Source organism: Aristolochia californica, unplaced genomic scaffold, assembly GCF_029961685.1.
Source record: "Aristolochia californica isolate CCGP_79_NKW_82.1479 unplaced genomic scaffold, dmAriCali1.0.hap1 SCAF_2, whole genome shotgun sequence".
Taxonomy (NCBI): domain Eukaryota; kingdom Viridiplantae; phylum Streptophyta; class Magnoliopsida; order Piperales; family Aristolochiaceae; genus Aristolochia; species Aristolochia californica.
The window spans coordinates 42653197-42790591 of NW_027181881.1; the positions used below are offsets into that span (position 1 = coordinate 42653197).

Genomic DNA, 137395 nt, shown 5'->3' on the forward strand with positions numbered 1-137395 from the left:
TTATACTTTACTCGGCTCGACTCAGTCCTTGTCTCCAGGTGGATTATTATTTTGAAGTATTGACAGCTTATTCATTGATCATCATATTATTTGGTGCACAACCTTCTGATGGACTCATATCGGTTTATTTTATGGGTCATTTTCAAGGATTTTTATTATTTGGTACATGTTATTTGGGCCCAGGCCCTTTTTCGATGATGCTATTGTGTCTCTCTGTCTGAGACATTATTATTGAAGAAGGACTTCTCAGTTGTCAGCATTGGTTATTTTGATGAAGAATAAATCACATGGTGGCCCCAAAATATTATCTTTTGGTGATAACCTTTTACTCCCTTATTGGGTAGTTTTACTCCTACCATTTGAGAGTCGATACCTTTTGTTGGGACACCATATTACTACATTTCTGAGCAATGCCTATAGACCTACTACCTACAAAGGATAGGATAATGTCAAACATCCAATGTGAGTCAAGACTATTATTCACCCGAGAGGTGTTGTTTTTTAGCTACCCTAAGACAGTGGGTAGACTCTGTGCCCCACAATAGGGCTACTTTTCCGCCTGTGAAAATAAGCAGAAAATATTTTTTGACTATGACCATTTGACTGGAGTATGAAGTTTTGTCTTACGGTTAGGAGTGATTTTACTCTCTCTTATATTATGCCATTTGGGTCTCTTGGTAAAAAACAAAGAGACCACCAACTTGAGGGGGAGTCTTGGAAGATATGATGCCATTTTATATGGGAAGATCTTATACACCATTTGTATCTAGTTGGCGTTTATGATGTTCTCTCACTCCTAGCTTGAGGGAGAGTGTTGAAAGTTGGGCCCAAGTCCATACGACCAAGGAAGGCCTGCACGTTCAAGTGCGTAGAAGATAGGCTCAAGCCCACATAACAAGGAGAAGGCCCACAAACCCACACTTGGTGGCATGATGGTAAATAAAAAGTCATCTCATAAAGATGACATTGATATAATTAGGTTAAGTTCAAAGATCATAATTATAATCTTGTAGTTTATTCATCTATAAATTGAGCCTCATGGTGAGGATTAGGACACAAGTCTATAACCTCTTTCTTCCTCCTATTTTTCTCTCAACATGTCATCTCTCCTTTTCTCCTTGAACTAAATCTACGGAGTCCTGAAAACCAACATACTATACAATAAGTTAAACTCCTTCTCAATTCAAAACTCTAGGTTTTAGGGGGTTGTTAACTCCTTTCGTCTGCAAAAACTGATTTTCTAGCACAAACGGGTCAAGTCCTTTCTATTCAAAACCCTTTGTTTCTTTGGATTCAACTCCCTTTACTTTTCTCATTCAATGGGTTTAACTTCTCCTCTAGGGCCCACTCCTTTAGCCTTCTACAATCTAAAGATTTTTTCTTCTTTGCTAAAGGGGTAGACTCCTTGTTGAGTTCAAAAACCACTATTTTGACAAGTCGACTCCTTTTTGCTTTGACTCTTTATTTCTCCTACTGACGTGGCCGACTCCTATTGATGTTGTCAACTCCATTTTGCCTTGATTCTTCATTTCTCCTATTGATGTTATCGACCCTTCTTTTCAGCAAAAAATATTCTTATATGCCATAATTAAAATTTTGAGTTTATTATCATAAAAGTTATGGCACTTCAAGGGATCTTGAGACTACTCTCCAACAAATGTATGAGATATTTATTAGAAGGAAAGGAGGTTGGACTCAAGTCATGCCAATCTTTATTGCACCCAACTTTTGCTTCCTTAGAGAATCTCCTTGAACTACAAGAATGACATTTATTTTGTTATATATAGTAATGACATTACCTTTATTTTATCATTAAAATAATAAAAATAAGAAAAAAATAAATGGACATGAACATGAATGCATGAGATAATAAGTAAATTTAGAATAAAAAGAAATTATTTTTTTTAATTTATTCAATTTAAATTTTATGATTAAATTGAAAACTAGGTGCATCTCAACTTATATGGACTTAAGTTCATGCCCTTTTTTCCCCATTTATTACCACATATTTAAATCTCAATTTTTTTGAGTCCCCTATGTTAGAAAATCCAACCTATTAAACCTATTATATGGGCCTATATTTGTTAGGACAATGTAGAGCTCTTGAACCTCGACAAGGTGGGGTTTTAGCTAGCATCTTTACTCCCTTAACATCAATTTATTCTATTTTGATTTTGTCATAACAACCACAAACAAGTATAAGCAAATGAATTTGACATCCAAAAGTTAGTTACGTAGAATATGGTGGTTTCTTGGAAGACAAGATTTGCTAATAGTATTTAGCTTATTTGTGCATGGCTAGGAAACCCAAACCAACTATACAAAAGTGTGTTATCCTAACTTGTCTTATTGGGGCTGAATTCTCAACCTTGTCCCTGTAGCATCTAACAATCCCCACCTTTTTTGAGCCCTCCCTCCAAACCTAATTGTCTTGCATTGTCCTACCTACCTCAAAACATTTTCAAAAAAAGGTGGACAATCAATCAAGGCTCGATCTAAGAGAAATGAAAGTCTTCTCAATTGGTGAAAATGTGAAACTTGAAGAAAACAAGTAACAATCAAGGGTGAAATCAATGTAGACTTGAGTCATGTGGGAAACACAAAAAAAAAAATTCCAATTAGGCAAAAATGGAAATTGAATGATTTGAAGCAAACAAAGAAGTAATCAAGTCTAACTTTGACCCACGAAGAAAATAATAAATTTCAAAAAAAATGTTTTAAATAGAGAAGCCAAAGAAACCTCAAATGGATACTCAGTGTTTGATTGCCAGAAAGAATACAATCAAAACACAATTTTTATTTTTTAAGGAGATCAACCAAAAGTCAAGTCATCAAGGGTTTGTTGCTTGTCAATCAAATGCGTTTTGCATCTTAATTTTCTTGTCATTTAAAAAATTAGGTTATTTATTTATTATTCAACTTATCCTCTATATTTATTTTAAATTCTAAAAGATAACTGGGTATATACACCCCATAGGGCGGGTAATATAATTCTAATGATGATTTTCAGAACTCCATGAATTTAGCTCATGGAGAAAAAGGGAAAGAAACCCATTGGGAGAAAACTAGAGCAAGAAGGGTTATGGAATTGATTATTCCTTACCCTTCCCCTGAAGCTCTATTTATAGATTTATGAAATTATAATATTACAATAATACCCCTAAACTTAGGGTTTAGGGTTTAAGGTTTTAACCTTGGAACTTTAACATAATTACATCAATGTCATCTCTATGAGATGACCATTTATTTACCATTTTGCCATCAATGTATGTGGGCCTATGGGCCTTCTCCTTGAACTGTGGGCCTTGAGCCCATCTCCTATATCTCTTGGTTCCATGGATCTTCCTTGGTCTGATGGGTTTGGGCCCATCTTCTTATACACTTTGATATTTGAACATTAATTGGTCATGTGGGTTTGGGCCCTGTCTTCCAACAACTAAAGAAAGAGAAATTGTAAACCCCATAGGGAAAGGGTGGGGGAACACATTCTGACCCCAAACTAAAACACTTGGTCACATTTGGGCGTCGTGTGGATAAGTGGCCTTTGTTATATGACATTGTATAGCATTAACCCACCTTGTTGCCTCCCTCAAGCATATCATCGTTTATTTGGACATTTTCCAGAGCACCTAATTTGTCATAAGGGTAGTAGTCGAAAAAAGCATATCAAGAACTTCTCTTGGTTAGTTTAGGATTTTAACTTTGGCTTGAGATTGGGTCTGAGATTCTCAGCCAGTTCAGTTCCTAATGGATTTTCGGTGGATGTACCCTATAATTAATAGCTTCCCATGCATGTTACCCTCAAAATTAAATGTCTTTGTTTTTTATGCATTTTTGATTTCTTACTATATTTAGGGGCATTAACTAAGGTTGAGTAATTTAAAGTATATAAACCAAAGCCCTAGGCCTTTTTTTTCATCTTTTTCATTCCTTTCACAAAGATGTATTAGGCGGCGCATTGCTACGAAAGCACAAATATATTGCTTCCGTGAGCAAGATTTGAAATTTCACACTTTCCAATCTTTCAAGTAAGATTGTTCTATTTCAGATCCTTGAATTTATGCGTGTGTTTTTTTATGTTAAGAATGATTACTCTTTAGTTTCCATCCCGAAATTCTTCACCTTTGTTAATTCTTTGTAGGGTTTTATTTGGTCGAAATTGAGCTCTATTTTAACTACATATTGAGTTAAGATTTTTTTGTTTTTTTCATATGACATGAAGTCATCTTGCTCCATATGATGAACAGATTAATAGATTGTGATTTGTTAGTGCAATGGTTTATATGCGGCTTTTATTTTGTGTTTCCCTCAAATGAGACTGTAATTCAAAAAAGACCAAAAAGCAGAACATAAGTTTGGGCTTTTTTAAAGAATTACCAAAGTAATCCAATGAAATAGACATTGTTTTAAAAACTATATCATAAACCAAAAAATTAGATGAAATAATTTTATTTGGATTAACTAATTAAATATTTTCTAAAATTTCAATAATTTAAATTTGTATAGCAAATTATAGATATAAAGAACTTTACTTTGTCTCCCTTGCACATCATGAGTATAGCAAGCTTATAGATATTATGAGTTTATAAGCATGGAGAAAATGCCGCATACAACTAACCTTGGTAGAAGACAAGTCCATCCTCCTTGTCGTTTGAATATGATAAGAATAATATCGTGTAGTTTACAATTAGAAGTTTTTTGAAATTTTTGTTTTACTACTATGCCAGACACAAACAATTTAGTCATGTTTAAATATTGTTTAAAGCTTATTTGTAACGCTTCCAAACTTGGTAACAACTTATAACATGAGTTTCATAATTTTTCATTGCCCTTTGTTTCTTCTAGAGATAGAATTCAAATTTGTTCTCTATGGATATAATATTATTTGTTCCAAAAAAATGAAACATAAATAAGTTGTAGAAGCCTAAATTATCATTTTAAAAGAGAGTTATAAAATTTAAGTAAATGAATAAGTGAATATCGACCCATTTGATTTTGTCTTTTTAGTTTGTGATTTTTATGTAATAAAGGTAAGTTGACAACATTGTTTGTTACAAAGAGACCACTGAAGTTCCAATAATGTGGCTACATAATCTGCTCTCCTGAAAATCTTTCTTCCATGGCTTTTGCTCTTTTGATTTTTAGATTTCTTTGCTGACTAATTTGGGGGAATCTTTTAAGAGATAACATATTGAGGAACAAAATTGGAGGGTATGTTTCTTATTCTACCTCTATAATAAACTACTAAATCCGCCTTAATAGGGTTTTGAAAAGAAAAATCTTTTTAAATGTATAGTGATAATGTCAATAATTTTAATCTGGTGCATGCATGAATCCGAAATTGTTTCTGTGTGCTACTATGTTTTTTTATAAAAGTTACAATAAGATGGAAACAATCTCTGGCTTTAGATTTGTTTTTATTATCTTATGTAGATAGTTGACAAAATCATCATCAAAGGAGGATCAAGGCACACATGCACACATATACCAATACAATTTGTGTTGTAAACCACTCAAAACAAATCTAAACTTGGAAGGAAATGACTTGTATCAATTTGACATTACTTTGGACTATTCATTGACAAGCAATAGTCATAACTCGATTGACTTTACTTTCACTCATTTATTCATTGATAATTATAATTCTTTGTATATTTGTTGGTCTGGTCAATGATCAGGACTCAAGTTTAAGTGCAACTGATCATTTATCACTAACACTCGATGGATGATTCTAATTGTATAAATTAGATGCAAGATCCAAAAACTTCTTCGATGAATTATTTGATAAGATCAATTACTTAATTGAGATTTGTATATTATAGTATGATCTTCTCCATGATTTTTTCAATACCTTTATTTGTTTTTATTGTTGAAACAATAATCAAAGGAAATACAGTAGAGTGTGCATGACTTAAGTAGACTTGGGTTGAATATGTTATCATATGTCTGTGTTTTTTCCTCTTCTTTTCTTTGTATCTTTGTGCATTTATGTCTTATAAAGAATATAAAACCTGAAAGAATTAGGAAAATATTAGGCTAATAGTCTCCAATTTCATTCATAGAGAGAGAAAACATAAACTTTTCATTCTTCAGTAAAGATTAGGATAAAAAAGTAACTCCTAAAAAGGAAAATATTAGGCTAATAGTCACTAATTTTGTGTCCTTAAAAATCATTAGTAGTTCACTCCATTAGATGAAACTCAAGAAAGGACCTCAAAATTGTCAAGTTGTAAATTGTAATCCATTTGCATAGAGAAAACAAGATCTGTTACTCAGCAAAATGTTCTATCAACTTATAATTATCTAATTCAATTTTTGTTTATATATCTACTGCTGCTTTCATAGAGTCTGAAGTAAATTACTTTGTGGCATTTTTTTTCAGAGTTGGAAACACTCTTTCACTTAGATCCAAAGTGCTAACAAAAGAAAAAACTAGTTCCATGCTTGCCAATTCTTTATAGTTTACTGCAGCTATTTTGTTTAAGCTCTGCAATCGTTCAGTCTTGCAGAAATAACTTGGTAGGGCGAAGAAGTGAATCAGAATGACCTCAAGAATTGATAATTTTAATCTCAATTTGGCTCCTTCCCAAATGAAGCGAGGGAGTGGCAGCCCAAATAAACGTTTTGATGGAGAAACAAGCTCAGCTCCTGGTGAATCAGAGGAAAACAAACGTCAAAGGACTGAACCTCCCAAGGATAAGACAGTTGAAGATGACATGACTGGTGTCTATACTCACCCAGTTCGGAAATCCATTTGGAAGTAAGTCTTAAACAGCAAGTTTCTATCTTAAATGAGTGTCCTAAGTGTTCACTAATTTTTAATCTCTCTATTCATAAAGAATGATGTTAAAGAACACTTTTCTTTTTTATTATTAGGACTACTAACTTTTAATCTCTCTATTCATAAACTATGATGTTGTTGTAATTTGGTCTTGACTGCAGAGGATGTTTCGAAATAAGTAGCTTTAAGTATGGCAGCATAGCAGCACATCTATCAGATCGAGCATGCCTAAGAGTGTTTCAAGAGGCCTCTAATCTCCTTCCAATTCTTCACTTTGAAAAGCTACCAAAAGCTGTAGCATGGCCAAAAAAATTTACAGACTCACCCCCCACTGATCGCAACATTGCACTGTATTTCTTTCCTGAAACTCAGAGGTAATTGTAACAATTGCTTCTTTTCTTTTCTTTTTTTTTTTGTTCACTGGAGGGCACTCTATTTCTTTGCTAGCTCTTTCTTTGAATATGGGATTCCCTTTTGTTTAATCTACCAGGGATGAGCTTCGTTACAATGACCTGATCGATGAAATTATCTCCAGAGAATTCGTGTTGATAGCATCTGTTGGTCAGGCTGAGCTTCTCCTCTTCTCTTCCATGGAACTGCCCCAGAACAACTGGAGTAAGTACTCTTTCTACCTTGATAGGCGCCCTAACACTACCAGTTCTCAGTTCTAATCGTTTCTATGCTAATCGACATTCAGGGATCTTGGGCAAGTGCTATTTGTGGGGGTTGTTCAGGGAAAGAAAGAAACCAATCTCCAAGCCCCTTCTGATCGTAAACTTAAGCAGTGATGAAGAAGAGTTAGAGCGGAGAAGAGATAAGTGGCTGAACGAAAGCAGCCGTCCTTCTAATTTCTCAATCATTTACGAGCAAAATGGATCCTCACAACCTATTCGGCCAGCAGGTAATCTGAGAATCGGAGATGAGAGAAAGCCGTTTTCATTGCAGACTAACAGGTTCGGAGATGAGAGAAACCGTTATTCATTGCTGACTAACAGATTCGGAGATGAGAGAAATCCGGTTTCATTTCAGACTAACAGATTCGGAGATGAGAGAAACCAGTTTTCATTGCAGACTAACAGGTTCAGAGATGAGAGAAACCCGGTTTCATTGCAGACTAACAGGTTCAGAGATGAGGGAAACCCGTTTTCATTGCAGACTAACAGGTTTGGAGATGAGAGAAACCCGTTTTCATTGCAGACTCGAAGGTTCGGAGATGAGAGAAACCTGTTTTCATTGCAGACTAACACGTTTGGAGATGAAAGAAACCCGTTTTCATTGCAGACTAACAGGTTCGGAGATGAGAGAAACCCGTTGTCGTTGCAGACTAACAGAGTCGGAGATGTCAGAAACCCGTTTTCATTGCAGACGAGAAGGTTTGGAGACGAGAGAAACCCGTTGTCATTGCAGACTAACAAGTTTCGCCCATCAGCTTTCAGAACCTATTCTAAAAGCAATGGTGCAAATACACCACTACAAAGGGTCGACCTTGGCAACAACTCGAGGGCAATGCAACTGAGAAATATGCAGCTTCATGGTGATACAACAGAAAGTGAAAGAGAGAGGTTGCTGAACAACCGTACTGGTACTAATTTGGTCCTGTGTCCTCTAGAACCAGAGGGGATTTCACCTCCACCTGGGAACGAGGACGCTCTGGAGGTAAAAAGATGAGTTGATGCCGCATGAGATGGGTGAGATGGCTAAATTAAAACGCTACTCTTGCATGGCATCTTCCCTCTTCATTTTAGAGACAAATAAAAGAATATGCGACTGTTGGTTTTAAATCAAAGACATTGTGGAATTCGTTCTTGTGACTACCCCTTAATTCCTTGGGTCAATCAGTCATTATTGGATGTTTTTGTGTGTTCCTATTTTGAGAAGCTTCATCTTGAATCTTTGGTGGGAAGATTTCAATTTTGTAAAAGTGGAGCAAGTTGGAATGTCGGAGTTAATTTGGATTTGCAGGTTGTATGAATTTTAGTCTTGCATGTGACAAGCAGCCTTTGTTGGTTATTTTTTTTGGTTTTGTGGTGTTGAAATGACTAAACTTTCGTAGATCTTTTGGTTTGCAATAACCGAGTATCGTAGTAAGTGTCATGAGCTGTTGGAAATGAACACATACTTCCTATTTTTACCTTTTCCACGTAGAACACCCCAAGAGTGAGTTTGGTTGGTTGATTAGACCTCTGGGTGTGTAGATCCATTCTTAAGGAGTGAGTGCACCTCTAATTGACTTGTGATGGCCAAGAAGCACTAGATATGTTATAGATGTTGTTGCTTCATAGAATTGACTTGTGGTGGCCTAAAAGAAGTGACACCAATGTCAATTGATCAACCATCCAAAGTATTCAACTTTACAAGAAGTATATGGGGATGGAAGAGAGATTTCATCAATGCCACTGAGATGGTGGATTAAGATACTCAATGTATAAGCACTAGTTTAGTCACTCTTTCTGAATTTTTCATCAACACCAAAATCTCTTTTAGTCCTTGTGCTTTGTGCTTGCCATTTCCTCTTGTGTTAACTTTCTAAGGGTTTGTTTGTAACCCCTAGAAAATAAAATAAAAGAAAAGAAAATAAGAATTTGACCATTATTATTCTAAAAATTAATTAGTGACAATGAGATAATGATCAAATTCTCTTTTTCACTAACTGTTTTTTAATAAGAATTATGGTCAAATTCTCATTTTCTTTTCCATGGGGTTCCAAATAGACCCTAAGGGTACGAGGCCTAGATGCCCCAAACGGCCGCATAACTGGAGTGGATACTGTGTCATTGCATGCACCAGAAACGACAGGAATAATATGCATTTGTGACAAATTGATGTTGTGCATTATGTATGGTTAGTTTTCCTCTTGAATTCCTACTAGTTGCATTGCTTTGATCAAGGTCTTGGGCCGAAATAAGTTATGTCCTTTCTCATACCACTAATAAAACAACCCACACTAGTGCGGTGAGGCCATCCACACACCCAATTAGATAATTTCTCAAACTCTTCTTGATATTCCTAGACTATCCCAAATTGCCTCAATTTAATGAGTGTTCCATCAAAATTCTTGTTTGCTCTATGGCTGAATCTGGTACAAAAAGCATCCAATTTTTTTTGTCCAACTAGGTTGCCTATAGTTCAACAGTTATATAGAACCACTGCAACTCAACTTCCTCTAAGACAAAAAGAAGCAAGATTGACTTTGTAGTTTGCCATAAACAAAGAGAAAAAACTTGAAAAAGATATCAAAAGAACGTAAGCTAAATTAAATTAGAATTGAATATATAGAAAAAGTTGAAATTTTCTATTTGTTTGTGTGATTAGCATTAAAACCAAACTCTATGTTTTTGGAAAAATAGTAAAAAAAAGAGATAAATAAATGCTGGCAAAAGGGTTTTCTAGAAGGGCCAAACATTGTGAAAAGGGTACAAAAAAAATATATTTTAACATTGTCAAATTTTAAGATGTGGGAATCATGAACCGACTAATAATAAAACTAAAATGGAATCCAAGAATGATATTGACTAAAAATTTTAAAAAAAAATATGAAACATAAAATAATTGAACAATCGTAGTTGTATTTTATCTTTGAATATTCCTAGTTTTGAGAGCAACAATGTAGTTCTTAAAGAAGTTGTCATTTATCTTTATCGAAGTTCCTCATATAAAAATTTATGAACAAAAGCAAGATACTAAAACATACACCAAAATGTGGGATATTGAAGAAAAAGTGATAAGTTCCTCTTTCTAACTTCGGCATTCAAAAATAGGTCATTTCGATCTGCTTGAGATGAAGTTCCTTTAAAAAACAAACAAGATATTAAAACCATTATATTACATAAAATAAGAAAAAAATAGATATAGAAGAAAAGTCACCAACAAAGGAAGAAAAAAAAACTAATAGAAACTACAAAGATGGCACAAGCTAAGGGGAAGAGAAATTTAAAAAAAAAAGGAAAAAAAGGAAACCACAAAATTTCATAAACAAAAGAAGACAACAAGAGGGAAACTAACTTACAATGGGCTTGCAATGGGGAAGAAAATTAACGCATTTAAAACACAAATAAGAGAGGATGAAAGGAGAAGGACAACTTATCCAAAATGTTTGAAGAAATATTTTTTGTAGTTCCACACATTGGAGGAGGAGAGCAAACAACAAATGCAAGAAGAGTGAATGGAAAAGAGTAGCGGGCATCACAAACAACTAATATTAGGGTTTTGACATGTTAAATTTCATAGGATGAGAATGCAAGAGAAAAGAAAGAGAAGAGAGAATGTTGAAGAGAGAGAGAAGAGGGGAGAGAAAATGTCTATTGTTGAAAGAAAGAAAGAGTTATTGAGTCTCTTACTCAATGTCTTTATATATCCTCTTACACTTAGAATTCTACCTAAAGTAAAACTAACCATGTCCAAAAAACATTTGATAGAAAACATCATCTTTTTCTAATTTTTTCTTTGTTCTTGCTCCTCTTGTGAGACTTCCTCTTCCATGAGACTTACTTTATATATTTTAGAAAATTATTTTATTTAATACTCCCCCTTAAGCAAAGTTTGTATCTTCAACTTGCAAAGAAAATTCTTGAATTTCAATTTTCATGTTCCCTTGATCTCCAATACCTGTAGTTGAAAGTTTTTCGACTTATTTTTTCTCCCTGACTTTGATGTCATTTGAAAACTTGACATTTGTCACCATTGTAGGCTCTACCAAATACTTTTTCTTTGTACTTTTTGCTTCTACTACTTGGGACCACTCTTTTCTTTTACCAAGAGACCTAGCTTGTCCAAAATTATTTTATCGGCCCTACTCCAATATAAAGAAACTACATGAAGACTTCATCACTTGCACTTGATTAATTAGACTCAGTTGTTTTCTCCTAAAACTGCACCAAGGCTATAGTCCATTGTTTCTCATGGATGATGACACTCAATCAAGGAAGATAACATGACTCTACTATGTTGAAACCCAAAATCAACTCTACTATGTTGAAACCCAAAATCAACTCTACTATGTTGAAACCCGAAGTAAACCCAAAATATCTCATGGTGTCAAATTGTCCGCCTAGATGGCTATCAAGACAGGTAAATTGTGTGCTCATGAATTTAAAATTTATTTAAAATTTCTAACACTTAGTTATATGATTTCTTAGTGGAACCTTGTTGTCACGCAATATCCACATATACTTGGACATAGTATAAACAAACAAACACTACATATAAGAGATTTTTATGAGGTTCATCCAAATTAGTCTTATTGAGCACCCTGGTTAATTGATATCTCAAAGAACTTAAATGGGATTTTAATCCCATGGTTCCACTGACACATATAATGTGCACACCTTTTAAGTACATCCACTTCATTAGCCTTAACATGCAAGGAAAAATTTCACTTGTTTTCGTGACACAATGTGGCCAATCACTTGAATACAAGAAAAAAATTGAAATAAAATTACAATTCAGACAGGGAGACTTTTAAATTTATTGAAGATCCAAGTCAAATAATAAAATATAAAATATTAACCATTATTTATATATTTGGTTCTCTTGATGAGTTAAAGTTTGGTTCTCTTGCTGGCTCGCTCCTCTCTCAGACCGGGGTTAGCATTAGCCCGGCGCAAAGCGAGTGCGAGGCATCTGCTCCGGAAATGGATTCCGACGCATGTAATGGTTTCCTTCTGCACCTCTCGGCTGCCACTATAAATTGTTGCCATCTTCTCGCAAGCGGCCTTCCCAAGTATTCTGCACCATCGTTAGCGGCTTAGATTCCCATCTTCCCGCCCAAAACCCTAAATCCTCCCTGTGCAATACCCTGGTCCTGTTCACGTGCCGAACTAATGGAGGTTCCTATGGCGGGGCAACAGGAACCTCAGGATTTCCCCTGCCTCTCCATATCGACGGCTTCTTCCTCTACTCCAGTCTCTTCAGCAAAACAAGGAAGAGTGGTTGGTCGTTTCTCCGCTGACTCCGGGAGCGCTCAGCTGCATTTTCCAGAGTGCGGCGAAATTTTTTCTGTTGGTGTCGATCTTAGTAGCTCACAGGTTTGCGAACATTTTCATCTGCTTGGAGCGGGTACTCTTATAAGTTGTTTGGCCGGTCAGTTTTGACGTGACATTTGCAGTAGCTTGTCTGAATTATGTTGAGCATAATGTTAATTCCTTTCAGGACTTTATGCATGATAGTATATTGTCTGTTTTAATTTTCTTTTTTAAATTTTTTGAGGGGGTTCGTTATTTGGAGGAAATAATCTTTCGTGCTTTTATTATCTAATATAATATATATATTAATTACCCAAATTAGGTTTTATTATTTTCTACTTTTTTCATGAATTCATGATTTTGTATCATGTTCAATAGATAAATATTACTGAAATCCTGATGCTGGATCAGTGAGTAGTGACCATTTATTTGTTTGGCTCTTCAGCTGTTTAAGCTAGGCCCAGCTGAATCATTGTGCGTGACTGAAGATTCAAATCTCAAAAGAACAGATGAGGTATGGTTTTTTATTTTTTATTTTCACTTTGATTGAATGTGGAGTGTCAATTCAGTGGGACAACACTAGGAAATGATCAGCGGAGATAATATAAGGAACAGGTTCATGAACTGAGTGATAAAAATCAAATTGGTCCAGATTACCGTTGATAAAGTTTAAATCATGTATTTTGATATGAATAAGTTTGGTTATGATGGATGCAAAGAAAGAATTTATTGCACTTGTTTTTTTGTCTCTAGAGGCACGGGAATGAGCCCAAAAGTTATTGATCCCAGATTCTTAATAGGGAAAAAGGAGTATGGACCTGAGTCCCTGTAACCTTAGATGCACCCACTTTTCAATTTAACCTTCAAATTTCGAATTGGATGACTTGATAATTGAATACTTCTTATTCTTGCATTTTTTTTTAATCTCATGCACTCATGTCAATGTTCATTTGAGATTTTTTTTTTTATCTGTTTAAAATGGTAAAATGGAGATAATGACATTGCTGTAAATTCAATGAATTAAATGGTATTCTTGGAAATTGACCAATTTTTCTAATTTATTAAGGCAGAAAAAGTTGGGTGCAGCCAAGGTTTGGCTAAACTTGAGTCCAGCCTTCTTTCCCTCTTTCTACTATTGTGTTAAAGCATTTCCATTTCTAATATCTTTGTGATGGCATGTGGTTGGTTGTCTAATTGAGGTCACCCTATTTTGGTTTTATGTTGCTTTCTCCTCTCAAAAACAAGGAAAGTTCTGTCAAAGGAAAAAGAATGAAAAAATGAAAAAAAATATTGCTTTTATATGAAGAAACGAGAATTGCAGTACTCAATAGGAGCATTTACTGGTGGCATTTGAACTCATAATCTTGAAAAGTTCAGAATTTAGGAGGGGGCTGACATCAAATTGAAGGAGATTGCACAATGCTCCAGGCTCCAATGTTTCTAAAGGGTTTTTCTGTTGCTTGATTCTCAGTCTCTCTTTTGATGTGGAGCCATGTGGCCAGACTTCTTCCTTGGGGTTGGGGGGTTGGGGGGTTGGGGTAGGGTTTGGACTCAAGATTTGCTTGTGAGGCCTAATACGTGGTATGGGTATTTGTTTGTGCCAGCCAAGTATGAGATATGTTTAAATTTGGAGTTTTTGGCATACTCATTTGGTACATAACATTTAGTATTAAAGTAGGTTCCAGATCGCACTCAATTTCTGGAGACAATAGCCTTATGAATAGGGATACCTAGAACTATAAAACTTCACAAAGGAGGAACAGTGGTAAGAATTGAAACGTTATATGTTGTAAGAAGTAGTAGTATCACCACTTTTATTAATAAAACAACGGTAGTATTATTTTTTAAAAGAAATAGTAGTGTCACCACTTTTGCCTGGTGACTTGCCAAGTAAAGCAACGAAACACCAATTTGGGGCGGAAAACGTAAGTTGATCAGATGATTGTGAAGCTGGCTAAGGTAATACTGGGAGTCATTCCTAAGTTTTTAGACATTGTGGATGTAGTGGAACGTTCAAATTAGTTTAGTGATGTTTAAAAGTGGTAGCAGGAGCCAATTGTGACTTTATGGAAGCACTATGATGCTTATAACAATGTTTGGCTTGAGGTTTGGACAGGTTGGACTGATGGATGCTTGATATCATGCCAAATGATGGTGGAATAAATCTGAAACCTGAAGGTAGTAGTATTACATGAAAGAGGTGATGGTGGATGAGTTAGTAGTTAGGGAGAATGACTAGGCGAACAACAATCCCATCGAGGATACCTTTTGAGTGTCAATCAATCAAGAGAAGTCAAGATATCCTAAAGAACTGATTGCTGCAACAAAAATGGTAGCGACGGATGAGGTAGTGATAGCTATGATGACTGATAATCAATCTTCAAAAGAAGAGATTCTTTCAGCCTACTTGAGTTACCCAGAATTGGTCAAGGTGCGCAAACAGGAATGGATGCATTGGAAGAGCTTCTTGAGCTTGTTATGCGAGATTGCTTTGCTTAAGGGTGTTATGTGCATCTGATAGATAGTTTCAACAAAGAAGAAACCTAGAAAAACGTGGACATGATTACATACTATCTATCCAGAGGGGTGTGAAGCAGCGATTGAACAAGTCAAAATGTTAACAATGAGGTTTACCTTTGAGGGTGGATGTTAGGAATAGGACTAGTAGCATTATTTCCTTGTTATGTGTGGACCCTTTGATGTTCATGTTTAGGACTGTTCAAATTAGTAATATTTGTGAAAATTTCATTTTCTTTTTTGTCTACCTAACTCTTTCCAGATTTATTAATGCAAATCTTGGCTAGACCTTTGGCTAAGCCTGGTAAAGATTCATGGTTGATTGGTTTTTATGAGGTTGTGTGGGCTTTATGGGAAGGGAGAAATGAATGGACCTTTGAGAGTAGAACTCGATCTATTGGTGGAGTGATTGAGCATTGATTTGTTAAAATACTGCTATAGGTTTGCCTAGGACCAGCCGGTGCGGGTGGTGTCTTTAGGAACCACAGAGGTGAGGCTATTCTTTCTTATGCGGGGCCGGTTGGTATTGCCGATTCCAACACTGTGGAAGTGACTGCCCTTCTCCATGGGTTGGAAATTTTCAAGGACTGTCTTCATGGAAAGCCGATGATTGAAGGAGATCCACCCCCGTGGCGACATTGCCCCACCATCTCTTCCATAGCAGATATTGTATATTCTATTTCTTGTACATGGAAGCACATTCCTTGGCTGGTAGGCTTGCTAAATTTGGAACATCTCAGCAATCTCTCATAGTATTGGACGGTTCCCCTCCTTGTAATTTTGATCTTTTGAGCCTTTAATATAATCAAACACTATTTCAAAGAAAAATACTGCTATAGGTTTTTTTTGGTCATTTCACAGTCTGATATGGATCTCTTCAGTTCAGCAAGTTAGATTTCATAGTGGAACTTTACCTTTCAATTTTCATGGAATTCTGACTTGTATTTACGAAGTTATTAGAATGTTCATAAGGAAGGGTAGAATGGTCATTTCCATGTAATCACATAACTGAGATGGTTCAAAAGAGAGGGCTTGATTTCTGAGCCCTCATTCAATGCGGCCTCCAGTGCTGGTCTTCCTCTCTTTTGTCTCTTTTTCCCCCTTTTTTTCTCCTTTAATCCTCTCTATATTGCAATTTTACATGATTCATTGTACCTAGTTTTGGGTAAGTCGATTAGCTTCATTTCAGTATTTCACGAGTTCTGTTCTTAGGTCTAATTGGAATGAGGTGGCTGGCTTTATTGAACTTTGAGTTGTGCGTGTCCATCCTTGGCAGGCCTTGCCAGTGGGGTGTTTGAAGCTTAATTTTGAAGGTAGTTCTCAAGAGAATCAGGGCCCCACAAGGGTGGAGGTATCATTTGGGACCACTTGTGCCAGATTCTTAGGATGTATTCTGTGCCGTTTGGGGTGTGATTCTATGGAGGCTGAACTTTGGGCCTCGCTATGTGTTTTGCGGATACACCGTCTGCAGTTTACCTTGCCTATCGTCATTGAAGGTGATTCTGCTGTTGTCATGGGTTGGTTTTCCACAAGACGTTGGCCACTTTGGCAGTTTTGGTGGTTGCAGGATGAAGCTCTTGATTAATGCAAGGGGCTTTAGTTGCAGTGGTTATATATTGTGGGAAGTGCCAATGGCATTGCAGATGTGCTTGCTTGGAAGGGTGTTTCCCTCATGGGATCATTGAGAGTGTTGTTTATCCTTTTAATCCTGTCTGATTTCTTATTTTTTGTGGTGGTTTTTGTATGTCATTTTGACCATTTAGCTTGTGGTTTTGTTATTTCTGTCATTTGGCCTATTTCTTATGGGTTATTATCTTGTAATATCTGATTTCCCCTCTTAATGCAATTATCGTTCTTCTTAAAAAAAGGTAATATTTCCTTAAGGTTATGTTTGAGGGCAGTTTATTTATTTATTTATTTTTGAAATGAGGGCAGTTTATTAAAATTACTTGTAATACTAATGATGAATATGCAGTTTCAAAATGAAAAAATTTGCAATTCTCACCATTTTAAAAATGCAATTATCAAATAATAATTGAATATAAAAGCAAGAGGTTTGAGCAGTCGGGGGAGATTCCATATTTTCCTTGATGAGTTAGGAGGAAGATTTTGAACCAAAACAGTGTTTGTGCTCTAGTCATTTAATTATGAATATGTTGTCAGAAGTTCTTCTAAAACAATTTAGAATCATAACAAAGTCATTCCTTGAGCTTGAATGTGCCGTAAAGGTGAGCCATTATGAACACTGCCATAACTCATCTTCGAATGTTGGAGGCAACAAACTATGGAAAATGGTTACTTGATGCCAAGGTGAGCCATCATGATCTAGCGTGAATGTCGTCATGGAGTGGATTGCATGTTAGAATAGTAGCAAGGTGGATTTTATGTGTTTGTGTGGTTATGAGAATTACGTTGAACTAGCTTATTGTGGCGTAGGTGTAAAGGCTTAACTTTTTATGTTGGATTAGGAACTTTAGGTATGTAATAATGACATGAGGATTTTGTGAAAAAAATGCATGAGGTTCCTTAAGGAGGAAGATTGTTTTGAGAAATGATTATAAAAGACATTGGGAGCCAAACGTTGCAGTAAAGATACGAAGAGACTAATCAATTGGAAAAGTGATCGCAGAACAAGGTGTTCACTAGAGGCACCAATCCTAAGCCAAGGAATTAAGGAACCAATTTTAGCTCTAAATGGTATACATCCAAAAGGTGATCAAAGGGCCTAAGCATTTAATGGGAGATTTTTTCCTTGGGTCCCATCTAATGACAACTTTCAAATCCCTTCAATTAGAAAAATTAGTAATGTAACCCCTACGCCCTTGGAAAAGAGCCTGAAAATTGCAAAGTTATGGTGTAGAGGAGGAAATCCCAAACAACATTGGTCCTATTAGTTGGTTCATGGTTTCCTCTAGAGTTGCCACGAAATCTTAGTACAATCCCTCCATGGGGGACCAACTTTGGAGTATGATAAATTCATGACTGATTACCAGTCATTTTGGTGTTGTGCTGGTGATTCATTTTGGAAATTCTTATTGTCAAAAAAGTAAAAAACAATGGGGGGATAGACTTATCAACTACCCCACCAATTGTTTTTCTTTCTAGATGCTACAAAAAAATGCCAAAACAAAGAGCATCATTATGTGTTTCGCCAATTTATTCGTCAACATCTAGGGATGGCAGTGGGGTTTGTTTTAAGAAATCTAAACCAGCCCCACAACCCTAACCTATAAAGCCGCCCCCATGCTTGCCCCGACCTTCGCCTCGCTTTTTGATCCCATCCCTAAGCCCTGTCCCTGCTCTGCCCTACCCCATAATGGGGTTAGTTTTTCAACCTTGTCCACTTTTTGAGATAGAGTTGGTTTTTCAACTTTGTTTTGCCTTGCAACCTCACCTCGGCCTATAACAGTGTTGAGTTTCAATGTTGTCCCTACCTTGCCCCTGTATAGTGGTTTACTAATATAATCACAAAGTTTAAAGAAAAAATAAACTTAAAAATATTCAATTAAAATTTTTTATGGGTAGATTCTAAAATTTCTCAAGTTGGGGTGGAAAAACTTGTCCCCATCCCAAACCTATGTGGGGTTTTGGACTTCACCCCATTGCTACCTTGTGGCATCAAATAGCAACACCGTCCACTCATTTAGCCAGGCTTGGAGCAGGGGTGGGCGTGGGTTCCACATAAAACCACTTCATTGCAATCAGCATCACCATAGATTGCTCAAAATGATCAGTGAAGTCTAGGCCCAAGATTCTACCCAAAACAGAGTGGCCTTATTTGTGAAAGGTTGGCTTTGACCATTGGTTTATGATTGGGGGACTCAATTTGTATCCATAGGTCAAGATTTAAAAAGTAAAGGGGTTGGATTTAGAAACAACACATGAGATTTAACAGGCCCTTATATATAATTTATGTGGAATTGATGGTAAAAATAATAATAAAAGGTTTAAGTTTGACAGGATTTCCTTTAAACTATTATGCATTTTGCATTTTATGAAAAAAAAAGGAAGATTCTAATGTATTGATATATTTCATTGTACGAGTATAATTACAAATTTGATATTACTTTTAGATTTAGTTTTTCCTTTACAGTTTACAAAACTTGAATGGTTTGGACATCTATAGAGAAAAACTTAAATTTTAAGCCATCATTTAAATGAGCAACATAGTCCAAATCCAATCCTGATCTGCCTTGGGCTCAAAGTTGACAGGCTTGGCATGTTCTTTATTGTTAGATAAGGGTTCAAATCCAAAACCTATCTTCAGAAAAATATCTAAGCATGATATGGACATTGGGAAATCTCGCCTGATTTTAGGGCTAATCAAGGCTGTGGAGGAGCTCAGTGAAGCTCAGACTGGTGAAAAATAATGCCCTCGACAAAGGAGCACGAGGTTATAGGTGGTCTCATCCTCACCATTCCAAAGTGGGCAATTTTTGAAAATTTAACTGCTTTCCTCTTTCTGTTAAGCTGACCTATGGTGAGGATCTTATCTTTGCCATACACTGGAAAGATATTTTGAAAGATGTTGAAATACTCCAAGGGATGAGGCTGTCAATTGAATGTTGAGGTCTAGATTAATCAAATGCAGTTCGGCAGCAGTTGTGCTTGCCAAACAGGGAGCCTCCGTTCAATCTCTTATTGTTAGGGTTCTGCTTCCTCTTCCTCTGTAATTTTTCGCTTGTTAATACAATACATCTTTATGAAAAAAAAAAAGAGGTCTAGACTAATCAAATAGGTGTATTGGGAGGAGATAGTCTATGACCTGTAAAAACTCTTCCTCACTGTAGTCATCTCCTGCTCCTCTTATTTACGTGATTTTGAAATGGGAAAGCAAGTGGCTTGCTTCTGATGCTTGATCATTTGAAAGACTGCACCTCAAATAAAGATTTTAAGATTGATGGGCTCGATCATGCAAATTAGATATTTGGACCTCAATTTTAGGTCTTTGGCATTTTTTGAAGAGTTCAGCCAAGATGGGATCTCCCTTCCATACATCTAGCAAAAACTTGGTATGTTTACCACTCTGAACATGCATACTAGATCCATAACTATTTTAGATTTAGCTTGCAGAAAGATTTTGAAAAGGACTGGGGGCTTTGAAGGGACCATCTGGAAGAAGGCAAAGTTGATTATTGTATCTGTAAGATTTTAAAAGGATTGGAGCCTATGAAGGGATAAGCTGGAAGAAGGCAAAGTTGATTACTATATATGTATTTTTGTCCTATAAGCTCCTCCAGATTCTGGCTTTAGCTAAGCCAAATGTTCTCTGCCGTTAGGGCTAGAAACTAGACCTTATTGTAGCAATTGGCTGAGAAGTTTAACCAACTTTCTGGGGGTCTTATTTAGGAGGTGCATGTGATTCCGATTAAATTGATTGCCTCTGTGGTTGTTGCAACCTTTTCTCTTTTTTTGGTGGTTTACATCTCTGCACTCTTTTCTTCTCTGTGATTCTATCTTTAGTAATTTTTTGCCTTTGGCAGTGTCAAAATATTAAACTAAGGATTTACAAAGCACCATGTATATTAGGCTTAATAGTCTATGGTGTCAGAGTTTATTCTCTGTGTGCAGGTAATATTGTAGATTTTTTTATATTTTATATGTACTTTTAAGTTTTAATATTTGTAACAAAGTTTGTTAAAGTTTTCAGGCTTCTTATTTATTTGGTCAATGAGCAGTTGTTGTAGATTTAAATGGAAAATGATAGGTTGTTGGTGTCCGTCGATACTTTTTTTTTTTTTTTTTTGAAATGTTAAATGACTATGCTTTTTTTTTTTAATTCAAAAGTGCACACAAGAATGCTCTTAGTTATAAATTCTTGCTAATCATTCTGTATAGTCCAGTTTGTGTGGTGAGTGTAGGACATGGTCATTGTTATACTGATTCTTAGTGGATGAATCATTCAATCATATTTGTTTCTTTATGAGGGTCAAAATTCATATGTATTCAAGTATCATGATTTTTTATTTTTTTTAATTTTCTTTTTGCGCCAGAAACCTTATTCAAGGGCAATCACTATTAAATTTAGGACAGAGGATGAAAGTAAAGCCTTCCATCAAGCATTTGAATACTGGAAGAAAGAAGTTCTTGGTGCAGGGGCTGGTATGTTAGCACTGCATTAGCCTCATCTATTGACATGAACAATGCCACTTCTGTTTTGAGTGTGGAATACTGATTTAGCATCTTCGATATTATTTTTTGCCTATCACTTTGTCTCGTCATCGGAATCAACCTTTTTCTTCACATTAAACCTATTGTTTATTTTTACTTATTTCAGGAGTGAAGCTGGAAAATGGATCACTACCGGTTTCCAAGAGCAAATTTGATGAAAAAATAGAGGCCTCTTCTGCTAAAATGTACTTCCATTACTATGGGCAGCTTCTACATCAACAAAATATGTTACAGGATTATGAGAGGACAGGTTATATTATCTGACCGTCATGAGTTTTTTTTAGTAAATAGTCAACTTCTGAGATATGGTAACATCAACATATAAAAAGAATGTATTGTGCTTCTCTGAAGTTAAATCTAATCCCTGCCATGAATTTAAGCACATGCATGGGCTATGAGAAATATGCTTAACCTAACTAGTTGAATGAACTGTACTTGAGCCGAATGTAGTTAGAACTACATAATGCTCTGATATTATAATTTTATAGATTAAAAGTGCAAATTTGGACAAGTTTCTGTCCGTTAGACATGTAACATATGTACTTTGAAGGCTCTGTTAATTTCAATTAGTAGATTCTTGTGACTTTAGCAGTGCACCAAGGCAGATGATTCTTAAGCTATTGAATCACCTTGAAGAATTTTACAGAGCTCAAAAACTTCATTTGTAGACTCTTTTTAGTGTTATCTGATGTCTTCTGAGAGATGAAAGAGATTCCCATTACATCATCTGAGAGATGGGAGAGATTCCCATAACATCATCTGTCTGTCAAAGGTTGAAAATTCGTGGTCATGCAACTTGGCTGGTAGGAAGGGTATTTTACTGCACAAGCTAACATTTGTATGGAACTTGTCGAGTATTTCTCTAAATAAAATATTCTTTTTAAAATTTTCAGGAACGTATTATGCTGCTGTAATTGAGAATCGTTCAGATTTTCATGATCGTGTTGTTGTTGATGTTGGTGCTGGGAGTGGTATTCTTTCATTATTTGTGGCTCAGGTATGTAATGCACCTTATTACTGAGTGGTATGATTTCATATTTTCTGGAGGCAGTTTTCATCATAAAGTGCTGTTGAGTAAAGTTCTCTCTCTTTTTTTTTTTTTTTTTTTCATTTTAGGCTGGTGCAAGACATGTTTATGCTGTGGAGGCATCCGAAATGGCAGAAGACGCACGCAGATTGATAGCAGGAAATCCATCATTGGCACAAAAAATAACGGTCTAGTGTTGTTCTGTCATTTAGTGGTTAACTACTTGATTTAGTGCAACATTGCCTATTTATACATTTGAGATACTTTTCTTGAAAATACAGATTGTCAAAGGAAAAGTTGAGGAAGTTGAGCTGCCTGAAAAAGCAGATATACTCATTTCAGAGCCCATGGGTAAGTATAGTCTCATTCTTTTCTAGAGGATTTGTGGTTGTGTCGAATGAACCTCTTTTAGTTCTTCTATGCCAATGTAAGTAAATTATTATGTGATGGAGTGCAACATTTGTAGTAAATGTAAAAGTAGCAGATCAGCAGTTGTGTAAAGGAAAATTGATTGTGTGCGAGACAACTCACATGGCTTTTGGTAATGTGAAACTTATGTTGCATAAATTACTTTATTAGATCCTTGTTCATGTTTATAGAGGATTTGTAACTTTTGAAATGAACAAAATTGGCAGAGGTTAAGCCACTCAAGATAACATGCTCAGGAGAATGTGGTTATATGTTTCTTCTTTCTTGTTAATGGCAGATTTTTCGATGTCCTATAGTAGATCTATGCTTCTTGCCTATTGCATGCACTGAAGATTTATATGTGCCTTCTGATATGTGGTTGTATATCCCATTTGAGTTATGCATGGGGCTGGGCATGTCCCTAATATGTATCAGGTTTTGCCTTGGGGGATAAAACCAATGTTGCGGATGTATCAGTTGATGTGGTGAAGTATATTGAATAATAAAGCCAATATGCATCTGATTTTTGGGTGCCTGTTATGTATTAGAAAACCGAGACCCCTACCCCTGGTTATGCATTCATAGTAGATAAGGCCCTTGGTTCAATGGCCAGATTTGGGGGGGGGGGGGGGGGGGGCTTAATATGAGATCTTGGGTTTAATTTGGAGTTTCTTTTTAGCTATTCAGCTTGGGAAGTTTGAGACCTCACTATAATTTCTTGTGAATGGTTTTTTCTTGAGAATAGAGTAGTCCCACATTGATCGAACTTTAGAGAGCTTGTGCTTATCATTTGGGAAGAAGTCTTCTAACTTCAGCTAGCCATTCTAGGATGGATCCAAATCTAACTTAACATGGTAGGAGAGCTAAGGTGTTTCTTCTGTTAAGTCGAGTTTATACTCATTTAATTTTGTGCCTCTTTTATGTTGTCTTTGTCTTAAAGTAAGCATGTCATCTTTTTGTTTAAGCTTGGATGTGAAAGGGAGTGTTGCCATGCCAAGATTGCCAAAGGAGTTACCCTCAAAATTCAGCTTCATATAGCCCGGTTGAGGAGGTTGCCACTCCTGCATAATGGGAGGTCTAGCAGGAGAGCCCATCTGACCAAGGGCACACTAGTTGTCTCTGAGAGGGCAACCCAGGAGAGGAGAACTCCTTCCTGGAGTGGAGCCACGTAGAGATAGACCCAATAATAGATGAGGTAACCCTATCCTGAGAGCGAAATTTGGCGTTGAATCGCCTATTGTTATGCTCCTTCCAGAGGCCCCAAGGGATAAAAGCTACACAAGCAGAGACGAGCATCTTGCCCAAGTTGGACAGAGAGATTCCAAGGAGCAAGCAGCAAACTGAGAGAAGATCCCAAGGCAAGCATAGTTGAAAGTCAATCCGACTGATAATGCTCATCCAAATCAACCATGAAAAAAAGGGTATTCTTCTTACCGATGGCCGCTTGGTCTAGTGGTATTCTTCTTACATTAGGTGTGTCAGGTTGCGAGTTCGAATCGTGCCACGCCCCTCTAAAAAAAAAAAAAAAAATCAACCATGAAAAAGGGCAAGAGATGAGAAGTCGACTGATAGTCTCATTAAGGCCACAAAGGGAGCATGAAGCGCAAATACTATGGTTACCGCGACGTCTAAGATTGTCAGTTATAAGGATATTGTTAAGGCCAACACTCCACAAGAAAAATTGGACCTTCGGGGGAGAACATAGCTATGCTCTTAGACTAGGTAATTGAGATTTGTGAACAATCAAAGATAGAACACAGTTTTGTGTATATCTTGATATTTTTTTCAAGCTCAAGAAAGGAGCAAAACAAACTTTTTGACCTCCTACATTGCTTCGACTTAGAAGTGGGGTGCCTCTTTATTTTTTCCGTCCCCACTATGCAATAGAAGCTCATGGAGACTTTTCTTACAACCATATATGCATGTAGATAAGAGTGGATTAAGCATTAGATTTGAACTTAATGTGGTTAGAGACTTTTTGAATGAGAACACTAAGAAGTAGCTCCATCATGCAAACAAGTGTGTTACAACCCTCAATTCAGATGACTAGTGAAAGGCTAATTGGCCATGGGAGGTAGATGAGAATATAAGACAATTATGCTCCTATGTGAGCCCAGTGTAGGATCTACTCTTAATTTAGAGGTCTCTATGTCAAGTAGAAGAATCCAAGCAGGAGCAAAGGCCAGCAAGGAGAAGATAAGTGGCACTAAAGACGAAGGGCAAATTCATCTAGATGTCTCAAAAAAGTGGCACCAGTTATGGAGGGGCAAAAGAGTTAAGGAAGACTCTAGAAGAGGAGGTGCCAAGTCATCAAGGTGCAAAAATGTCCAACAAAAAACTCTAGAAGGGGTACCAACCCAGAGAAAGATTTTAGAGGTGTTTAAGTTTGATGAATTGCTTGGTGCACAAGCAAGGGGGCATCTAACACAGTTTCACATGGGAAGAAGAGTAGAAGTAGCTCTAGTTCTCAGTCTATAAGTTATAAATTATGTGAGTCTTGTATTCATTTAATCAAACACACACTTTTCTTTCATCTAGCTTTGCCTAACCCAAGGCATCTTGACCTATGATATAAAAGTCTCTAGATGGCTAGCCCTTGATTAATAAGGTGTCTATTGGTGTACAAAGTCTCGCCAGTTCATCTGTTACCCCGTGGAGGACAACCCTTGGCAATGGTAGGTGTTCTTGGTAGTACATTTCATTCCTCTCGTTACTAGCCATGTCCATTCATTAACGCAACCGCCCTTCCCATATGCTATAGCCCGATGTCTATAGTTTATAACCCTTGTCTCCCTCCATTCATTGTCTATCCACAACTTCTAGTTTCCATAGAGCTCTCCTTCGATATCACCAAGACCCACAAGATCCACCCTTCTCTCTTAGCCATCTCACCTTCGTATAGCAAAGCCTCTCCATAGCTGATGGAATTGTCTGGGCAAATTTTATGTGGCCTCCTGTTACAACATCCTCTCTTTTGATGCCTTCCCCTAGTCCAATAGCTGATGCAAATCGATCTAGAAGAGCCTAGTCTTCCTTTGGCCCTTGTAAAATGAAATTCCTGCTCTGGAGTGTGTTACATGGTAAGGTCTTGTCTAAGGACAATTTAGCAAGACCAGTTTCAGCTCTGGCCTCCCTTTCTTGTGATCTTTGTGGGTTTTCTGATGAGATATCTATTTGCATGTCTTCAGTCTTCTCTGGCCTCATTGACATGTGTCATCGCACCCACCTTCCTTCTCATGGGAAGATTATGTTGAGGGCCTGCTTTGTCTTCATTACCTGGCATATTTGGTTTAAGAGGAATCAGAGGATATTTCACATCAAGGCCACTTCTTGGCTTCTAACTGGCAATAAAATTCATGAGAGCATCATCTAGTGGCTCCATACTCTTGAAGCTCTCAATGACATCAGTAGCAGCTCCCGTCATTGTAGCACCTATCAAAGCGAAAGCCTACTTCATCTATTCAGTGCACCCCCCAGGTGAGGGTGTCATCAAGCTCAATTATGATGTGACTCTTTTGTTGTTATCAGTTGGTGCTCTGGCAAGGACCCCCTTGGTTTTGGGCCATATCTTTTCTGAGATTCAGGACCTTAGTTCTGTTGTTGTTTCCTGGTCTCATGTAAATAGGTCAGCTAATTCTTTGGCTGATTCCTTGGCCAAAGAGGGGGTCGCCCTCCAAAGCTATGTTGTAAGGGGCCCTTCCTCTCAGGCCTTTGTTTTTTGTTGTTGTTTGCTAATGCAATGAGCCCTTTTAAAAAAAAAAAAAAAAATTGTGACCCTTGCACTGAACAAATCATCGTCAATATTATAAAAAAATAAAGTAGAAACACTTCTAATTTTCGTTTTCAGATTTCCAAAGTGATTGGTGGTGCTATAGTATCAATTAGGAGTGCTTTTGTGTCCTTTTTTTTTTAAATGAAGTGGTTTTGTGTCCTTGTAACCATTTGGTTTCAAGATCTAGCTTTGCATGTGTCAGTAGGGCAAAATTCCCACTATTTTTTGGCAGTACACGTATTCTGCATCTTAGGTTAATTGTTTGATTATGGGGAATATTTTCTAGTTGGCTAAGGCTTGGAAAGAAACTGTGCTATCAGTTTGGATTCTACAACGGCTGAATTAACTGGATTATTAAACGGACTTTGGATTTTCAAAAGTCGTGCTTCTGGGCCCCTCTGTATTGAAGGTGATTCAAAAGTTGTTATCAATTGGTGCGCAAATAAAGATCGTCTTCCGTGGCGGCATTGGGATATGTATTACAATATATATAATTTAATTTCTTCTTTAAATTGTAAATGGAATTATATTCCTAGATCTTCTAATCATTTAGTGGATGCCCAGGCTAAACTAGGCGTCTCTCTCCAACACCTTGTTGTGGAAGGAGGCCCTGTTTAGTAGGTATTGTAATTTCTCTTTTCTTTTAATACAACTTACACATCTTATTTAAAAAAAAAAGTTGGGAAAGAGTTTCCTAACTTTGACTAGTCATTAGGAAGAAACCTGCTTAGCTCTTACATGGTATTGGATAATCCACATGTTTTTGTTTTATAGTGGCCTGCAGTTGTGTTTTGTGTGGCTCACTTGTGTATGTTTTTCATGTCTTGGGTTCAAGTTGATCCAAGTGTTGTAGTCTTCGATGTGAATGAGAGTGTTGCTGTGTGTTTGGAAAGATTTTTTTGAATATCAGTTACACACGCACACCACACTTTCTTCCCCCTGTGAGAGTTGAACTCAAGACTTTACATTAGAAGCCTTTCTCCTCCCATCCCTGGCCATTGAGCCAAAGGCCCAATCCCTTAGAAAGATTTTTTTTTTTGTGCTTATTATTTCAGAGGAAGCCTCCTAATTTTGCTTAGTCACTTTGAATGGAACCTGCTCCACTTTTTAGCATAGTTCCAAAACATGGTGTGGACTGTGTCATTGGTGATCTGTAAGATTTCTTGTGAGTGGCCCAAATTTTTGGAAATGATTTATTGTTCTCACTGGTAAGAAAATAGCTAGGTGGAGAGACATCTCAGTTTCTCACCAGTTTGCACTTCACAATGTGTTAGTATCTAGATTATTGATGTGCCTACAATGCTTATCTTTACAACATTTTATTTTGTGTATTCCATTTTCTTGTTTAATTAGTTAATAGGAAAGATGAGTTTGTACCTTGTGCGACTAATTCACTTTTTTGGATTTCTTTAGGCACTTTACTTATCAATGAAAGAATGCTGGAGTCGTATGTAATTGCAAGAGATAGGTTCCTTGTTCCCAATGGGAAAATGTTTCCAACAATTGGGAGGTGATGCAAAATTGTCATGAACCTTCCTATATTCTTGTGTTATATTTTATTCGTTTTGGGGGAAAAAGATGCTTCTGGAGGATATTGTCTGGCTAGGAACCTCTTCAATAGGCTTATCTTGTGTGGTAAATCACCAGTCAAATAAAGGAATCAGTTGTAGCTTTACTTGCAAGCTTGAAGGTTGGAGGTGTGCAAAGAGCCAGTATCTTGTGTGGTAATCACCAGTCAAGTAGAAAAGGAAACTGCTTTAAATTTAATATTACCCCTCCAACCCTACTCCTTTTTTTCTCCTTACACAGATTTTCAACATTATCAGAGCTTTTGGAGTTGGCTGCATGAATCCTCTCCTTTAACCATGCATGCAAAAGGATAATAAGTTGTAATCAAATGTTAAGTATATGCAAAACAAGCATTACCTTTTTAAACCTTGAAGGATTCTCAAATTTGGCTACAGTCTCCTTTATCTTGAATTTTCTGATTCATCTGTTCCTTGTTATTTGTATTAAAAATATAACACTTGTTTCAGTCTTTAAGTATTATTTAATTTATTGTGGCAAATGTAATAACTGTACATGCAATTGTCTTTTTGGCAACACTGTGCTCATTGATGATTTGTCATTCATTGTGCTGCTTCATCGCTACTTTATTCATTGATTGTTTTCTCAGTTCTTTCTGTTCCTATCCCACTTATTGTTTCTTGGATTTTTAAATGTGTGTTCTCTGGATATATGGGTATTAAGTTCTATGCTATTATTAAGTTTCTTTTATTTTTTGGAGAACAGTGCTGTTATTAAGTTTTCATTTCCTATACAAGTAACAGATGTTAGCCTGACTCCTTGAATCGGTCATTCTTCTAGGATACACTTGGCTCCCTTCAGTGATGACTTCTTGTATGTTGAAATTGCAAACAAGGTATCTTCTATAGATTGTCTGTTCATTTTTCTCTTCTTATATCTAAACATGATGCATTTTTCATGGTGTATGCCATAGAGTTGTATCTCTTGATAGTAAACTATTAGTTTAACTTTGATGGTGAGATCATTTCCATTTTGTGCTTCTGATGTGATGATAATCCCAAATATTTCATATTGGAAGGTATAATTAGAATTTATTTAGTTTAATTTATTCCTTAGGAAAGTTGTTTCTAGTAGAACGTAACTTCCCTGGATTAAGGGACTGCAGGGACATGGATGTAGTTTTTATATTATTGAAGCTATGAATAGGAGAGAAAGGTTTGTAAAACCTAATTGTTTCTATCCCTTTATAAATTTCAACATGGTATCCGAGTGGGTCTTCTAGTGTTTGTGGGTTGACATAGTTTAACTTGCAGCGGTAATGTGTTCTTTTTTGGTTAATCAATCTTCTTCTTTGATGTTTTAATTTTCTACTGAACTGAGAAGATTCATCTATCAAAATCTAAATATTTTTTTTGATAGGGGGAGTGGGTGCAAATCTATTAGGCGATGAGATTGAGTAGAGAGGACCATACCTGCCAAGCAAAAGGGCAGAGTAGGAGAAGGTGATTAACCGTTTCTGGGTTGTGGTTGTTTCACCTCTATAGATTATTTGTTGTAAGGATCTTATTGAGGTAGGCACACTATAGAAAGAACTTGATCTTATAGGGGGCAGAAAAACACCAAGTGAAAGCAGCCTCATGCTCCATTACTGTGTTTATATGCCGAGGAGACTGAGAATTTACCATTTTCTTCAAGCATCCAAATCATCTTGTCTTTGCACATGCCTAAAAATTCTAAAAAATCAATATCATTAATTAGGCATCAAACAACAGTTAGATCATGCCGAAACTGTAGATTCTAAGTGATTTCCCCCCATGCATCAACAATAGTGTCACGATGGATAATGATTTGCAATTGGGAATGTATGGTCCTTTATAGGCCCAGTTTCGTTCCACCAGTCATTCCAGAATTTTATGTTTGACCCATTTCCAAGGAAGTCTCCAATTCAGGGACAAACAGTGCCATCATAGGTCTCCATGCATCTTCCCAACAAAGCTTTGCAGCTACCAAAGGTCTTCACATGTTTGTTATGGAGGAGTTTAAACTTTTTTTTTTTTTTTTTTTTGAGAAAGTGATGAATTTATTAAAACCAAGAAACATAACAAACTAGATTAGGCAGGCCTCCTCCTTACAAGAAGGGCATGGAGAGAGGGCCCTCTGCTTAGCATAACCATCCGCAACGGAATTTGTGGAGGAGTTAAACCTTCAAAGCCATTTGAGCAAAAGGGCCCGATTCATGTCTCTAGTGCAGCAGATTCTCAATCCACCAAGCAGTTTAGGCATACAAATCTCATTCCAGCTCACAAGGTGATACTTGAAATCATTTCCTGTACCCTGCCAAGAAATCACTTTTTGCTGACCTCAATGCGGTGGCAAACTAAAGTAGGACACAACATGAATGATAAAAAATAATTCAGGAGACCAGTAATGCAAGACTTGAGGAGAGTAAGTCTACCAGCTTTAGAGAGCAATTAAGCGCCTTTCAAGCTTTTCAATCAGGCTTTTGAAGCTGGCAGTCAAACAAAGGCAGACCAAGGTAGGTGGTGGGAGGTCAAGCAGCATCCCAAGTTATCCGCGATAAAGCTCATCAGGATTAATATGATATCCCAACAGTTTGGTTTTGTGCCAGTTGATCTTCTGTCGGGATGTGATCTCAAGCAATCCAAGGAGAGTTTTAATCTTCTTTATCTGCTCAAAAGTGCCTTCCCCACAGTAGATGGTATCATCAGCAAATTGAAGTAGAGAAACATCAAAAACAGCCTGAGCAGCCACAAGGTTGAGCGGCCTAGCATTTCTCGCCGAGTAAATCAAGGAAGACATACGTTTTCAAAAAAAAAAAAAAAAAATCAAGGAAGACATATATTCAGTAATAACATTGAACAACAGTGGGGATAGGGGGTCACCTTGTCGGATGCCTCTAGTACCATTAAAGAATCAACAACGATGTCATTGAGAGGAGGGAATAAGAGGGCGAAGTGATGCAACTTTTGATAAAAAAACGCTAACATCTTCCAAAGCCCATGTGTCTAGGAATGTCCTCCAACAACAGCTAATTAACTCGAGCTTGAGGGCAAATCGAGGTGTTTCAGATCTCTTAAAATGATCAAGAATTTCATGAGTAGCTATAGCTAAGTAAAAAATGTTTCACCCTTCACAAATGCACTCTGTTCGTGGTGAATGATCATAGGGAGGGCTGCCTTGAGCCTATGAGTTAATAACTAGGAAATGGTCTTGTAAGAACTGGACACAAGACTAATGGGTCAAAAGTCACTAGGGTGCTCCACATCCACTTTTTTTGGGATGGATGCGATGAGAGAGGCCTCCATGCTTCAATAAGATATACCTTTGTGGTAGAAGCTTTGCACCATAGATAGAATGTCGTCTTTAACTATTGGCCGGCTTCTCTTTTAGAATTCCCCATTGTAGCTATCAGGACCAGGGGCTTGGTCATTAGGCATGTTCAAGCCAATAGCCTCAATTTCTTTGATCAAAGGTGTTGGAGTTTAGGCCTGACAATACACTCCTTTGAGTATAAAGCTGCATAGAAGCTAACTAGAGCATTTTTAATAGAGGTTCTATACTTCATCATGATGCATAATAAGGTAATTTGGTTAGTCTTCTGCCTCGCCGAAGTGGCAGCATGAAATTTTTTTGTATTGGCAACTCCCTTGGCCAGCCATTTAAAATGCGTTTGCTGCTTCCATTGTATTCGTTCACTATGAACAAGAGTTTGAAATTTGTTTTGAAGAGAAATTCGAGTTTAAAATTCAGTAGAGGTGAGGCACTTTTTTTTCAGTATAATCAAGGTTGGCAATCTAAGATAGGAGAGAGGCCTTTTTTGCATTGGCTGTAGAGCGTCGTTTTGAGGACCAAAGTTTTAATTTAGCTTTCTATACCTTGAGCTTCAGAGGGAGTGTCCAACTAGTAGTCCTAAAAACATTAAAGCTTGATCATCAATCAACAAGGAGCTTATCAAATTCTTTCTCCATCAGCCAAGAATTCTCAAATTTGAAGGGTGTAGGTCCCCCACCACCCGAACATAGGTGTTTAGTTTGTATCGGCTAGTGGTTGGAACCAGCACAGTTCAAACTCTCCCAAACACATTTTCATATAGCCGCAACCAGTCATTATTAGCCACAGAACGGTCAAGTTTGGAAAGTATAGGCTGCTGCTGACTGTTTGACCAAGTGTAGGATTTGCCCCACAAACTGATTTCCTCTAATTTGCAACTTCCAATAAAATCAGCAAAACCTCTCGTTAAAAATGAAATTTGGTTAGCTGGGGAAATTTTTCAGTGCAGAATTGTCTTCTGCTTCAATCTCTGTTTCTTTTTACTCTGCCCAAAAGATCCATCCCCTTCTCTCTGATGGTGCCATTCAATTCTGCCTCTGAAGACCTCTCTAAACCTTCTGTCCAAACTGGCCCACCTGACCTCTTCACTCAACAGGGAATTTACTTCGTCTAGTGATATATCTGTCCGAGATAACACTTTTTTGTGTTCTGTTTTCTGGTAACAGACCAGAGAACAGCCTGATTTTCTATTTGATGGCAGACCAGAAAAGCTCGATATCCAACCTGCAGGTGGGGTCAAACACCCATAAATAACAAAATAGGAAGACAGCCCAAGGAATTCATACAAAGGGATTGACACAAGCAATTCCTAAAATACAAGAAAAAATTTCTAAGATAAAGTTCAACCCACTCTGTGGAATTTATGGAAAAGAGAAAAACTTCAACGACTTATTATAATCAGAGTACATGAACCTCTATTTATAATAGAGGAAGGTAGTAGAGTCCAATTACAATAAAACTACCTTTGTCCCAATTACACCTAAACTCTAACACTTAAAGATAAGTCCTAACATAATTAAATAACTCAATATAGATAAAATATAAACATAACTCAAACTAAAACTCCTCTAGGACGTGACCATAAGATAAATATGGCTTTGTGAGTCCTTGTTGATCTTCCAACTTATGTGATAAGGATGCCAACTTGTGGTAATCATGGTGGGTCCTACTTCTTATGAGCTTTAGTCCATCTTGTGGGCCTTCTTTGGTCGTGTGACCCATCATATAATACTCTTAGATATGTGGGCCTTCCTTGGTCGTGTGGGCTTGGGCCCTATATTCCAACACTCTCCCTCAAGCTGGGGGTGAGAGATCATCAAGAACTCCCAGCTTGTTGCAAATGATGTATAAAATCTTTTTATATAAAATGGCACATCTTCCAATACGCCTTCATCTTCCAACACTCCCCCTTACGTTGTTGCATCCTTCCATGAGTCCCTGCTGACATAATATAAGTGAGAGTAAAAATCACTTCTAGTCGTATGATATTGCTCTTTAATCCAGTCAATTAATTCATGCTGGATATTCGGCACACTCCTGTCTTCTATAGGTAGTTTGTCTATACGCTGTTTGAAAGTGTAATAATAAAAAACTCCTCCATCACCCTGTCCCTCCACAAGACAACGACTTTCAAGCGGTAGGAGTAATAAAAGCCATTAGAGGGGGGTTAGTGGGTTTATTTATAATGGTGTCCCAATCCGGACATCGACTCTCATGGTATCCCAACCGTGATATTTTTTAGAGTTAAAATTTATCGTGGTGTCCCAATTCGGGCACCGACTCTCATGGTGTCCCAATTTGGGCACCGACTCTCATGGTGTCCCAACTATGATTATTTTTTAGAGTCAAATAAATTGTGGTATGAGAAAAGGTACTAAGGCCACCTCTTCTTAAATAATAATGTCCCCAAAGAGACATAATAACTGCAGCTGAATATAACATGACCATCTTCCAACTCATATAACACGAACCAAAATTATAAACCTTGTAGAAGGACCCATGAAATAATCATTATCCGATATAAATATTTTTTTCTTAGATGCAGAAGCTTCATCTTTTGTGCACCCCCTTTCTTGAATATTTTGGTCAAATAAACTTATCCACAACATATGGAATAAAATACCTCTTTCTTGTACTTCTTCTACTTCTCCCCCTCAAGCTGGGAAGTAATGGCAGTGATCCCAGTTTGAACTAAATATCATAGACGTAGCCATAAACCCATATAACAGAGATATATAGATAAGCCCTCAAACCAGGGAGAAGTGAGATATTTTTCTGATATATCAACTCAAAAAGTGACGCAAAACAATGGGCATAAATTCGGATTTTTCAATACAACAGAATACCAGCATGACCTTTGATTCTTTGAATGTGAATATATCTTTAAATATAGATCAGATTGACATGAAATTTTTTCCTTATGAAACTAGACTTAAATACCTTTCATCCAAGTATAACTTCTCTTTATAAAATATAGTTATCAGAAGATAAATAATATGAGCATTGTTTTTTTTTTAGCATGACCATTGACTCTTCCAAGATCAGTATCTCCTTAAATAAAAATCATACCAAGAATTGGTTGAATAGGTAAGAAAATAGACTTACGTATCTTTTTTTTTATATATAATTCTCCATATAGAGTCTCTTTCTTGATAGCATAAAATACCTCGGAAGTTGAAGCTTTCTACTGTTGCTTGAACCTCTTTTTCAATCTGACCTTTGTTGCTTCTAATATCGATTTATCTTTGTAGATAACTCAGATAAAAAATTGGTTGAATAGATAAAAGAATACACTTACAAATCTTTCTCTTGATATATATATTTCTCCTATAAAGTCTAGTTCTTAATAGCAAAAAATACCTCGGAATCTGAAGATTGTTGCTGCTACTCGAATATTTTTGCAATCGGACCTTCGCTCATTCAAATATCGATCTCTCTATAGATAACTCCGATTGGAACAAATCGTTTTTCTTTAGAAAGTAGACTCAAATATCTTTCCGCCAATATATAATTTGCAATATTAAGAACTCCGTATAGAGGTAAACATCGCAAAGCAAACTACGGGTGTAGGGACAGAAAAAAAAAAAAACTACGAACCAAAACTTAGGGTTTAGGGTTTAAAGAAAATGATCTCATTATCTCTATGGGTTGACCTAGTCAACTCACAGAACCTGCTCTGATACCATGTTGAATTTATGGAAAAGAGAAAAACTTCATTGACTTATTATAATCAGAGTACATGAACCTCTATTTATAATAGAAGAAGGTAGTAGAATCCAATTACAATAAAACTACCTTTGTCCCAATTACACCCAAACTCTAACACTTAAAGATAAGTCCTAGCATAATTAAATAACTCAATATAGATAAAATACAAACATAACTCAAACTAAAAGTCCTCTAGGACGTGACCATAAGATAAATATGGCTTTGTGAGTCCTTTTTGATCTTCCAACTTATGTGATAAGGATGCCAGCTCGTGGTAATCATGGTGGGTCCTACTTCTTATGGCTTTGTGCCCATCTTGTGGGCCTTCTTTGGTCGTGTGACCCATCTTATAATACTCTTAGTTATATGGGTCTTCCTTGGTCATGTGGGCTTGGGCCCTATCTTCCAACAAAAATAGTCAAAAGTTTCAATATAAATATAGAGTTTCTAAATAAAAAATATATAAATATAGAGTTCCAAAACAAAAAATATAGGGATTTGGTCATAAAAAAAAAGAGTTTTACAATCCTTATAAAGATTAACATGAAAATATACACTTTAAAAAAAAACATGAATAGGAAATTTCATCATATTCGGAATTGCTGTTAATTTGTTGGCTGCTTCTGGTGCTGTGCAGCAAAGCGGCAGCAGCTGCCGATGGAGAGCAAGCATGAAGCCAGCTGGCGCACCGGTAGCAATAAATACAATAGACAGTGATCCTTCTTCTGGATTGAAATGTAAATATGCCTTTCAGGAATATGCAATCACTCTGCCAAATTCCTGGGCCTTAAATTCAATAACTCTCTCCCAAGAAAGAAGCGAGTGGTCAAAACTCTGTTAGTGATGCAAATTGAATGAAGAGTAAAAGCTACTTCAGATAAATTCAGGTTTTCTAGGTGCTAGCTGGAACCCCATATTGCCCAGCTAAATAATCAGCCATTTGTGAAGATAATGTGGTCTATTAGTTTCCACATTATTGATGATCTCACCGACTTTCAATAAGAAAGCGGCCTCTTCAATAGGCTTCCACATCTGACCTCATGCAATTTGGTGGGAGGCATGCACCTTCTCTGACGACATTTTCTTATCTCTCCTCCGACCTGATGACATCTTCCTTTATCTTTCAGGGTTGCCTAAAGCAAATAATTTTCCAATAGACTCAATTGAATAGAGACTAAAATGAGCGCCAAATTTCTGATTTTCCCTGCCTCTCCCCGACCAGACGAAATCAAATGAGTAGGCTATGGGACCAGATGGAACTGAACAAGCAGACTATATCAATTTGCTGAGATGAATATGTCAAGTTGACGAGTCTGGTACCAATTTGCAGACATGTAGAGAAGGTAAATCAAAAAGCAAAGCAGAGATGATATAGAATTTCACTTGTCTAAATCGGAGTTGAGCTGTACTCTAGTCATGGGAGAAGTGTGCTGGACTGAGGGTTGGTGAAGATACAGTGTTGAAATAAGAAATGCTTCACTTAGGTTCTCTAGAAATTGAAAACAAGGAGAGCTGAATAGGGGACAAGCTGAAAACTGAATGACGATCAAGAGAAAAATATTCTACAAATAAAGAGAAAAATAGTGTGGATTGAAGCTTGACATAATCTCTGCGGGTTGATTAGTCAACCCACAGACCTAGATGACTTGCTCTAATACCATGTTGGAATTTGTAGGAGAGAAGACATGGGGAGAGATTAGAGTTTTCAGACTGTTTGTAATTAAAACAGTACCAAAATTATATTTAGGAATCTACTTTTTACAAGAAACAACTTTCCTGGGAAATAAATAAGGACTAATTAGCTAAAATTAATGTCTTCCAACAATTCCCTTGCTTTTTTGGAATCAAACCGTGCTTGACTTTTTGAAAATACTTCCGTGATTATTGGGTTTATAGCGTAGTATTAAGTGTGTGCTGTGTTGCCATGTAAATGTGGTGCATCTTTTACTGGCTCTTTTTTGAGATGTGTTATCTGAATTTTGTTTTCTTTCTTTCTTTTCTTTTTTATTGTTCCAGGCCCTCTTTTGGAAGCAACAGAATTACTATGGGGTGGATCTTACCCCTTTACATGGATCTGCATTTCAAGGATATTTTTCTCAGGTTTGTCTGACTATTTGTATATCTGTTGAAAATTTGGGAGTTGGTTAGTCTTTTTATAACTACAGGGGCCACCATGTACGTGATTCTTGCAACTTTTATTTGGGACTGATATTTTGCACTGACTGGAAATGATCGATCTTCTTGTTTTGATGATATAAGTTGACAACTTTCACAGTTGTCTATTTTTATAATGCTGCAATTTTGTTGCTTTTTAGTGCACATCTGTTATCTGGATGAGATGTATGAAGTTTGGTTTTATATGCAGCCTGTAGTAGATGCTTTTGATCCAAGGTTGTTGGTGGCTCCAGCAATTACCCATACATTAGATTTCATGACTCTAAAGGTAAGTCATGAGACAGGTCTTACACATTTCAACATTAAGGACTTATTGAATGATCTGGTCGTATAAAATATTTTAAGCGCATCTTTTACCTAGTTAAAATTCGAATGGCATCTACCTTAATGTTCGTGGCAATCTAGATTATTTTGAATGGTTTTATGATTTTTTCTTAAATTAAAGAAGATTTTTTTTTGTTTTGATATCTGGCTGGTGTATGATACTTCATAAAAAACAATGAACTATTCCTTCATCTATCTAAGATTCTCACTTTCTCTCTCACATATACTCATCTTCTTTTCTCTTTTTAGGAAGAGGATCTATATGAATTTGGTATCCCCCTAAGTTTCAAAGCTGCTGTAGGGACTAGGGTACATGGGCTTGCATGTTGGTTTGATGTGTTGTTCAATGGGAGGTAAGCTTTACAGATTACCTAATTATTATTTGCTCCTTTCTCTATTGGATGCGAGTTCCTTTTTTTTTTTTTTTTTTGAGTGATAAATAGTTATTATTAAAGAGGAAGGAGGAACCACATTTCAAAGTTGAAGCCCCCAAGATATGGCTTCTTTTAATTACAATCTTACTTGGAAAACTTGTCTGCTCTGTGTCATTTACATGACTACTTCCCTGCGGTGTTTCTGTGCTACTTAATTTTGGGGTAGTTTGTGCTCTTGCACTGTTTTATAAGTTACAATTCTATGGAGAATTCTCTTCTCTTGACTGTATTTGTTAACTTTAAAAATGTACTTTGAGTGCGACAAAGCTTGATAAACTCGAAGGTACTGACTGAAATCTTCACTGTGGGATAGTATGTAGGCCAACTTATCGGTTTAGAGTACCTACTTGTGCATGGTCTAGCTTATTATTTGCCTCTGTTACATGCCTCTCTTGACTTTTTGCTATAAAATCTTCACCAAGTTCGTTACTAACGTAGAGCATTAATATAATATATGGTCAGTAAGAGCTTAAAACCCTAAATAGGTTTGTTCTTTGACACAAAAAGTGCAGAAATAGAAGAGAAAACCAAATGTGGAAAATCCTGTCCTAAAGGTATCATTTTGAAAGACTCCATTCTTCTGTTGATACTGACATCATATTTACTTGCTTCCTAAGTAAATAGGGAACCCACTAGTGCTTAAAAGATTAGTAAGACGCTCTAGGCTTAACTAGGCTGGACAACAACAACCTTGAAGTAGTAACACGAATACAAAGAAACCATTAACTAGACTGGTAATTTGAAGTAAGAGAAATAACAAACTAAAACCTGGACAAGCTACTTGTGGGCTTTAGGTTTAGGTAGTTCAGGCTTGGCCTTTTCCATACCCTTGTGCTATTCACATGCAAGGCCTGCTTTACAAACTCTTGTATGTTTGTGTCAGAAAATCTTCACTTAGATTGGTGTCTCGCACGCTTATTGACCTAATGAGTCTACTCATGCAAATGGGTATCCATCAAATTACTTGCTAATTGTTGTGGCTTCTCAGTGGTACCGTAACATCTTATATGTACATATAGTATTATTGAAACCATGATGACTTAATAAAACAAGATATGGCTCAAGAAGTAAGTACAACCGAATTTTTTTCAGTCACTTCCAAATTTTTTACTTCTTTTTGCTGGACTTACAGTTTGATTTTGTGAGCAATATGTTCATCTTGGACTTCTAAAGTCCATGAAAAATGTAGACTTACTGAGCTGGAATTCGTGAAAGTCCTGCTAAAACCTATGGGTTTTAAAAATTATGGGAAAGAGTGAAGTAAACTATCTGAATATTTCTTGAAATTGATTGTTTTCTGATGCACGAATGGCTTGGAATGATATACCCTCTGCAGTTCTGTTCAGCGGTGGCTTACCACAGCACCAGGAGCTCCCACAACACACTGGTACCAACTACGTTGTGTTCTCTCTCAGCCTTTTTATGTGATGGCTGGACAAGAAATTACTGGCAGTCTTCACATGGTTGCAAACCATGCCCAGAGCTATACAATGAACCTAACTCTCACAGGTTAGCTTTTAAATCACTTTCTCTTTGTTATGGTTACTGGGTTAGCTTTTAAATCACTTTCTCTTTGTTATGGTTACTGTTTCTTGAAAGATGACTTGAACTCTGGCTGTTTGCAAATTATGTTTCTTATAGCTAAAATGTGGGGTGCTGGAGCTGAACAAGGAGGCATAATCCAAAGCTCTACTGGTAAACTTGATCTTAAAGAACCATATTATCGAATGTCTCAACCTCCGGCCTAGCATGTGGGCACAAGATCAACAGCATCAGTTAATAAACTCCCAGGTATCCTACAAGAATTGCTAGAAGTTTTTAGCTAGTTGCTTGTTCTTCAACTGGTCATTCAACCCTTACAACTTTTTCTTAATTAGGAAAAATTATAGTGGACAACTTCCACAAATTTTAGTAACATTGACTGTTCATAATTCCCTCGGGCCTTATTGGTAACTCATTCATATAGAAGAGTTAGATTATTCTAAGCCTATATTTATATTATATTGTATATATATATATATATATATATATATATATACTATTTAATAGTCTGGAGAGTTTTTTTCTTTTTCTTAGTAGTTTGTTACTTCTTGCAAATCCTATGTAAAAACGCAAAAGCTACTGTTTCTCATTAACTGGAACTGTGACTATGTTCCCCTAAAATTTTACTTTTCAGGTACTATAAGGGAAAAATTGGAAAAAAAATCGTTGATTTGTTGAGAATGTATTCTCTCTTTTGCTCCATCTTCCATGAGAATAGTTTGTAGAGATTTGATAGCCAATTGGAGACAATTTTTTTCTCTCCAAGACTACCTCCTGGTGGTGAATTGACCCTTCTCATTAGCTACAGATAGTGAGTCTGAGGTTCATATTTTTCTGATACTATAAGGTTTTGGAATATGCTCTTGAGATTTTGCATTCAAACATTAATGCTGTAATGGTCTGCTTTATATTTTATCTATTTTGCAAGGACTTAGTTCATTTTATAGAAGAGTTGTTCTTCTATATGGTGATAACTGCTGCTATCTTGGGGTCTTTACAGATCATTTTACTTATTAGCTTGTATACTTCATGTGGTGATCATAAGTATAGGTCTGGTGAAATCACAAACATGTTTAGCTGTATTATTCTTTTAAAATTCGAGCTTTCTAAAAGATTGTTGGAAACCCACCAAGAAACACAAATATGTCACAGTGGCCCTTTGTCTGAATTTTTTTGTTTCTGGACAATGTTGGAGCATACCTCATTCTTGGATTTGTGTGACTGATGTTATGCCATGAAATAATGCATACGTGTCATTGCATTCTCTGACCCATGTGGATCCTATTTTTTTTCTTTTCTGTTGCATGGATAATTTTTGGTGCTTTGTGAAGGGTCAGGATTCTCACTTGGACGGGATATGTCCATTGTTTTTTGTATATATAGCCAGTTGGTAAGAAAAAAAATATAAAATATCAAAATTGCAGTTCAGGCAATATGTTCCAACTAGTGTGAAAATTTCTCTGCATAATGATCTGCTGTTATTTATAATAAAGGTTGCCAAGACACTAAATATCTGTTCACTTCTATCCATGTCCTTTACTGTTGGAATGCCTTGCATGTCTGCTCCACTGCTTAAACTTAGCAAGAGCGTCCTACACATCCTAGAAATTTGTGTGACATGACTCTAGGCACTTCCTGACTGTGGGGAAGGTCATGTTTTCATCGAAAATTGGAATTGAAATTAGTGGTGTAGTTAATTGGGGAGCCTTGTCTTAGAATATCAGATATTATCTGATATATGAGTAATGAATGTTTACAAAAGGCTGAAACTATTTTTGAGTGAAACCTATATGGCAAGGAATCATCACGTTCAACTGCCTGCAATTCAAAATGATTGTTACCAATGTCACAGTAGGTTCCTTGTGAATGAGCTCGATTTATTGGGAGCACCTATTTCCTGTGCATGGGTCTCATACTTGCAAAATGAGTTTAAGCCTTTACTATTGCATCAGACTTTTAGTTGATAATATTTACTGAACACGGAAAGTTGTTTTGTTGTGCTGGTGCATGTGTCATTGTTGTTTATCCTAGTATAAATTCATCGGTAGATTCTCACTTGTTTTAATGCGCCACAGGAAGTTGCTCTTCAATCTCAAGAAGGGAGTCAACAAGGTCATTGCTAGCGAACTCAGATGAACAGGCAGAACGACGTTATAGCACAACTCGCAACTGTGATATCGTGTCTGTAACTAATCTCATTCTCCATCTTGTAGGTTCATGCTTTTACATCATCAAGCCAATGACCCCATCCTTGGTAGTTGAAAAGGGCTTCATGTTTCGCTTGATTATGCATTTCAGGGGCCATTGAATCTAAATCAAGTAAAGAACCAAATTACTGAACAATCCTTTACTACCCTTACTTACCCATCTAACCTTGTGTGCTAGCAATGAACCACACAAGAAGCAAATGGATTTTGTTCTCTTGTATGGGCCGAAAGATGTATGGACCTGATTCTTTTTATTTATTAGTAAAAAACGATGCTACTTCTAGACACGTCTGACAACCACGAGCGCTGCTTCCAGAACCGCCGCTCTGATTCCATCATCCATCGCGAAGTCGACCCCACTTGTTTTCTCGAATCATCTGACGGCCCACCTCGAACTGTGACGTCCTTACATCGCGTGCCACCATAGCTTTCCTCCATCTATCCAATACTGCCACGTGTTCAACTTGAGACGAGTGCTGTCTACGTGGCAACGTTACCTTCCTACAATTTTCCACGGTGGGGGACCACCTCAAGCCGGAAACGCGTCGCCCTCCCTGTCTCGGACCCCAAGTAACTTACCCTCGAAGTCGTCAAACCTTCACGTCGCGTGACCTCTGCTAGCCAGTCGGTAGGCGACACGTGCTAGAAGCGTCAACCGACGTGAAGGCGTATTCGGGGCTGGCTATATAATGACGGCCTCTCATTTGTAACCTTCACATTTAACGTTTCTGTAGCGATTTTTGTAGGGAATCGGTTATAGGCAGCTCTGTATTTTCTCTCGACTCCTCTCGTGTTCTAGGGTTTGTCAATAATCAACGATGGCAGAGGCCGATCCAAAGCAGCAGCAGCAGCAACAGCAACAACAAGCCGAGCTGGTAAATGACAATTTCTTGCTTGTTTTTTGTTTGTTTATCTGGAGTTATGAGATTTCAGTGGTAGACGTGGTTGATGCAATATTTCATTCGAATTAACCTCTTTCTTCATGGTGTCTTTGCCATATTGGAATTTTTTTATTTTTTATTTTTCAATCGGTTAACCCTAATGCAGTTTTGAGCGGAGAAAAGATTAGGATTCTGTGTTTGTGCTTTATTGCCTTCTTTTTACGCCTCGGACTTTTCTATCTGGTCGGATTTCTATAGTGTGTTTCTAACTGGTCCTTTTCCCCCCTGATTTACAGACTCAAGAAGAGGTGCAGCGATTGAAATATCTGGAATTTGTTCAAGTTGCTGTTATACACGCGATTGTGCTCTTCTCCAACCTTTACAATTTTGCGAAGGAAAACTCTGGACCGCTGAAGCCTGGCGTGCAAACTGTGGAAGGAACAGTTAAGACCGTGATTGGCCCTGTCTACCAAAAATTCCATGATGTTCCGTTGGAGCTCCTCAAATTTGCCGACAACAAGGTTAGTGCTTCTTTTGCCTACAATGCTTTCGAGGTTTATGTAACTATTTTTAGGCTGATTCATTTCCAATTTCAAGGGTTCAGATGTGCAGCAGGCTAATATAACTGGTAGGCGTAATTCTAATTTATTCTGCAACTTAGAGATAAGCTAGAAATTATACAAGGTTTTAGGTTGCTTTCTGGCTGAAAGCGTCTCCGGAAGCAAACGAGCGACATTTTCACGTTATAATTTAAAGAACTTCCACTGCGAGAATATTGTTTCCGTCAATTTGGGGCTTTCTCCTCCCGACTACGATTTTGACGGCTAGTTTTCTCCCAAAATTGTTTCTGCTTGTATTTCGACGAACCGTTGTTTATGTAAACAGCTGCAAGCGCTAGTTTTATCCCAAAATTGTTTCTGATTGTATTTAGCTCGATTGGACATCGTGTACCGAAAAGCTCGAAAACTCAAAAACGTTCCAGAAATTGCTTGCGTTACGATGGAAACCTAGCTAGGCCAAAACTGGCTTTGCATCTAGATTCTAACCGATATGAGCTTTTCTACCGCTATCACGTGACCTGCCGGGAATCTGCATCGAGATCATCGAATACGTAGTTGATAATTTATGTTCTGCAATTTGGTATCTGACAGGTGGAAGGTTTGGTGAAGGAAGTCGACCGTCACGTGCCTTCGTTGGTGAAGGAGGTGTCATGCCAAGCTGTGTCTGCAGCTCAGAAAGCTCCGGAAGTGGCCCGCTCTGTGGCGGCGGAGATGCAGCGAGCGGGCGTAACGGAGACTGCCACAGATCTGGCGAAGACCGCTTACACCCGCCTCAGTCCCAAAGCTAAGGACCTGTACACCAAGTACGAGCCCGTCGCCGAGCGTTACGCTGTGACGGCTTGGCGTTCGTTCAATCGTCTACCTCTCTTCCCAGAGGTTGCTCACATAGTGATGCCCACCGCTGCTTACGGTTCCGAGAAGTATAACGACGCCGTGCGTTATTCGGCTGACCGAGGCTACAGGGCGGCCTTGTACATGCCGCTGATACCAACGGAAAGGATCGCCAAGGTTTTCGGGGGCGAGAATGAGACGGTTGTTTCTTCTACGGGCGTCGCAGCCCAGTGAACGCGGCCTGCCTTTGGGAAGGAACTGTTGAAGAAAAAAAGCAGCTTGATTTAAGATGGCGGTGAAGTGGTAATATGTGTTTCTGGATGGTGGTATATTGAAGTGCTTTTCTTTGGATGGAACTTTATTATATTCTAATGCACTTGTCATTCTAATTAGCTCAAATCGTATCTACGGCAATGTCCATGAGAGTTATAGGTGTGTTACTTGTAGAATATGGGTTTGGAATTGTTTTTCATTTAAAGACATACACCTTTATATTATTATTAACCTTAAGAGTTCGCTCTCAACAATATAATTATCTCTACTTTGTCACATTAATCCCAGTAGCACTTTTTTTTTTTTTCTTTTAGTAGGATTAGGAACCGAGAATGGTCAAGATATCCTCAATGTTTGATGTTGTAGTTGTAGATCACTTACCATTCCTTAATCTAAGTTCTTCCACTTTGACATTCCTTCATTTGTTGCTCTTTCGTCATTATTTTATCATTGTTCTTTCTTTTTTGGAGGTCAATTTCATGATTCAGGTTGGTAATGGGAGATTTCATGATACATGCAAACATCAATGATGATTGTTGTAGAAGCGTGTGGTACTATTTTTTAAACAGTAACTTGACAGCTCAACTATAATCAAGTTACGATTTTCCCAATTATATCTCAAACATAATTAAACTATGACATGTCCAATATAATCAAACTAATAGACTTTCCTAAATTAGACTCCTCCTAAGCAAATTGGTCTTATTATCGGAAGATGGGTTTAACTTCATATACTAAGGAGAAGGCTCACATAATGATGGTATGATAGTAAATAAAGAGTCAACTCGTAAAGATGGTGTTGATGTAATTAGTTTATGATTTATGTCTTTTATTCATTCTTACTATTACTAGGGTAAAAGATTTAATATTTTTTATATTTATAAATATAATTTAAAGTGGAGGGTTCGGATAAGTCCATTACCCTAATCTTCTCCCTATTTTTTTCCAAATTCTTACTCTTCCTCTTTTTCCTCCTAAAACTTTATCTCCTCAACTTTTTTTTTTTTTTCTCACCCTTTAATCCTATTCTATTGTAATTGTATATCACGGATTCCTAAGTAAACTCTAGTTTAATCGGAATGACCTCAATCCTATTACACCCTATTTACTAAATTGTTACACTATTTGGATATTATTAACAACTATGATACTAGTTTGAGGGGGAGTGTTCGTACTACTGATGATGTCTACTATCGATTTTTATCATTTAACCCGGCTCAATTTGGGTTCGGCTTATTTCGCTAAATTGGATTTTAAACCAAAAAAAAAAAAAATTATAAGAGGGGAGAAATAAAAAGAGTTTTGGATTATTAATTTTAGTACGGAATAAGATTTGGTTTGGAAAGAAGTCCTTTTTGTCTCTTCTGCACAGATCAATTAAAAATCAATTTCTCTCATTCGGAACAGTAGCGACAAAGACTCGCCGACTCAGCTTCCTTTCCTATTGGATTCCAATCGCAAGAGATTCAGTTTCCTATAGAACTACCAAGGATGCAATTGCAGAAACTATAAATAGAAGAAGAACCGAGAAGAACGACAGTGATCGTTCAACGTTTGTTCCCTGCGAGAGAATATGGTTCCGGGTTTTCTCTGCCTTCTGCCATTGATGATGAATCCGCCGGCTTTTCCTCCTGAAGAGGATGTTCATGTCGATGAATACGGTTGCGTCGGAGGAAATGTTCCACTCAAAAACATCCCAGTAGGTTTCAGGTTCAGACCGACGGATCAGGAGCTTGTGTCCAGCTATCTCGTAAACAGAGCGTTTTGCAGACCGCTTCCGGTGAATCTAATGCAAGAGTTTGATCAAGGAGAAATCCACAAACACCCTCCTAACAAACTGGGTGAGGATCGAAAACTTTGAATTGATATGATATTGCTTTTGTTTTCATCAACTCGCTGTAGAAACTCTTGTCCGAGGGAATATCGATCCTAATTTCGATATACTGGATTGTTATTCTGTTGCAGTGACGAACTCGACGGAGAGGGAGATGTTCTTCTTCACGCGAATGAGCAAAACTCTTCAAAGAAATAGAGGGATTTGTATCGGAGAGAGTGCTGGGTTGTGGAGATCCTTCCAAGACGACACGCAGATTCCTGATTCGGAAGGGAGACGAATCGCTTTTAAACGCAGTCTCTGGTACTTTCGTGGGCAGTTGCCGAAAATCGTGAGAACGCGATGGTTAATGGAACTATACTGGTTGGAAGGCGACGAACTGAGAGAATCTAATCAAAAGGTAACGAAAGAGCTTCGGCTTTTACAAATGACCAGTGGCTAAAGTACCGATTTTTATAGATGAATGTATGAATTAGTGCCTACTGTTCCAGAGGGAGACACTATTTTTTTTTTTTTTTCAAAATCTCGTCTGAAATTTGAAAATTTGATCTTAGAAAAGTGATTTGAAACTACAACTTGGTAATTCTGGAATAGATTTTAAGTCCAACTTCGTCTCCCAAGTTCCTCTCAGTTCATATTCTGAGATTGGATTCAGAGTCAGTATTTGTTGGTTCTCTTTCCTGACTAATTTTAAAGTGCGTTGCTGTGTTTGCTCTTCACTCCACAGGCAGAAAAACTGGTTTTGGGACGAATACGATACGTACGAGCAGATTAAAGGGGAAGATCCTCAGATTAAACAGAAATCTTTTATTTCCTTTGAGCCATTGTTCTTCTCTTCAATTACTGAATACAGTTCTGATTGGGCTAACTCTGACTGTGCTGCTATGATATTTGATTTTTTTTTTTTTTTTTGTATTGGATCAGAGATTGCCATTCAATTCCATGACTCGGTGCCTTGTTCATGCATCTTGGATATATTATATATATAATTAATACTACTTAATGATTAATTAATTAATAATTGTGTAATTAATCACATAATTACATTAATTACTTAGTAATAAATTATATAATTACTAATTACTATGATGAATTAATTAATACTTATTTAGTTCCATTTTTTATTTATTAGTTTCTTAATACTTAATTAGTTATTAACTTAATTTATTATTCATTAATTAATTAATTAAACATTAAAAATAATTATATTAATTATATTTAAAAACACAAATTAACCGTAATGAAAGATTATTTGAATATAAATTAACCCTAATTAAATAATAACCCAACCCCCTACTCTCCTCTACAAGAAAAAATGTTGAAAGATATGGAGGGTTACCATTTTATTTATTTATTTAAATACATTTGTTGAGAGAGGTAAAATCTCTCCCAACAAATTTCAAATTTGTTGATAGAGATAAATGTCTGCCAATGAATTTTTAAAATCGATGAGATAAATTTATTATTAATTGAATTATTTAATTAGTTTTAATTTTATTTAAAAAATAATAATTTATTTCTTCATTTTGCCTTATCTACTATTTTAAGGGGGTAATATTTTTACTTTCTTCATTATTCTCTTTTTTTCCTTTCTCTTTTGTTCCTTTTTATAAATTATTAAATTAAATTAAAAAAATCAAATTTCCAAAATATAAAATGTAAATTTTTAAAAATAATAGACCTTTTCTAGATAATTTGGAATAGAATTTAGGGTTTAGTGTTTATTGTCCCTTTTCCAGCAAATTTCAGAATTTGCTGGCAGAGGATCTACACATTACTAGTCAATTTCAAAATTCCCTACTAGAGGGGTAAGCTTATATATTTGATTTTATAATTTAATTAAATTTTCTATATAATAAAACATAGTTTTAAAATTATCAAATTTCTAAAAATAAATAATTTAAAAATAAAAATTAATGACCCTTTCGCCAACAAATTTTGAAATTCACTAGCAGAGGTCTACCCTTTGAAAATTTGTTGGTAGAAGTTCTTCCAATGGAAATTTGCCAATGACTTCTACCACCATATTTTTCATCGAGAGAACTTCTCCTCGGGAAATTTGGACTTCCATCGAAACAACTTATTGTCAGAAGTCCATTGATTTTAATGTGTAGGATACAAATTGCTTCGATATTGAGCAATTTTGGATTACTCATTAGTCCCTATAGGGATGGATTAAGGGATCTAAATAATAATTATTATAAATAATATAATTTATTTTAAGTGAAAATAATTATAAATATCTTATATTATTTTTCACAGGAGGAGATGTTGCAGTTGGTACATGAAGTAGTATAAGAGGCTGGTGAGCAAGTTGATAACAGCCTAGAAGAGAAGAACGGACGAGGAAAGAGGAGAACCATGGCTTCTATTCGCAGTCCTTGCGTGCGAATGCCAATAGCTTCTTCTCTTTCATTCCCTAGATGGACAGGTTCTGCTTCAATTCCTATGCCTCCTATCAATCCTCGCGACCCTTTCCTTCGAAAACTTGCTTCTGTAGCCGCCTCGTCCCATGAAACTCTTCTTCAACCTTCTAAGAATTCGGATGTTCCCCCCTATCTTGACCTCTTTGACACTCCGCAGCTCATGGCATCCCCTGCTCAGGTCTGTTTTGTTATGTATTTATAGATGCCATTTCTTAACTGACTTCTTATGGGAGTGGAGGTCAATTTATTAAGTGAAGAGGAAATTCTCATTCTATATCGCCTAACCGTCTGAGAAAATTCTAGTGTGTTCAGTTGTTTGACTGTAAACACGTTGGACCGCTGATGTATATTCGACAGGAATAGTTTTCTAATCATGCTTTCCTTTCTTCTTTCTTTACTTTTTTTATTTATTTTTATTTTTTCCTTCCCGTTTCTGTTTCTCTAAGTTCTCCGTAAGTCATTATTGTAAACTTTGTATTTTTCTTTTCTTCCTGGAAACGTTTAGAGCTGCCTGTGTCTCGGAGGGATGTCCAGAGCCATATACTGTTGGGATTTTTGTTTGAATTTCTTTGTTAGTTGATCTATTTTTTTCGTCTGTTGATTCTTTTCTCTATACAGGTGGAACGTTCTGTTTCTTACGGTGAACATAGGCCACGAAAACCTCCTCCAGATTTGCCCTCGCTTCTTCTCCATGGTCGGATTGTTTATATTGGCATGCCAGTAAGTGATGTATCTCCGTTCTTATTCCGGAAGAGAAACAGGCAAGATGAAGAGGATTTAAACTTGCTTTGTGCTTGGAATGGAATCATAAAAATCCTAATACACATCCAACCAATGGAGTTAATATTGGTTTACTTTGAAGAGAGAAAAAAATGAGCGACTTGACTACTAATATTTTAGAAAATTATAAATTGGGACCAAGATATAGTTCTATTAAGGAGAAAAACTAGATGCATCCCATTTAAGAGCACATTGCAATTCACTTTGCCTGTCAGTGATAAATTTCTAAGTTAGCTTTAACAAAAGTGTCCTTTAACGGGAAAAGTGTTTACATATTCAAAACTTCACAATGAAAGATGTGATCTGGAATTCTACAATCAAAATGTGGATTTGTGGTCTTCTCCTCCAAAATGAAAATTTTTACATGTGCTTGCTGGTATTGCTATTCAGACTTGGTAGAGAAGAAAAAAGGAGAAATGACAGCTAAAACAGGGAGACAGGAGAGGCATAAAAGAGTATTTTTCAGTCTTGCAGTCTCCTGAAATGAAAATTTCCAACTGTGGGGAAAAATGTTTCTTTTGCATTGTTATCTAAATCTACTCTCACCAGCACTGGAATTAACCTTTGACAGATAGTAGTAATTTAAGATTCCCGTTTCTAAATATGTGCCTTGAAAACTGTCCACTTTTTGCTGTCTGTAACTGTTAATAGCATCCACTAGCATCTTATGTTGATTTTGTTGTTTAATACCAACCCTTTTATTGCTATGTATACCTCTACCTAATGCGTTGTGCTTGATTAGTTGGTTCCTGCTGTCACGGAGCTAGTAATTGCAGAATTGATGTACTTGCAATGGATGGATCCAAAAGATACAATTTATCTCTATATCAACTCTACAGGAACCACCCGTGATGATGGAGAAACGGTATTGTCTATCTTGTTCTCTTTTAGATCATCAATATAGTTCTCAACTGGCAGTCAATTGGATCTTCCTTGAATGTTACTAATTGATATAGAACTTATTGTTCTGTATAGCATTCCTCTGGCCTTTTGTTTGATCTTAAATTAGCTGTTCAACATATAAATGGAATTAAGGACCTTAACTCCTTGAGTTGTTTGCTTATTCTGTTCTAGGTGAGTAATTGCATTGACATTTCAGCCGAGACCCACTCAAATTACAAGAGTGTTATTGTTACCATGAAGTATATTAGGATTTACGTTCCTTAGCTTCCTCGTCAGGTTTCTTCCCTTTGAAGACAAAGTTGATTGTTGCTTGATTGTAGAACAATTATGGGAACAAAAGTAGGTTGGAAAGGGAGGAAAATAGAAGAATAGGCGAGTCTTTTGCTCTCTGTTACAAGGAAAAACCTACTGGAGTTGTGGATCTCAATTGGCATTACATCCTTATTCACACCTTAGGTTACCCTTCCTCCTAGCAAAACAGGCATCCATGTACTCTTAACACAAGATTATATGGTTATGGTTTGGCAATAGGGATTAATTAATCACTGAACTAAATCTCTTTTCTTAAACCATTTTTTGAGGTAAAATAAATCTTTAGGCTGTGCAAGCTATCTAATGAACTCTGAAAACTTAATATGCTGCCGGTGTCATGGAAGAAAATGTAATTATGAATATCTGGTTTCCCTGCCTGGAAGCAATGTGCTCATTCTTCAAATTTTGTTCAAGGTTTTCACGACTATTACATTCTGTAGACTTTCGAGTTGTTTTTTGAAAAAAAGTAGACCTTTGAGGTTCATACGATATGAATTTGGCCTCATTTCCTTTGTTAGCAATTTTTTGCAGCACATTTAGGGCCTTCTAATAAGCATGAGAAGTATGAAAAAGCCAAGACCTTATGAAGATAGACTAGGGTAAGCTTAAAAAAAAAAGATAGAAAAGGTTAAGACAAAGTAAAAACTCTCACTAGGGTTTTTGGTAGTTGTATATCTCATTTCAGCTCAAATTCAGTTTAAAATTGTTATCCAAGAATAGTTGAAGGAAAAGAAAAATAAACCCATGGAGTTTATGGGTTGCTCAAGTGGTGTCTTATTTATTATGAGCTCACATGAAGTAGCTAAATTAACAAGTATCGAGGAGGCAATGGTGTGTTGAGGAATCTGAACCATTACTAAGTATGATCCTAAACTAACTTGTTTGTTGCCTGGTTGTCCTCTGCTTGTAAGGTGTCTCTATAGACTGTTTATGAAGTTTTTGATGAGTTGCAAGAGGAGAGATGCTGTTTTTTAAATTTGAAAACCTTGAAACTGTCTTTTCTTTTCTTTGTTTTTCTTTTTTGAATATTGAATACTTGGCACACCACCCTTAATCCTTGGTAAGACTTGAGCCCATGGCCTCACACTAGAAACCCCCCATGTGACAATTGAGTCAAAGACCCAAGTCACCTTGAAATTGTCTTAACTTCGGCTATTGATCTAAGATGCTCTAAATTTGATCAAAATTTTTAGATATGTCACTTTCTAGATTTAACATCGTGCATTTACCTCTATCTGTTATATTTCCAAAGAAAAAGAAAAATAACGTAAACAAAGAAGAATATGCATGAATGTGCTATTGGGACAACCTAATGCCACTAAGGTTCTTGCAACAGCTTTATCGTTCTTGTTTTGAGGTAGTCATAATCAAGCTTGAATAAGTTAGTCTAATTAGAGTTGAATTTGGAACTTTTGTGATAAACTTGTAAGAAATCATGACCTCAAACTAGAAGCCCCCCCATGTGACCATTGAGCCAAAGGCCCATGGCACAGAGCCTTCAAATTTTTATCTTATTATTCTAGAAGCTATAAGTATAAGTTGGAAAATTCAAGTTTTAACAGACTGCAAGCTCTTCTAAGTTTTGAACCAAAGCAAAACTAGCATGCCAGTTGGGTTTTCTCTTTTCTGAGGACACCTAGTATTGATTGATCTCCTTGATCAATCCTACTCCTATTGTCTTTTATTGCTTTTCTTTTGATTTTTTTTTTTAATTTTACACATAACAACCTGTTAAAAGGAAAAGAACCCTGTAGAGAAATATAACATTGAAGTAATGGAGGAGAAGAGAAGAAGGAAAAAGAGAGAAAGAGAGAAAGAGAGAAAGAAGGGAATGAAGAAGATCAGCTTTGGTGGCTTTACACATCAGGGGGAGAACTCAACCCCTGCTCCCTTTTAACTTAAGTAGAACCTGGGGCAAAAGTCAACAATGCCCTCATTACATGAGTTCCTAATACATCCACTTTAAAACAATGAAAAGTTTAGAAAACAAGATATACTAGTAGACTAAGTTCCTAACATACTATCTGGCTACTAGGAGTAGATATTACATAGGTAATATAACTAAAATACCCCTGAAACACAGTTTCTAACATACCCCTAGCCCAAATATGTTTTGTTGTTTTTAGGTTTCAAACTAGTATCTGCCTCATATACTTTTCCAATGATATTTTCTTTTAGGGTACCATTAAAATATGACATAATTAATGTCTACATATGCTTGTATTATCTCGGGAATTGCCTTCATAACTCTATTTTTGTATCAATCTTACTTTAGTTTGTGAGAAAGCACTAGTGCCCTAGTAATGATGATATTATGTCTCATCCAACGTGTGTGCTTATAAATTGTTCAATGTGTTCTCATACAAGTAAAGTGGAACCAATTTAATGTGGCTTTCAAAAAAATGAAAAGATATCCTCCTCTAGGTTTATTTTTGGAGGGCTCACATTGCTTGCCTGAAAAGAGTTGTAATTTTATTATAATGATAGTGTTTTCTCTTTACTTGAGCGGAAGTTATTAATTTTCTATAGCTAATGACAGGGGTATATAGGCAATTTTTATGATAATTCAAGGATATTTAAGCATTATTTGAAGCCATGTGTATGCAGGCAACCTTTTTTTTTCTTTAAGCAAAGCTGTTATTGCCATGCCAAGTGATAAATTTTGCACCTTTTGCCAGATGGTACCAAATGTCGATATCTTTATGTTCAAAACGATTTAGCATATATAATGAAGTTATAGTATTCTTTTGGTGTTAAAAAAAAGGCTATGGCAGTTACTGACGTTAGACAATTGTTTAAGCTGTCCCCATACGAATTGGTTTTGTTCTCATACTGGTTTGTTTTGAATAAGATTGCACTAAGGATTGAATTTACTTCTCGAGAAAATTCTCAGTTTTGAATATGTCAAACATATTTTAGCCATCTGGAAGATGTAATGCATGGAAATCCTTACACAATAATAGAAAAGGCCCGTATGTGTATGTTTCCTCCGGAACATATGTTACAACTGCTTAGAAGTGGTTGACGAAATATAGGCAGATGGATGAGTTTCTCTGTTAATGTATAATTATTGTATCCTGTGAAAATGCACTTGCTGTTGTATAGAGCCAAAGGAAAGATCATCCTTTGGATACCCCTAGTTTGCCTAGTTTGAATTCAAGTCCCAGTCCCTTGTGAATTCGTTATATTTTAGAATTTTATTTAAGTGACCTTTTGCATTTAAGCAACGTCAGATGTGCATGTCATTTGCATTATGTTCAGAGATTTTTCGTGCTTTTGTGAAAAATCTCGTTTGTGAAAAATCTCTTTCCTCCTTTTATATTGTGATTGTTCAAAATTTTGTCTATTGACTGCAATTCCTTATCATCTTGAGCTTTAGTGAGTAGTTGTACTTCTATGGCCTTTCATGCATAAAATTGCTTGTGTAACACAGGTTGGAATGGAAACCGAAGGTTTTGCTATCTATGATGCAATGATGCAGTTAAAAAATGAGGTCAGGCATTCTTACTTATTTATTTTTCGTTTTAATTTTTTATACTCTGGCACATAATGGCACCTAGAATGAGGTTTCTGCTGTTTAGAGCCAGCTGGAATGGTAGATGTTGCTTGGACAACTAAACAGATTCGTGTCATTTGTTGTTTTCCAAATCATTAGCTTTGTTTTTGGCATTCTATATCTGATCCTTTGGTTCTTTTGTCTTCTCATAATCCCAAAGAAGTGTTAAAGTTGGTGCGGTCCATGTGTATGTGCACTTTTAATAAATTCATGATGTTAGTTTGAGGCTGCATTTGACTCAGCTCTTTCAAGATGGTTAAATTTGGGCCTAAGTCTATCCCAAATGATTAACTGGCGTTAGGAGATCTCTTCCCATGTATGATGTACAAGATTTTTCTAATCCTGGATCTATGTTAGACTATGTATAACATTCCCCCTCACATGTGGGGCCACTATATAGCTCTTAAATGTAAATAATTTTGGGGGAAGGCCCACATACTAGTACCCTCTGATAGGAGACCTCTTCCCAAGTAATAAGAACGTTATCTTTCTAATCTTGAATCCATGTGGGGCTATTATGGTGCCAAAAAGTACCTGTTTGGAAGATTTCCTTTTCCAATAGAAAGTCTGTTTAAGATATGTACCACCTTCTGAAGAAAAAAGTAACCGCTTTTGTGAAGCAAAAAAATAATAAAAGAAGAATTTTCCTCTTAGGAAAATGGAAAACAAAGAGCTACACAAGGAGGCCCATCTTTAACATGGCTCCATGTCTTTGCTGTGGGAGCTGCCTAGCTCATTTATATTGCATAATGATTTCATTCGGCAGGTTCTTTATTAAATATGTAATCCACCGTATAAAATTGTTGAATTATATGAAAAGGGTAGTTTGGTCATTTCACATTTAGTTAGATTGTCACTCTGTGTTAGAAGTTTGTCTTGGTGTCTGTGTCATATGGTTCTAGTTTTATTTGATTTTGAGTTGTAATTGGGGAGTTATTGTGAGTTGGACATAGAGGGGCATTTATGTTCGTTTGACTCATGATGACTTGAGCGAGGGTTAATAAGAAGGGGGGTCATCTTCGAGATACATGGTTACCTGGTACCTGATATTGAGCCTGATGCCAATACTGTGAACGTTGTTGATTAAGAAAGAGTAACTGCTAGTGACATCCTTTTGATAGTGATGATATCCATGCATCTAGATTCAAACAGTTGCTGTTGGAGCTGCCATAGGACAGGCTTGCCTTCTTCTTGCTGCTGGAAAGAAGGGTAAACGGTTTATGATGCCTCATGCTAAAGGTTTGCAACTATGTGGTAGATTGAAATTCTTTTGTTTTTTGTGTTTGCTCTTTTTCTTTTGGTGATTATATGACACTAGCTGCGATTTCTGATTTTTCCTTCAGCCATGATTCAGCAACCCCGTGTTCCTTCATCTGGGCTGATGCCAGCAAGCGACGTTCTGATTCGTGCTAATGAGGTTAGCTTAGCACCTTTACTTTTCTCAAGGCACCTATTATTACCTATCTAATATGAGCTTCTTCTTTTTTCATAAGATAGTGCTAATACAATTTGATTTAGCTGTCACTGTATTCAAGGTTTACTAGTTATTACAGCATCCCGTCATCTTGCTGCGTCTTCCCATTTTATTGAAATTAAACAATTGCTGTGTGTTGTTAAGAGCATGTGTATAATAGTTTCTCTGATCTTTTTGGCACTAGCTGTTTACAATTTCTTAACCCAAAAAATTATTTTCTCTATGCAAACCAACTGTGTCTGTACGTTCTACTTATGGAAGTCTTGCATTTGATTCAGATGATCAAGCACAAGTGAGCAACTGGCTAATATAATTTGTTTTTTGTTTATAAATTCATTTGCTGATAATTATGGCTTCTATTCCTCACTGTTCGGCCCTTTCTGGAACCTTGGTTTCTTTGGCCTGAAAAGTACATGCCAATGTTTAGGGGGCCAGCTGATGCAAGTTATCGACCTGAAACAGAGAGCATTAGGTCGATATTTGAACTAGTTTGACTGAGAACCTCTGTGCATGTAAATATATCGAGAAAGGAGAGAATGATTTCCTTTTCTTTCCCAGTAAATAAAGTTTCATATTTCTTTAGTTGTTGGTTACCCAACATGAGCATCCCTTCTGTTTAAGGGGTGCACTGTACCAGACGTACAACTTAAGCTTTCCCATAGTTTGAATGCTGACCTTGTAAGTGTACTTGATTCTAGTTTGAAAATAACTACAAAGTTTTGATATTATTGAATCGGTTTGCAGGTTATAAAGAACAGGGACATACTGGTTAAACTATTAGCTAGACACACAAGCAATGTGAGTATTGGGATCTGTTTTGCCTTCTTTGCAATCTGAATCTGTCATCTATCTTCCCCTTCCACTGACAAAGCAATTCTGTTAATTAGTCAATTGAGACTGTGGCAAAAGCAATGAGGAGGCCGTTCTATATGGATTCAACTAAAGCTCAAGAGTTTGGTGTCATTGACAAGGTATATCCTATTCTTTTATGAATGTTATTCAAAATATACTTTTTAGAGACTGACGTGATTCCCTACCATATTTTGATGGCGATCATGTTTTATCATGGTTGCTTGATATTTGTTGTTGGAGAAGTAATTGAGCTGCTTGATTTGATCCACTAATCGAAGCAAACCTTGCACTGCTGGGACATGAGAACTGTGGGCGATTAAATGTAGTAGTTGATAATTGTTGCTAGCCTCTTCTGAAAATAACATTTGACAGGTGTGTGTGGTTGTGCAGATTCTTTGGCGTGGTCAAGAGAATATAATGGCAGAAGCAGCCTCTCCAGAAGAATGGGACCGGAGAGCCGGGATCAAGGTTGTGGAAGCCACCTAATGTCATCCTTGGATCCCTCTCAACCATGTAATTGTAATAACGCTCTTGTTAATGTATACTTGCAAATTTATAACAACTGTAAAGCAAACTATATTTGATTGAATCAAGAATTGAAGTCCATTTCTGCCATTTCAGATGGTCAGGAGATGTCTTGGGTTTCATAAAATTCGACACACTGATGGTAATGTTTAATACATACATATGTATTAAACACTATTTGTATTAAATGTTACTTGTAACGTTACAAAGTTCACGTCGGGTGGACAGGGACAGGGTATATATAGGTGGCACAGCCGTGGAAGGAGAAGGCACAACCAACACAGCCAACATTAGCAAAGGAGATTCGTATGTTACATGACCAAAATCGAGAGTAATGGCAATGACGCCACATTGGTGTTTTCAGAGAGGTATGTCAGCTCCAAGCTATTAAAATGCTCACCTGGGGGAGATTTACCTTGCTTAATGAATATGGGATAAGATGGGCTCTCTTTTATGGTTTCATTCGTCTTTCTCAGAGTTTTGTCTCTCATAAGACCCTTCTTGTGGTTCTCTTTGTTCCCATTTCAAATAGCGGACATGGAGACATTTTCATCAGATTTTATCTCAAAAATTTATTAGTTTCTCTATTGGTGCAAAGATATTTGTAAGCGTTTTCACTTCCCAATGCCTCAACTCTTGATCAGTCCAAAGGCGAAGTCCCATTAAAAAGAAAATAATCGATCAGTCATGTTAGAAATGTTTAACATTATAGAAGTAATTGACATCTCTGGAAAGAAATTATGCTTCAACTTGCATTTAAAATATTTCAACTTGCATTTAAAATATTTCCAAAGTGTCAACCAAGTCTTCTTTGTTCTCTACATGACCAGTTCTCCTTCGTCACCACAAAATAGTATCATCAATGAGAAACATGAATGTAATACTAACATCTACTTATTCATTAGTGAAATTTGAAGCTTTTAAGTATTGTTCCATTTGCCATACGAAGTTCTCGATCACTTTGGAATCGTGTACGCTCTCGTATGGTTTAGACTCTAGAACCTTGATCTTCCTTTACGTAGGAATCTTTGCCCAATTTAGAATGGCTTGTTTAAAAATCATCATTCTCATTCTCAACTCTTCCAACTCCATTTGCATCTCATTTATGTTCGCCTTTAACATCGTAATGGCCACATGCACGTCGTCCTCTAGCTCTTGAATTGCTTCAAGATTATGTTCTTGGACATCCGCTAATTCTTGAATCTTTTCTTCCCAACTCGAGTATAGTACTCTACTTTCTCGAGCCTTGATTCAAAATAAGTTAAATAAAATTCAGTTTCAAAAACTTTCTTCTTACCTTTGTTCAATTTAACTTCCAAAGTTGCTTTGGATGATGTCATGATTTGGTATCAATTCGTCTATTCCGTGTTAATCCGAATGAGCATCCAAAGCAACTCAAGAGAGAGCCAATGGACCAATTGTCTAACATAGGAGCCATCTGTGATGGAACAACAATTTGGTAAGTGTTTCTTCTTCCCCTTTAAGAAGGATAACGCAACAAAAATGTCTTTATTGCCGCACTTAACTTGGGAATGGAAAAGCTGTTACTCTCCCCCTATGAGGGAGGTAGGGAGGGAGGGAGGCAGTCTAGTATAAACCCACCCCTCACTCCTCACTCCGGGCGAGGAATAGTTTTGTTGACTGCACAAAACCCAGCTCCCCTTCCGCTATTCTTTCAGTCAGAGGCATCCCTCTTCTCTGTAAATGCAAAAATCTTCTCTTCTCCTTATGCTGATAGAGGAGTCATCTCTGAAAAAGCAGGGAAGCTCCTCTCTGCAAAAGCAAAGAAGAACAGGGAAACACAGAGAAGGGCAAGGAAGCCAAGAGGGGGGGTTGAGGTGGAGTCAGTGAAAGGCCAGCAATGGCGACGAGAGTTGAGTTTTCAATGCATTGCAGGCGAGACAGGCTTATTGGGCACTGTCGTGTTTACAACCAAACCTTGTTGCCATCCCTATACTGCTCCAAAACAACAATCTGCGACAAAAGCAGGGGTGTTTCGTTCTATAGTGATCAAATGTACTGATGAACTGAAAAACCCTTTTATCAATCATATTACAGCACCACCCTGTATATGCTCAGGCATTACTAATATCGGGTGACAAACAGAGGTCTCCATTACAGCGATATATAATATAATGAACTAATATTTGATGAATCATTAAGAATACCCTCTTGGTTCCACCTCGATTCTACAGCTCAATAACATAGATTTTAAAGCTATTGCAGTACTGATTGGACTCGATAGGACATTTATTCAGGATGCCAAAGAAAAGAAACTGGTACCGTAATAAACATGCTCAATGAGTCTAATTTTGATCTCTACGAATCAAAATTTGATGACTTTTTGAAGGAAACAAAATCTAGTGCACATAATAAGCTTCACCTGGAAAAATGGTCCTCAAGATAGTGGATGCAATTGGGAGAAGACCTACAAGTGCAATCTGAAGCTGCTCTGAGCTGCTCGTCCGTATAGTAATTTGCCCACTCAATTTATTATTCAACCCAACCCGAACAGCCATCCTAGAGTTTCGGCCAATTGAGAACTGAGACTGCAAGTTAGCACCCAAGGCCAAATCTCCTCTCCATCTCATAAGAGATAGACCAAGGGTAGCTTGGTCCTGACCAATTGGATAATCCTTCTCTCTCAGGCGCGCTTCCAAATTGGCCCCATATGCCACATCACCTTGGGATCGCACAGCTCCGGTGCTACCAACCAGACTCAAACGCTTTCCAATTGAAATCTGATCTTCAATCTTGAGGCCGGTGGCCACATTCTCCCCCAAGAAAGTCACCGACACCCCTGCAGTAGTCTTATTCCTCTTCAAATTTTTGAATTTGGTTTCACCTCTAAGAATGTAAGCAAGTTGTTTTCCGACACTCTGGATATCAAATCCAGCCAATGAAGAACCTTTGTCCCCATGTTTGGCAGAGACGGAGGAATCCAAATGAATGTTGAATTCCTTCTTATCCTTTGTGATTTGGACTGAGACAACAGCAGGGAACCGGCTAGCGATGGCAAGACTTTCTTCAAGGCTGACCCCATCATAACCAGAGTCATGATCCCACCCATGGGTGTCTAAAACAGGTCGTGCAAGTAGGCCAGATGTTGGCTCCAGAAAACGGTACCTATAACCAGGATTATCCCCATCAAAAGAAGGTGGTAACACCATGTCGGGTAATGGAACAGGTACAGCTGCTGGAGCTCCATTTTCCGGATCAAAATCTTCTCCTGTGTCCCCATATCCAAAGTCAGCCTGACCTTCTTTTCCTCTTTTCTTGAGCTCCTTCAATCTTTTAAGTTCCTCCTTCCACTGCTTCTTCTGTAGAAGTTTCGCCCGATAGTCATACTCATCAAAATAAGCTTTCCTCTGCTCTTTGCTAAGCTTTTCAATTTGAGCTTTACGCAAAGGCTTAAAGGGTGGAAGCTGGTCATATTCATCCTCACCCTCTTCTTGGTCAGAATCTGACAAGTCAGCCAGATCAATATCAGAATCTTCATTGTCACCACCCTGATCGCTTGCAAGTTTTGGGTGGGCTCTTGACTGTAGAAGGGATGAAAGCAAGAAGGGCAAAGGTGGTGAACGCACACGAAACCCAAATAATTTTCCAGCGGATGAATCCTGGAGTTTCAGTAAAGAATTTGCTTCAGACAAGATCTTGGAAGAATAGCATAATAACAGTAACTGAGGGCGCCAAATTTGGCCATTGGGAAGTACACTTTGCCCCCGGATCTTTCTACATGAGGGGTGGTTCTCAACAAGCGCCACAGGGTTCATCAGACGCATGTCACCAGCTGCTTGCCGAATGGAATGCTGGACAATATGAGAGCGTTGTGCCACAAGCACATCATAGCTCAAGGGGGATCCATTGGGGCCATCTGGAGGGGCTGAAGCAGCATGCGTAAGGGCAACAATTGCATTAAGCCAGATTGATGAGCCCAATACACTACTGATCGATCTTAAAAGTGGAATATCATTAAAATCTCGTGTGTGAGTATCAAGGCGATCCACATAAAGGACAATATCAGGTGGGCATTTTTTTGTGAACTTTTTAATAGAAGATAAGATCTTTCTGTTCAAACCTTGGTCCATCACTGAGGACTTCAGACCCGGTGTGTCAACAACCCGGACGTTAACCCCATCAACGACCCCAGTAATCTCTTTAACACCTGTAGTTGTCGGTTCAAATGCACTAATCTGAGTCTTTTCTTCACCAAAAATAGAATTGATGGTGGCACTCTTACCGACACCAGTTTTACCTAGTATTAGAACATTGAAAGAGAAATCTAAATCATCCTTTCCAGCAGATTCTAACTGCCCTGCAGCCTTTTTTGCACAATCAAGGCTAAAAGATCGGTTAGTATGCCTCGCCCTTCTAATCCCCTCGGCTAGGTTAAGCCGATATAGAACCTGTGCGGCCACTGTATCTTCAGGAGTATGGCCGAGTCTTTGAACTAGACGTAAGAATTTCACTCTTATTTGATGAATCTTCTCTTGCAATTTTTTTTCCTCACCATCCATGTTGCTGTCATCCTCACCAACAACTGCAAGGTCAGAAGGACTAAATATACTAGGACGGTTTGGACGGGCAGTGGGTTTAAGAGAAGGAACAGTGGAACCCAGACCAGCTGGACGCTCAACAGAGAAAATCCGACTTGGGCCATCTCCAGAGGAGACAGTTATACTTGCATCAGCAGGTCCTGCACTAGTTGCTGCTTTCAGTAGAGCTGCCAATGCAGCTGAGTCAAACAACTTCCCATCACCATCCTCATCAGTGTCCACTTCTTCATCTGAGTCTGAGATAATCTGTCCATCCATCTTATGAGAGTACTCCTGTGAACTAGTAGAGCCGTGCTCCATTTCTTTTATTAGCAGCTCAGCAGTTTCAGAGAGACTTATCTTTACATGCTTGTCAATAACTGAACCATCCTTATCCTCATCCGAATCAGCTTTGTCTTCATTTCTGGCTTCAGAAAATTTTGATACAGGCAGCTGGGAGTCACTTGAAATTTCATCAACGGATACATTGTTGTCTCTAGTTGATGATAGATTGATGTTTTCTGCAATCTCATGATCTTCATTCAAAGATTCAGACTTCCTGGAAACAATTGAATTTGATGAAATTATCTTATAGAAAAGCTTAAACAGATTACCCTTTTTTATGCCCACGAATAAGAAGAGCTGTATTGTTTAATAAAAAAGATTAGTAGGGCATGCTTTTTACCTTTTCCCTCCATCTTCAGGTACCGAATGGAAATCATCAGATACGTCATCTTGTGGATGCTCAACACTGAAATGTGTGATGGCATCTCCATTTGATAGACCATTATCATCTTTCACCATAGACAGATTCCTGACAAGAACAGAATTAGAACTGAAGCTTTTTGTATAAATTCATACTCAACATAGATGTAAGTAAAACTAATTGTTTGCACATCATACTCGCTCTCTCCATCAGCTGGTGAAATGGGCAGTGGCTTCTCTTCAAGATCGTCCGCAGCAGGCATAGGTTGCACTTCTGCTTTTTCTTCAACAATGAGTGCATTAGATGAATCACTACCATCAGTAGCCTCTTGACTGCTTTGAATGTCAGCTTTGCCAACAGCATCATCTACAACGCCTACAGACCCTGTTTTTGAATTCAGCGAGTCCAATTCAGGCACTTCCAGTACATCAGTTTCCGCTGGTTCAATGTGGTCAGGTTTGTCATCGACAATACCTTCATTGTCCTGTGCAGTGGAGCTCGAATCCGCTGGATTGTCTGTAAAACTAATTGCTTCATGAGAACTACTACTCAAAAGTTCAGGTTTTTCAACCACCGGATCTTCCACTTGGCTATTTGAAGCATCCCTTGCCTCTATCGCAACTACGTTGCCTGCTTCAGGTCTAGACAACGATGGGCTGGCTTCAACCAGTGGACTAACTTCCGATGCCGAATTTTGATCAGCAACAGATTGAACACCCGAAACTTCATCGTTTTCCACTGTGAACTCGTGTACTCGCCCTTCCCCTTCAGAAACCGTACTTTCGTCTGACCCCAGAACTCCTGATGGCACACCTTCAAAAACCGAATCTCCTTCAACCACATGGTTTTGCTCAACCGCAGCGTTTCCGCTTGCCAGCTCATCCTTATTATTCCTTGCAGTGGCATCACCAGGCTCCATGGTTTCCACTTCCAGTTTCTCTGATACGGGATTTCCATGGATTTCCTGGTTTGTATCATCCACTGCTAGGTTTGTGGGTGACTTGCCAACCTTATCCTTTTCTGGTGAAGGGTTTTTGTCGTCATCGACGAAAACCCCACTTTCAGGCATTTCAGAAAGGTTGATTGTTTCAGTTTCAGGACTCACCGCTTCGGGAGGCGCATTAGATTCATATCCCTCAACTGTCTTCGTTTCCGAAACCGAATTGTCGACCAATTCCGTGGACTCCCCAGGCTTACTGAGAGGAGGTCCATCTGAAGCTGGAGAGGGTTCGAGGACCTTCTCATTCGCACCCAGAGCACCAGTTTCTGTCTCCGAAATCTCCACCGATGGCGGCTCTCTGGCCATCCTCTTCTCCTTACCACCTAGAACACCAGTTTCCGAATAATCTGACTCAGAAATCTCCACCAACGGCGGCACTCTCGCCACACCCGAGAACCCATCATCCTCCCCTTCACTGGCAAAAACCTCATGGACCACTTCATCGTCGTCATCCCTCGACGGTTGCGCAATAGGCATAGTCTTCATCGGCGGCAAAAACCCCACAGAGTCCTCCAAGACGTCACTGCTCTCCTCCAAAGGAGGAACCGCCACGTCCTCATCCGCTATATTTTCCTCATCTGGGTCAGGCACAAAAGGCCTCTCGGAGGCCGTTTCGAAGTCTTCCTCGCCGCTGATATAGTTTTCCGCGGTCTCAGAGCCGTCTTCCGACCCACTAATCGAATCCTCCGCTTCGTCCTCTATTATATCCTTGTCATCATCGCTGGCATCGTCGGAAGGGGGAGCTCGTATAGGGAAAGAACCTGAATTAGATAGAAGAATTTTAGGCGGCTGGGAGGCCCCTTGTGTTGCAGAAAGAGAGGCAGAGAGGTTGGAATCCATGACTTTAAGCTTTTGTTTTTAGAGAAAAGCACATGCAATCAAAAGCAAAAGGAGAACAGAAGTGTTGGAAACGATGGAAATGATGAGAGGGTTTAGGGTTTATCTCCTTGATTGTTTTAGGTTATCGCTTTTCTCCTTCTGGCTAACTGGGAGCGGATATGGGATGGCTGCAACAGCGCCACAACCACAGAAGCACTGAGAACCAGTGTGAGATAAGATAGGATTTTTACATCCTCGAGAGAACCTTCTCGCGTGGAAACAACAAACGTAGCGTTTTGACGGATCCCACACCGACCCTTCATTTCATTCTTTTGTTTTTACTCAATTATGTTTCGATTTTTTTTCACCACTGAAAACGGAATTGAAGCAGTTTTCATTCCAAATTTGATGAGATTTTTAGCAAAGTGGGCAAGAAGTTTTTTCTTTCTCTTTCAAGTACAGAAGTTGGTGAATGGTTGTTGAGTGAGGGGATAAAAATCATTATACTTTTGAGCATTCCTCTTGAGATGCATTTGGATGATTCGTCAATTAATCTCTATGAATTGGTTTATGGAAAAAAAATTAATCTTTATATGATTTGAATGTTCAAATTACACTGTTTGTTTATTTTAAAGTGCTTTTAGCATATGTAGGTTGGTTTTTTAAGTCAAAGTGGGTGACCCTTCTTCTTCTAAGCTTTTGTCCCAACTAAAATTTTAATTTTTTTTATATTATTAATTCCTTTTTTAGGATTACTCTAATGTTAAGTATTTTAATTAATTTATAAATAAATAAATTTAATTAAATTATTTGTAGTTTAAATTTTAAAGTTTAAAAATAATACCCATTAATTTAAAATTTATATCTTAAATTAAAATTGCCTCTCTAAAAAATAATTAATTAATTAATGAAATTTCAGGAATAAAAGTTAACAACGAGCCAACTAAGCATAGAAAATAAATGTTAACAAATTACACGAAATATAAAAATAATGATAATATTTAAATAATTAATTCTATAAAAATAATTTAAATATTATCCTTTTTTATATCAATGTTATAAAAATTAACCCAATGAAATGGTAGACTTGATTCAGCCCATTTCAACAGGGTTTGGTCACCACCCATTGACCTGTTATGACATCATAGTGACATCATAAGTACAAATAAAATAAAAAATAATTCCGTACAAGCTTTCATTCTCCCAAATTTGTTTTGCAAAGGGGAAGGAGGGGGGATCTACCTCTCCCCCCATATTTTGGTATGGGGGCTCCTATCTTTCTATTTCGGTTATTTTAACTAGATATGAAGGAGAGAGCTTTTGCTCGCTTGTAACAAGGAGGCTAAAATCTAAGAGAAAAATTGAATGTTGTACATCACCAAAGAAACATTTAGGCTCCTTTAGTGCACTCTGGAAAATTAAAGTGAAAATAACCCAAAACTCGTTAGTTTACACTATAAGCGGCACACTTATTCCTAAGAAAAACGATTGAAAGTCAAATCAATCCCTAGGCTAGTGAATTCACTTTCTCACTCGCTCTGTCACTCTTGTTTCGCTCATTCTACCCTCTCACTTTTACATTTGGATATAATAAAATTAAATATTTGTTTAAGTATTTTAATTTATATATTTAATCAAATTAAAATCTTATCTTAATTTTAATTATTTATTAATTTGAACATGTTAATTTTTATCTTAGTTTATTAAAAAATAGTTCAATCAAATTATCTTATAAAAATTAAATATATTAAAGTAATTTTATATAATAAAATACCCTTTTTTTTATTCATATAATGTCAAGATTTTAATATTATATTAATTTATAATTTAAGAGTGAGAATTTAGATATTACAAAATTCAAAATTTAATTAAGTATTTGGATATTATAAAATAAAGTTTTTGTTTGATCATTTTATTTTTATATATTTAATTAAATAAATAACTATTTTTTAAAAATTATTAATTTAAAACTAGTTAAAATTTATTTTATTTTAGTCAAATAAAACTATCTAAAATAAATTTTAATTAAATTAAATTAAATTTATATAATAAAATACACATTTTTATTTATATAAATTCCTTATGTTTAATATTATATTTAATGACTATTTAAAGAGTAAGAATTTAGATATTCTAAAGTAACAATTTGATTAACATTTGGATATTATAAAAGTAAGGATTTGTAATCATTTTTATATAATTAAATTAATAAAACAAGTTAAATTATATTTTAGTTTAATTAAATAAAAAATATTATAAAATTAAATCTATAAAAGTAAATTTTTATAATAAAATTCCCTCTTTTTTATTTACATAAATTTATGATTTTTAATATTATATTTAATTAATATTTTAAGAGTGATAAAAAGTAACAATTTGATTAAACATTTGGATATTATAAATTTTAATTTTGTTTAAGTTTTTTATATATTTAATAAAATAACTAAAATTAATTTATTAATTCAAACAAGTTAAAATCTATTTTAACTTATTAATAGAAATTTTAAATAAAAATATCTTATAAGAGCTAAATCTATTAAATTATTTTATTAATAAATTTCTTTTGTACTTTCAATTATACTTTTGACTATACACAAAAATATATATGCCACTATACTTTCCATTGCACACACTAACACAAAAAAGTAATTCACTTTCACTTTTTTTTATTAGGTAATTTACTTTCAAACCATACTAACCCCCTTTGTGGAAGCCAATGAAACTTTCCTACCTCATTCTCCTTTCCTTCGACTCTCTTCCCTTGACCCAAAATCGAACGAATTTTTTACCTTGCTCCATTACAAGTTCTGAGGAGGGGAAAGGGAACCCCATCCCCGGGTTTTTCTAGTCAGGTCAAGTTTGGGCAATGGAAGTGGAACAAGAGTAAAAAAATGTTATCGTTGTTATCATCTTTGGGTTCGATCGAAGAAACACCATGTGAATTATTGTTTATACTCAGTTGCATTTCGAGAAAAAAACGTCATGTAACGAGGCTATATTTGAAAATTACCCTTTAAAATAATTAAAATTATGTTTATACAATATAAAAATTGTGATTATCATTAAATAACTATAAAGAATGTAATATACTTCTATCGTAAGAGGTGAGGCATCTTGTTCTGTTTTGGGCATTTCATAAAAATATTTGAAAAAATGAGACGTTAGCGTACCCTGGAATATGTAATAGGCTTTGAACCCACCCAACCTATAATAATTATCTAGGCAATCTTAAGAAATTCCACCAGGAGCTTAAGTACTCCACATCTAGGGGATGGATACCTTGTGAGCTTAAATCGGCGAGACTCCGAGCATCAGAGACGACCCATGGCAGCGTCTCGGATCCTGCTTCCTGCTTCTTTATTCCCGCCACGTTCGTCTACTGCCCTTTGCATTACCGGAATACGAAGGATTCGAGCTTCCCTTCAAGCTCAGAATCCCTCTAGACGGCCCGTCAAAAGGAAAAATCACCTCCGGCAAAAGCTCCTCAACACTCTCACAAAACCCTATCTATCCCTTGAAAACCTGCCTCTTCCCGACGACCAAAATGAAAACACTTCTCTGGTAGAAAATCCCATCAATCTCGTGGAAGGAGACGAGCTTCAGTTTCAAACACCCTGCCTTCCTGAGCATATCATAGGTGACCCAAACGAGCGTGTTGAAGACCTCTCTCATCAAGATTTTGGGCAGACTTGTAGAGATGCACAAGAAAAAGAGCTTTCTTTTCAGACCCAGCTTGCCAATTCCCAGGCCTTACCAGAACTAAATTCGGTTTCCTTCAGATCGGTTTTGAGCCTTGTATTGGGGTTATTTGTAGTTGAGACTGCAGTTGCGCTGTGGATTTTCCGAGCTGCCGATGTAACTTCTGAAGAAATTTCTAGTGGACCTGAAGTTTTGGGCGTAGAGATAGAGAATGGGAACGGAAAAGCAAAGAAACTAATGAAATGGAATGGACACTTGAATTCTAAAGCTGGCATAGTTCCTTGTATGGATGAGTTGAAACTGAGCGACAAAGTTATGGAAATCAGAGCTATGGCAAGGGAGGCAAGAAACAGTGAGCAGAAGAAATTACAGAAAGACGCAATTCAGGAAAACGGAGATGAGATTGATCCTGAAACTGAACTAGCTACTGCCAGAGCGGCTGTTCAGAAAGAGATTGATCACAGATTGCTTAAAACAAGGAAGAATTTGGAAAAGCGGTCTGTTAAACCTCTATCTGGGGATAGAGAAACGTCAGAGAAACAACCCAACAAGCCGAAGGGCTTTCAGAAATCGAAAGATAATCGTAACACTACTGAAACTAGAAAAAAGACCCAAAATGGGAATATTTACTTCAAAGCTGAGACTAATGGAGTGGATTGCATTTCTCTGCAAAGTGATTCTTTGCATTTGGAGAAGGCCTTTGATCCGCTCAAGGGTGATGAAATTCAGGAAAAGCTTGATGTAAAGGCTCCACTAAATGAAGAGCAAGAAGATGTCTGGTGGCATAAACTTCCATATGTTCTTGTAAGTTAGATTCTAACGACTAGTTATTGGTCTACGAGCATATAATTAGTTTGAACTGTTTTTTCTTCTTCTTTGTATGACATCTTACATCCTCATTCGTTATGTCCGAGTTCAGTATATGGTATGAAATATCTGTTCTTATTGGTGGGAGTGCTAAAATCCTGACTATGCTTCATGGAAAGGTCGGTGCTTGTTTGTCATTATTAAGGCATACTATTAAGAGGCGCCTTCTCCTGTGTATTGTTATTTTCATTTGCTTATGTCAGCTGAGCTCCTTTAGCTAACCAAACTGTTGAACCGATTCTATAACAGGTTATTCTTTTACGAAGAGGATCAGATCATCAAGGCGGATTCTATTCCTTAAAGACTAGCCCCTCCGCTGATGATGATATCGTGTCTTATACTGTTGCTTTTGAGGACCGAGGTGATGCCTCCAACTTCTGCTTCCTGTTAGAATCATTTTTTGAAGATCTTGCAGATTTCAGAGCTGATGTCGTTCCTTTGTCAATAAAAGTAAGTATTGGTCATTGTTGTGATCATAAATTTTGCTATTGCATTTGTAAATTTTTAGTTGTCAGCAGCAATTCTAAATTTACTGTTGCGTCTACATCCCCTATATTGTGATAATATCAAATGGACTAAACTAGAAAGAATATCTCACCCAAATCAAGAGCCCTAAACTGGAAAGAGTCCTACTTTCAGATAAAAATTTCAATTAATACACACATTTCTTCACATGTTCTAAAACCCGAGATTGATTTCTTTCAGGAACTCCAAAGGGAAATAAGATCCAGCTCAAAGAAGGTAATTGTTGTTAGGAAAGGGAGGCTTCAGCTTTACGCTGGACAACCTCTCATTGATGTTGAGATGGCTTTACGTGCTATCGATTATTGAACATGATCAAACACCAAAATTGAAAGTGATCAGGAGGAGATAAATGAAAGGTGCCTTCCTCTTTTCATGGGGCTATGGATTGGGTTGAGAAGAAAGCTAGTGAGAGCAAAGTATCCCTTTTGAAGATGCTGTTGAGAGCAAACATTTTCCATGATACAGTGCCATGTTGTCAGTTGTAGGACTCTCACTGCTGTGTCTATTTTGTTGAAATGGGTGTGATTGAAGCATTAAAACTTTCAATGGGAAGAGCAAGCATTTCAGAACTTGCTTAATAACTGTGGGGACGTTTGACCTCAGTTTCATTAGGAAATTTTGGTTTTGGAAATCTTTCTCAAAAGTTTAGCTTTTGGGGAAATCTCTGGTTCAGTGAAACTCTTGGTCATCATATGTAGATAATTTTAGACGGGAAGCTGATTTGGAGGGCCAAGGAATTGTTGAAGGGAAGAATTTTGTGTTTGTAGTGCCGTTTGTTCTCTCATTAATAAAAAAACATGAGGTGGAGAACATGAAATATGAAGCGATGAATTGTTTCAGACTGGAAACCACTACAATCAAGTCAGGATTTCACAAAAGTGTTTTATGTTGAGTTAAAAGTCGTTCTCTGCCACTCTTTACCGACCGAATAGACACTTTAATTTGTTATTTACCTTGGGTTCCCTCTGATCCTTGACATTTTAAACATTCTGTTAGACAGGCAGTAAAGATGGAATTTTGTCATTTGCCACTAGTATGGTACAATTTTAAGTCATCATGGATTTTACTGTTCAAAACCGGAGAAACCAGAGTCCAATATGCAAGCAGAGATATCTTGTTGTCGTGTGTTTGATGTCATATGGGAAGTGCTTCCATCTTCAGAGTTTTCTTGCCATTTGGAAGAGTAGCTGGGTGTTTGCTGCCATATCTTGGTTGTTTTGGATAGGTCTGGATTGTGGGATATTCAAGAACAAGGATACAAGATGTTCTGGTCAGTTGCTGCCGAAAAGGGTGCTGCTATGGTGCCGTCTAAGTTTCTTTCAAATGATTTTTGCCAAGATTGGGAATTGCATGGACTTTGAGGAAATTTTGGATCTGTTGCCAATGAAGAAGACAGTTTTGGCTGAATAGGGAAGACCTTAGCACAATCTCATACTTGTTTCTTGCACACAGGTCTGCAGGCTTTTGTTATTTCATTATTTTTTCCTTCTACTGATTCTTTCAGGTTATTTTGTTCCTTCTTTATTAATTTAAAATGAGAGTCATTGTCTTTTCCATATTCATTACACACAAACACACCCAAAATCCTCATCACTGATGAGGCAAGGGATATGACCATTTAGCTAGAGGTTTGAATCCGCTATGAAAGATGAAGTATAACAAATCCCATACCTAGGAAAATTATTGCTGTTATGCACATTTTTCTTGTTCTGCTAATATGCAGTCTAAACCACAGCACTTATGAACCTTATACAGTAGCTTTCGAGCTGTTTGATTAGTCATTGGCGAAAATTGATTTACTTATGTCAGATGTCTGTGAACACTCGATGGCATATGGTCTTAAGTGCACTGAGTATTGGTGGATAAACGTCTCACCATTCTTTAACCTGTACCCGTACCCACATCTCAGGTTGGTAGGGTGGGCATTAGAGGTGTTGTCACGAGTGATAATGAAAAATGAGAAGAAAAGAATGGCTCTTTTCTGCTTATTACTCATACCGGGAAAGAAAGCTTGGTCATGTTACTTTAAGGCCCTGGTAGTGCAATGTGTAAGTAAAATTGAATTCACTTTCATCGGGGAAAGTGGCCCAAAAGGCGTTACTGTAAGTGGCGAGTGAAAGTAAATTACAGGTATTTTATATTCACTTGTTCAAGAGAAAAAACGAGTGCAAGTGAAATCCCTCATTGAGACAAGTGAATTCACTTTCACTCGTCGTTTTACTCGACGCTAAACGCTTTCACTCTTCGTTCTCTTCTTATCTACGCTCGCTTTCTGCTCTCCTCTACCCTGTCCATGTGCTCATCGTGCCTTTCATTTTCCTACTAACCCTCTCTCCGGTTCTCCTCTGTGTCCTCATCCCTCCTTGGTTTTTCCTCCTCTCTACAACTGTTTCTCTTTCTCTCTGCTTCAATAAGCTTCTTTTCCTGTCGTCTATCTTTTCTCTATTTTTCCCAGCCGTTGTCCTTCTCGGTTTCTCTCGCTGTCTCTTTCTCTCGCAGACCCTCTCTCAAAACCTAACCCTGAATTTCTATCTATCTCAACCTCTAACACTAATTTCTCTTTGTCTCATCCTGGTCACCCCCTACCCTCAACCCTAAATTTGTCTCAATTTCTATAAAACGAAATTAAAAAACCTGTCACGTCTCACCAAAGGTATTGTACTCTAGCCCTAATCTTTGAGTTTTTTAATTTTTGTGAATTTTTTTAATTTCTGAAAATTTATGATTTCTCTTTAATTGTTTGATACTATATTTTTGTAATTTTTGTGTTTAGGGTTGATACTTAATGTTTAGTTTAATAAATTCTGTTAATAATGAATTAATAAATTTATTGAAATTGGATTGATAATGAATTAATTTATGTTAATAAATTCTGTGTTATTTCATTGAATTGGTGATATTGAATCAATTTTTTTAAAATTGTATTACTTTAAACTGTCATTTGCTACTTCTAGTGATTTAGATGAAAAAGGGACATTCTCAAGAAATGTATTCCTCCTTTACTCCAGTTAACCATGCAGTGAACTCAGGTCTCTTGGTCCTGCAAAAAGGAAGAGAAGTAAATAATGTCAAACAAGGGGAAACCGAAGAACATGTGAAGCTACTATAAGCAGTGAAGGAATTTGATGATCAGTACTGCTAAAGGTGAAAAATAAATAACTAAAAGAGGTTTCAAGCATTTTGCCACTAAAAAAATAGTTACTTAGGTTAGCTAAGAACCATTTTGCCACATGATCTTAAACTTTTTAGTGATTCCGCCTCTCGGTTAGCTAAGAACCAGCATAGGTTCATCTACCGAAAGGAGTAGTTGATCGAACCAGTGATGGGTGTTTTGTTACTTGTTCTGTTTTCCTTCACCTTTATCATTATCGTTTCGTCCAGTGGACACTAGCAAAGGAAATGGGTAAAGTTCTTAACCCATCTTTAGTACTTGTAAATAAATATTTGCTTAATCTTATCTTCAGACTTCAAAAATCTTCTTCGTGAAAATAACAAGCACTGGAATTTGAGAGAAAGAGAAAATGAGTCTAGTATGAAGGGGACCAGACTTGAGGGGCCTCTGAGACTCCATTGAAGGAGTTTGATTTGAAAGAGAGTGTACAAAAAAGATAGAAGGAACAGAAAAGGAATCGTGCAAGAAAGGAGAAACAAAGAAGAGAAAAAAATGGAATTCAGAGATGGGCATTGATTTGCAGAGAATAGACAGGGTGAAATGACTGGATGTTTGTCTTTGTTTTCACAAAAAGGGAATCGATTAAAGAATAGAAAACGACAAGGTGTGCAGTGATAATGGATGGAGAGAGAGAGAGAGAGAAAGGGTTTAGACGAAGTGAAACGTATCTATGCTTGTCTTGGTTTTTACAGCAGATTGATTGACACAAATCTTACACAAAAAGCTTGGTGAAGTTTAGCAAAGTTTTGTTCTTGTGTTTTTCCCTTGATAGAAAATATTTTTTGAGTAAAATTGCCACCCTGAGTCCAACGCCATTTTTGTAGTTTTTTTCATCTCCAACATGTTAGACGATTGACGAAGCGTCCCCACATTGTGACCTGTCATCGTTTGGTGTTTCCCCTTTTTGGGTGGTCGCCGATTGTAATTGGCAATAGTTACAACCTCTCACATTCCCATGAGGACTATAAGAATAGGTCTGGTCTATTAAACCTGAACATTGCCGATGCCCCACCTTGGGCAAATGATGTGGAAGACTTGTTTAGCAATGCTATTACTAAAGAAGTCATATCAAAGAATCTAAAATAAGTTTATACAAAGCATATCCACAAGTTTCATGGATTCTAAGTTGAATCTCATGCAAGACACGTTTCACAAGAGAAGAGTATAAAGGAAAAGGTTGAAATAAATATGGATGTTTCCTAGTTATGTTTAATCTCTTTATGTTTGGTTTAACAAATTATATTTTAGGTATAATTTGGAATTTCATAAAAGTTTATTTTTAATAGGATTCAAGTTGTATTCCTTTATAAAAGGATGTGGATGTATGAGAGTATGACACTCGTATTTTTTTCTCACATATCAATCTAAACGTTTTCTCTTGGTTCTCTCTTTTATCACCTCTCCTTTCTATGTTTTCTCTTCCGCTCTCTCTCTCTTCCATGATTTCTCCATGAAAACATGGTATTAGATCGAGAAAGGATTTGACATGGAAAATGTGAAGAAGATGGAGAAGAAAGGGAGAAAGAAAAGAAGAAGTAGAAATTTTTTTTTGTTTTTCCTAGTAGTCTTCTTCTTTCCCAGTTTTTACTTTTTCATTGTTCTCACTAGATTACCACTATTTACATAGAGAAAAAAAATATTTTTGAAAGATTATTGAGTCTATTTTCTCAATCAAAAAGAATTTTTCCAATCAAAGGTTTCTATAAAGAGAAATTGACATATGCAAAGTTTCAAGCAGTTGTAGAAAGCTTCAATTTGCAATAAGTTTTGTGCCAAAAAATGGAGAATTTATATAGAGAAATAATATATATAAATAAATCTCTCTAAGTCTATTTGATAATCAAATAAACTATTTCTTAATCCAATTTTTCTAGAGAAAGATATCAGCTTTGGAAGATTCAAAGGGTAGGTTAGAAGTATCTTCCTTGTGAAAATTTGATTCTATAACACCCATTCCTCTTTTTTTTTTGTCTCCACATTCTTTGAGAAATTTTAAATTCTAGTCCTTGCTTATGATTGGTAATTTTGAGTTCTAATTAGAAGTTTTTGAATTCAAAGAAAGAAAAAAATTAGTCAAGTTTCCTCCTTCATCCTCTTTTCATCTTCCTTTAATGGCATGATATCATTCTCAACAAAGTTTGAAAATTTTGAATAAGAAAGTCTTGTTTACTCATTCTAAATTCCAAACCATAAATCTCCCTAATTGTAGAATTTCTTTCTTGAATATTTTCTTTCTAAGTTGGTGAAGTCGTATAGAAAAACAATTTTCTTACAGGAGAGTTTTTTTTAGAAAGCTTCTAGTATAATGTTCCATCTCAAAACTTTCCTTATTAGGGTTTTTAAAATTATTTTTCATATATTTTCAAAGAGGAATTTTTTTTAGATCCATCTTGAGTCATACTTGATCAATTTTTATCCACTTATTGGTCTAAAAACCCATCTTTCATATTTGGAAGTATAAAGACCAACATTGTGCACCTCATTCCATTGGAAGTGTAAAAATTGTTATACTTTCATTCACAACCCTAATTCCTTAAAGTACTTTCTTTAACTTGAGTTATTTAAAATCACTTCAAAGCAATGCCTATAGACCTACTATTTACAAAGATCAGGAGCGCTCCAGACATCCCACTTAATTCAATTCTTTTTTTTTTATTCAGGTTATTTTGAGCTATCCTTTAAAAAAATTTAAGTAGACTCTTTTCTTTAAGCTAAAATGGGTCGGACCGCATTTAAATTTGAGCGGCCATTTCAAACTGTTGTTTGGAGTTTTGTCATTAGGCTAGGGGTGGTTTTTCTTCTCTCAACATTATTTTGTGCGAGTTGGGTCTCTTGGCAAAGAAAAAGGGAAAAAGTACAGATATGAGGTAGCAGATAATGAAGGATTTCACAAGTTGTGGTAATCAAATTTTATATAACCAAAATATCCAAGTGGAAAAACAAGATGAAGAACAAGAATATGATGATCAAGACAATCAATTTTTTTTTTCAGGCACACAAGATTCATAATCAAGATTATTTAGAAGCTGAAGTTACAAACTCTAGCTTGAAGGAGAGTATTAAAGAAGTCATATCAAAGAATCTAAGATGAGTATCATGCAAAACATATCTCACAAGTTTCGTGAAGTCTATGTTGAATACCCTAAGACAAGTCTCATAAGAGAAGCAAACATAAAGAAAAAAAGTTTGAATAAGGAGGATGTTTCTTAGTTATGTTTTTTCTCTTTATATTTAGTTTAGCAAGTTATATTTTGGGTGTAATTGAAAACTTTGAGAAAATTTATTTTTAGTAGGATTCAAGTTGTAGTAGAGCATAACACCTCTCTCATATTTTTCCTCACAAATCAATCTACACGTGTTATTTTCGTTTTCTCTTTTATCACCTCTCCTTTTCACATTTTTTCTTATTCTTCTCTCTCTTTCATGTTTCCTTTTGGAACTCAATAGCTACCATGGTGTATTTAGAAAGAGCATAATAGTAGGGTCTGTAAAGGGGTCTCAAAGAACGTTCATCAATTTCATAAAGCAGTAATTGTGCACATTATTGCAGGGTTAAGCACCTAGGATAAGTTTATTGCTGCTATGTTTTTCCCTACACCTAAAATCATTCATGTTTGATTTCTAACGGAAGTGTGGATGATTGCCCAAGCCTGACTGGCTTTGGGAGGTGTCAATTGAAATAAAAATGGATTGGTGATTGCTACTTATGCTGACTAATTGCATGTTTGGTGCCTTAAAAGGCAGAAACTCTTTCCCTACCACGTGCTTCACCTAACGAGGGAGAATCATTCTCCCGGCATTATTGAAGGATACTCTAAGATGGTGGTTAATTGGTGTAAGGATAGCAACAAACCTCGTTGAAGACTGCTATGTCAATGGGATGAACTTTTGAACCTCACCCATGGACTCCACATCACTTGGAGCCATGTTCCAAGGTCAGGAAAATGGGAAAGGTGATAGAAGAAGCCAACAAGGGTGACTCCGTAGACAATGAGGAAATTGCTTGGATGAGTGAGGGATTGTAATTTATCTGTCGATGAATTTAGAGCTTCCGAGGCAATGGGGAGTAGCAATTGTAATTCTTGGGGAGATAGAACTGAGGGGTTCAAGCATCATCTCATCAAGTGGAGCTATGTCTACAAACCAAAGAACATGGGAGGGATGGTTTTAAATCCATCATATAGGCCAGTCACGTCAACTTATGTGGTTTTGGAAGTTCAATGTGCTTGAGCATTCTGAGTGGCATGATATCGTGATTGCCAAGCTTGGTGTGTAAAATGGTGGCTCAATGGCGAGCAGTGATGACACCTCTTGGCAATTTGGAGAGCCATCTTCCCCCTTCTCCCTCGTTTCAAGGAGGGGATTAAGTTCTATGTGGGCAATGGAGAAACCATAAAACGCTGGACTGATTGGTGATCCGGTGATTCCCACCTCAGCTCAAACGTCTAGCTCTACTTCCAATTGATAATCAATCTAAACGTGACGGTCCCAAATTCCAGAATTATAGCTACTAAGCAGACTGGCTAGGACTTGGATTTTCCGCACAGCCTAAGAGATGAGGGAGACGAGGAAGTGAACAAAGTTATAATTCTTTTGTAAATGTCTCTACCGTCTCATATGGATTTCATTGGATAGTGGAAAATTTACCAGCTCCTCCATGGATCAAGCTCACCAGTGAGGCTACCACTCCCTTAAACACCACAACCTTGGTGTGGAAGCTAACACCCCACCTAAGGTTAGATTCTTCATCTTGAGTGTATTTTGGGGGCCATGTACTAACCTTTGACAATTTAAGGAAATGTGGCTCCTCCATTACTCACACCCTATGTGAGACGGAGGATGAAGCCATGGTGTGGCCAAACACCAAGGTGGAAGACTGTGCAAGTCCAGTGCACAGCAATAGAAGCAATGGCCAAGGCCAAGTGCAATGGCACGGCCCAGAGGGGCGCACACATATGGCTGGCCCGACATCAACTTCAGCAAAAGAAGACACACTTGAGCTTGCCAAACGGATGGCCAAGCAACAAGGTGCACAACAACCCCAACAGCCAGCTCAGACACAAGGCAGCACGCCAACAGACACTTCTGGCGGGGCGAAATGGGGTTGCTGGCGCACAACCAGGACTCCAGGCAGGGCGAAATGGGGTTTCCTCAGGACGCCAGGCGCAGGCGCGCGCGCGGCAGGACTCCAGGCACAGGCGCTAGGCGCTAGGCGCCCGCGCGCGCAGGACTCCAGGCGCAGGCGCTAGGCGCCCGCGGGCGAAATGGGGTTTCCGCCAGGCGCCAGGCGCCCCGCGTGAAATGGGGTTTCCTGGCGATCAGGGCGCCAGCCTGACCAGGGCGCCCCTTGACGCTAGAAACCGAATTTTTGGGATCTGATGGGTTTTTGAGCGTTTTTAGAGATTTCAAAAGGCCTAGGGAGAGACTATAAATAGAGAGGCCTCTCCCATTGTAAAGGGGTCAAAAAATCCTTAGCCTTCTTTACTCTTTTGGTGTATAGAGAGAGTTTTTAGCCTTGAGCTTCAAGAGTATTTGGCCACCCTTTATAATCTTGTATTCTCAATACAAAGTAGGTTTTTCTCTTCTATACCTTGGTGTTCTCGTTGTCCCATTTGGCTTGTAACTTCTTGTGTGAAGTATTGGTTGGAAGATCCGAAGCTCAAGGAGGCTGACTAGTTCTTGGGAAGAGCTAGGCCGCACGGGATAGATATTCCGCTTGGCTAGACGGACCTAGCCCAAATCTAACCGTGTGACACTATGCCTCCTTTGCGGCACCAATTAGGAAAGTATCAACCATCTCTTACTACTCTTCAACTTTTCTTGGATATTTGGTCTCATTTCTTCAACAATCTTGGCATCATGACTTGCCTCTGGAGCAACCTTGCTAGCCTCATCCTTTGCTAGGTGTGGGCTTCCTAAAATCGACAAAATTTTCATATCAGCCTGCCTGGATTACATATCCTAGTGCATATTCAAGGAATAATAGTCATTTAAGTGGCAATTCTAGTACCCACAACCAAGCCATTCATGTGTTACTAGCACATTCTTGCTTGGGTAGCCTCTCAAAAAGTTTTCAAGTCACTAAAAGGAGGAATTATATGAGGGAGATTGGAAAATTACAGATGTTGGTTCCCAATCCTATTAAAGTTGTTTGTCAAAGCCATCAAACTAAACTTTGACGGGAGAGATATGTTCCAATCTATGGTGCCATAAAATAGAGGACTTCTCATTCATAACACAACCATGAATAGCCATCAAACTGTATAAATAACAGAATTATTTAAATGGATTTTGACCAAACCATCATTCATTGTACCATTGCCTACAACAATTGAATTTTTCATTAAAGTGAAAGAAATTCCAAAAAAATAATTGAAAAACCCAAAGGTAAAAGACCTCGATACAAAATAAGTTTTTTTGGAAAAGCTTGAAATGTAGTTCATTCTAAATCTAAAACAAAGTTAGTAATCAAAATGAGCTAGTATGTCCTAATAGCTTCCACATGAGAACGCATCCTATTGTCTCAATAGATGCTTCATTCAATATCCATCAGTTCCCTTTTGTTTAAGAAGCCTTGCATGATATTTGCAATATGGATCATAAAACCATAATCAATTGTTAAATTGTGGAGCCTAATTAAAGCCTTATGCTGAGTCAGTATGTGGGTTGACCTTTGCAATAAGGTCGTTGTGGGGGTTGGAAGGCTCCCGGGGGTGTTGGGACAGAGCCCCCATCAGATCCACGATATATTGACTATTGTTTCATTAAGGGTACTTTGGAAATTTTACTCTTATAAAGCGGTTGCCCTAGTTTTCTCTTTAGAATTGGGGGGGCGCCCCTATTAGGGTTTTATCATCATCTGAGGAGCATCACTGGTTGTGGCCCGAGAGAGAGGTTAGAAAAAAACACCTATAAGTGCGTGCGATTTCTCTTGTAAAATATTTCATCTTCATAGTGGATTACTGCAACGGTGAAAGACAAGACGTAGTCTCACCTTGAAGCGAACCTGTATAAATTTTGTTGTTATTTTTTCGTGCTTGTTTTTTCTTCTTCCGCATTTATTATTATTGTTCTCGTTAGTATAGAAATAGGGCGTCTGATTCCTAACATCAATCCACCATGTGTTATGACATATTTCACCCATATTAGATTCAAAACACACAAAAGAGTTGATATTAACTTCCATCTCAAGCCAACCTTTCCTCTTCGGGTAGTCCTTCCTTACATATCCCTTCTTTTTATAGAAGAAACAATGGGTAGCCTCCTTATTATCTGAATGAACATGAGGTACTCCTTTTCTCTTCCACTTAATGGCCCTCTAGTTCTTCTTTCCATGCGACACCATATGTGCAATTTCTCCTCATTATTGGATCAATCTCTCCTCTTCTTAAACACACATGGCCAAAGTTTATTAATCAACCATTTTTCCTCATGTGTGTTATAAGAAAATTTGAAGGATTTAGGATAAGGTTCAATAGGAAATATTCATATATCTCAATCTCGAGAAACTTGAGCCAAGTATCTATGTCCCTTATCTGCATGATATGCTCTTGTACACCTCTTGTGTTGATGACTTTCATGGATGATAATTGGTTCATTAAAGTACATACAAGTGCCTTATAAAAAGACTCAAATTGTGCATCAATGGCCTTCGTATATTCCTTGATATGATTGCATTCAAGAATGAACCTATGAATACTAGTCGTAATCTGAAATTGTATAAACATCATACTCAAGCGGTTGAATGGCTCCCATCATTCATATAAGCAATCTTAGCTATAGTGCTAGTATCCGTAGGTACTACTGCATACTCTTCTTTACAAAGAAAATAGTCGAGGTCAAGGCACCCCAAGTTAAGGAGAATTTTCTACCTTCCAAACCTTATAAATGTCACCACTCAGATAAGGAATTTTGGATGAACTCTCAAATATCATTAAAGATGGAATAATTGCAAATAAAGAATAAACAAAATAATCATACTTACATCATAAAAGTTGAGGCACATCATATTGCACAAATATGGTAAGCTCACCAATGCAAGTCATACCCAAATTTTATTATGAATTAGTGTATCATTAAAATCTAGTTGTAGGCAAGGATTTAACACATAATTGATTCATAAATATACTTGTATGATGAAATAAATAATGTAACTTTTCATTCTATCCTAATTAAATATAAAGATGTATAAATTTCCTTGAGGGGAAAGATAATTGCACCAATATATTCAATTACAATCCGTTATGTCATATGTGATTCTTTACGTTTAGCAAGAGTATCTAATAAATGCACTCTATCATGAATGATGATGTTGTGGCTACTCCTCAATGCATACTAATATCATGATATTAGATTTACAATTATCATAAATAACATGTCTAAGATACACACAGGAATAAGAATGACATGAAATAAAAATTAATTAATTTATCGTGCTAAATGTCGCATCACACTAAAAAAATAAAGGAAACTTTGGATTAAATAAACTACCTTTAGGACTACAATTAGTCTCACTCAAATGACCTATAAGAACTAAAATAGGTCTTGTAATTAAATTTTAACGTCAGTAAATGAGTTTATTTAAGTTTAATTCTAAAGTCTAAATGTTGCTCAATTTTGTTCTTTACTTTAAGGGGATTGTTTTGTGTCAAAAGCTCCCTTTTCTAGTCATAAACAAAATTTTGGAGCCTATATAGAAACTTTGGGACTGGGCTTAGAATTTGTTTTATCTGAGTCAGTGTAGTCCAATTGAAAAGGTTTGCTTTGGTTTGTCCAATATGGTTCATAAATACAAAACCACCCCAAGGTTCACAAAATTAGACCAAAGCTATCCTTTTTTTTTGGGTTCAAACTGGTCCAATCTAAAAAATCCAAACCAAACCAAGGCATTAGACAACACGTGCAGGGGTTTCAAAGAAAAATCCATTTGTTCCATATCCAGCTTGCAATCACTGAATCCAACCCATTAACATCACAATGTGCCATTTTGGACCACATGCCAGCCACAAACCAACATTTAGGGCGTCATTGTATTCACAAGCTAATCGTCGATTGCACACATAGTGCAAATTGCATGTCACACTTGTGTAGCACAGACCATATGCCTGACACACACAACGCTTCTTACAAGTCATACTCTCAAAGCATCTATAGTTGCCCATGAAAATGCCAACTGAATGATTTCGGCAAAACAATTTTATAGAACACAACAAAATTTAATACACATGATCAAAAGCAAAATTGTTCTATAACAAACAAAAAACACAGGGAAAACCCCACTTTGATACCACAATATATTTCAAATCAATATGATAATTATGTTAATTCCTAGGGCCAATGCATAAGCCCAAGAGATCTCAAGGGAAGGAGAAAAGAGGGGAACTCTAGCTCTTGGGAGAGGAGAGAAGAAACCAAGGGGGAGAAAGAAGAGGAAAAGAGAGAAACAGAGAGAGAGAGAGAGAGAGAGAGAGAGGTATGGACAAATTTGAGCCAAGAGGAAGAAGCTTGAATGCTCTACCATATGTCTTTAGGTTGAATTTATAGTTGTGTGAATGTGTTTACAATGATTATAGTAACCTTAAGGCTACATGCTTCAAAAGGAAAAGGACATAAGAGGACATACACCAGCTTGCATAATTATAATTTGATGCCATCTCTATGAAAGTTCTCCTTATTTACTAGCCATGCCACGCTTACACACGTGGGTTTCTCTTAACATATTACAAAAAAAATATGAGTAAAACAAAATGGAATGGGTACTTACATGTGGCCTTCCAAATTTTTCCCAAAATGTCTTTTATTCTTAGTTTGATCGTCCTCTCAATGGGTATGACACTAATATGATAGTTCGAGAACAACAATTCTATAAGAGATAACTACTATAAAATTAATTAGTTCCTCCCATTAAAGAAATAACTAATAGATAATTAGTTTTTATAATCACTTCTACCATGAATTATGGATCTTGGAGAGGGTCCTATCAAAATTTATTTAATAAATAAAATAATTCTAATAGTGGCCACTCATTGTTCAACCCACATAAGGCTAGAAACTATATCTTCAAAAGATGGCATATCTGTCCTTGCCAAGATCTAAGCTCTCACTATTTCATACAAAGGACCAAATCACATGCAGCAACAAGGTAACCTTAATTTCCTCTTATTGTCATTCTAACTTACCCATTTCTAGTGCCAAATGGTGATACTTATGAATTTGTTACCACACATCATCTAATTCACCAGCAAATTGCGTTAAAAGTTTATCCCCCAATTCAATGGTAGGAAACTACATGTATATTTCATAAATTCTAGACATATTTTTCTTATAAGAAAACCCTTTCATAATGGGAACACAATCTAATTACTTACATGAGACTCCATGATACATAGGACCCACAACATGACAAGTAAATTTCATGTTTTCCATTATGGAGCCTTAGTCAAAGGATCCTCCTAAATATATTTATCTTTCCTTCTAAGTCCCTATATAAATCTTATAGCTTGAGTTGAAAGAATGTAATTTGTTGCCATTCAAATTGATAGTGATGATCTTCTCAGAGTGTTCTTCCTTCTCAAAAGACCTTCTAGACTCCACGTTTGAGTTGATAACACCTCTTTGGACAACCATTCCCTAACAAGTACACAACCCAAAATAAGACTATGAATGAATCACCAATGTGAATAGTAATGAGCGCCGAATTTCATGATTTCCATTATGGTGTCTTAGTTGAAGGATGCTCCTAAATATATTTATCTTTGCCTAAAAGGCCCTATATAGATCTCATCCGCTTGAGTCAAAAGAATGTAATTGTCACCATTCAACTTAATAGTGGTGATCTTCCCAAAGTGTTTTTCCTTCTCAAAGGACTTTCTTGGCTCAATTTTCAAGTTGATAGCACCACTCAAGAAAGCCATTTCTAACAAGTACACAACTCAACCCATAATAAAAGTATAAATGAATCACCCATGTACATACTTACAAGTGCCACTTACAAATCCATAGAGTTTTATCCCATATATACCTCCAACAACAATTCACAATACATGCATGGACAAGAAGACTTGAGAGTTCTAGTCAACAAGCCATTACTTCAAGTTGATTTTGTAAATCCTAATGCCCGAGCAACTTCATTCAGACCAACATGACTGGTAGGCATCTTGGTATTTGAATGACCTCATGCAAATCAAAAACAGTTTCAATAGGCATCCAATCTTTACAACTTCCAATCTTGAGATTCTATCATGAAAGTCTTAACAAAAAATGCATGACATCTACTTCAACTTAAACATCAACAACAAATAAGAAACTCATACACACTTGTCACAAGTTTAGTTTATTTTCTATGAGAAGTAGCTAGTTGCAAAGGCATTAATAGCAATCTCCCATGTTCAATTCAGGCCATCCACCCTATTGTGGGTTGTGGTTGTAAGAAGGAAAACAAGTGAGAATGAGTTTAGAACACTTACATAGTTTCTCCTAACAAAGGTTGGATTTGAGCCTTTGAATGAACCACCGGATATTGAACTAATAAATCCCATAACAACTTGAACTAGACCTGCTTTGGTAACATGAAAACTTGCACCTCAAAAGCAACTAGAAGATAAAAACTAGGAGAAGAAGAACATGTAGAAGAAGAAAGAAGAATAAACGGGAAAAAGAAAGGTAGGTACAGAAGAAAACCCTAATTTGGGTCCCACTCAAAGAGGGCTTCTAACATGGGTTTTATTCATAATAAACTTCAAAGACAATACCACATAAAAAACCTCACATCCTTTAGTTTATAATAAAGACAAAAATACCTAAAATTTTTCATAAAAAACCACACACTTTTGAAAAGGAATTGTCACACCAATGATTAAATAAACAAGTAGTGTATATAGAGATGTTTACTTGGTTGAGCCAACCTTGGTCTAATCCACCCTCAAGCAAACTTCTTGAGATTCACTAGCAAACCCAGGAGACAACATAGCAAACTCCTCACTTATAACAAGAGAAAATTGCTCTTTAAAGTCAATTGAGCCACCACTCAATACAATCACCCACAGTTCACACTAAACCTCCAAACAAATATGATCCTAAACCTTTTACAATCCAACATATAAAATAAAATAAAAAATACAAGCTAATTGATAACTTATTGGTTTTGCCAAATAAAATACCTACTAACTTGATCCTCTTCCATTTTAGATAGACTTAATTAATGTCTAACTTTAGGAGCACCAAATGGGAAGGCATTTCAAAATTTTCAACACAAAGATCTCTTAAGGATTATCAAGTTTGGGCTTTAGGGATGAGGGACAATCATTGATTTTCAAGTGACTTCCTCTTGATGATAAAGTTGACTTGAGGTGTGTTAGATTAAATGGTATAATCATATTGATCTCCATTTTGATGATAACAAAATGGATAGTTTGAAAATGTGCTACTAACAGTGTTAATAGTGTATTTTAGACACATATCTTCCAATACATGTATTACGAGGTCTATGGCAAAAACTCAAAACAAAAGAACGAACAATCAAGTTGCCAAGTCAAGACCGGAAGCGAAAACACATTGAAGATTGTTACAGACAAGAAGAACTTATAAAAAGTAGAAGAACAAAGATTTGAATACTAGATTCAAAATCAAATAGAACATCTCAAGAAATCTAGCATGTAAGTCAATAGCCAGCTAAACTTTAATTTTTAAGCACATTTATGTTATGGAGCTTTAGGGCATACATATTTTCAAAATCTTATTTAGCTGATGCATACTAATGGTTAAAACTTGCTAGAACACCTTTAGACAATTTTATCATGCTTAAAAATTATTTTAAAATACTGGCGGTTGGCATGATCAATCATACTATTGGTAATGATCAATCGTGCAAAGTGCAAACTAGAAAGAGGTATAAAACACGATCTATCAAACAAGTATGATTGATCAATCACTCAGAGTTGTGTCAGAATAAGTTATAAAGCATGATTGATCATCCCCATCAAATTGATCAATCATACCTCGTCCATGCATTGAAAATATAAGGCATGATTGATCATACCTACTATATTGATCGATCAGAAAAAACCCATACTTATAAGGGACATAAAGCATGATTGATCATACCCACTCTATTGATGGATCATACTGAACTTCTACACAACCAGAGTTTCAATGCAAGATCCATCAATCAAGCACAATTGATCGATCAACTTAATATTCTGAGAGCTTTAAAATGCATTGATTTATCATGTGATCGATTAATAAGCTTATGGATTCATAAAAATACAGTCGTTACATGTGATTGATCGATCATACATTTTCATTGATTGATCAATGTGTTTGTCAGGTTTTTGGTAACGTTTAAAAAATGACTAGTTTGGATGAAAAACTTATAAACAACCCACTAAATATCTTTTGCAACATTCATTGGGCTTACATTGGCGTACCTAACCTCTGGAAGATTATCTCTTAGTAATATTCCAATTTTACCCTTTAGAAGATAAAAACCTCAAAATTGCCTAAATCTTCCTTTTTCTCTTAATTCTCTTTTGCATTCAGAAGTTCCATCAAACTCTAAATAACATGTCTCTTGTGCTTAAATATTTGGAGGCTTGGATCTCACTTGGATAAATGTTATTTCTCCAAAATGAAGTTGTAAATTTATGTTTTATACCTTTGGTGTTTTACACTCTCTCTATAGAGGTTTTTTAGTACCTTAAAGCGAGACCGATTGGCATTCTAGAGCTTGTAATCTAAAAAGGGAGTGCCCATTAGAGTCAGAATCTAGTTGTATTGAATATATAGGGAAAGATAAATTGTGTAATTTGGGATTACATGTGGTTTAAAGAGAGCTTGAAATCTCTTTGTAATTTCTAGCTAATAGAGCTATTAGTCGAATTTTCCCGAACAAAGGTACTTGGGTGGTGACTTCCAATAGTAGAACATTGAGAACCAAAAATCTATCTCCTTATGGTTGTGTGCTTGTTTTGTTTTATTTTCATAATTTTATTTTAGTACTTTATGTGCGTTATACATTTAATTTAAAATCTCAATTCACCTCCCTCTTGAGAAGCCACCTGGGCCAACAAGATATACTTCAGACTAATTCAAATTACTATTTATGGGGTCAAGTCTACTTGACTTAGAAATAAATGCTACTCGTGGCATGCCAGTGGTAACTTAAACTAGTTGATGGAGCTTGAGTTGACCTGACCTAAGGTTGAGTATACTTGACCCTAACTTAAAGAGTAGGCGCTTTTAAGCACTAGCTCAAGTTCACTCAAGGCAAACTTCTTAAACTCTGAATTTTTACTCTCAATGGGTCTTCTATTTTATTTCATTTTAATCACCTTTTGGTCTATGTACACCATTCAATTGTCCAACAATTTAAAGTGAGCTAAGTAAGGTTTTAAGTGGAAATTTGATCTTCACAAAAAAAAATTTAAGTTTTACAATCTTTGAGGTCTTCCTCTTGTCTACTCTTCTTCATAACAACTTTATTCCAACTTTGGCCCAAACTCGTGTTGTGGACTAGTAAATCCTTTGTTGGATGGTTTGTGTCTAATTGCACTAAATTAAACCATTAGTATCACATTTCCAAACTACACAAGTTATTATTATCAAAACAATAAGCACAACACAATTGTGCCCTTGGAGTAACAATACTCACCACAAAATTTTGAATGAAATGATGACTTATTTCTATCAAAAGAAACTCCAAAAAATATATTTAATGTAATTAAAAGTTGAAGAATGGGTGTAAATAAATTAAAATGTCCTGAGTGCTTTAAAAGTTGAGAAAACTTCAAATTGAAATAACAACATTATCAAGTTTATCTCTGTCTTCCCCTCTTGTTTTTGCTTCTTTTTTTACTTAATCTTGTTGCCTTTTCTTTAATACTATCTTCTTTCAACATTTACATTTTTTATTACAATTTCACATGCAATTATCTATTGAGATAGATGAATCATTTGCACTCTTTTGATCATTTGACGAAATGATTTGATCTTAAAAAAATTTATAGTGATTGTGTTCCCCAATTTTTTTTATTGTAACCGTTACTTTCATGAACAATTCTTATAAATTGTTAGTATCATATTGTTTCAATGCCTAAATTGTTCTTATCTTTTGTTATGAACTTATTGTCAACCCACCAAATAATAAAATTAAGCGAATGTTAAACCTTACGGGTTTCCTATAAGTGAAATTTTAAATGAATTATATTTTGTGTATTTAACATGCTTGAACTTTCACATTCAAACCCTATTGTATATATTATGAAGTGGTCAACTGCTGAATCCACATGTCTCCCTATTTTTGTTTTCTTTTGTTCAAGACGAACAAGGAAGAAACCTCCCCAGCCTCTCTCTATCTTTTTTGTGACAACTAGATAGGAGTAGAGAGAGGTTCCCCATATCCATCCTTGATCTTTTTAGTTGGGAAAAGAGAAGAGTAGACGGTGTAGCGAGCTCCCATTTGTTCCTATTGTTGCCAATAGACAAATTGAGAGATGTGAAACTACCCTGCCACTCTCTTACCTTTCAAAATGAGAGCATTAGGGGAGTGGCACCTACCCTAGCCCCCTTTTGGTCCAAGACAAAGGGGTAAGGGGATGTGCTCTCTACCCTCCCTTCCTTTCATTTTCTTTTATTACCTAAATAAGAGAAAAATTCTAATAATTTTTTTATCTATAATAAGACTCCAATTGATGTCTATTATACCCTTTTTGTTGAATTTGAAAGGGTCATCTATATTTGGCCACATTAAGAAATACTACTTCCAAATGAATGCATTTAGAAACACAATATCTATGGGCGTTTAAATTTTTTTCCAATATTGAAGTTGAAATTCTATGTCATTCCCAATTGTATAGTTTTGCTGCTTTTGACCCACTTCTGCCATTGAGGCCTTTATCAAATAATTCTTGCTTAAAAAGACATCTTAAAGGAGAAATACAACTTGCATATTTCAGAAGAGTTTATTATACGTGAAAGATACACATTGTGTTTGGTTATAATCATAAAAGACAAACATTTAAAGATGAATTGTTAAAGTACTTTTCCCTTTTATAGTAACATAAATACATTTGCATAACCAATTTAAAAGTTCGATTTATGGGGCTATAAATCTATACAATTAGGTGGATCTTCATGCCACTTGTGTATACTATAATTGATAATGAAACATGCCTTGATTATACGACTATGTAGACCCAAGTTAAAGTTAAGAATACAAAAGAGCCAGTGACTGTGTATTAAAGATATAACCACACATCGCCACATTAGATGCATAGGGCAATATTATGTTACTTTGTAACATTAGATGAATCTCATGTCAAATAATCAAAACATAGCAAAAGGTAAAATTTATTGGTTAGCTTATTAAAACAGACATATGTTAAACGTGTCGGCTCACAATTGGCAGACCTTTTTTGTGTAGAATTTATTAGATGAGTCCCATATCAAATGTGTCTGCCAAATTTGAAAGTAGGCTCCCTACTTTCCTTATTGTTTATATGAAGTGTTTTATGTGATTGTAAAATAATTACATATTTGTCTTAAAAGAATTTATTATGGAAAATATATAAAATATTCATTTATTAAATTTTTATATAAATATGAAAACCCATTCACCAAATTTCAGTTTAGTAAAACCCAATATTTTTTACTTAATAATTAGAAGAGCCACACCAAAGTCTACAAGCCGGCTAGATTGTCAATCACAAAGTATATGATCCTAAGACACGAAGACCACCTTTAGTTGGAACAATCATGTGTGTGAACTCAAATGTGGCTGGTCCAACATTGTCTCTTGGCAATGGTAGCTGAAAATCTGACATGGTAGTTTAAATCCATGGGAGGCCTTTATGAGACCTGAAAGATAGAAAAGTGAATGAGTTTGTAGTTAGGTTGACCAAGAGTGATTGCTTCCATACAAAGAGGCCATTCCCTTGGGCCTACTTGTTCACCCTGACCAAGAGTGATGCCACAATTGTAGTCAAAGGGGGGTTGTTGGTGCAGTCAATTGTCTTTGAACCATCAAACCTTGGTATATGTATATATTTACGTATCATATTATATATCGTAGTGGCAATTTTGAAAATTTGAAACGTTAGCAAAATAGACATTTTAAAAATGTTCGACTTAATTAAGTTACTCGTGACAGTAAAGGCCTGGCGACACTGTGGAATGGATCGGTGAGGGCCATAGGATGAAAGGGGCCCACTCGTAAAGATAGCGATGATGAAAGAGGAGTTTGTAACGGCGGTGGTTGTTCCGCTTTACATTTCTAGAGAGATTAATCACCAACTCCGTTTTGTACAAAAACCCAAACGCCTTGTCGCTCCCTTTCGCTCATCGACGTTCACACTATAAAGCAATAAAGAAACCCCCTTCCCTCAGGAGAGAAGAGAAAAGAATTACATAAAAAATATCTCTCGTGTTTTTTCTTCTCGACTCTCTTAACTCTCTCGCTGCGCTCTTCATCATTTTCTCTTCTCTTTCCTCTGACTCAAGAAATCGGATCGGCGAAGGCAGCCATGGTCGAGACGCGTCGCAGCTCAGTTTCCTCCAAACGGCCTCCTCCCTCGCCGCTTCCCCTGTCGAAGCGCGCAAAGGTGCCGTTCTTGTTTTCTCGCTTTTGTTGTAGGTTCTTCTTTACTGTTTCTGTTCCGTTCCCAGGTTCTGATTCGAATTTCCCGACCGACGGAAACTGTAGGTAGAGGTTTTAAATGAAGATTGCTCGAGTTCTAAGGAATCTGTGCGGGCGGCCGATTCTATGGACCATAACCCCTCCTCCGATCTGCCTTCCGTTGATCCGCCCAAGGAATTAGACGGATGTGAGGCTTCTGTTCCCGACAAATCGACCGACCCTGTTGTTGAGTGTGACGATGAGCCGTCTGCATCTCCATTAGGTCGGATCTTTACCGCTTTTGTCTTTATTTCGTGTTTTTCTCATTTTCGGAAAATTGGTTTCTTTTCCATCATTTATTGTTTCGGTATTGAATAGCTGCATGGTTTTTAGAAGAACTAGAAAAATCTTCAAGTCAGGCGGCTCTTGCTTTAAATCGGGCGAAGAAGCGGCAGGCCAAGTCTCGCCCCAAGGTCCCTTGGGGAAAGCTTCTGTCTCAGACTGCTCAGGTGTGTTTTTCTCTTACACTGTTAATATTTAGGTTTAGGATTTGTTTGCAAGGCTTCAATTTGGTGACCTATGGCTTTCTTTGCGGTGCATGTTCGCCTAAATTCAAAATACACTGTTGGTGGGTTTGGGGTTTAGCGAATCTAATTCACAACTGATTTTGGGGTTTTTGATCTTTCTTTCAAAGAGTCACTGCCCTTGTTAGATTGATGATACCCGCAGAAACAACTCATGATCACCAGAATCAGTCCTAACATTTGTAGAACGTAGGAAACCTACTACTGAATCATAAATGGCATTTGTGGATTGCCTTGGCTCAATTTTTATGTGAGGTCTTGGGTTCACGTCTCACTAGGCTATGGGTTTAGCATTCACAAAAAGAAAAAGAAAAAACAAGGGTTACTCAGTGGTCTAAATGCAGCTAAAATAGATTCGCTAAAAGAACTTCATGGTTTTCTGCATATTTTTCAAGAAAGAATAGTGTTGTTTCACGGAAAAATCTAGTGGTGGAGCACAGGCCATTAGAGCTTCCTACTCAGTCAGTCCCCACCACGTGATAGGCATAATGTAGGATGAGGTTACCAATGCATTCTTCTACATATATAAGCTGAAGTGCATCAGATGGGATTCCCATCTACTTTCTACCATCATTTTGTAAAAAGTCACCCTTGCTCTGACGATAAGGGAATGCTATGATTTCTGGAGCTAAGCTTGATAAAGCTAGAAGTGGTCTGAAGGTTCTGATGTGGTTAAGCTTCTCACAAAATGAGAAAGTAGCCTGTGTATTGGACCTGATCTTCTTAGCATGAAAATGAAATAGGAAACCTCTAGCTGAACAATTTTTACAGAACTAGTTATGGGTTGGAGCTTTGGTTGTTATTGTGAGTTATGTTGATGAAACTTACCAAGGAATTTTGAGGATATCATGCCACCAATGTATTGACCATTAAATGTTGAATTCTGCACAACTTTGGCATTTTGAGATTGTCTTTACATGAGACTGATGTTCGGGATTAGTGGTTCTTGGTGGTTGGATGCTGAATTTCTTTGACATTAGCTCAATCAAATTGTGTATTTTCCTGTGTGGGGACTGGTGGTTAAGGGCCTTTGGTTTAAGCTTCTAGTCTGCAGTTTTGGGTTTAAGTCTCACGGTTGTTGTTGTGTGTGTAATCAACATTCGAAAAAATTGAATGGTCACTCAATGAATTTTTTTTTCATGGTACCTTTTATATCAATTTTCCTATTTGTTTTGGTTGTAAAACATCTCTTGGATGAGGTTTGTTAAGGTTGCTCTTACTTTTGTGTTGAAAGGGGGTGCTTCTATTGTTGTTTTATATATCACTGTAAGTTATGTAGTTCAAGTTCATGCCTTGCCACTACTTGAACACTTTGGTTGTGCACCTATTTGAATTGGAAATTTGAGACTGTTTTTGGTAAGTATTGAATCTCCTGAACCTGTAGTGCCATATACCCCATTATTTTCTAGGAGTAATTTGTTTAAGTTCATTTGGACTGAATGGTGAGTGAAAGAATTTGGTGGTTGGTTGAATTTATGGTTGACTTTGGATGGATGTCCATAGCTGGTTGTTTACTTCTTAAGAAAAGATAAGTTGGTTCTCTCTTTAAATTTTCTATACCCAATTAATTCATGTCACATTCCTTGATTAAAGTTGTTTCTGACTTTTTTCTAATTTTATCTGTTTCCAAATAATTAATTTTGTGCACCTTAGGTACTGTTAGTGATTGTAAAAGTCTAGGTTGATTTTCTCTAGAGAGGGACGATAATCTTAAGAAGTACTAAAGGATAAAGGTGAATAGATTTTCATTAGTTTGAAAATAAAATACTGTCCAGAGTACTTAGCTAGATTACATGGTCAATTGTCATTTGTTAAAACAGTGAGATCGGAAGATTTAGTTTATTGTTTGAACCAATAATTGTCTTGTTTAGGTATAGCTGGTTTTTCCTTCCCCCCCAAAAAGAAAATGGGTGAAATAGCTGATTGTCTCTTTTTGCCCTTCTCCATTTTCTAGTGGGTAATGTTCCTTAGTGGTATTCAGTATCTATTTGTTCAAGTTGGGTGCACGCTTATCCTAAAATGACTTTTATCCAACTAATAAGCTTATGATTTTCTTCAAACCCGAACTATTGTGTGGTTATTCGCCCCTACACGACGAATCTCACTCTTGGATAACTAGCCTGAGACATGATGCACATGTACATAGAACTGTGGGTATTTTAACTAGCATCACTCTCCCTTACATTCAGATCTAAACTGACAACCTAGCTCAAAACATGGAGAACTTCACACAATGATAATAGAGAGTAAATGGGAGGGCAGAATACAAACATGGTCTTAACTTGACATGGATACCATCTTAAAGGGGGGTCTGGCGTCCTTCCTAAAAAAAATTGGGTCTCGATCCATCCCAAAATGACTAACCGAATTTTGGAGATCTTTCCTATCTAATGAGCATAGGTTCTTTTCAAGCTGAAATTAATGCGGTACCATACTCACACATATAACAGCTCTCACTCTTAGGCGAGTAGCCTGAGACCCTATAGCACAGGGTGGACTTATTTACTCACCAACACTATTAAAGCTGATGGTACATTTTTGTGAAGGAAGAAAAGTTTAATTAGCTTATGAAGTAAAAAAAAAAAAAAGAAGAAGATAAAATCAAGAATGTGATGAAGTTGTGGATATTAAAAGAGCTGGCCATAATATTTGGCTATACTTTATTATTTGCGATATTGGAAATTTTCTTGTATCTTTGCTGTCCAGTAACTGCGTGGATGATGCAAGTCATTATGTGGTTTGTGATTTCAGTAGCCTCTTCTTCTTGGGTTTTATGTAGGTTGGCTATTTTGAAATCTCCTTGACCTTGAAAAATATTGATGTTTCTATCTATAGGAAGATGTCTCTAAGAGCATGAGAACTTGAGACTGGAAGTACATAAAGAATTTCCTTTAGCACACTATATCGTGTTTTTCTCATGATCAATGTGCTTTCTCTTCCTTGTCAACTGTTCCTGCCAGTGGATAATAGGCAGAAGGCATACCTGTGTGATATAAAGGGTCTATTCCCAGACTTTAGGAAATAAATTAGGAATACAGTTCAACTGAAACACTGACAAGGTCAGGACTTCCAATTTTGACTAGTTGCAACCAAAATAGAAGCTTTAAACCAGATTACACTCATACACTTGCTCCTTTCCTCCGGTGGGGCTTGAACCAAGACTTCACACTAGAAATCTTCTTTGTGGGCATGTAACCAAAGGCCCGATTCACTAGAAGGGCTAATAGTTAGTGCTTATGGTCTTGCACTGAGGTAATGAGGCCTAGTGGTTTCATAGTTTGGGTGCTGGAGGAATTGATGTGCTAAAGGAATATAATTTGAGAGCTGGAGGTGTATCCATTATTTTAAACTCTTTCTAAATTAATGGGTGCGATATAATCTGTCTAACTTGCTATCTTTCCTACCCTTCATTCATTATTATGTTCCCTTCCTGTGATATCTATGTTTTTCTTGATTTAAAATGTTCATTCTGTTGTCATTTATGCAGAATCCTCACCTTCCTTTATGTGGTTCCCTATTCACTGTTGGTCAAAGTCGAAATTGTAACTTATGCTTGAGGGACCCATCAATCAGCACAATCCTCTGTAAACTTAGGCACACAGAGGTAATGCATTGTTTTGTCTCATAGTTTTTGTACTAGTGCTTAAGCTATTGAATTGATAGCATATTGTGTCGATCAATGTATTTGCAGTATCCAAATATAGATAGTCAGAATTTGATTATAAATTTTGTTCTACATGTGTCAGTGCGGAGGTGCATCAGTTACATTACTTGAAATATCTGGGAGCAAAGGAGTTGTTCAAGTAAATGGAAAAGTCATTCAGAAAAATACGAACATAATTCTGAGTGGTGGAGATGAAGTGGTTTTTAGTTCGTCTGGGAATCATGCTTATGTATCCTTTTCTACTAACCTTTTCAAGTGCAGATTTTAGGTTTTTGTTGCCTTCAATTCAGTTACTAGATTTTGGGAACTGAAGTTCTTAACCTCTTTCTCAGATTTTCCAGCAACTTGAAAATGAAAATTTAACTGATCCTGTTGGGCCTTCCTCAGTTGGTATATCTGAATCACAGGGTGCACCTATTAAAGGGATTCACTTTGAAACTAGGCCAGGTGACCCCTCAGCTGTAGCGGGAGCAGCATCTATATTGGCATCTCTATCCAATCTCAGGAAAGACTTGTCAGCTCTTCCTCCACCTACCCAAAATAGTGATGATGCAACGCAGGGGATAGAATCTGCTTGTGAAGTGTCTGATCGTTGTCCAGACCTTGATCCTAATTGCCATAAAGGAGGGGCAAGAGATGCTTCAGATGAGAAAGCAGGGGCTGTTCTATCTTCTGATCTTGCTGCAAATGAGAATTTCCATCTCGATCGTGTTGGTTTGGATGCAGAAATTGGAAAAATTTCGGGGCCAAATTATGAACTAAGGCCACTTCTGAGAATGCTTGCTGGGTCATCAACATCTGAATTGGATTTGAGTGGAAGCATCTTAAAAGTGTTTGATGAGCACAGGGAACTCTCAAAGGATCTGGGTTCATCAGCTGCTTTGAACTCGACCAGAGGTCAAGCTTTTAAGGATAGCTTGCAGCAAGGGATTCTCACTGACAGCAACATCGAAGTTTCCTTCGAGAAATTTCCATATTTTTTGAGGTGATAAATTTCTGATAATTCTCGTATTTAACTCTTTCATGTTTCATTTGATCCTAAAACCAGATCCAATTGGAAATTTTTGTTGATACTGAGTTTAGTGAATTGATCATGACATTTATTTATACTGAGGAAAAGAAGCGTGTCAGAATCAAATGCGCTTCTTTCCTATTTCACTTTTACAGCTTTATGAGAAAATGGAAGTCTGGCTTCATATCTTCCCTCTTCTCACCAGTTACATAGTGCGCTCAGGCATGATGTATCCTGTTATTGGTCAAGGATGGATTATTCTTGATAAATAATACATTGGGTGGCAGAAGTTACATAGGGGCAGAGAAATTGGAACTTGTGTGAACATACAAAGTACTTTATGTAGTTATTTGTTCGTAATTAATAATTTTATTGAAATGTTTACCTGCATAGGTTTGATCAGTCTATTGAATTTTTTGCCTGCATTGTAACTTTGTTTGATTGGTCTTGAAACAGTGAGAATACAAAAGACGTTCTAATTTCAGCTGCATATATACACCTGAGCTGTAAGGAGTTTTCAAAATACACCTCGGATTTACCTACTGTTAGCTCGCGCATACTGCTATCTGGTCCAGCAGGTAAATACTAATTTTCAGTATTTGAGCCTTAAAATTTTTCTCTTTTGTTCAAAACCATTTTTTTGTTTTTCATGTCCTGACTGTTGATAACTTGACAACATTCTTGCAGGGTCTGAAATTTATCAGGAAACCTTGGTAAAGGCCCTTGCCAAGTATTTTGGTGCTAGATTGCTTATTATAGATTCTCTCTTGATGCCGGGTGTTTCAAAGGATTTGGATTCTGTTAAAGAAGGGTTAAGGACTGAGAAATCTGGATTTTTTGGCAAGCAACGTGGTGGGCAGGCAGAGAATGTTCAGCTTAAGCGACCATCTTCAAGTGTGGATGCTGACATCATGGGCACATCTACTCTTAATTCTCAATCTTTGCCAAAGCAGGAGGGATCAACAGCATCTTCTAAGAATCAATCATTTAAAACAGGCATTATATTTTTTTTTGAAATGCTTAATAATACTTTAGGGCAATTCCCTTTTTGAGCTCCTTTTCAAATAGCATTCCTGGATTCCCTAATTTATGCTCAACAAAACTATCGTGGTCCATAAACATGCTTCAATTCCTCAATTGTGTGTTTCTTGTCCTCTACTGATGTTCCATGGCAAACAAGCATGCACAATATTTTCCTCTAAACTAGACATGTTGAATCAGACCATTCAGCTGGCGTGGCAATTGGTGATCTGCATGTTGGCTTGTTGTATATTTCAAAATTTCCCCAATTTTTTGAACTCTAGCTTGTTGTGCTAGCTTTTAGCTTGCCTTTTTTAAGAAATCTGGTTCATTCTTAAAAATTCGTCATTATTTTTTTGAAAGAAAAAAGCTGGTTTTGAATGCTGTGTATGTTGCTGCACTGTAGGCTCCAGCTGCAGGATCTCTTTCTGTGTTTTATTTTCTTAATATGATGTAGTTCTCTGAGTCAGAGTCTGTCTGACATGCCAAATATGGTTGCACATACCATACCTGTTGCTGCACTTTGCTTCAGTTCTGGCCTGGCTTCTTTAGTTATGCTATAGCTGGATGTGGCATCTCTCTATGCCTGGAAAATATGTGTGACACTTATGATTTATGCTGAATCTTCAATCAGTCCATTGGCCTCTTAGTCTCATGGGAAGAGTTATCGGATAAATATTTAACTGTAAAAATGTGGAAACTCCTTAAGGTACAGCTATTGAATATAAAAATTCCTACAACATGAAAGTGCATTGACTAAATTGATGACTGAGAGGGTGTTTTGGGCCTATGGAAGCTATTTTAAAGAGACTAAAGGGATGGGTGCTTATAATTTTTTGTAAGAGATGAATTCTTACATAATTCTAGGTCAAGTGTGTGGTTTCAAAGTTTAGCACTCTAAAATTTGTGTAAATTTTGTGGTTTGATAAATTTCAGGTGATAGAGTCCGATATGTGGGGGGTCACTTGCATTCGTCTGGATTTCCTCCTCTTCAGGCTTCACAGAGGTACTGCTTTGGTCTTGTTTGTGTCACTGAAATATTTTGAAATATTTTTGTTACTTTAGTAAGACTGAGTATAGTAATGTGGATTTGCATCCCCATTAATTTGTATGAATACATTGGGTGGGTTTTTATATTAGAGCCTTTTCATGTGTGCTGTATGTGAAATTCTCGCCATTCTAGTCGCTACAGTGATGATTTTTTTATGAGGTTTAGTATTAACATTTAATCTGATCTATCAAATGCCCTTGAGGGGGGTGATATTTTTTTCAGGATTACAATCGATTTAAATTCTTAGGAACTGAAAAGCAATGAACTTGATCTGGAATTATGTAACTGGGGATTTGAATCTACTTATTATCGTTTTGTATCTCATATTGTTCTATATCACTAAAAACTTCTGAATGCCTTGTTGTTTTTCTTTTGCAGAGGTCCAGCACTGGGATCTCGTGGAAAGGTAGTTCTTGCTTTTGAAGAGAATGGAGCTTCAAAGGTTGGGGTCAGGTTTGACAAATCTATTCCGGAGGGTACTGATCTTGGTGGAAAATGTGAAGAAGATCATGGTTTTTTTTGTGCGAGTGAGTGCTTTATTTTTTTTGTTGTATTTCATGTCTAATTGGTGGTTATCTTTCTCCTTTGGTTTTTGGTGGGCCTAAGTTTTTCTATTTAATATCATCACAGCTGATCAACTTCGTCTAGATAGCTCCGGTTATGAAGATATTGACAAGCTTGCCATCAATGAACTATTTGAGGTGCATTCGGTTACACTCAGTTTTACTCTTTTTTTTCTTTTCTTTTATGTGACTATAAAACAGGTATTCAATTGAGAAAATACTGATCACAAGTATTGAAATACTAATAGGAGCAACATCATTTCAAAAAAAGAAATACTAATAGGAGCAACAAGGGAAAACTGTTAGGAATTAGACGCCCTACTTCCAAACTAACGAGAGCAATAATAATAATTGCGGAAGAAAGGAGAAGCAAGCACGAAAACAACCAAGATTTATATAGGTTTGCCTCAAGGTGAAACTACGTCCTGTCTTCCGCCATTGTAGTTTTTTACTATAAAGATGATCCGTTTACCGACTCAGCGTAGGGCATTGATTAGGCTCCACAATTTGACAAAAACGAGCAGCTATTAACCTAATTTTGGATAATGCTACCCTTTGATGAGTTTCTTATTACATAATTATCCTTTGAATTCTTCCCCGAAGTTGTGCTTATAAGTTATTATGCTTAGCTTGCAGTATACTTTACTCAGTTGATGATGAGCTAATGCCTAGTTGAACACATTTGCATGTCTATAGGAGAAGGTGTTTTGTAGCAATCACCTTACTAATCACTTTTTTTAGAGAGAGAGAGAGAGACTTCTAACTGTGCTGTGCCTGGTTCTCTCCTAAGTAGCTGTCGGTAGCAATATGGGCCACAACTTGGTTATTGTGAATTAAGTTCATAATCCAAAATATTAACAAATAAATATCCTGAAGTTGTGACCTCAACCAAGCAGGAGTTGTTTTTTGCTACTGTATTCTACTTTTCACTTTGTATGCTGCTAAGTTTCTGCCCCTACAAAGTTTTTTTTTAATGTATTTTAGAAAGACCCCAATAAAGGTTTGATATGCTGAAGTTGATTATTTTCTCATTTGGAGAACCAACAAATCTTGAGCTGCATGACTTCTTTTCATTATTACAATAAGAGGATAATGTTTACAAATTTCTTCAAATACTGGAGGGAGTTGTGTGATGCATGTATATGCCAATTTATAGCCCTATATGCAAGGAGAGAGTGAGGGGGATGGAAGACTTGGCTTGGAGATTGGCAAAGGGGACGAGGATGGAAACTTCATGCGATTTTCTGTAGTGCAATGGCTTAGAGGATGAAGTGAGTTGGACTACTGGTAGTTGGTCCAACAAAGAAAAGGGAAACAATCAATGGAGGAGGAATCGAGAGAAAGAAGAAGGTTTCCCCTTTTGATATTGATAAGTGACGCAACCGAAGCGGAAAAATCATTTGAGTCATAGTCTAGAATGGAGAAAAATGCTCTTCCATCAACATCCCAAAGAACGCCAGCAACCTCCCTCCCTCCCTCCCCCCCCTGGGCGCTCGCGCGCACACACACACACACACACACACACACAAAAATAATGTATTGCTTCCATATTTGTTTTGCTTTCCACCCACCAAATCACAAACTTGACCCAACTCGTCAACTCAACATACCTTGCTCTCCCTACTATTCCTCAAACTAAGAACAAGCTTATTACATGGATAGTGGATTAAAATCAACATGTACATGTTCAATTTAGCCAATGTCTTCATTGTCCCAACAAAATTTTGGGTGGAATCAAACTGACCATTACAATAGCCCAACTGATATTGTCAGCAAGGATATTGAGGTTTGACCCCCTGCTCCCTTAGGCGGGCTTAATACTCTCCCTATCACCTTGATGGTGACTCCTCCTTAGCCCTTAGCCCTATTGGGCTTACTAACCTGAGAGATAAGTAAGTCACCCCACCTAACCCACTTTCACCAATTCGCATGCCCACCTTCGTGCTCAACATCATTGACCCGCCATCACCACATGTTGAATCCCCTTCTTTGGGACCACACCTATGCAACAACAACATAACTAAATCCTTGATCGAGCACTTGAAAACAAAACTGACCACTACGTTGTCTTCTTCGATTCCTACCCCAATTATTGTTAATTTTACTAATTGGCTCCTTAAATCCAACCCCGATTTGGAACCCCCTTTTAAAGAAGTCTCCCTCGTCTTATCTTCCACCCCAAACACTCCCCTTCAGTCTCTCTTGTTTATACCAATTCTGGGTGCAGCATGAATCCGGCTCACTCCAGGTCATTCAACAACCATCCAACTACTCACTTCCACGACTTCAAAGATTTTGAAAATAGCAACTCTTCACATGCCACAACCTCATCACCCTCCCACATTTACAGCAGGCCCTTTCCTTAGATATCTCCTTTGTTACTTCCATGGTCAATCAAGCACCCACTACATATCTAAGATGGAACACCAGAGGAAGGCCTTGGAAAGACTCTGCTGGTCCCTGTCACTCAACCAATTATCCAATTGATTGCGAAATTGGGTGCCCCTACATCCCACCACCCAATAAAAGGGCGCAAAAACTAGTTGAAGCTCTCCACTCTAAGAAGCATAAGTACGAAGAGGAGTCCTGAAACCAAATGATGTACCTTGCTAGGATAATGGGGGTTGTATACAAAGGAAAGCTTCCTGGGGTCAAGGAGATCAACAACGTTAGACAACCAAGAAAAGATGACAAGTGATCATCGTCTCATGGAATGTTTGGGAGTCTGCTCTTCAAGAAAAGGGCATCCATCTGTACCCTTCTCGAGTCTTGCAAAGCCTAGATTGTTATTTTTGCAAGAAGCAAAGATGCATGCTATGCTTGACACCACTGCTTGTGACTTTTGGAATTGTCATTTTTTTAAATTGGAGAGCTGTGAATGCTGTCTGGCACTCAGGGGGCGTTCTGATTAATTGGAACAACAGTTTGATTGATGTGCTTGATGAGGCTCTTGAATAATTTTCTATCGGATTGAAACTCCTGGACTGGTGCATTGGTTAAACCTAGTGCCTTGGAGGTGTATACGGTCTCACTCGATACAGCCAGTGTGCTGCCTTCTGAGATGGGACATCCAAATCTCACCTAGTGGTAGCCTCATCCATGGCTCTTTGTGGGAGACTCTTAACACTATGAGATACTGTTTTAAGAAGTCACCTCCACCTTCTAGAATCACCTCATCCATGAGAGGATTTGCTGGTTTCCTTGGGAGTTGCAAGACCTTCACTTGGAGCCATGATCGGCGAACTCCAATCCATTCAAAACTAGACAGATTTCTTGCAGCCAATTACTGGCTTCAGCTGTATAGCGATGCCATTGGGTATGTTCTAATTAGAGGAACCTCAGATTATTGGCCCATTAAGTTTGACTTCAAGCTGGGAAGATGGGGACTTCTGCTGTTCACATTTGAATGCATAGTTATTGGAAAAAAAGTTTTGATGGTTTGGTCGAAGGGTGGTGGAGCGAGCTATCCTCTAGCAGTCCATCCGTATGGAAGCTTCCGCTCAAGCTTAGAGAATTGAAGCTCAAGATCAAACAGTGGTCCCTGAACCATTGTGTTGCTGCCACTGCCCAGAAAAAAATGCTACTCTTGATGCCATTGTTGATCAAAGGTCTCTCTTCCTCTGAATTTTCTAATAGAATTGATCTTTTCAACCAATTTTACGAAATTACCCACTGTAAGCACATTCAATGGAAACAGAGCTCCAGATTTAAATGGTTGGTTGAAGGAGACGACAACACAATTTTTTTTCATGTGGTGGCCTCTACCCATCGGAGATCTTACCTAGTTATCTCGTCATCCACAATGACATCCTTTGACAGAACTCATATTACTCACTAGTTGTTGAATTTCCTCTCAGATGTATATATGGAGAATTGTGGTCATGCCTAGTATCCTGGGCCTCCATTTTCAGCGTCTTGCCTCCGCAGTTACTGAACTCATTGAGCTTCTTTTCTCAGAACAGAAAATTGAGCTTGCTGTCATTGGTCTGTCCCTTGATTGCGCTTCTGGCCCCGATGGCTTTAATGGAGAATTCTACAAGAGATTCTAGCCTCTTCTGAAACCTGATATTTATGGTATGGTTAAATTCTACCACAACAGCATAAGATTAAAATCAATGGCAGCCTCATTCATTGTGTTGATTCTGAAGAAAGACAACATTGAGCATCCTATGGATTTCCACCAGGCAATTTAATGTCCAATACATAAAATCATCGCCCATATCCTCGCTCATTGCCTCAAAGTGGTTCTCCCTTTAGTTATTCATGATGGGGAAAGTGCCGACTCTGCAAGTCCATGAAGTTAATGGATTATTTCATGACAGTCAACAAACCCAGAATTTTGCTTAAGATTGATCTAGAAAAGGCTTGGATTGCGTCAATTGGAATTTGCTGGACCAAATTTTGGAGGTAATGGGGTTTGGGCATCGTTGGAAATTCTGGAGGAGAAGCCGCCTCTCTTCTGCAATTAATTTACTTCTTCTTAATGGGACAGCTTGGGTTCTTCAAAGGGACTAGGGGGATTAGGCAAAGAGATCCTCTCTCCCCCCTGTTGTTTAACATTGTTTCTGAATACATTCAAATTCGGATTCCTGTGGTCAAGAATAGGGGATGGCTGAACCTGGTTGCAGACATTCCTGAGTTGGACATCCCTCTTCTCCAATATATCGATGACACTATTTGTTTTTGTGAGGGTACTATGGAGCAACTTGGTAGATTAAAAGCTGTTTGGGACTCTTTGAATTCTCTACTGGGTAGAAAATAAACTGGAAGAAGTCGTCCATTCTTGGCTTTCACATCTCTGAGGCTGATCTGAAATCATATGCGGAGTCTATGGGATGTACTTCCAATAACCTACCGAGGCCTTTTCGTATTTGACAAGAGACATGATAAAAATCATTGGAACCAGTAGTTGAGAAGCTTAGGCTCGCTTGTCCGCTTGGAAGAGCAAATTGTTATCAAAAGCTAGCAGATTGGCACTTCTTCACTACTGCATTGCTGGCCTCCCTCATTATACATGTCCTTCCTTCCTTGTCTGACCTCTATATAGGACCAAATTGAAAGTCTCAAGAAGAAATTGCTATGGCATGGGGCGGAGGGTGGTTTTAAATATCTCCTTATTGATTGGAAGGATGTCTGTTTGCCTAAATCCATGGGTGGTGTGGAATTCACTTTATCTGAGAAATGAATGATGCCCTCCTCTTTAAATGGTTTTGGCGCTTAAACACTTTCCTGAAGCTTATGTGGAGACAAGTGGTTGCCACAAAGATCAATTGGTAGACTTGATGGAGGCTCCTGCAGGCGTTTTTCAACCATATGGAAATCTTTCATTCCATTTGAGTCAGCCTTTTCTGCTGGTACTCACTTGTATGTTGGAAACAGCCAAAGCATCTCATGTTTGCAGGATAGATGGATTGACACTCTGCTTCTCAAGGATTCTTACTCCCTCCTATTCAATCTTGTGAAGGACCAATCTGTTACTCTGCCTGAAAATGCTATCAATCAATAATTACTCTTTTGGAAGCAAAGGGCTTGTTTTAGGTGTTAAAAGGCTGGTGATGGGAACACAAGATTTTTCCACACCATTGCTTCTACCCATCGACGGTCTTCGATACCTTTGCTCGCCCATCGGGTGTCCAACAAAATCAACTCATTACAAATAGGAGGTGAAATGATTTTGGACAGGATTACTATCACTAATTTGCGAATTTCTTCTTTGAGCTTTACAAGGAGGAAAACCTAACCCAATCAGCACCTTATTTGCTTTGCTTTAAAAGAGTTTCCATTTGCAATGAAGAAGAGCCCTTCTCTTTGGAGAAAACTGAGAAGGGATGTTATGCCTCTCCCATTTGATAAGGCCCTTGGTCCCAGTGGTTTTAATGCTTAATTTATTAGGTTGATGGAGTTTCCTCAAAGCAGATGTTGCTGCCCTCTTTGCTTGGACTTATTTGAATTAGGTCTCACCTCCTGGACATTTGTGCATCTTTTGTTGCCATGACCAGAAGAAGCCAAACATTGTGTCCCCCTCTTGATTTTAAGCCAATTAGCTTGCTGAACAGTGCCTACAAAATAAATTGCCAAAATTCTTCCCAGTCATCCCAGCAAGGCCTTCCAACTTTCACCTACGCATGCCAAAGTGCCTTTGTTGTCGGAAGGCAGATCCTACCAATTTGGATGTCCATGAGCTTGCTAACTACTTCCACAAGCAGAAGCTCCCTAGAGTTGTAGTTAAAATCGACCTTGAAAAGGCTTTCGATCGAGTAAGTGGGCAATTCCTGGATTTTACCTTGATGAAGATGGAGTTTGGCTGGCTTTGGAGGAGGTGGATCTGCAGCTGCATATCTTCTACTTTGTTCTCCATTCTCATCAATGGGAGTGTACGAGGCTACTTCAAAAGCACCAGAGGTCTCGGGCAGGGGGGCTTCTCTTGCTGTTGCTCTTCAACATAGTGAGTGATTCAAGGGACTCACCATCCTAGCTGGAGAAAAGGAGGGCTGGAGCTGATTGCAGAGCTGAAGAATCTTGACAAACCAATCCTCTAGTTTGCAGATGACACTCGTCTTTTGCCATGCTACAACTGCTGAAGCCATTAGTATCAAGGCTATCCTCACAGTCTATGAAACTATCTCTGGCCGAAAATTCAATTGGAATAAATCTGTGTTATTAGGAATCCATGTGCCATTGGAGACCCTATGAGAATTCAGCAAAATCCTTGGTTACAGTCTCTCCCTGCTCCTCACCTCCTACCTTGGTTTACCTCTCACAACTCACAAACCTTCAAAGGCTATGTGGGATCCGGTGATAGAAAAGTTTGAAAGGTGCCTCTCCACTTAGAAAGGGTAGCTGCTCTGAGAGACTGGTCATCTCACCTTCGTCAAGGAAACCCTGCTTCCTGGACCCCTTTAGTGCTCCCTGCTAGTGATCCTCCTTCCTCTGGTGGAGCATTCTGTGGCTTTTGGAGGAATTTCAGTCCAGTATCCAATTCGGAGCAGATCTGGATTCAACATCTGGATCTGGACTGATTACTGGATAGGCCATGAACCTCTCGGCTCTACCTAATCCAGACCTGTTCTCTGTGGTTAGCAACAAGCACATGAGTGTTGCCTCTGGTAAGGCTACCAATGGATGGAACCTGGCCCTCTGACATGACCTTGAAGACGTCCAAGCCTCTGCTTTGCTGAGGACGACACGTCAGTTAACCTGCTTCTCCAATACTCTTTTGCCTCTGACATGTGGCATCATTTCCTTTTTCTCTTCACAATCAGTATATACTTCCCCAGCACGTTCCTTGAGCTAATCAGCAGCTCAATACCTCTCAACCCCGTTTTAAAAAAAAGCCTCTCAACCCCGCCTTGGTCAATTGATGTGGAAAACTGCTAATCAGATAATGCAGCTCAATGTCTTTCTGTCTTGGTCAATTGATGTGGAAAATTTGCCTACCCATGCTGTCTTGGCTCATTTGGAAGGAGAGGAACAACAGGATTTTAAGGGATAATCAATGAGTGCCAATCAAATTGGGGTGCTGTCTTCTTGTCATGTGGTGGTTTGGCTGTGCACTGGAAAGTGGCCGTGTACTTGGGAAGGAATTCTCCACCGTTACCTGCTTGCACATTTTCAAGAATTGGTCTACTGTAGCTGTGCTGACTAGCCCCAAGCATAAGACAGTTGCTCCGGAGCCCTTCTCCCATGGGAAGCCCAAAGCTTAATTTTGATGGAAGTGCAAAGGGCTGCCTGGGGCCGGCAGGATTTGGCTGTATCATCCAAAACTGGGAACGCAAAGTGTTGGTATCCTTTGCTGGCCCTCTTGGTTGCTCTACTGCCTTAAGTGCTAAGACTCATGCCTTGCTGCATGGGATGTGTATTGGAAGAGATCTCCCTCTGCTCCCCCTCATTGTTGAGCAAGACTCGAGTTCTGTCATCAGTTGGTATAATGTCAAGTCCAAGCCTCCTTGGAGGCTGCCGCCGTTGTTGAGGAGATCCTTGACATCGGCCAGGGTTTTAGTATCACCTGGTCCACACCCCCTGCTCTGCCAACAGGAAGCTGACCTTCAAGCTAACTGAGTCTCTCTGACTGAGATGGAAGGAGTGCTTGATGGGGTTTATTTCTCTGTTTCTAGCTGTTATTTGGTAGTTGGGTTTGCAATCAGCCGTTAAGCTTTTTGTCTATGTGCTAGTTCTCCTTTGTATATTTTACTTTTCTTTGTACAAGTGCGCATCCCAGAATGTGTGAAGTTGCTGATGTACGTCCTTTTTTCTTAATATCATCTTTGCCGTGTCAAAAATAAGAAAAGAAAAAAACAAGTGCTTGTTTCCCGACCTGCTGTAAACAAGTTTTTAACCGGTTCTGTTAAGATAGCCTTGTGCCAAGAAGGTATGATTCTATGTGGTTGACTCGTATCTTCAGGAGATAAAATCGTGGATGAAGAAAAGAAACCAAATATCTGAGGTGTTAAAGAGAGGTACTAAAGCAGGAATCTATCAGCAGGGTGTCTGGCTGTCTAAAGTAGAGGGTAAAATGCAATGGTGGTTTGAGAAACTGTAATGTTATTGGGCGGAAAAGAAAAAGAACAAAGGATCTTGCCCAGGAAGAAATCAGGATTCTGGTTGTGCTTGTTTGGTATGAAGAAAAAGGTATTGGGACATCATTATTGAATTCTATCCTCTGCAACAAGCTGAAGAAGGCATAAAGTGTCAGTAAAGTAAAACAATGAGCATAGGCATCCAAGAGCCCTTGTGGTAGAAAATTCACCTATGCCTGCATTTTCTCTCCTGTTAACGATTAAAAGCTGAAGAAGCCAAGAACTGACAATAAAGTAAAACAATCAACATAGCATCCAAGAGCCCTTTTGGTAGAGAAATCACCCATCAATGCATTTTTCTGGAGTATGTCTTCTCCTCATTTTTTGAACGACAGGAGAAACTTGAGAGAATCTTCTTTAATACCAGGGCACTTCGAGTAGATTTCCAAACTTAATTGATGAAATAAAGAAAAAGTGATGAGTAAAGATAGACAGACAAAAGAGAGAAGCTTCAGAGGCCTTTGGAGGCAAAGACAAAAGAAGAGAGATGAGAAGATGAAGAGAAGAGAGAGGGAGAACAGGGATTGAAAGAAGGGGGAAAAAGGGGAAGAGAGTTGATTAACTTGACCTTGTTGTTTATAGATTCATTTGTATGACAATCACAAGTGGTGTCCTTTTACATTAGATTTAAACAGTGTATGAGGTATATATGGAAATAACAAGTGATACAGCTATTTGTAGAATAGTAATTCCTTGCTGAGTATTTCATTTCATAATTTCCTTTTGAAAATTTTGCAGTTACTGGCTATGAATTTCTGACTGATGGTTCACTTTTCATGTCAGGTTGCATCTAGTGAAAGCAAAAACGGGCCCCTGATAATGTTTTTGAAAGACATTGAAAAGTCTATGGCGGGTAATCAAGAGGCACATAATGCATTCAAGTTTAAACTTGAAAATCTGCCAGATGGTGTTGTTGTGATTGGATCTCATACTCAAATTGATAACCGTAAAGAGAAGGTAAGGGCATGTGCTTTTGTTTTTCAAAGAGAAAAATCTGAAGTATCAACTAACACTTCAAGTACTTTTGTTTTTCTGAAGTAAATCATGTGAGCTTCTATTAACGTGATGTGCAATGCTTCTGTAGTCACATCCCGGGGGTCTTCTTTTCACGAAATTTGGTAGCAATCAAACAGCATTGCTAGACTTTGCTTTTCCGGTATGATCAAATGCTTTGTTTTGGCGTACTCTGTTACTCCTTTTAGCCATTAGTAACAAAACAATATGTTCAAATATGATCCTAGAGTTTTCATTCTGTCAGGAGTCAATTAATAAATAACCTTTTTTGTGTGCTTCACAGGATGGCTTCAGTAGATTGCATGAGAGAAGCAAAGAAATCCCAAAAGCTATGAAGCAATTGAGCAAGCTTTTTCCAAATAAAGTGCCTGTACAAATACCTCAGGTACCAATTAACACTAGCTTGGTTCTAACTTTCTATTTTTTCACTGAGACAAATGTGTCATTTTTGTTCTGCAAAACATTGCATGAATATTGTGAAACTGGCACAGGATGAAGCATTACTTTCAGACTGGAAGCAGCTACTGGATCGTGATGTTGAGACTCTCAAAGCAAAGTCAAATATTCTTAACATCCGCTCTGTAAGTGTATTTTGAATATTTCTAAGCCTTATAAACAAGGGAAAATATGGGCTGGATGATATATTGGTCTGACTCCACTTCTTCAGGTTCTTAATCGCATTGGATTGGAGTGTGCTGACATTGAAACAGTTTGCATAAAAGATCAAGCATTGTCAACTGAAAGTCAGTAACTATTTGTCATTATAGTGATATGTGACAACCTATATCTGTCTTCTAATTTGTTTTACTGAAATTTTTTAGATGTGGATAAGATAGTTGGTTGGGCTCTAAGTCATCATCTTATGAATCATAGAGGCACTTCCACTGGCAAAGACACAAAAATAGTGATTTCAAGTGACAGGTTTTGTTTTTGTACTAATAATTTTTTTCTTCTTTTAAGTTGTTATTGTTGAACTTTTTAAAGCTTGATGCTGTTATGTTGAATGCAACCTTTGTGATTTTTGTCATTAATATGGCAGCATTATGCATGGGCTCAGTGTTCTTCAGGCTATTCAAAACGATTCCAAGAGTTTGAAGAAATCCCTGAAGGTGTGTATAAAATGGGAGACATTTTAATCTTGATTAAATTGGACATATTGGGTGCTTTGGATATTTCTTAACTTTTATATGTAATTTGAGTCTTTCACCTTTTTTTTTTGTTTTATATCAAGTGTTAGGATTGAACTTGAAAAAAATATGAATATGAGATTTTGAATGAGTGTTAATACATCTTTTTCAAAAAAAAAAAAAAAGATTTTAAATGAGTGGTAAAATTATGCTGACATCAGTTTTATATATAAAAGTTTTACATGATTGGCCTTGCTGGCCTTCGTTTGCAGCTTCATTCTACAGAAGGCTAAACCTGCAAGTCATGGTATTTGACGAACAAGGCCCCAATTCCTCTTTAACTAATTTTCTCTCTATTTCTCTCATGAGCTGTGATTCTAATATCCTGCAGAAGTTTAGGAGCATCTCCTGCCATGGGGCCTTGTTGAGTTTGGGCAGAGTGACTGAAGAAACCTTTTTTTGGATGTGATACTCAAATTATTTTTTGGAATTAAATCATGATTATCTCATTGTTTAACATTTATGCCAATTTAAAACACCTAAATTTTGGTGGCTGCTTCCCGTCTGGCATGTGGACTTTAGCTGAAACTCCCCTACTTTTCTAGGAATTAGATAAAGGAAGTCTTCAAGACAAACTTATGTTATGTTGCTTCTATGTTGAAGAAATTTACACCTGCTAAATTAGGGAATAAAATCCTAAAGAAACTGGTGCTACAGGATCCGGTGCTATTCTCTGAAATAAAATTTTGGATTGATTTTATTTTTAACTAAAAAGACATCATTGGAGACCTCAGGAGCACATTACATGAGATTTGGTGTCTCTTGCAAATGTCCTTGGGCAGGAGCACATTACATGAGATTTGGTCTCTCGCAAATGTCCTTGAAACCCAAACAGTCAAGCTATCTCCCGATTTATAGCTAGTCAAAGATCTTGAATCTGATTCTTCTTTTAGTTTTTTTTTTTTAATGTTTAATTTTTTATTTTCTCAAAACTACAAAAAATATTCTCTTGAAAAGATTTAGGAATGTAGTGGGAGTTTTCAAAGGAGTTTTCTAACATAACCCCTTTTAATGAAGCCATTCTTTGGAATACACATGTTTCCTTGAAGAGAAATGATTATTCTAAGTGGTTTTGTATTCAAGTGGCAACGGATTTTACTTGCTGTCAGCTGTCATGAAAGCGTAGCCTACTATAACTACGAGATGGTTGGATGATGATGTTTTACAGCCTTAGTCAATGGAGGAGAACTTGTTCTTCTTCTACTGAAAGACATCTCCTGTCCAGTTACAGTTCTACCCATTAGTTTAATTGTCACTGTGAAAACCATCACAGTTGGGATTTGGAACATTCATAGTACTAAGCTTCTTGTAAGCGTTGTGGGAAAGAAAACTTGTTGCAGTTGCATTTAAATTGAGTGATTTAGTTTTGCTACTTGTTTCCATTTTTTCTCTAACAAATTCATCCTGCAAATTGCTGAATATGTTACTTGAGTTCCTTCCGGAAACATGTCCATATTTCAGCTTTAGCCACTGATTGAACTAACAGGCGTTCTTAGAGATAGAACTGTGTTGTTTTCCCTGTAAGATGACAAATTTCATTTACAGTTTTTGATACTGATTCTCTCAGGATGTTGTCACTGAGAATGAATTTGAGAAGCGTCTCCTGGCTGATGTTATTCCACCTAGTGATATTGGTGTAACATTTGATGATATTGGAGCATTGGAAAATGTAAAAGAGACGCTGAAGGAGCTGGTGATGCTTCCTTTGCAAAGGCCAGAGCTATTCTGCAGAGGGCAGCTCACCAAGGTTTTCCCTTTTTCTTTTTAGGACCTAGCATCGTTATTTTCTTTGAATATTGGTTACAGACAACCAATTGGCTCTGACATCATCATGATTATCATCATCTCATCAGCTTATCATCATTGTTATCATCATCATCATCATCATTTTCTTCTTCTTCTTCTTCTTCTACTGTCATGTCTACTTATTATATTGTTTGTTGTTGTCTACTTTTATGTAGCCTTGCAAGGGAATACTACTATTTGGACCTCCAGGGACAGGGAAGACAATGCTTGCCAAAGCCGTTGCAACAGAGGCGGGTGCAAACTTTATTAATATTTCCATGTCAAGCATCACTTCAAAGGTCTGTTCTTATCCTGATGGCATCACTTAGCCTTTTTCTTTATCATACAGTGTGGCTTCTTACTTTTTCTAACTTAAACTCTGTTGTCACTTGCAGTGGTTTGGTGAAGGGGAAAAGTATGTCAAAGCAGTTTTCTCACTTGCCAGTAAAATTTCCCCCAGTGTTGTTTTTGTTGATGAGGTTGGTTGTTCTGTTTTTTTAGAAAAAAAAAACAAATTACCACTTTTAATAGGTTTATTGTCTTTGCATGTTTAAAATTCGATCATTCTGAAAAGTTGCTATTTATAGGTTGATAGCATGCTAGGCAGGAGGGAAAACCCAGGGGAACATGAAGCAATGCGTAAGATGAAGAATGAATTCATGGTGAACTGGGATGGTTTGCGAACAAAAGATAAAGAACGTGTACTGGTTCTTGCTGCTACAAATAGGCCTTTTGACCTTGATGAAGCTGTCATCAGGAGGCTTCCTCGAAGGTATTTGATATGACACGTCTGTTGATCCTGGCAATTTATATGATTACTTTCTATTGACTGAGAACTTGAGATCTCATTTAGACAAACACAATTCTTTGTAGGTTGATGGTCAACTTGCCAGATGCCACAAACCGAGAGAAAATCTTGAGAGTAATATTAGCTAAAGAGGATATGGCTCCAGATGTTGATTTAGAAGCAGCGGCAAACATGACTGATGGTTATTCAGGCAGTGACTTGAAGGTTTGTGTAATTATGGACGTTTGCATTTTATTTTTTTAGTGTATGTCTGTGTCTGTTTTCCTAAATTGTCTGCCTTTGTAAATTGCCTGGTGCAGAATCTCTGCGTTACAGCGGCACACTGTCCCATCAGAGAAATTTTGGAAAAGGAAAAGAAGGTTAGTGTTATCGAGTATTTTTCTTCAAAATTTTCTTCACCTTGTGTTCTGACTATCTGCTAGTCTATCATCCTATAAGATTTTAATTGTTAAGATAAAAAAAATTATCTGAAACAATTTGTTACATGTCAATTGTAGGTTTGCTTATTAAAATGGAATTAGATTTTCTTTTTGATATGTATCACCAAGCAGAAATATTCTGGGGTGTTGACGGTTTAAATTGGTGTAGAATGTAAAGGCACTGTGTAAATGGGCACTATTACTTCTTTCTTCCTTCTTTCCCAGAATCGTGGGAGTGATAGAGAGGCTGACCCTTTAGAATTGCTGTTTGATAGATTATCTATTAATAGGACACCCTTTAGTGTTATAGCTTCTATACTGAAGGCTTGCAATTCATGGGGATTGCTATGCATACTGAAAGAGACAACTGGACAGATTCTACTGCTTTTTCATTAAGAGATGACTGGCGCAAGTTAGCTTTGTTTAGCTGCTTGATACAGATTATATTTCGAGTGTCAGGTGGTGGTTGCGTCCTATTTGTTGGAGTAAAAGTTCAGGGGTTTTTGGTTGAATGAGTCCAAAAATTAGGATTTCTCTCTTTGGTTTTGACGAAAATCATCTGCTGGTTATTGGTATTCTTATGAGAGTTGGACTTCAAGCGTCTTGTTCTTAGTCTTAATTTCTTTTTTTGATTTGTATCAAAATATCAAAGGAAGACATATCTTAGAAGAAAAAAAATAAGTCATTTATGTGTATCATGAACATACTCTTGTATATGATGTATGTTTCTGGTTAGGAAGAAATTTACCTGTTTCAGTGCTTTGCAACTTTCTCTCTCTCCATTTCTTCTTTTCATCTAAAATTTTGTTTTCTATTATTTACAGGAGAGAGCTTTAGCGTTGGCAGAGAACAGAACCCCGCCTTCACTATATGGTAGTGCAGATGTTCGGCCGCTTAACATGGATGACTTGAAGTATGCTCATGAGCAGGTATCTTTCTCTTCTTCTTTCTATTTAAAGGACAAAGATATCATAATCTATTCTGTGAGGCAGACAAGTGGACCTACGATTTTTTTATCTATTCTGTGAGGCAGACAAGTGAACCAACTATTTTTTTTTTTTTTTTTTTTTTAATGTTGGTTACACACGTGTACTATCTTTTCCCTGGTGAGACTTGAATCAGATATCTCATACTCAGAAACCATTTCATGTGACCATTGAGCCAAAGGCCCGATCCACACAAAAAAATCTACTTTAATCTTATGAAGTTGTTTAATTGGTAACTGAATCACTTCTGTGAGTAGGATTTGTGAACCTCCTTGATATCGGGAATATGGTCTAATTCTAGTTAAATCCGATATGAAGAAGTCCAAGTCTTTGGAGTTTTGTTTTTTTATGTGTCTGGTGTGAGAGGGAAAAAGTGGCTTATGCGAGAATTGTAATGGATGTATAATATCGCATTAAGAGTGCCAACTTTTGTTGCCCAGATCTATTGGCCTTCTTTTTTTATGGGTGTTTTGGTTTCCTTTGTATAAAGGAATATTTTTTATGTTTTTGAAGCTGAGATGTACATTCTCTTTGAATAGGTTTGTGCAAGCGTGTCTTCGGAGTCTGCAAATATGAACGAGCTTCTCCAATGGAATGAGCTCTATGGAGAAGGCGGATCAAGGAAGAAGAAAGCTCTTAGCTACTTTATGTAGGGAAGTAATCTACTTGTACAGTCCAATTTCTTTTCTTTTTAAAATTCCTTTTTTTTTTTTTTTCTTTTCACTTTTGTCCTTGTTCCTTCTCTCTTCACATGAGGTATTTGGTAAGGTCAGCCATTTGTATTCGGTGGGTATTCCATCACAAGTGCGGTTGTATTATATATATTTTCAGTGTTTATCTCTCTACCAAAAAATATTTATATGCAAATTAACTTGTATTTCAATAATACATGTTAAACCGCTCTCTCAGCAAAGGTTCTCTTTTTGTAAGTGACCCTTTCTGTTCTTTATGAAGGGGCGTATGTGCGCTTGTATGTACAAATTGAGAGCAGGAAGATCTAGCAATACAACATTGAATTTTGCTGTCCTTGATGACCAGCAGTGAACATCTGGAAAGAAAAGAAGCATTTTTGGTTTCTTTTGGGTTCCCGTTATACCTTTCTTGTAAAGTGTGGAGTCGTGCTTAATGACGAATGCCATGATCCTCTGTCAATTCCTCGCCATTTTGCTCCTCTTCCTCTAGTCTTCCAAGTTATATGATAATTGAGGATCCTTTTCTTAGTTATTCACTGATTGTCATATTCCCGGTCACTACACTTTTTTCGTTTTTTTTCACAATAAAAAAAAAAATTTCTTATTAAGGCGCAGGTTGGATCATTTTTATTTCCTTGTTTCAATTTCAGTACATTCATAGGTTTTTTGCCTGTTTACATAAACACGTATCAGTGTCTAGAGTTAATTCATTATTTTTTTTATAGAGAAGTATTTGCAGAGATTCTGTATCAATTTCTTTATGAAACAGAAATTTTCCAAAAGTACCTACAAAATCATAAACAAAAGTCCCTTCAAATAATCAAATGAAGGATATTGAAGAAGATGCAAAAGAATGTGTAGATCTGGCTCTCGAAGTTCCCGTTTCCTTCGCATTCTCTTCGGTATCCTTCATTTGATTATTTGAAGGGTCTTTTGTTTATGATTTTGTAGTTACTTTTGGAAAATTTTGAGGTTTCGACATGTTTTTTAATAACTAATATTTGAATTTTATATTTTCTTTTTAAAAAATCAAGTTAATGAAATGTGTTATGGACAAAAAAGATTTTTGAAAATTATAAAAAAAATTACTAATTATTTTGTAAGGTGTCTAATTATGTTTAGAAAATTATCTTTTTTTTTTCATGAATAGCAACTTTTCTCCATATTTTTCCATGATGTGACTTGACCACCATAAAGATGAGGATCCAATTGTCCACTACAATAATTAGATGGAACAACAGAGAGTTCCAACTTCTTTTCCATTCCTCACTTGGTTTCTGGATGATCGACTTCTCCACATCCGCAACTTCCACACGCAAGTGTTTGTACTCATCATCACCAAAATCAGCCATTGCCTTCATGTCCTATGGATTCCACACAACGACATCTGGAAGTCTGTCTTTGTGGTTCCTAGGTTTCATCGTGGAAAAATGATCATGGAGTGAGAAACAATGCTACTTTTAAACCTCTAATATGACTATCAAACTTAGAAAGCTTCTTTCCAGACTAATAAACTTAACATCTTTGTATTCACAAATCCATGTGCAATTATTTCTTACACTCCCCCTCACGTGTAGGCACTCTTTTTTGCCTCTCACCCCAAAGTCCCCTCCCTTTTATCTTTCACTTGAGTTCGTTTTACAAGAAGACTAGATTGCCCCCATGAAGATGTCTTCTACGTAAATAAGTAAAATAAAATCCCAAAATTTACATAATAACCTCACCTCTTTAGAGAGACTAATCTAGACCTTTTTGTGTACCAAATTATAGGCTTACTCACATTAGAAATTATTAAATACTCTTGGTTTCTAATACTCCCTTTCAAGTTGGAACATATATGTTAAGTAATCCAGTTTGGTACAAAACTTATTCCTTTCCAAGAGGTTTTGCAAATATATTACCGATCTGCTTTGTAGTCTTGATGTATGGCATAATCACCTTGCCACTTATCACTGCATCCCTCACAAAGTGAAGTTAAATGCGTTGTTTTTTCATGAAAAACAAGAATATTTTTAATAAATATCATTATTTTTTAATCACATTTAAGCACCATAGGGTCTTCAAATACAAGTTTTAACTCTTTCAATATTAATTGTGTTAAAGGAATAGTCCAACATGGATTAATGAGTATAAATATTTTGAATTTATTAGTTGGGAAAGAGACTTCCTAAGTTGGCTAATCATTTTGGGATTTGATTTGTACCAAACTTCACATGGTATTTGAGTCTCGTACCCAATTTCAAATTGTATCAGAGTAGGTACTCATATGTAGTTCTCAACCCAAATTATCCACATGTATAGCCTCAAAGAAGGATTCCACGTAGTCTCACATGGATTAGTGAGTACAAATATTTTAAGTTTATTAGTTGGAAAAGTAGCTTCCTAAATTGGTTAGTCATTTTAGAGGCTTAAAAGTTACCTTGTTTCTCCATATTTTTCCATGATGTGACTTGACCACCATAAACATGAGGATTCAATTGTTCACTATAGTAATTAGACGGGGCTGGAGAGAGTTCCAACTAGGGGTGGCTTCGAACCAAGTCGGCTCGCGAGCGGCTAGAACTCAGCTCGGTGTCGACTCGATTCGATTCGGTAGCTCGAGATCCGGGATTGGCTCTTTTATTTAAACGAGCCAAGCTTGAGATCCGGGATCAGCTCGTTTATTTAAACGAGCTGAGCTCGACCGAATCCAGGTTCGGCTCGACGACTAGCGAGTCAGCTCGTTAACGGGTCAAGTCGGAACCGAGAGCGAGGGGGGGGGGGGGGGGGGAATTTTTTCCTCCCCTCGTCACTGTGGAGCCCCTCCCGTCCGCTGTTGTCGCCGTAGACAGCTGCTCGCCGACCGCCTTTGTAGTCGTCCGTTCAATTTCTTCTTCCCCTCGCCTTCGTCTCTGTTTCTGTCATCGTCGCAGCTGTCATCCTCGATGACAGGTCCTCATCGGTGCCATAACCCCCTTCCCTCCGCGTGGTCTCAGCAGAAAACCAGAAATAATTCCCCTACGCGAATATGATTTTGCACGTGCGAGATCATAAAGTGAAAAACAAAATCCTTAAACTCTCCTTCCTCATGGGTCTTGAAGAAATTGAAAATACATTTTAGTAGAAATAAGTTTCTAGGGACTATTAGTGTCTCATGTTTTTTGTAAATATTTTTCTAATTGAAAATACTTATTAAAAAAAATTATATAATTTTCTAAGTAAGATTTTCAATCCAAGATGGGTTATAAAACCGTATAGAAAATTTTTGAATAAGTATTTGACAGTTGATGTTGTAATATTGTTAACATAAGGCAATTTTCATTGCAATCTTGTGTTTGACATTTTATTTGATTAAAAATTTATCGATAAGTATAGTAATATATTAGATTGATTATTAATTTTTATTTATTTCCCTAGAAGAGGCAGTAAGAGGTCCATTTAACTTTCCTAAGAAAATTTTAAAATATTTCTTGTAATTTTCTAATAAGTCACTAATAGTAATAAGATTTTATTTAAAGGTTTTTTTAGAAATATATATTATAAGAAAAACTTCGTTTTTCTTAGAATATAAATTTTCAACCAGGGGCACTAAGGAGGTCATAGTAAATTTATGGGCAGATTCAAAAATTACAAAACAAGCTAGGCAACATTTGAAGTAAAAAAGATTAATATTGGTGTGCTTTAATCCATTATTGAAATACAATCCTGAACCTCCCCTATCATTCTTTTTTTAGAATGTATGCATAATGGATTATTGAATGTAGGTTAAACTCGAACTCGGCTAGAGCTCTAGCTCGAGTTCTAAATATTTAAATCAAACTCATCTTGAACAAGGTTCAGACTCAGCCGTATTCGATGCCACCCTTATGCCCAATTTTATGTAAAATGTATGCATAATTTTATATACAATTTATTTGACATGTATTTTTTGAAAAGTTTTAAATGAATGTTAAAGCTCGAGCTCGATAATAATTTTAGACTCGGCTCGAGCTCGAGTTCGAAATATTTAAATCAAGCTCGGCTCGAACATAGGTAGGTTCGGGCTTTGCTCGGCTCGATGCCACCCCTAGTTCCAACTTTCTTTTCCATTCCTCGCCAGGTTTTAGGGTGATTGACTTCTCCACATCTGCAACTTCCACACACAAGTGCTTGTACTCATCGTCACCAAAATCAGTCATTGCCTTTGCCTTCATGTCCCATGGATTTCACACAACGGCATTTGGAAGTCTGTCTTTGAGGTGCCTAGGTGTCATCGTGAAAAAATGATCATGGAGAAGAGTTGCTATTCATGAGTAACAAGGTTACTTTTAAGCCTCTAATATGACTAGCCAACTTAGGAAGCCTATTTCCTCACTAATAAATTAAAGATTTTTGTATTCATTAATCCATGTGCGACTATTCCTTAACACTCCCCCTCACTTGTAGGCCCTCTTTTGTGCCTATAAATGTGGATAATTTGGGTAGAAGCCTTCAAATCTTGAATTCAAACTAGCTAAAAACTTGTACACAGGGTAAAACTTCCTATTTTCTGGGCATTTTCACTCTATTAATATATATTTGATCATATCCGGTCTATGACTCCTAAAGTTTAACATAATAATCACTAAATGTTTTACTACCTTGTTTCAAAATTTCAAGGTCATTGGTGATTTTCTAGGCCTTCTTTTGTTTTATTTGCTAACAATGTCTATTTTTCTCTAGCTAGATAACAAAAAGTAAGATCTTCCCAATGCCTGCACTAACACAGTTCAATATCCAAGACATAACTTGATATTTTCTTGATCCCACTTACACTAATTTTTTTTTTCCTTTTTCCAAAAATAAAGATTGGAGCTGTAATAATCCATTCAAGGTAATTTAGTTCATCTGGTATCACAAAGATAATTTTGGTGGGTAGGTGATTTTAACCCCCAGTTTTTAGAAGTCACTTCCACAACAAAACTAGCAGCTTTTGCCATTTTAATAGTTTTTAGTATAAAAAGGTCTAATAACCACAATTATAATCAAAATCAATTTTAAAAAGCTGATTCAGAACATACTTACTAGTGCCAAAAATAACTTTATCACAAGTTTCACTAGATACTCCGGTCAAACAACCAAAAACAAATTAATAAGTTTCAATTTTACCTAAACTATCAACACATGCTAAAAAGAATATAGCAAAAATAATATTGATATAATGTACTAAAAGAAAGATTCGGTCTAAATTTGAGCCTAACACCCAAACATAAGCTCTACATACAGATAGGTTACTATCTATATATCAGGGACCAAATAAACTTCAAAATCTAGCCCTTAGAAAACCACATAGGCATGGCAAAATAAGTGAGAAAAACTTCCTCTTTGAATTTGTACCTAGTCAATTTTTCTATCAAGTCTAGTTGTTGTCTTGATTTCTCAATAACTATTTATTTTTGGATATATTTGAAAAACATTTGAAAAAATTATTGTAGAGTTTAGAAATAAAATTTATCAGTACACTTTTTATTACCTTATATTTATAATAATAAAATATAAAATAAATATATTAATTAATTAAAAAATCTTACCTATTTAACATATTTTTATTAGCGATTTAAGATATTTTCTAATTTTAAAAACAATTAGTAATTTTTTAATAGTTTTCAAAAATATTTTTTTTTGTCGGGACACATTTCATTAACTTTAATTTATTGAAATAAAATATAAATTTTAAATATTAATTATTAAAAAACATCTTCAAATATGATTGATACCTATGATTATCGATTTTAGATATTTTCAAACTTTAATTTTTTTAAAAAAACTTATTTTAGTTTTTAACAATCTTATTTGTGGATTATCTTCTGTTTATTTTATTAAAATATAAACTTTATATATTAACTAATAAAAAATCATATCATTATATATTGAAAAAATATATTTAAAATTTTTAAAAATATTAGAAAAAATTATTTAAGTTTTTTGTAAAATCTCATTTGTTGGTATGTATTTTATTACCTTCTATTTTTAATAAATTATAAAATATATATTAACCAATAAAAAATTATATTCTAATCAATTTAGTACATTGCATTATTGATTTATTATATTGTCAAACATTTAAAATATTAACAAACTCAATTTTATTTTTAAAAAACTTATTTATCGATACACATTTTATAATAAAATTTAATTTTATATGTTAATTAGTAAAATAATTCATTTTAATTCAATGAACACCTTTAATTTGATTAGTCCAATCAACCAACTATAAAAAAAGTTTTTATTTAACTTAAACTATATAACAAAATATAATAAATGAAATCATAAGACTCATTTATGCGTGTACTATCAGATGTGAAACATATTGAGTGTAATATTTTCTAAATTTCACCTTGATTACAAATATTTTCATGATTGTTTCAAATTTTAGTAATACAAAAGCACAAAGCGCCTTATCCCGAAGATAATTCAGAAACCATAAATGAAAATTCTCTCTATTATCCTTTTCTATAGAGCCTAAAAAACACACACCTCTATATTCCCATTCCCAATAGTATGCAACATGAAACCTCAGGAAGTTCCCAAAAGTACCTACAAAATCATAAATAAAAGTCCTTTCAAATAATCAAATGAAGGATACAGAAAAAGAAGATAAGAAGGAATCGGGAATTCAAGATCTACACACTCCTAAAGGAGAAAAAGAATTTGAATCCCAAGACTTTCTCTCAACCCAGACTTTCACGGATCTATTGCTACACTAGTTGTAGGCTCATGGTTAACTATCATATGACATATGAAGCGTTCCACCATGAAAGGTAAAGAGCAATTTTATATGTAGATGAAATCATGAGTAGACAATACCTGTTAAGTGTTGGAATTATGGCTTTGAACAAATGTTTTTATTTCATGAAAATTTAGGACTCATGGGTGTATGGTCCATATCTACTAACTTAGTCAATTGACTGTTCAATACAAGAAACAATCTAGGTACTTAAACTAACTCTTAAATGAGTGATAGGGACGATGTATCTTTTGGTAGTTGGCGAACCCAAAAGGAGATGCATCTCTTCTTTTGAGGGGTAATTGATAAAGACCCTTGGAAACCTGAAGATATCTCTCCATTTTGTTGGCCCTAAGACGAAAGTGTAAGTAACTCTTCTAACTTGGGTCAGACTTTGTTTAGGCAATATTATTTTCAACTTAATTAGATTGATTGAAGCCATGTGTGGCTAAAAAGGAGAAAGCTAAGAAGCCTTGCGGCTGTTGTTGTTAGCCATAAATTATTGTGACAGAAAATCCCATTATGGGTCTTGAGCATAGTGTGCTTAGTGAGTTGCTGCTACCAATCCCTGTGTAGGTTTATGAAGGATCTAGGTTAAAACCCCAGATAGCTGTTGTAAATCTAAGTGAGGGTGTGTCATTGTGAATTGGCTAATATGGTCAATTTAACTAGCATAAGTCTCTATATAGGTAGCACTTCAATTGACCAACCCAAACTTAGTGAAGCTCCAAAGTTAATAAAACATTTTGGGAGATGGACTATCAATCCATAGAATGATTGTGAACCACCTCACTGTTGCCCGAGCAAATTGGAAGTGAACATGTATTATATGCATCAGATTAAACTATAAATAAAAACAATCTGCAGATACCTTAATATGGGTCAGATCTAGGCAAAGAAAACCAGTCAAAATATACAGGTCGAAGCTACATTGCCATATGAACAGAAAAATAAGCTTTCGGTTCTCTAATTTTTGTGCCTAAAGCAAAGGCTCTGAACATAAGACTCTCTTTACATGTTGAAAGAGATGAGGAAACATTAAGACATAATGACCAACAAAAACAAAAACGAATTGAAGAGAAATCAAGCTAGACATGACTGAGGGGTCTTATGGTTTCTTACGTTGTTGCAGAAATAATTTTCTGGTACCATTTAAAGCTCCAACCACGAGAGAAATTTGCTTTCACTCAAAGCCAAATTAATTGAAGGAACTGACCTCAGCAAATCTAGATGGATCCGGCCGTCTCTTAAATCGTTGCACATTAGTTCTGGAACATTGTTCCTCATGTTCCTCAATCTTCAGTTGTTTATGACAACAGCTGGTTTGTGCAAAGTGAACAGCAAGTTTGTTTAGTTCATGTTAGATCACAAAAAAAAAAAAAAAATCTTTTTTTGGTATATGCATAAAAGACTCGATGTACACTAGAAATTTAATTCACCCATACATCACAGATTACCTCGAAAGCATTAAACAAGTTGTACAACAGCTGCAACCCGCAATGCCCCACCTTGTAGAAGGTCAGGAAGCTCATCAAATAACAAAGCTGTACGCCAACCCCACCCCTTGGGAGCTTTCGGTAATAGAGTCCCAGTCTGTTTGATGCTACCAAACACCATGACTTCTCTTTTACATGGACAAACCAACTGCACGAACCAGACACTTGAACGTTACTTCATTACTGGGTAGAGCATAATGCTTATTTTTCTGAAGCATCTGACACAAGCAAACTATAACAGTTGCAATTATAAAACGGCCTACCTGATAACGAGCAGTAACTTTTTCCCGAGTGTCTACATACATATGAGCCTGAGAAACAGCACAACTATCATCAAATACATGAAAGAAACTTTCAGTCATTTCTCAATAGAAAAGGACTAACCTTTCTAAGAGAATCTGTTAATTCTGCCTTCCGACGGTGGAGAAATAATCCTGGGATCCAAAATCATATCAGTTTTTGTAAATTTCATTATGAGATAGAATGACAACTGACAAGGTGCTCAAAGGGGTTAATCTAATTGTGGATAGTACCAAGTGTTCGACGCCCTTGGGGGTCTTCATCGTTAAAAGCTTGTACACTCACCTATAAACCAAAACTGTCAGCAATCACTGATTTTATCCTTCCCCAGTGGACAAATAACAGATCAAATATTTATTACCTTCCACAATGAACCTGCGTAAAAAACTTCAGGTGAATGCTTTACTTGGCCATCAGTAAGCCTGTGTACATCTTCAAATTCCACCCTGAGAATGAATGAAAGCAATATCACAAGAAGAAGAGACACTTTTGACCAAAAATACTAGTGAAGAAAGACCAGATTTCACCACAGCTAAGGAATTCTTAAATGGACCATTTAGAAAATAAAAAACTATTTATAAAAATTACTTAAAAGTAGCAGACAGAAATAAAGACTAAACGTTTTCAAAAAAATTATAATATAGATGAAGAAATAGTTATATATTTTGAGCTTTTACCTCTCGATGATGTTGATTTCTCTTACCATATCTATGAAAAAGGGAATAAAAAGTAAGAAGAGCACCTGACAGAACACGCTTTTTTCTTAAGTTTACATGCACAAGTGATTGACAGACGCCTGCTGGACCATAAAAGATGTGCTAGATAAAGCATGAATTCACTGCAGCACAAGATATTCTCTCGAAGAACAAAGGAACAGACTCATTGAAGTCTACTTCATGTTTTCTTTTTCTTTTCTTTTTTAAATTCCTTATTCTTTTGAACATAGAGACATGTGGAAGTCTAAACTCTTACTTTGATTTGATGATTCCAACAAAAATAAAACAAAATAAAATGATTGCTCCGAACCGCATTGCAGAGCTTGAGGGTTCCTGAAAATGCATGCTGAAATATGGTGTAAACAACTTAGAGACAGAAAACACTCACCCAAAACGAAATGGAGGAAAGCGACGCAAGGGAGTTTTCATATCCAACGTTATTGAGGAACTCTCAACATTATCCCACTCTAAACCAAGACCATGCTCTTGTGCTTCCAACATTTGTACCGGGATACCACTGCTACTAGGAACTGAAGCACTGGCACTTGCTAATCTGCCTTGCATATCTGATCCAAAAGCTCTTTCTCTCTGCTCGGCATGAATAGGAACACCATTACTCCCTTGGCCATGCCCAACCAAAGCTGGTAAGCCTTCAGCAGCAAGATCGCCATTTGGATCAGCTCTGGCTTCTGATTCTTCGTTAGCAAGGGACTGTGGGCAATTTCTGCTGCCCATTCCAAAAGGTACACGAGAGAAAACAAAACGTGTAGGTGGCCATGCTGAAGCAGGCATGAAAGTGGTCCCACGACCAATGCCAACAAGCCCATCGATGGGCCCACGAACATGTACACGCACAGGACCAAAAAGACCGTTTCCATCCCCTTGAGCCTCAGCAAGGTATATCTTCTCCATGTTACCAGGTTGATTGCTTCTGTCTTGGTCTTGTCTGTAATAAGTTGAGTTTGCAGCTCCATGTGAAAACCCATATGGATGTCTACAGGAACATGCCATGTTCATCAGACAACAATTTTTGCAGGTTTCTGCTCCTATTTCTTGCACTCTGTAACTAAGAAGCGTCTGCAGAAAAGCCAAATTTGCAAATCTTGTTATCAACTCTCAGTTGAAATTAACGAGCTACAAAAGTCAAAGATGTACACAGTGGATGGAATATAGACAACAATTAAATAAATCATGAGTCATTTGAACAGTGATTTTTAACAGAAAACATATCATTGAAAGTGTATGAAGCGATTCAATAGAGGTTTAGAAGAATTTAGCAATCAAGAAGGGAAAATCTTCGAGTATTGGACATCTTATATGTTGTTCCAGATTGTAGATTTCTAGAAATCATGCAACAGAACTGCCTACTAGCAGGAGTCCTCGCAACTAATACTAACATTAACTAATACTAATATAAATTGAATACCATTGAAAACAGGGGTACATGTAAATTATCATTTCTGACCTGTAGCCAAAGTCCATCATTTACAGCTTTGCACGGGAACCCCAGTTCTTCCAGATGTTTCCTCACATTTAAGAGTGCCTCAAATGACATGTTACAATACAAAAGAGAACCCCCTTCAAAAATGTTAACAAATGTGTTGTACTCTTCAATATGGATCCCAAAGTTACCCTTAGCTTGACTCTTCACCTGTCTTCTGCTGACTATCCTCCCACCCCATGTAGGAGCAGGCATGCTGCACCCTCCCCAGTCACTATGTGCAACCTCAATGGTTGAAGAAGAAGAACATATAGAAGAGCAGTCCCTAGACTGCTCACTGCAGACCCAAATATTATTCATTGAGTTCTTATTACTTAAATGATAGAGTGGAGTGTCTTCAGATGGCCCTTCCATAGCAGCTGCATTGCACTCACTTCTGTTTTGGATATCAATATTAGAACAGGATTTTCTAATAGAATGTGCATTAGGAAACGAATTACTTATAGGTGAACTTTGTTCCGTCTTGCAGGAACATCTATCCAAAATTTGTTGAGAGTATGCATCTTGTTGTAGGGATTTGGTATCAGAAACCCCAGTATGGAAGTCATCAGAAACCCCAGTATGGAAGTCTACCACACAGTCAGCGAGGTCCATCAGGATGTTATGAGCAGCGTTTTGCATATCATGTAGAGACAAGCTTCCAACCTCAGCCTCTATTAGCTTTTTATCAGTGCTTTCATTGATCAAAATCTTGGCCTTTGGTTGTGAAGTATCATGAACACTTTTGCCTGCCTCAGAAGTTAAAGTGGCTTCTTCTAAATGATCTGCCTTCAGCAAGGCACTTTTGGCTAGCAATACATGTAGCGCCAGTTCAAACCTTTATACAGAAAAGGGGAAATCTATTTGAGAGGCCAAAAAGCATCTTTTCATTTTTATAATTTTTATTATTTTCTGTTCCAAAATGTGAACAAAAAAATTAAATGGTATTGTCCTAAGAAAGAAAGTACAGAAACTAATAAATTCAAATGACAAAAAATAAGGTTTTTTACCGCTTTTCTTCACTAGGAACCCAGAGATCATCTGATGTGAGAAGAGTATGCAGTGTTTGTGAGGAGAGTTTTGGCAGCACCTAACCAATGCAAGACCAGTTTAATAATGACAATATGTAGCTGTCCTCACTCCACATGCTAACAATCAGAGGAAAAAATCCCTGCCAAAATGGATGTAACTTTATTTTCCCAGCAGAAATTATATTTTACCATATACCTCCCTCAACTCCATGGTGGCACTTTGACAGAGGTAACCCCAGCAAGCATTCCTAACACGTTCTCCATGTATACCATAGTCTTGGCTCTCAGCAAATATCTTAATCATAATAAAAAAATTAAAAAATATCAGTAAACTGAAGTCGTCATGGGGTTTTAAGCAGTGTAACAGTCAATGAGATGAGGCCACAGCTAACCTGATAAGCTAGAAAGTTTGAAGTCCAAAGCTCAGCAATTATGAAGTCTGTACAAATTGCACACAAATCCTGCATGCAGACTCCGCAAAATCAGATGTGCATCAAAAGGAAAACAGCTGAAGCAACAGTGATTATAGTGGTTAAATCAAATCAAATTCATACCTGCAGGTCTAGAAAGGATGCAGCAGCGAGAACACGGAATGCATTACTGTCATTAAGTTTAGGGTGATGCCCATACAGATATGCCAGGGATATTGTAACTGCCTCTTCATTCACATTGTCATCATCAATATGCAAAGTTAGCACAGGTGCATTAGCCTCTTTCCAAGGACCATGAAGCATATTTCTGCAAAGCATTAGGAAGCACTGTATGTCAGAAATTAAGCACCGCAACATATCATTGTATCACTCACCTATTGAATAGCTTGCAGATAGTTTGAAATCAACTTGTGAGAAAACAGTATAAGGGGCAGTTTAGTCATTTAATATGGCCAGTATTTTCTAGTGAAGTTACTGTTTTACTCAGCATGTATAGATGTGTCTATGGTTTAATTTTCATGTAATGTGGAGGAGGGTATTAGGAGTTATAAGCTATTATGTAAATGGAGGGTATTTATATCATTGTACCCATTTTCGCTAAACTTAATAAGATGGTAAGGCTCCAGCACAATCCCCTACGAGAGCCTCTCCTTTGCTCTCCTTTCAATAGCTTCTTTCCCTTTTTCCTTTCTTTTTTCTTTTCTCAATTTTTTACTTCATCATTTCACATGGTATCAGAGCAATAGATCCTGATTACAAGCCCATGAAGCTCCTCTCTCTCCATTGAACACAGCAAAGTTATAAAAAAGGGGACTTCAAGGTTTGCCCTTGACACTGTCAAAAACTTGATCTTTTGAGTTCTTTCTCTACCATAACCCTAGGGTTGACGGCTTCTACTCCCTTTTAAGCCGTTTGATGCTTGATTAGAGCCCAAGATGGTCATCTGACTTGGGATTATCCCATATGTCTAGTGCGCAGCTAGTACCGGTTCGAGTTGCCTATGTCATCATCTAATAGGCTCATGTCAGCCTATTTTATTGGTTCTCTGGCAGTATAAAGGTGAAATTGGAAGTTTTTTTGTGAAATTGGCAGTATAATGGGCTCATTTTTTGTGCTTGAGATTGCTCAAACCCTAATTTTTTTAGAAGTAGGTTCCATAATCTGCATAGGTATTTTATCTCAATGAAGCTTGCAGTTACTTTGTTTGGCCATTATTGGTACTTATAACTGATTTTGGTAAATACTCACCCCCTCAAGGGAGTTTTGAGGTTCTTAGGGAAAAGATGTGATTTTGACTATGACAGAGAGGTAGAATAGATAGAATTACCTCAATTGGTCTAAATCAATATGTATTTTTATCTCAAGACCAAACAGAAGTTGAAATTTATTAGGGATGATCCACCAATACCCCTTACTAATGATTGAGATGTGAAAGAGAGTTTATGACTTTCCAAGTTAGAGAATCAAATTATGAATTATGAGATTGTCAAAGAAAATGTGGGTGTCTCTAGAAGCAGCACACAGGAGAGTACGTTGTCTTGAGTTTACGAACTATATGCAAAGTTATTCAGGCTTAAGCGAGGGGACAGATCTATTACAGATTACTACAATGAGTTGTTAAACATTCTGCAAGAGATAAGCATTTTTCATTCCTTTACTATTGATGAGAGGGAACAACGGAAGCAATAGGGGTACCTACATATATCTAAATTTTTGGATGGATTGGAAACATAATTTGATGCAGTTAGGGCACAGTTACTTGCCTCAAACGATGTCCCATTATTATCTACTACTTTTATCAAAGTCATGTGTGCAGAGGCTACCATTACATCCAAAGGGGGGAAAGAGGCTAAAAGTGTAGACACATCTGCCCTTAACACTTATTCAGAGGCGTTCAGAGGTCATGGTGGAAACAGTAGGGATAAAGGCACAAATGGTCCTGGTAGAGGACGAGGTCGAGGTGATAGTAAAGAAGAAAGAAAATGTATTCAGTGTGGCCACCCAAACCATTTCTCTGATAAGTGTTGGAGTAAATTTGGTAAGCCCGCTTGGGCAAATTCCCAAGTTCATAAAAACACTGAGGCTTCCACTGGATCCATAGTAGGTATTGTACCAGGTGCATTAGATGAATTATAGCAGCTTGCGCAGCATATGGCACAATTGACCGTTGCACCCTCCTAAGCATCTGTAGCTCAACCTTCACTCCCTACCACTATTCTTATCAGTTTAGGTACCTCAACCTTACATATGCATCTTCCATCTGCCTGGGTTATTGACTCGTAAGTTTCCACTCATATGTCAAGTATGCCTTCTTTACTCATTCATTTGAAGGAGTCTTTTGTTGTTAAACATGTCAACTGGGTCAGTGTCTTCAGTCTAAGAAATGGGAAAAATTGTCCCATCTTTGTTCATGTCACCTCAATCTGTGTTGTTTGTCCCTAAATTTCCACTTAATTTATCGTCAATAAGTGAACTTCATAAATCTATAAATTGTTCAGTAACTTTTTATCCATCTCGTTATATGTTTCAGGATCTCATGATAAGGAAGATTGGTTCTGCGTGTGAGAGACGTGGAATATATTGGAAGACCACCACAACCTCCTTCACATGCTCTTAATGTTGTAGTTGCTCCCTTCCAGTGGCAACTACGATTGGGACATCCTTCTCTAGCAAAGTTTGTTCAGCTATTTCCTGATGTTTCTTCCAATTTGTCATTTCAATGTGACTCATGTCAACTATGCAAGCATTACTGGACAACATTCCCCTTAGGCCAAGCAAGGAGTAGTAGTTTGTTTGAAATTATTCAGTCGGATGTATGGGGATCATGGCCCATGTCCAGTATCTTTGGTTACAAGTATTTTGTTTCTTACATAATAACTGGGTGTATCTCTTACAGGAGAAATCTGAAGTATTTAATGTATTTCAAAACTTTTATAATGAAATCAAAACCCAGTTTAGTGCATCTTTTCATACTCTTCGCATTGATAATGGATTGGAGTTTATGAATCAAAAATTTGATCATTTCTACCAAATGTCTATGGTGTCATCCATTAGTCTTCACTTGTATTTACTCCACAACAGAATGGGGTAGCTGAACATAAGAACCGTCATCTCTCAAAAGTTGCAAGCACAATGCTTCTTCATATGAATATTCCCAAGTCATATTGGTGACATGCAATACTCTTTGTTTGTTTTCTTATCAACAGAATGCCCTCTTCTGTTCTAGGGGATAAAATTCTCATCCAGTTGTTGATGCCTCTGTCGCTTTATTCCCTCTATCTCCTCGTATTTTTGTGTATGTATGTTTTACATGTGTATTCGGTCCCTCTACAAATAAATTGTCTCCCCGTGCGGTCAAATATGTCTTTTTGAGGTATTCTCAGATACAAAAGGGATACAAATATTTTTGTCTATTAGGAAGACATTTGAATTTGCAAATGTGACATTTTTTGAAGATGTCTCTTTGTTCTCTTCGGGTACTATGGATATTAGCCCACTTTTATAGCTCCAAGAATTGTTGCTCCCACTTATGTGGAGGATGTTCTTAATATCTCATCGGCTATTTCTGCAGATAAACCATTACAGGCATATCAACGAAGACATGTCACTCAGCAACGAGCTCAAGTTCCCTTTCTTGCCTATTCCAAAATCCTCTCCGCCTGCTAATGTTAAGGTAACTAATTTGAATCTCCCCATTGCTCTTCAAAAAGGTGCCCGTAAGTCTACCAAATATCCATAGTCCAATTATATGTTCTTTGATTATTTGTCTAATCAATACAAAAAGTTTGCTTTATCCTTGTCTTCCTACGCCAAGTTTTCTTTTGTGTAGGATGCTCTCATATCCCCTCTGTGGAAGCAAACTATGGATATTGAGATGGAGGCTTTAAGTAAAAGAGATATATGTGTTTTATGTGATGTGCCTCCCAATGCTACTGTTGTTAGATATCGCTGAATATACACGATGAAATACAGAGTAGATGGATCCATTGAAAGATATAAGGCTCGATTGGTTGTCAAATGATACACTAAGAGACCTATGCTATTGATGTATTTGAGACTTTCTCACCAATAGCCAGACTAACTTCAATACGCATTCTGATGTTTGTTGTTGTTAACTAGGTTGGGCACTTCTTCAATTGGACATTAAAAATGTCTTCTTGTATAGTGCCTTAGAAGAAGGGGTCTATATACAGCAACCTCCTAAGTATGTTGTTCAAGGGGAGAGTAGAAAGGTGTGTAGACTCAAGAAGAGAATATATGGTTTTAAACACGACCCTAGGGCATGGTTTGAGAAGTTCAGCCAGGTAATTATGTCATTTGGATTCTCTTGGAGCCACTGTGATCACTCTCTCTTTGTCATGAAGCATCCACTTCGGATTGTAGTACTACTGGTGTATGAAGATGATATTGTTTTATCAAGAAGTGACATAAAGTGACATAAAGGGCATTGAGGAGGTAAAGGTACACCTTGCTAAACATTCCAAACCAAAGATCTCGGTTCCTTAAAATATTTCGTTGGAATTGAGGTTGCTAGAAGCAACTTAGGGCTTGAATTGACACAGAAGAAATATGTCACAAATATATTACGGGAGCATGGCCTGTCAGGTGCAAAACCAATGGAGACTCCTATGGAAATTGGTCATGATGAACATAGTGATGAACTCAAGGACAAAATAGTATATGACAGACTAGTGGGGAAATTGATTTATGCCACAATTACTTGTCCTGATATATCTTTCTCTGTCAGCATGCTCAATCAATTCATGGAGCATTCAAGTAAGGTACATTTAGAAGCTACACAGAGAATAATAAGATACTTAAGGAAGGCACCTGGAAAGGGGTTATTCTTTAAACCTCATCGCCACTTAAAGATTGAAGCCTTCTCAGATGCAAATTATGTTGGATCTAAACTTGACAAAAAATCTACCACTAGCTATTGTGTATTTTTAGAAGGAAAATTGATATGTTGGAAGAGCAAGAACAGAATGTTATAGCCCATTCTAGTGCAAAAGTATAGTATAGAACTACGACTCATATTGTCAGTGAGCTAATATGGGTGAGATAGGTTACTCGGGAATTGAATCTACAAAGTGATGAATCCATGACCATGTATTGTGACAACCAAGCAACCATATTCATTGTGGAGAATCTATTATTTCATGAAAGAACAAAACATATAGTAGTCGATAACCACTTTATTTGAGATGCAGTGATGAGGAAAGAAGTTATTACCCCTTACGTCTGGTCTAGTGATCAAGTCTGTGATATGTTTAATAAAGCCTTAGGTAATTGAAATTTTCCGTAACAAGTTGGGGTTTATAGACATCTACACTCCAGCTTGAGGGGGAGGGTTAGAAAACAGTATAAGGGCCATTTTACGGGGGTGGTATTTTCTAGTGAGGTTATTGTTTTACTCGGCATGTTTAGACGTGTCTATGGTTTAATTTTCATGTAATTTTGGAGGTGTATAATAGAAGCTATAAGTTGTTATGTGTATGAAGAGTATTTATGTCATTATACCCATTTTCACTTAAGTTAATAAAATGGTTAGGGGTCGAGCACCACCCCAATGAGAGCCTCTCCTTTGCTCTCTTTTCAGCAGCTTCTTTCCCTTTCTCCTTTCTTCTCTTAATTCCTTTTACTTCATCATTTCACACAATTAAATAAGTGCTACACATATAGATCATTGTAAGGGAATTTAGGTCTTGTCCTATTACTTAAAGTTCCAGAATAAGGGATACAGCAGTAATTGTCCATATTATAACCTATGTTGACATAATATACATAAGAAAGAGAAGATGGGTTAATCCAGCAGATTGGCCAAACAATATTCCTTCTTCCTCACAAATTATATATTCTTCTCCTTCTTCTATAATCTTAGTTACTGATTCTCTTGGTCCTTCTTGCTCCCTATAACAACATAATGCTCAGTTATTACATGGTTTCGGTGTGGGAATAAATGCTGGTTGTTCTTACATGATCACCTTCTCTTCTGCTCTATGTGATAATTGAATTGGAAAAAACCTGATCTGTGCTGTGCTAGCGGATGACCAGCGTACTCATCCTCCTTTCTCTTAAATTTTCTTTTGTACTCTACCTATGATCTTTTGGGTCAACTGACTATCGATGCTAAAGTATTCCTTCTTTTGATGAAAGAAATTTGCTGCAATATCCTGTTTTTGAACCTCAAAGAGTCCAATTCCCAGTTTTTTATGTATAGTCTTGCCACTGAAGAAGAATAAGTGGTGTGGCAAGGTTTCTTAATTTTTCTCAAGCCCTAATTTGGTGTTCTAAGTGCTGGCTGGTACTTTCACCAGCTATTGGTCGTAAAAAAGTAACTCTTGCTCTTAGTGAGAAAATGAAAAGTATTCATTGAAGTGGTGCCACTATAAACGTATGGCCATGAATTTTCTTTTTTTCTTTTGAACATGGTGAGCGAGAGATTTCATTAAGAAGAAGAAAGTACAAGGAGGTCAAATAAATAAATCCAACCCAAGGAATCAATAAACAAACAACATAATCCCAAACAAGAATTGGAAAAAAAAAAGGGAATAAGCATTAATATAAAGGCAAAACACTCCAAACAACGAGCTGTTGCCAGCAGGAACCAGCCCTAGCTAACAAATATTAGCTGTTCCAAAATATGATTCCTAGTGATGGAAAGCAAACAAGCAATGTCTTCGCCATAGTCAAGAACGTCGAGAAGGCACCTATGTGGACAAGACATGCTAGATGCTCAACTAATGATGACACTGTATGAGTCACCTTCCGCAATGAGAGGGTTCAAACAATAGATGGCCTACTCCAACCTACTCAATCTGCGTCTCACTCAGTGGATATTTTCACCTCCTTCTTAAAACTAAATGTAAGAACTTCCTATATGGTGCAAGGTCCTGCAAATGTGTATAACAACAATTATTAAAATTAGTTATATCCTAGAAGATGTTTTTTAATAGAAAAAAAAAGTTGGATAAATGGATCAGATAAAGAATTTTGGAACAGTTTGGCCTGCTAATATCATGGAGCTGCATCTAAAGACTATCTTCATTTTTTTCATGTCTTGTCTGTGGATTTTTTTCTTTTTTTTTAAAGATTATTTTAAAATTTTCAATAGAGATCCTCCAAAGGGAGAGAAACTTACAAAGAGAAATAGGAATGAAAATGAGAAATAAGTAGAAAAATGTAATCAATATCATAAAAATGCATCAAGAAAAAATCAGGGGAACTTTTTTTTGGAAGCCCAGCTGATGACAACCTCTAAATCGCCTTCAACTAGGAGGAAAGTGAAGTGCTCGGTGAAGAATCAACGACCCTGGAGAAGGGACCCTCAATTATGCTTTTGTAGACTCATAGTAACCAAAAGGCATATAGTAGGCAAGAAATATCTACCTGGAAAGTCCCTAAGTTACCATGGGCCCAAGGTTACCATGGAAGTTGCAGTCAAAGCTGAGCTTGAGCCAGTCACTAGGAAAGGACCAGTCCGTAGGATGCATGATGTTGTAGTTCAAACATTTAACCATTAATATCCAATTTTCTCTGAGATAGCACTGGCAAGCCAGGAAACTTGTTGACGCATACTAAAATGTTATACAAAGCAACCTCAATGACCCTAATGGTTTGACCTACTAGTGCCGTCCTAAGTTCTTCTATTCCTCGCTTACTGACTGTACCAAGAAATAGCTGCAATAGTCATAAGCCAAGACGGCTTGCCAATGTTCTTCCAGGATACCACCCCTGTCTGCTCTAGAAGCGGAAATGATAAAGGGAAACAAAAAGTAACAATCTAGCTTGCATAGGAAGACACAAGATATCAATCATCTCAAGTGAAGTCATTACAGAGCTTTTATTTTTAAAGAGGTTTCACTCCAAAGAAGCCTTTTGCATCACATCGGATGGAGGCACTTTAGGGAAGTGGTTACTTGAAGAAGGGGTTCAACCCCCGAGAGAGAGAGAGAGAGAGAGAGAGAGAGGAGAGGTGGCAAGTATCAAAGTAGACCTTGCTATTTATTGATGCATGGCGCCAAGGAACTGCCTTCTGTCCATTTGGAATCTTTTTATTAATGATTAGCTCAAACTTGCATGATTTGGCAGTAGTTCGCATGCCACTTCTAAAATGCCACTGTTACCAGCAACTTGACAAATTCCGGTGGTATTATCCAGATTACCTACACTTAATAGTCTCAGCTGCTGTATTCCAAAATAACTCCAATTTGAAAGTGGTTTAATTGGAGCCTTCCAACACTTTCTTTAGTGTTGCTCGTTTCATAACAGTGTCCTTCTTGTTTAGGAGTTTCCTTTTTCATATTAGTGTCTTTTAAGGACTTTCCTATTTAGATTACCAGTTTCCAAAAGAAGTTTGGGTTACATAGTACTTGATGTATAAAAGGTTTTAAGTTTTTTTAAGTTCGTAGTTTTATTAGGAAAGTGGGAGTCCCAGTTCTAGTAACATTCTATCTAAAAAGTGACTACGAGGAGGAGACTGTAAAACCCACTGCATGTCCTAGAAAGCACAGATTATCAAGTCTCAAAATTAATGAAATTCGTAGCAATTTTTCTTCATTGCTAGCTGCCATTGCATGACTTTGAAAATCCTTTCAAATGTCAAGTTGCAAATCTAGTGCCACTCAAAAAAAAAAACAAGGTCAAAATCTGAGGCATACATATTTATAGATTTGCTTGCCAATAGTTATAAGTGCAAACATAGTTCTATTTTTAAAATTCTTCTTAGAACTGCACCAATTTCACAATTCTTCAAATGACTGACCTACTTGGAGACAAAGTTAGCTCGAGTATAGCAGAACAGAGGAGAAGGATTCATATCTTACCAATTCCAACATGGTTGAGAGAAGGCTGTAAAAAAATGTATCTCTGGGAGAATTTTGACAGAAACTTGTGTAAGCTAATCACTTCATGATTATTGCTGCATTAATCACATGATGATACGAGAAAATTGAATCACAGCTCAATAAATTTATATTGACCTGGAGTCACCAACTAGATAGGGTGGTTAATTTTGACCACATCGTGGATCAGTTTCAATTGATGAGCTTCTGCTTACTAAACGCTCAACCAAACATGTTCAAACCCAGCTGAAGTTCAACTACCGTGAGAATGAGCTGAACCGAAGTTGATTGAAGAGTTACTACAGCCCTAGGAAAAATGTAAAAGCTAACTACTAAATATTCATAAACATATAAAAAATGGTGCATTTGTAAAAGCTAGAAGATATAAAATACAGATAAATCCATCATGGCAACAGAATTGCCCAAAGTAGGTCAGGGTTCACTACATGAATCTGTTTTCGCTCTTAATTTATCATTTTCTAACTCCATTGCTTGGTTTACCTTCTTCAATACTTTGCTCATCACTATTTGCCATCCTCTACTATACATATCATCCATAAATGAACATCCTGTCCCCTTAGCTGGAACAGTCGTTTATAGAATATGATTCTTCCATATTCCTTTAGAAGATAAGATATTTGCTAACCTTAATACGTAGTATAGTGTTTAGTTAAGGGCAGGAGGAAAAAATATTCACCCATAAGAGAATATTTTCGAATAACAATTGTTTTTATATTAAAAATAACTGATAATAAAAAAATGAAAATTAGTGTCTATAACTATCAAAAGGCTTAAGTTTTAAATTCAATAAAATTTTATGATTTGATAATTTACAATTCAGAAGTCAAAATGATTAAATTGAAAAAACAACGATGTGTCCCTTTGAGATAGATATGGCAGAATAATACACCAAGAATCATTGATGAACATACGAAGGAAAGGGTAGACCAAAGTTGTATGGACAGATCAAGCAGAACACTACAAATGATAAGTTCAGTTAAGCTCATGACAACGAGTAAAAAAAACATCAAACTAAGATCACCAAAGCAGATGAACAAGGAGTAATTGTAGGGGAAAAATTGGTGCCTGAAATAGGAGCTGCGAGATAGTATCAGGCGGTGGAGGTGATAAGTAGAACCCATGGCATTGACCACGACATCTGAGAATACGCCGGACTCGAAGCCCTCAACCTGAATATGTTCGCAGAGAGAAGAGAGATTGCAATCCAGGGCTCTCAGCTCGCCGCGGGTTCGATCATTGTCTCCCATTTTCATGCCAGCATCAGCGAAAGAGCGAGGCTTCGTGTACTGGGAGTTCATAGGTCGGTTTTCGCCTACCGAACGGAGGCAAGAATCAAGATGTGCAATTTCCATTGGAGATTTATAGAGACCTTTGGTTGGCCGGGATATTGGGTGGAATGGAGACGGGTTTGCCAAATTCGACCCACCCGACTCGAACCCAACCTAATTAATTCATATATTTTTTCAAAAAGCCATTTTGTGTGAATATGAAAAATGGCTATCTCAGCCGTCCTATCAACAGTCATGAGACGGCTGAGATAGCAGCATGTTTCGCACCAAATGGTTTTTCATAGAGGATCAATCGTGTAATAACGATATATTAAATAATTATAATTTGTAACTAATAGTTAGCACTATTCTTGTGATCCCTTCCCAATATATAACAAATCTTTGGGTTTTTAAATGTGCACCTAATTAAAAATCCGCGTAAATTCAATAAGACTTTTTCTGATAGTTTATACTTGGAATAGAGCAGGAATTCAAATAATTTTTTTTAAATTTGAGAAAGATTTTTCTTATGTAGATAGGGGGACAGAGGGAGGGAGAGAGAGACAAGTGCCAGAGTGAAAGAAAGAGAGGGAGAGAGAGCTCGGACTACACAAGAGGATATTGAGAGAGTTGGAATACATTGTTGGATGTCGTGTTCTTCCGCTCAATTAAGCCTATTTATAAGCTTTGTGAAAGGTTACAATCAAAGTACAAACTAACTCTATCTATCTCTAAGTCTCCTATTCAGTTAAGTCTATCTATTTTCTAAATGTTAGAATCCAAGCCTAATTGAAAAATTACAATAAGGACTCAATCAGAGAACATTTCTATTGTGATTAGTGGTTTCATAAACGTCTTCAAATTCTAAAACCATTTGAATTTCAAATTTTTTTTTTTTTTAAAAGTTCAATTTATTATCGCTTTCGATGACACGTACCGTATCTTTTGAACTTGAACCTACTCCAATTGGCTTTTTGCAACCCATAGCAGTCCTTAGCGAACAAGTCTTAAACTTAAGACTTTATGTATAGGTTTTGAGAAAACCATACAATTAAGTGTTGGTCCTACATATGAGTTCAATAAGGTTAACTTAGAGTGACGAATTTATCTACTTTTGATGATATCAAAACTTAAACTAGTGAACTAATGTTGTAAATCAAATATTTTACGAAGAAGAAATTCACGCTGCCTTCAAGAGACACACACACAAGGTCTATGAGGAATACTGGTTAAATTAACACAAATGATCGCAAGCCAAAGGAAGAAAAAGTCATCTTAAAAAAACACTTATAAAATTAGAGATCAAGCATCTTGAAATTCTTAAGAACTCTAACCATATAAGAGGGTACCCAACCATTTTCCAAATCTTGGGTAGAATTGTTAGTTGGACCGCTAGAGCATCAAAGTTTTTCTAAAGTCATATTTTAAAATGTTATAATTTTTTTTAGAAATGGTTAATCTCTCATATTTGGCTTTTCCCATGCTTAAAACCTAATTACATACTTTGCCAAAAAGTAATAAAAATTTTAGCACAATGCACAAGTGATTATCCTTTATAGTGCATAATTCATTATCCAAAATGCTGCAAGGTAGGATTATAAAGTATGATTGATCATCCAAAATATTGTAAGCCAGGTTCATAAAGCATAATTGACCGTTGTTTATAAAACATGATCAAT

At 37.0% G+C, this 137395-nt stretch overlaps 6 protein-coding genes and 1 pseudogene across 10 annotated transcripts; 5 read left to right on the plus strand and 2 right to left on the minus strand.

The window, feature by feature from the left end:
• Positions 1-12482: 12482 nt before the first annotated feature.
• On the plus strand, positions 12483-42191 carry LOC137955563 (probable histone-arginine methyltransferase CARM1; annotated as a pseudogene).
• A 423-nt stretch (positions 42192-42614) lies between these two features.
• Positions 42615-44865, plus strand: LOC137956849 (stress-related protein-like). Its single transcript, XM_068804494.1, has 3 exons — positions 42615-42779; positions 43082-43306; positions 43937-44865. The coding sequence occupies exons 1-3, from the start codon at positions 42723-42725 to the stop codon at positions 44408-44410; spliced, it is 756 nt and encodes a 251-aa protein (XP_068660595.1). The 5' UTR covers positions 42615-42722; the 3' UTR covers positions 44411-44865.
• A 3711-nt stretch (positions 44866-48576) lies between these two features.
• LOC137956134 (ATP-dependent Clp protease proteolytic subunit-related protein 3, chloroplastic-like) lies at positions 48577-57569 on the plus strand. 3 transcript variants are annotated; one of them, XR_011113218.1, is made up of 11 exons: positions 48577-48887; positions 49328-49429; positions 50232-50354; positions 54138-54197; positions 55403-55499; positions 55604-55677; positions 56479-56532; positions 56622-56705; positions 56977-57099; positions 57208-57253; positions 57340-57569. XR_011113218.1 is itself a non-coding variant. In XM_068803487.1 (10 exons), exons 1-9 carry the CDS (start codon positions 48645-48647, stop codon positions 57070-57072), a joined length of 933 nt encoding a protein of 310 aa, XP_068659588.1. In that variant the 5' UTR covers positions 48577-48644; the 3' UTR covers positions 57073-57099; positions 57208-57569. The 3 variants fall into 3 exon arrangements, 2 of the variants coding, with proteins under 2 accessions (XP_068659588.1, XP_068659587.1); XM_068803487.1 differs by having other exon boundaries at positions 57208-57569; XM_068803486.1 differs by lacking the exons at positions 57208-57253; positions 57340-57569 and having other exon boundaries at positions 56977-57201.
• A 1670-nt stretch (positions 57570-59239) lies between these two features.
• Positions 59240-64427, minus strand: LOC137955496 (translocase of chloroplast 101, chloroplastic-like). Of its 2 annotated transcripts, XM_068802462.1 has the most exons (4): positions 62830-64427; positions 62553-62739; positions 62335-62463; positions 59240-62208 (listed from the first exon to the last, which is right to left on the minus strand). In XM_068802462.1, exons 1-4 carry the CDS (start codon positions 64193-64195, stop codon positions 59472-59474), a joined length of 4419 nt encoding a protein of 1472 aa, XP_068658563.1. In that variant the 5' UTR covers positions 64196-64427; the 3' UTR covers positions 59240-59471. The 2 variants fall into 2 exon arrangements, with proteins under 2 accessions (XP_068658563.1, XP_068658562.1); XM_068802461.1 differs by having other exon boundaries at positions 62553-64427.
• A 3045-nt stretch (positions 64428-67472) lies between these two features.
• On the plus strand, positions 67473-70815 carry LOC137956565 (uncharacterized). Its single transcript, XM_068804108.1, has 3 exons — positions 67473-68677; positions 68990-69190; positions 69446-70815. The coding sequence occupies exons 1-3, from the start codon at positions 67499-67501 to the stop codon at positions 69569-69571; spliced, it is 1506 nt and encodes a 501-aa protein (XP_068660209.1). The 5' UTR covers positions 67473-67498; the 3' UTR covers positions 69572-70815.
• A 19017-nt stretch (positions 70816-89832) lies between these two features.
• On the plus strand, positions 89833-113627 carry LOC137956247 (uncharacterized). The gene is made up of 26 exons (XM_068803644.1): positions 89833-90031; positions 90133-90328; positions 90439-90554; positions 94117-94233; positions 94376-94522; positions 94626-95278; positions 95762-95883; positions 95993-96301; positions 97262-97331; positions 97755-97903; positions 98007-98077; positions 107299-107472; positions 107600-107671; positions 107813-107914; positions 108021-108110; positions 108197-108272; positions 108351-108450; positions 108569-108638; positions 110284-110463; positions 110678-110800; positions 110897-110980; positions 111089-111273; positions 111375-111513; positions 111609-111668; positions 112553-112657; positions 113254-113627. Exons 1-26 carry the CDS (start codon positions 89954-89956, stop codon positions 113365-113367), a joined length of 3702 nt encoding a protein of 1233 aa, XP_068659745.1. The 5' UTR covers positions 89833-89953; the 3' UTR covers positions 113368-113627.
• Positions 113628-119730: 6103 nt separating this feature from the next.
• Positions 119731-135758, minus strand: LOC137956248 (uncharacterized). Of its 2 annotated transcripts, XR_011113230.1 has the most exons (14): positions 135514-135758; positions 125708-125891; positions 125546-125614; positions 125350-125448; positions 125133-125212; positions 124108-124960; positions 123031-123719; positions 122288-122372; positions 122160-122211; positions 122011-122060; positions 121890-121937; positions 121588-121774; positions 121347-121449; positions 119731-119940 (listed from the first exon to the last, which is right to left on the minus strand). XR_011113230.1 is itself a non-coding variant. In XM_068803645.1 (13 exons), exons 1-12 carry the CDS (start codon positions 135744-135746, stop codon positions 121598-121600), a joined length of 2619 nt encoding a protein of 872 aa, XP_068659746.1. In that variant the 5' UTR covers positions 135747-135758; the 3' UTR covers positions 120621-121449; positions 121588-121597. The 2 variants fall into 2 exon arrangements, 1 of the variants encoding a protein (XP_068659746.1); XM_068803645.1 differs by lacking the exon at positions 119731-119940 and having other exon boundaries at positions 120621-121449.
• Positions 135759-137395: the final 1637 nt, after the last annotated feature.

Excerpts from the sequence above, each read along its gene's own strand:
- LOC137955496 (XM_068802461.1), bottom strand. The coding sequence starts at position 64,195 with ATGGATTCCAACCTCTCTGCCTCTCTTTCTGCAACACAAGGGGCCTCC. Across the intron at positions 62,464-62,552 it reads CCAGCTGATGGAGAGAGCGA|GAATCTGTCTATGGTGAAAG; the intron begins GTATGATGTGCA and ends TGTTCTTGTCAG. Across the intron at positions 62,209-62,334 it reads CCTGAAGATGGAGGGAAAAG|GAAGTCTGAATCTTTGAATG; the intron begins GTAAAAAGCATG and ends AATTGTTTCCAG.
- LOC137956134 (XM_068803487.1), top strand. The coding sequence starts at position 48,645 with ATGGCTTCTATTCGCAGTCCTTGCGTGCGAATGCCAATAGCTTCTTCT. Across the intron at positions 48,888-49,327 it reads TCATGGCATCCCCTGCTCAG|GTGGAACGTTCTGTTTCTTA; the intron begins GTCTGTTTTGTT and ends TTCTCTATACAG. Across the intron at positions 56,533-56,621 it reads TAGCTAGACACACAAGCAAT|TCAATTGAGACTGTGGCAAA; the intron begins GTGAGTATTGGG and ends TCTGTTAATTAG.
- LOC137956849 (XM_068804494.1), top strand. The coding sequence starts at position 42,723 with ATGGCAGAGGCCGATCCAAAGCAGCAGCAGCAGCAACAGCAACAACAA. Across the intron at positions 42,780-43,081 it reads AGCAACAACAAGCCGAGCTG|ACTCAAGAAGAGGTGCAGCG; the intron begins GTAAATGACAAT and ends CCTGATTTACAG. Across the intron at positions 43,307-43,936 it reads TCAAATTTGCCGACAACAAG|GTGGAAGGTTTGGTGAAGGA; the intron begins GTTAGTGCTTCT and ends GGTATCTGACAG.
- LOC137956248 (XM_068803645.1), bottom strand. The coding sequence starts at position 135,746 with ATGAACTCCCAGTACACGAAGCCTCGCTCTTTCGCTGATGCTGGCATG. Across the intron at positions 125,615-125,707 it reads CATCCTTTCTAGACCTGCAG|GATTTGTGTGCAATTTGTAC; the intron begins GTATGAATTTGA and ends GTCTGCATGCAG. Across the intron at positions 122,373-123,030 it reads TTTCCTCCATTTCGTTTTGG|GGTGGAATTTGAAGATGTAC; the intron begins GTGAGTGTTTTC and ends ATTCATTCTCAG.
- LOC137956247 (XM_068803644.1), top strand. The coding sequence starts at position 89,954 with ATGGTCGAGACGCGTCGCAGCTCAGTTTCCTCCAAACGGCCTCCTCCC. Across the intron at positions 108,451-108,568 it reads ATAGTGATTTCAAGTGACAG|CATTATGCATGGGCTCAGTG; the intron begins GTTTTGTTTTTG and ends TTAATATGGCAG. Across the intron at positions 111,514-111,608 it reads ATTCAGGCAGTGACTTGAAG|AATCTCTGCGTTACAGCGGC; the intron begins GTTTGTGTAATT and ends TGCCTGGTGCAG.
- LOC137956565 (XM_068804108.1), top strand. The coding sequence starts at position 67,499 with ATGGCAGCGTCTCGGATCCTGCTTCCTGCTTCTTTATTCCCGCCACGT. Across the intron at positions 68,678-68,989 it reads ATAAACTTCCATATGTTCTT|GTTATTCTTTTACGAAGAGG; the intron begins GTAAGTTAGATT and ends ATTCTATAACAG. Across the intron at positions 69,191-69,445 it reads TCGTTCCTTTGTCAATAAAA|GAACTCCAAAGGGAAATAAG; the intron begins GTAAGTATTGGT and ends GATTTCTTTCAG.